General features: G+C 33.6%; 4 protein-coding genes, 2 long non-coding RNA genes and 1 other non-coding gene across 8 annotated transcripts; 4 read left to right on the forward strand and 3 right to left on the reverse strand.

Moving 5' to 3' along the window:
- Positions 1 to 314: 314 nt before the first annotated feature.
- LOC120345782 (tetratricopeptide repeat protein 39C-like) lies at positions 315 to 2,564 on the reverse strand. Its single transcript, XM_039415331.2, has one exon. It carries the CDS (start codon positions 2,423 to 2,425, stop codon positions 689 to 691), a length of 1,737 nt encoding a protein of 578 aa, XP_039271265.2. The 5' UTR covers positions 2,426 to 2,564; the 3' UTR covers positions 315 to 688.
- Positions 2,565 to 14,330: 11,766 nt separating this feature from the next.
- On the forward strand, positions 14,331 to 40,006 carry LOC120345677 (phosphatidylinositol 3,4,5-trisphosphate-dependent Rac exchanger 2 protein-like). Of its 2 annotated transcripts, XM_039415210.2 has the most exons (43): positions 14,331 to 14,884; positions 15,770 to 15,874; positions 16,213 to 16,302; positions 16,761 to 16,865; positions 16,953 to 17,051; positions 17,363 to 17,524; positions 18,044 to 18,186; positions 19,058 to 19,209; positions 19,749 to 19,898; positions 23,076 to 23,217; positions 24,044 to 24,144; positions 24,358 to 24,511; positions 25,178 to 25,326; positions 25,830 to 25,993; positions 26,246 to 26,347; positions 26,646 to 26,797; positions 26,948 to 27,083; positions 27,773 to 27,934; positions 28,098 to 28,219; positions 28,302 to 28,353; positions 28,580 to 28,705; positions 29,061 to 29,222; positions 29,381 to 29,497; positions 29,975 to 30,056; positions 30,267 to 30,477; positions 30,787 to 30,952; positions 31,241 to 31,313; positions 31,561 to 31,716; positions 32,010 to 32,117; positions 32,258 to 32,387; positions 32,474 to 32,559; positions 33,010 to 33,152; positions 33,238 to 33,353; positions 33,815 to 33,963; positions 34,373 to 34,488; positions 34,638 to 34,739; positions 34,987 to 35,089; positions 35,807 to 35,863; positions 36,339 to 36,482; positions 37,015 to 37,196; positions 37,592 to 37,770; positions 37,876 to 38,046; positions 38,257 to 40,006. In XM_039415210.2, exons 1-43 carry the CDS (start codon positions 14,780 to 14,782, stop codon positions 38,333 to 38,335), a joined length of 5,505 nt encoding a protein of 1,834 aa, XP_039271144.2. In that variant the 5' UTR covers positions 14,331 to 14,779; the 3' UTR covers positions 38,336 to 40,006. The 2 variants fall into 2 exon arrangements, with proteins under 2 accessions (XP_039271144.2, XP_039271145.2); XM_039415211.2 differs by lacking the exon at positions 35,807 to 35,863 and having other exon boundaries at positions 14,332 to 14,884.
- On the reverse strand, positions 21,755 to 21,965 carry LOC120346833 (small nucleolar RNA U3). The gene has a single exon (XR_005570039.2). It is a non-coding gene; the product is annotated as a small nucleolar RNA U3 (small nucleolar RNA).
- A 7,857-nt stretch (positions 40,007 to 47,863) lies between the features above and the next one.
- On the forward strand, positions 47,864 to 54,382 carry LOC120345778 (protein unc-93 homolog A-like). The gene is made up of 7 exons (XM_039415327.2): positions 47,864 to 48,606; positions 49,039 to 49,158; positions 49,701 to 49,807; positions 49,974 to 50,062; positions 51,310 to 51,709; positions 52,261 to 52,495; positions 53,210 to 54,382. The coding sequence occupies exons 1-7, from the start codon at positions 48,192 to 48,194 to the stop codon at positions 53,437 to 53,439; spliced, it is 1,596 nt and encodes a 531-aa protein (XP_039271261.2). The 5' UTR covers positions 47,864 to 48,191; the 3' UTR covers positions 53,440 to 54,382.
- On the reverse strand, positions 54,342 to 61,201 carry LOC120345779 (uncharacterized). The gene is made up of 8 exons (XM_039415328.2): positions 60,652 to 61,201; positions 59,900 to 60,108; positions 58,533 to 58,646; positions 57,999 to 58,145; positions 57,676 to 57,731; positions 56,997 to 57,178; positions 56,076 to 56,126; positions 54,342 to 55,607 (listed from the first exon to the last, which is right to left on the reverse strand). Exons 1-8 carry the CDS (start codon positions 60,770 to 60,772, stop codon positions 55,393 to 55,395), a joined length of 1,095 nt encoding a protein of 364 aa, XP_039271262.2. The 5' UTR covers positions 60,773 to 61,201; the 3' UTR covers positions 54,342 to 55,392.
- A 1,307-nt stretch (positions 61,202 to 62,508) lies between these two features.
- Positions 62,509 to 64,068, forward strand: LOC144425725 (uncharacterized). The gene is made up of 2 exons (XR_013477598.1): positions 62,509 to 62,637; positions 62,923 to 64,068. It is a non-coding gene; the product is annotated as an uncharacterized LOC144425725 (long non-coding RNA).
- A 14,075-nt stretch (positions 64,069 to 78,143) lies between these two features.
- On the forward strand, positions 78,144 to 82,998 carry LOC144425622 (uncharacterized). Its single transcript, XR_013477555.1, has 5 exons — positions 78,144 to 78,244; positions 78,988 to 79,049; positions 79,994 to 80,095; positions 82,221 to 82,260; positions 82,858 to 82,998. It is a non-coding gene; the product is annotated as an uncharacterized LOC144425622 (long non-coding RNA).
- Positions 82,999 to 144,179: the final 61,181 nt, after the last annotated feature.

Raw genomic sequence — 144,179 nt, forward strand, 5'->3', positions numbered from 1 at the left:
AACTTATAAATTGAAGATTCGATAACATTACAACAGTAAAGCAATAATTCTGTGAACTGAAGCAAAATATGCAATAACAACAGGTTACTGAGCTTACTATTATTAAAGGGAACTTGAATGAACCAATACAAATAAAATGTTATCATAAACTATATAAATGCTGTTATAATAATTCTTAACATGATATAAATTCAATTGACAGGCACAAACGATAGGGTAAAATAAAGTGTTATACTAAGGCTACCAAGGTCTCATTAAAAGTATAGTTGCCCACCATAAATTATTTAAATACCTCAATCACTTTTTTTCTTGCTTTGAGCAATACCAACTACCCAGTATATACGATTCACAGATGAACTGGAACCATGAGTATTACACAGAATCGAAAGGTTAATGATATATAGGAAGCATTAATTCACTACCGGATTGAGTCCTTTGTCCCTATCCTCATAAGTTAATTGCTGTACCGTTTTATTTATACTCCTTCATTCAAACAGTATCGAAAATATAAAAAATAGTGCAGTAATACTTCAGAAATCAGAATCTTCTTCAAATTTTTAAAGACTCAAAATCAAAGTGCAAATACTAATTACCGTAAGTTAGCGAATATATGTATATATTTTTTAAACATGATTTCTCAAATTTTGTTATGAGGTCACTATTGAAAGTCGTAAAGTGGAGTGAATCTTTAGTTTCCTGTAGACTTTTGTTGTTTGAGCCTATGCTCCGTTGCATGAATCCTCATTTGCAATCTATTTTCAAAATCATAACCTTCATATCCATCTTTACAATGCCTCAATATTTCAAGACCTTTTTGCTTCATACCTGGTTTTTCAATCAATATTGAAGCAAGTTCATAACACGCATATGGTGCTATGTGACCATCATCAAAATCCCTGTCTGATACCTTCATCGCTGTGCGGAAACATTCGATAGCTGCGTCTGTATTTCCAAGGCTGTTATGTAAACCACCAACAATAAGATTTTTGAGTCCATTTAAACTTGGGCTAGTAATTTTAGCACATTCATCGAGAATTTTATTGAGAGATTCTTTAGTGCAGTTTGGAAATGCTCTCCAAAGATATAATAATTCGAGGATGTAAATTAATAAAAACTCATATGTTGCAGGGGTTTTAATAAACAAAAGTGCTTTACGAACAATATATATTTCCAATTGATTCGATTTTATTTTCATTGTTTTGGGAACTTCGATAAAAAGCTTCATACACTCAACTTTATCATCAGTCATGCCACTCATGAGAGCAGTCAGGTAAGTGTAGTAACACACTGACCATTTTGATTCATTTTTTAGCATGATAAAATATTCGAGAGCCTTCGCCCAGTCAAGTTCCATTAAACTACACCATCCAATTTCATACGCACACATTAATTGGAATTCTCGCTGATCTACACCGGCATCATATGCTAATTGAAAAGATATCAACGCAGTTGAGATATCACATTTACAACGTTGAATTCTTCCCTTGAAAAACAACACAAAAGATGACTTTGGATACACTGGTTCATGCTTTGCCATGATAGCTTCAGCCACTGGTATTCCAGAATCTGCTTTATCGCCATCAACAGCAAAGAATGGTCGTACAACAGTGTGGTACCACAGCAAAGCCAACATAGCAAGAGGTGCTTTCATGTCCTCACTTTCGCTGGCACTTTGCAATGCTTCCAGTCCAACTTCTCTATCACCATGGAAACCGATTAAATTCACAACTTTGAGTAACTTTTGTGGAATGAGGGACACACACAAATTGAAGAGACCAAAACCAAAACTAACAGACCCATATAATCGTTCTAATATTTCTTTTGATATACTTTTAGCCTGTTCTTTTAACTTCAAATCATTTGAAGATTTTGTTTCCCTAGTAGAACCCTGCGGCTCGGCCTGTGAAACCTTTTTCAGTAGAGATATTTGTTCATATGTTTTTTCATATATTTTCCAGGCTTTGCGCAAGGTCCATCCACCTTTAATATATCCGGTGATGTCCTGCTGAATGAAAGAAATGAGAGCTAAATAAAGATGACAATCTGCAATAATAATTTTGTTTTGAAGAACCTTTGAAAGTGGTAATTGGGGTCTCTGTGCAGCCTTTTTGGAAAATTTTGATTTTATTGCATTTAAAGTCTCATCTGGAATATTGCAAAGTTTTTGTGTTGCTCTGAGGTCATTTGATGCCTGTACCAGCCTTTCGTCTTCAAATGTCATCATCCCGTTTAAAAAACTGAAGAAACTTGCACCAGCGCTCATTTGTGGGCTTGTTGTTTTGAACTTATTGAATAGTGCTTCTGCCTCTTTAAATCCATTATTAAGCATCAGTTTTATTCCTTCCAAGGCAATCAAATGATCATCAAAATTATCTGGCATAGCACAGGCTCCATTTTCCATAGAGTTATGTGCAGAAGCATCCATTTTGACAAATAGATGTATAATACTTGATCATTGAACACAACTGACCATTCTACTAAAAATTATATTGATATGGAATTAATTATGCAGAATTAGTAATATTTATTGCATAGATTTATTCTGTAATCCAACAATCAAAATTATAAACATTAACATATAAATGATACAACCCTCAATTCGCAATATGAATACATGCAAATTTTTGTCTGACCATAACTGCTATGATAAAACAGTCAAACATACTGACATATGCATATCTCACGAGATCACAGTGCAGTGCTTTTGGGAATTGGGGTCACAGGGTCAGTTATGAATGTATCAAATTCAGTCTAGATCAGGGGTTCTCAACCTGGGGTTCGCGAACCCCCAGGGGTTCACGAGAAGATTTCCAGGGGTGCTTGGATGACAGTCGAGTTTTTGTATGTTGCTGTTTTTAATATCCTTGATTACTACCATGGGAAAATGCGTATTCATTGAAACTAGACGCCAATTGAAACGTAGATTTTGCCTGATCTTGCGTTGTCGTGATTATGACGCAACAATCTGAAATTTAAGGCTTTGCGTACAAACTGTGAAATCTCTATAAACACTAAACAGCGTGCTGCGAGCATTGGAGAAGTGATTATGATTATTGTAACTTGGGAGAGATTTTAAGAGTTCATTATTTAGGCAGACGACAATGGCAATAATATCAACAAGACGATTTAATTTAGTTTCATATGGTCAATAAATTGGTGTTGCAACAAATTGTTAGTTAATATATCAGTATATCACAACTTTGTTCGGTGTCAGATTACCGGGGGTTCGCGTTGATTGTTTCGTGACTCGGGGGGTACTTGACAGAAAAAAGGTTGAGAACCCCTGGTCTAGATGCTTTTATACATCAAATTACAGAGAGAGAGAGTGTTTATTATTTTCTCAACCAAAATACAAATAAATATTATAACCAAAGTTACTCCAGCCCACACTCAGCCTGACGTAGACTGGGAGATAGCGATACAATCAATGGTCATTGAAGTCAGCCACTACCAATTCCAACCAATTAATTATTGAAAAAATAATAAATCAACCGTCGACTAGCTAACTACCCAGAAATATATTTGAACAGTATACTCTCAATACAAATAGTAAACATTTGAAGGAAAAAGGGGTACACAAAAAACAAGTGAATAGTAGAAAATTACTATAGGTACTTAAGTAAAAGGATAAAAGATAGTAAGGAAATAGTGGCTATGGGACAATTATATGATGGGTAATTACTAGGGCTGGGAATAGTTAACCGGTTAACTGATTTTAGATGGTTAACGGTTACGATTTATTTTAACCGTTAATTGACATCTCAGGTACAATTCATCTTTATAATGCACAATTTCTTCAAAAATGATTACGTCATCGCAAATTTATCTCATGTGGCATTTAATTCAAAAGAATATCACTTACTGTATTGGTAAGGATCCAATAAATGTGAAAAATAATTGAAGTACCAAGATTGCTGATTATGAAAACGATAAATTCAGAATCAGTTTTCGGTCAAAATATATTGTTCACGATTTTATTGCAAAATCGTTTATTCTATGTCATCCAACAAGTGTGCAGTTGATGCTGTTTTTCTTTATGATATCTCAGAGTAGGATTTGCACGTCGAATTTGTCATATAAATGACATTTTTAATAACGGATTCGGGTAACCATTGTGACGTAACATGCTAAAATTATAAATTATCACGTCAAACGTGGTCACGCTGCGGTTAACCGGTTAATTTTACTCGGTTAACGGTTGAAATGTTTTCCCTGAAATTCCCAGCTCTAGTACAGTAGTAATTCACATGTTTTTCTCATTATAGAGTTATAAATTATTATCATTACATGCTAGTAATCTCTAACAAGAGAATTTCGATTTTTTTTCAAATATTACCTATGTAGGAAGCCAGGAATTTTATTTCAAATTTTTGCACCAGTGAACTTGACTGATTTTTATGAGTGTCAGCTCTTGGGATAAAATATGATTTTTCTGACCAATATCGTGTATTTATACGAATACTTGCTGCCGGTACCGGTACCTACTGCAATCGGCGAAATATGACGCAAACATTACATTTCAATATATATCTAATATTGCCATATGATTTCTATGCCATCTTAATTTAGCTGAACTGAGAAATCTCACTACATGCTATGCTATAAAAACTAAACAGCTGTCAGTTTTATCTCCAATCACGGCAGCACGGAGAGCGAATACTGAAATATGGCAAATAAGTTAACCAACAGTCCATGCGATCATGACATCTGCCCGTCTGCTTATTTTTCAGATCGTGAATCATCAATTTTAGGACTACTAAGAAAATACCAGGAAAATATCAATTGATCGCGACACTACCATATTTTTGAACACGAAATGGTTCTATTGATCTTAATCATTTTGCTGAATCGTTGTTGCGGTTGTGGTTACTCATTTTAGCGGCCATGGTCCGCAAGCATCACTCCACTGCTATGGCTGCTAATGTTTTGGTACACAAACTGACCAAGGCCTTTGAAAGCAAACAACATGCAATTGGAATATTTCTTGATATTTCAAAAGCTTTCGACACCATTGACCATTCCATCCTTTTAAGTAAGCTCTATCACTATGGAATTAGATTCGTCCCATTCAATTGGATCAGGAGCTACCTGCAAGACAGGAAACAAATTGTGCAATATGACAACTCATTCTCTACAAATATTTGTGTCATGAAGCACGGAGTTCCACAAGGATCTTTACTTGGTCCATTATTTTTTCTAGCTTACATTAATGACATGTTCAGGTGTCTGAAATCCTCTGAGTCGATCATGTTTGCTGATGACACTGACTTGATTCTTCATGGGAAAAACCTTGAAGATCTACTCACAGTTGCAAACCAAGAACTAACCAACATTCATAGCTGGATGTTGGTTAACAAATTATCTCTTAATGCTAACAAAACTAAATTTGTATTATTCCACCCAAGCAAGCATAAAAGTGTGAGTTGTTCAAAACCACTACTGCTCAATGACAATGAAATTGAAAGAGTGAAAGAAATAAAATTTCTAGGAGTTATCTTTGATGAAAATCTATCATGGAAATCACAAATGTTGCATGTTATTGGTAAAACAAAAAGGAACTTGGCAGTTGCTGCTAAAGTATCCCAGTGCGTTAATCAATCAGCTTTACTAGCAATGTTTCAATCTCTACTACTAAGTCATATCCGATATTGTAGCTCAGTCTGGCTCCATGGTAATAAAACACTTGTCTCAAAATTGCAAAGCATTTGTAATAATTTTTTAAGAATTGTCTTTAGGAAAAGTAAACGTGAAAGCGTAAATCATGTCTATAAATCGCTAAATATACTCAAGGTTGAAGACATAATGAAATTTGAAGTATTATCATTAGTTTATGATTTTCATGACAACTCATTGTCAAACTGCTTTGACGACATACTAACCAAAACCACCTCCAATCGAAGAAGTAATTCCAATTTATTTATACCGTTTATGAGTAAATCTGTGAGCCAGCATGCCCTATGCTATAATGGACCTAAGCTATGGAACTCTCTCCCCTTGAATTTGAAGTTATTAAAATTCAAAAAATCATTTCAGAAACAAGTTAAGTCGTACTTGGTATCCAAATATTAAAAGTTATTTTCCCATATCCACACTGATATATATACTCTTTCGTATGTAATTAGCTACAACGTTTTGATAGCTCGGACACAAAAAATATTGAACCTTCATGAATGACCATGATAGAAAGTTGGGACACTCTTCACTTACACATACTTATTTTCATGAAAATATTAAACAGCTACAATATTGCTATTGCTCCTGCAGCTGCTGATTGTTGTTGAGCCGGCAGTTAATCTCTCTCCACCTGTTCTACATCTATTGTTGGTGTGTCGGGTTCTGTAGCATGCACAGCAAATTATTTTATTTATTTATTTTTCAAATGGCTGTTTACACTCTGACATCTGCATGCGCATGTTCCCTTTTTGCTTAACGTTGGATTTTTGACATTACACATGCATGGTCTTTGTTTCTATATGGGTGGTGTGATACCTTATGAGGGTTGTAGACCGTATAGTTTAGGTTGAGGTTCTGCTGTGAAGTTGATGTGAAGGCCAACATACGAATGGTCAGTGTGGTTTGAGAGTTTCTGCATGGTTTGCGAGGAATTCACCCTGTGTCCCAAGCATATTTCAACTCTGGTCTTTGAACTAGCGTTTTATAGATAGATAACTAATAATCAATATCTACTCGAAATAATAATTAATTCTAAACAAAAGTGTAGGGTAGTGCTGTTTCCAAATATGTAACCCTTGAATATCCTACTCGCAGATTTATTTTCTGTTTTTCAGGTCGTTCTGTGATGATCAATACAATGGCTAGTTTATTGAATATAAATGGTGTCTACAACAACAAAATTCGCAGGCTGATGTCTCATCCACGATAAACTTGAATCTATTACGCCACAATAATTAAATGAAGAAATGATCCTGTGAAATAACAATACTAATTCCTTTATTCCTAATTCCTTTATCCTTGCAGAAGTCAATATCTAAGAATGAAAAAAAAAACCTTATAACCTTAGCAACCAACATATTCCTATACCCTGTCTTTCTACCTTAATTAAAAATAATTACTCATACTTATAAAGTTACTGATAGATTTAAATACTTATTGCAATATGGACTACAATTTGGCAATAATAGGCTCTAGTTTGGGCAATGAAGTGGTCTAGCCCACCTCTTCATGCACCCAATTCTGGCAACTTTGGTTGGGCATTTTGGCATTTGACTTCATCTATAATCAGCTTGACAATATATTTTTTTATAAAAGTTTATCTTTACTGTTCACTCCCATTTATAAAATTGATCAATTTGGCAGTGGCAATCATGATAAATTTATTAATATGGTGTGGCAAGTAATTTTTATTTATTTATTTTTTATTAACTACCAGTATGTAATTTTTCTGCACACTAACACAAATGTATTTCTGTAACGTTTTTTCTGACCAAAATCAGACTTCCTCAAGACAAGTATTTTACAACAAAAAACAGCATAAGAAGTTGCATTTATTTTATAGAAGCTATCAAACGTATTTATTTTTAAGTTATGAAGTCCAACACAAAAACACAAGTAAATCAGTTATTTCTCACTTAGAAATTTGCCGGAAAAGTCGAGAAAATTAAATGAATACACTATACAGTATGTACATAATATAGTGAACAGAAATATTACAATTAGACTTTTTTTCAGTTTATGTGGTTGTATATTTGAAACAAAGGCAATATTATTTATAGACACAGGACTTTCGACACTAACAGATGTCTGAAAAAACTGACAAAAAATATTTATTAGGTCAACTTCAATATCTAATTCACTTTCTCGCAAAAGCACTCTTAAAATAGCCCCGAAAATTTTGCAATGGTAAAGTATAGGAAGAATTTTTCGGGGTCAAAGGTCGAGGAAAGGTCCATTGGTCCAGTATTCGAAGAGAAAAGGAAATTTTTTAATGACAATGATGAAAAATACCAAGAACAACAACATAATATTGAAATGACCGTTATGTCCACTAACGTGTCCAGCAAGTATTGCCAAATATCAGTTCAAAATACAAATGTTTTAGGGATTGTATACGCACGTACAAATTCAATACGCTAATAGTCGCCCATGAGTAACGTTTGAATAAGAAAGAATGTGATTTGAGTTTGAGATGAAGAAAAGGAAATAACATTTCGTATAAACTGTTAATTTATCTTTTAACATATATATATATATATAATTCAAATAGCAAAGATGGGTGATGATAATACTCCGGTATTTGGATCGTTATCTTCTTCTTAGATTTATATTCAGTGCATGTCACATTACTTAAACCTATCGAAGTTAAATTCAGCTTTCCCGTTCTTTGATAAATTGTTATAGTTTTAATGTTGTGATATTTACCCCGGAATATTTACGGTCAACATTTCTGTTGTTCTCATAATCACGAGTTATGATTTATTTGCAATAACAAATTACGTTAACTGAATTTCCATTTTCGCAATATTTTGTTAAAAATATCACAATGGCGCTATTTTAGATGAAGTTTATTGCACTGACAATTGACACAACAAAAAATCATAATATTAAAACTATTAATATTCATGTAGTAGATTAAGTGGTAATTGCGATTTTTCTGGAAGTTCAAAATCCCTTAAAAGTCAATTAGCAGTAAACTCGCGTTGGTGTTTCACAATTGTGCGTCCTTTCGTCGCGTGATAACTCTGAAATAATTACAAAATTTATTTTAAATTATGCACACGAGTAGAAGACATCGCTAACTCATGGCACATTATTTTTGAGACACGATGATCCGTGTCATTCTTTTGGGAATAGTCGGATTTCATTTTCTTTGGATATCTTTTATTTTTATGTACTCAATTCTACATTAGTGCAATATTGTAACGTCGCAGTTGTATACGGGGACTATTCTCATAAGGTTACATATGATATGCTGCTGTACTCGTGCTGCATTTTTCATTCCCGCACGTCTTGTCATTTCAAATAAATATATAAGCAATAACTCATTTTCCTCTATATATCATGACTCATTGCAACCTGTAGCAAGCCATGACCACCTTGCAATGAGAGGTAACTAATAAATAAAAACAAAGATAAAAAATAAAATAGTTCTCGGAATGATCCTTTGTACAACGTCATACAACCGGTGAGAGCACCGTTATATTATTTTAGGAAACTCTGTAGAGGCTTATTTCCGTTTAATATAAAAGTAAATATGATATGACGTTGTAATACCGCAAAAACTTGCAGAGTATATAACTCCAATACGATACTCGTCCTTAACTACCACGATTCATGCCATCATTTCTGTGTGTCGGCCTCGACAGCGCAGCGCTCGATCAGAAGAGAATAAAGAAACAACTACTGTAAGAAAAAGGCGTTTCGTTTTTCAGGCTCTCAGGAAATGACGTAACACTAGCGACCCTTCCCCACAACAGATCATAAATCAGTAGGCCGGAAGGCAGGGCTACTTCAATTTTAAACGACTGATAGAATTTTACCAACGCTATAAATGATAGTGGGCTAAATTCAGAAATGTATATTAATTTCCAGTTAATTTGTTGGTATACGTTTGAACAGGGCAAAGTCAGGCCGCTTAATTCAGTCAGTTAATTCCATATTAATAGTATGTTGTAAAATTCGTGATTTCGAAGTGCAGACAGTTTCTAAGCAATTATATATTACGCGCTCGTTAGTCACTTTCACAGCAAAATGCAATGGAAAAGATATGAAATATAGAATAGACAATCTGTATAAGAAAGTATTTGATTTCTCATTGATGATTGGAACACCGTATGTACATAAACTTTAGGTAATGCTAGATAACGCTGCCTTGCTGTTGACATTTATTTGAATGCCATAGATTGAAAAGGTATATCACCAGAAAGTTCGAACTTCTAAAAATTGGATAAATCTGATTTGTGCCTTGTTGTAATTAATAGTGAGCTACATTCATAAATCACGCTTAAAACTGTGTGGATCTTACAACATTTTCTTACAAGCAAAATTGACAGACGCGGGAGTGTAACATTCGTAAACATCCGCTTGATTTTAATGTTTTCTGGGTCGACTGAGAATATCAACGTACAAACTGTGTTAAAATGAGTCAAGAGTGAACATTGGTTCTGTAGATAGAATATAATAGACGCATCAAAATAGGTTTTAGTTATTGCTAATGACGCATCTTCATTATGGATGAATATGGTATGTAGTTAATTCGATACGTGTGGAACAAATTTCAGTTTGCGTAATATTTACTTGGCAATCGGAAAATTGACTCGCTGTTTTTCTTCAAAATCTTTGGCTCTCCAGTTGCTTATTACACTGCATATTTTCCTGTATTTAATCATAGTGAACTTATCAAGAAATCAACGGCATTTGCTTGTATTTAGGAAGTTTACAATTCTCTTTAGCATGAGTATTGTAGGTGTCATTCAGTACCAAATAACACTACTGTTCCTCAGTCGAGCGTTCCAAAATATTTATTTTATATGAGTAGAAGTTATGTGGAAAGAAATAGTGAAATATAGATAAATATGATGGACAGTCGCTTATGCTGGCGCGAAAGCGGGCGTTGCGAGCACCTGTTTTTGTCTATCCCAACGTTCGGGAATAAAATTTTGTCGTTTTGTGTGCTGTGGTTTGGAAACGTCGCGACAAAACAATACGTCGAGATATACCAAGGGCAGAAGGGAGGTAGAAGTTAGGAAGTAACGAATTCTTTTTTTTGTTTCGGCTGAGATCTTAGAATTTCATGCCTTCTAAGCTGTTGAGTTTGTCAATATATCGACCACAATCCCACAAGTGGTGGATGTTGAGTGTAGATGTTGAGGTATGATAGATGATAGGTTTTCTCATCATTATTAATAATAATAAGACAACGTTTCCTTTTGCGCTTATGCAGAAGTATAGATTGTTGTTGAAATTTGAACTCCTGTGTGGTTTACCGTATCAATTGTATTAATTATCTAAATAACGAATTTAGTCGATTATATTTGTTAGCGAAATCATCATTAGTAAACTTTGTTATGTTGGTATTTGAAGAAAAATATTCAACAATTCAAACCTCACTAAATATAGGCAATAGTACAAGCGACCAACGAGGTATTTAGTTAAATCTAGCCCATATCCTGTTCACATTTCGTGAGTTCCCGATTAAAGGATGATACTTAATGACTAAGTAGATTTATTCTCAGTCTATCACCGGTTAAAATAAAACACATTTCAAAACTTTACTCTTAAATACTTTATTTTCGTCATTCATGGGAAACCCCTTTCAATTGTAAACTGAAGCTGAAAAATCAGGAAAAAACCTTTTACTGGTTCTTGTCAAATATTTAATTCTTGTTATATGCCACATTATTCTTTTACGAGTATCTATTGGAAACGAAATATTACTATCTTTTTAATTTCAATAAAAAAAATAATATTAAATACGTGTCGGCGTCCCTGGCTCTGTGCATCCCGCTATCGTACTTTATCTATCGATTATCTGATTACACACTGGAGATAATGTTATTATGTTATCTCAAACATTTTTCTCATAAAATATCATTATTTGTTTAAAAAGTGCAGTATCAAATTACCCCATTTCCACTCAAATAGGGAGTTATTTTTGTATAACAAATGTTCTCGGCGTCTCTATTCGAATTATGTAACCAGATTTTGATATTTACTTCAAAACTTCTTACGCAAAATATTTTATATTTTTGTTGTTTTGGGTACTTTCTGTCTCTTCCCTTTTCACAATATTCGGTATTGATTACTGGCATTAATAAACAAATTATCTCTTTTTACCCTAACTAATCGTGTTAGTTATAATGTTTGAAGTCGGTTATAATCCAACGTCAAACTTCGCACATTTGAAAACTTCTTTCAAACGTCACACTTTCGTTATAGCAGCCTACGTTGCCGTACGTCAACCAGCTGCGCGGCGAATTTTGTCACGCTTTCCTTGCACCGAACTACGTTAGAGTTAGTGTCAAATTGGCACCGGGCCTCGGTATGATGCGATGAAAAATGTTGTACTGTCTACGTATTCGATAACTTATTAGTAAATGACTTGCTGTAGTTATCATTTGACGTATTTTATTATTATTTTTGTTTCTGCGTGCAGCATGCCATGCTTGATTACACAGATTGGAATTTTGATCAAAATTGGTCATCGAAAAGTATTACAATAACTCGTCCAGTCTATGCATGTATCATGCCCACTGATGAGCAAATTAAAAATCACGTTAGGGAATGACGTCATGAATTGTCCAATAAAAATAGTGGGCAATAAAAGACGGACAATTCAGTTTATGAAACCTCAGGTCGAAAGCATAGAGGTTGCATATCATCAGTGAAGTCTATTTTGTTCTTAAACGGGAATTATATAAGAGTCAAAATAGTTAGTATATGTGTCAGTTACTAAAGCAGAAAGGTTATTTGTTATAAATTAAATTAGGATAGTCAATACTGAATTATGTCATTATGATATCATAGTAGTGTATCAGTGTAGTAAGCATGCTTTTAACAAGGAGTCAATATTTTGTTTACTGTGCAATGGTTGTTAAAGTATGTCATGACAGTTAAAATAAAAATGCCTACATCAGCTTGCTCTCCGATTGTGCGATAAATATAACAATATGTCAGTGAAGTAGTAAACATAACGTAGTGGTAAATTTATCACAAAGTATTGGTTTCGTCATTCGAAATAAATACAAAGTAGTGTGCGGCCAGACTTGGCCAAAGTATAAATCGGTCTTGTGAGTCTGGGAAAATCGCAAATTCGCAATATTATACAATTCCATTTCCTGACTGACATAACAATTCTTTTCTTTCAATAACGCTCAATGGGGAATATTTTGTTACACACATGCCGAGTATTTTTGGACTTGCGAGGCTTGTATTATCTACGAATACGATTAGATTGAATATAACATTTCTATGCGTTTCTACATATATTTGTACATTATCTTGATTATAATATTCTTTGGTCCGGCAACTGTGCGAGATGATGATGCGGACTCCCATATTAAATTCGAATTTGAATACCAATAATTCAGATACTAAATGTCCATCCCAGTTTGACCTATTCCTCAGGTCGTTAAGATAATAAAGTATATCCTACTGTCTGGAATACATTGATATTGCTCTACCCGACGAAAATTGTCTTTATTGGGAATCAGCCATGTACGGGCAATGCGTTTTCGGAATAAATACAGTATTATAACTTGATTTGGAGGTTATGACAGTTAGTTGATTATTTCGCAATTGGTTCATAGATGAATTACATATGGATCGTATTTGCTATAATATAGCCATGTTATGCTATGCCCGGCACATCCTCGCAATTTCGCAGTAAAACATGTAATGAATCAATTGTGGATCAATTTGCATGTTGGCGTCAACACGATCGAATTGTATGGCAGCTACCGCGCTGTTCGTGTTATTTAGTGATGAAAAGGCGTGATGTAGCGCGCATTTAGTTTGTTTTGGCGAGTAACATATTCGATAGCGTTATGCTAGCAACAGATTCAACTGTGCAATATTAAAATAAAAAGAGAGTAATTGTAAACGACTTGTGCAGTGCATAAATGATTGACAGTTGAATATTCGTCCAATTACTGAAATTTCAGAAAGTGATGTATTGAATGAGTAGGATACGTCTTGCGTGAGAATATTATGAGATTTTTTGCCTATTTGTCAAGCTGATGACTGATTGTTTCGCAGAAGTTTATTTATAATGAAATCTTGCTTTCAAATTTTTATTATTTATGAAAGCTCTCATTTAGAAAGAAGGATAGAAATCTGTAGAATTTTCACTTATTTCTTGCTTGCTCTCAGAGTTGTTTTTCGTGTTGCGCGAGCATTCGAATTGCCATATGGAGAACGCTTCAGATTGCTTTCCGTTGTTTCTATTTCGGCCCAGATTGTGTGATACGTAATTTAAGTGGCGTGGTAAATTTTCTACTATCAGTTTAATACTTGCAACAGTATCCCGACAGCCTGTACATACGTGTCCACTATTACAAATACATAGATAAAGGAGTTAGTTGAGATTTACTCCAATCGGCCAGGCCAGTTATATTTGTAGGTGTTCCATTTTTGCAAATGTTGCCCAGGCGTATAATATTTTGGTTGCTTCTATATTTCTGAATACATCATATATTTGAGCATCGCCCAATGATGCCAAGAGAGACATAGGCATATGCGTGACAAATCCTGAGTAATTTGCTGACTTATCTTGTGGGATAGGAGGCATATATTTTATTTCTACTAGTCTCAATATCCAAGAGACAAGCAAACTATGACGTCGAGAAATCTGATTTTATTTTTTTTTATGTTCTTTATTTTTGTAGAGACACCAGTGAGATATTTATTTAGTTTATTATACAATCACTGATTCGTTTTCGGTCGTCTGATGACGACACTGTACTGCTATTGCGTGGAATATATTATACACCAGCCAACGTGCTTATTTTATAATAACTAAGCTTCCTACGCACAACAATAACCTATCACGCTGACTAAGTTTCTTGCTGAAGACGCGACCTACACAAGGAAGTAACCAACATCAGCGAAACAACTAATATGCTACATTGACTGCATCACATTGAAACCGTCCAGCCATAAAAACAAAGAGTTGTTATTTCTATTCGCTTTATAAACAATGAACTTGGATTTACGCCAACGTTGACCTGTAGAAATATTGAGAATATTATTGTTGTTGGGAATATTGTATTCAGATAAAAAAGCAAGCTATTTGTGAAGGTGGATACAATTTATACCGTAAAATATGGCAGAGCCTACGGAAAAGACGATGCGAATGAGGACTTATGTGTTAAAAGAAATATTTAAAACGGAAAAAGATTACTTGGACACTCTGAAATTTTTATCTTCCGTAAGTTGTTTATGTATTTACAATTATGTATTTACAATTAAATGTGTTTTAATCTCTTTTCATATAAGACAAACTAAACGTTTGTTTATTGAAAACAGTTATATAATAATTTTATTCTCTAGAATTAATGATAACGCGGAATATATTCATTTTTGACTTAACTTTGTTCTCATGTTTTGTTTTATATTTTCGACATTCATCAATTGTTCAAACTTGACGCAATTTCTTACTCAAATATTATATCATTTGAAAATTATCGGTTTATTCATTACAAATAGGGATGGTTTGCTCGTGACAACAAATTGATTTTCGACGAGTGTTATTTGGTAACTCAACAACAACTATCTATCGGATTATTCCCCCACCGAACTCTTTTGCAGCTTGTATTCGTATATAAATTAGGATTTAAAAAAATGTATCCATGATGATAGGAACAGTCAGAGAATGCAATCAACTTTACGTCATGTCTTCTTCTGTTCGTTTTCTTTTATCGCTTTACCAGGCACGAGCGAGGCCTGTTGAGTGAAATATAATTCGGAAGCTACTTCCGATTTTGGCACAACGTCACAGGTTGCGTCGTATGAGGTACATACATGTGATGATTAATAATAACAATCATACTATCATTTCCAAACGTTGTCTTAATTATCTCATCTGTCGCCCACAAATTTATAATATCATAATCAAAAATAGGAAATTTTAACTTGATTTTTAATACTGATTGGGAGGTACGGTTATCTGTAAAATTCAAATAAGAACAGTATAAGCAAATTTTTGTTGTTAAAGTCCGAATATTTCTTAAAGTTTTGAAAAGATTTTCGTTAATATAATACCAGCTTATATCAAAGCTAAAATTATGTGAATTTATTTCTTCAACTCTTCTAGGTGTTTATGGAAAGACTCCAAAGTCGCGAAGAAGATGAAAATGACAAATTAATCCCAGAAGGATCGGTTGCAACATTACTATCAAATGTCGTCGAACTAAAACAGGTGAAAATGCTGTGTTTAGTCGTAGTCCTTGGTGTAAGACTCGTCGACGAAAATAAACACATGTTTGTAGAAAAAATTCACACACGACTGAAACTGTTCTATTCAAATGAAAATATTCGTTAATTTATCTGCGAATCTAGCATACCAATATTGAGTGAATAATTGATAATCTTATTCAATCTGATACACAGCCATGGTATTTGGGTTTAGTCCATCTTGGTAAACCAAAAATAAATGAAAAGAGAGAACTTATTGTATTTGAATAAACTTGTTTCTGTAAATGAAGAGAAAACTGAAGAGATCGTGATTACACCGAATGTTGAATATTTTCTATTTAGTTTCACAACGATCTATACTTATCAATGGAAGCAGCATTGCAACCGGAACCATCGTATGAACACTGCATTGGAAAATGTTTTGTGGAACACGTAAGTTGCTTCCAAAAGCGGGATTACATATTTTCTTGTAACAACTTTATCATTCACGGAAGAAAGTTGAGTTTCATCAAGTACCGGTATATGTGAATGGATGAATCGTATAGGCAATTTTATATAATACGACTTCATATCTAATGCTTGCAACACTAGTAGAAATCGTTCTCATCGTTGATCATACGGTAGACGGCAAAGCTAATTCTAACTCTTTGGTTTGAAAGTTTGTTAAAACTTCTTGGCCTATTTTTGATTTGATATGTTGACAGCTTCAACCAATGTTTGTGACAGTACCAGCTGTTTTTATTCCGCCGAACAAAGAATGGCGGACGTAATTCCCCCATCTTGGGAGAGAAATGTCAAATAGTGGATTGTATATGAAAATTTTTGTCAATTCTGGTAACTCCAACCTTCAAAAAAAACTTCTTCAAGATTTTTTTATTCATTCTTTTCAGAAACAACGTTTCGAAGTCTATGCACCATATTGCACTAATCATGAAAGAGCACAGAAGAAATTGAATGAATTGACTGAAAATGCGGAATTTCAGGGATTCATATTAGTAAGTATATTTTGAAAACAAATTGAAACTTATAAATATCAACGGTAACAATTAAAACTGTTAACTGTTAAACTGTTTTCTTTTTAGGGCTGCCTCATGTTGGGAAATTATGTTAACGACGTATCAATGGAAGGTTTTTTATTGACGCCAATTCAAAGAATATGCAAATATCCACTTCTTCTCAGGGTAAGAAAATTTATTTTCGTGTGAAATTAATTTCTTTAATACCCAAAACATATTAATGATAACCGTATATTGAGAAAGTTATCATAATATTTATAAGATAATAAGCAAATAAGCATCATTGTACCAATGGGTAAATGCCAATGACCAACTTTCTGATACATTTACAACAAGAGTTAACAAATACGAAAAAAGCACGAAGTATGGATTGATTCCAGTTTTGACAAATTAAACAATTTCGATTTGTACTTGTACAGATCTTATTCAGAGCTTAACTTCATAGGAAGTGACTATATAACTAATATATAATACAGGAATTATCAAAGAAAACTCCACCTGAACATCCTGACTATCCTAACGTAATGGAAGCATTAGAAATTATGAAAGCTGTTTGCAGTAACGTTAATGAAACAAAACGACAGTTGGAGCAGTTAGAAAAATTAGAAGAATTACAGAGCACAATTGCCAATTGGGAGGTATGACCTATGCATTTGCAATATCAGACGATGCATTCAAATAGAATCGTTGAAAAGTATTGTAACACATGACAGGGTCAGACATGGGTATACTTACGTCTTTATAAAGCATGCATGAAGTGCACTTTATATCAACATAAACATAAAAAGGAATTACATATAAAAACATAATATTTCGAGTTTATCCTGGAGCAACTATGACTATTTTTATTCGAACTTGTCTCATGTATTTTGGTTACTAATTTGACCCAAATATAGTTTGTAGAGATTAACTGGCCCTTATGGTATACAGAATAAAGAATTATGATACATTGAACGAGTTGCTTCGTCATTTGGCCATACAATATAAATATTCTGTTAGGGAGAATTTACCAACTGGGCATTATAAACCATCATAAAATTTTCTGATTCACGTTGAAAATTATTATTCATACGCATGATTCATTGGTTGGAGTTATGATCGTGGTTGTTGATGTCATTGGAGTCTAAACTCACTTCGAATCAAATTTGATTTTACAGGGAGCCAACCTAACTGACAACTGCACAACGCTTATCAAACAAGGAGCCTTATTGAAAATATCTGCTGGAAACATTCAAGAGAGACAGTTTTTTTTATTTGATCATCTTCTAGTTTATTGCAAAAAAGCCAACACTTTACCAAGGTACGTTTATAATCCAAAGCATGCAATGGTCTATCATATCGACGTCAAGATTAGTAAGAAAAATGAAAGATTCAAATTTGTGTATTAGGAAAATCGTCAATACTATATTACAGGCTATGCTATATTCTGTTTTATATGCCAGACTGCAGTAAGGCAAAATAACAAAATTTAAGCGATGCAAACTACCATCTTCTCGTTTATAGTAAAAATTTTACGGGCGTTCGATCAGGCACAAAACAAAATAGAAAAATTTTAGTTGATCGCTAAAAATTAATGTTTGATACTGAAATCTCAGGCCTGGATATAACAGTGAACATTATGATTTGAATTGGTAGAATCTAAAGCCAAGAGCTGTGAAACAACTGTGAAATCATAGCATTGTATCAAACATGCTCCATCACGCTTAGATAAAACGTTAATAATCTTATTCATACAAGGTGAATGTTATTACTCAGGGCACATTGCTCGCTATGTATAATAATATACTGTAACTGGCTATGCCCTACTCGCGGCTTTTTGACCCCGTTCAATTTCCGGATAAAGGATGTATACTATATACACAGTCTATTATATTTTTGCTGTGAATAACTGATACGACTATATGAGGAGGCTACTATCAACCTTGGTACTTTTAACATGATTCTATCTTACTTGGTATGACTTAGATAATTGCAAAAACAAATTTGCAGTGACTGATATAATTCAGCGAACACATTTATTTAAAAGGACGTTTTGTTCCAGTTACTTATTCAAATGAATACGTTTGGGTTCAAAAAAGCTTTGAAAGAAATGACTAAGATTTTATATCAATTTCCATATTTCCCTATAAACTACAAGTGCTGATCTGAACAAAACATATTTTATATATTAGACTCCAAGCCGCAGAAAACAAAGACAAAACCGCAACTTTGCAAAAAAAGAAATCGAAACGAAAAAAGAACGCACAAGATCAAAAGAAATGGCTGTTCAAAGGCCGGATATCAACAGAGTTGATGGAAATAGAAAGCGTAGAAGACGGCACATGTAAGATATTCAAATTCCATATTCCTTCTCATTCAGGAGTTCTGAGCTATTTTAAAAAGTTTTATGAGATGTTTCGCTGCAACACGATTGAACTAGGATTTGCCAAATATGAACTAACATAAGTCGAGACGTAAGCGCTGTTACATTCTCGTACCATGTATTATTGGACGCGCATCGGAAAAACAGAAACAATCGGTTTCTAACTCTGCTGAAATATAGTCCATAACTTTGTATTGCATGACTCATGTAAGGACCTTGTTTGATTCTTTAGAATATGTATGCGTAATTTTTAAAATTTTGCATCACGTGATCCAGCGTTTAAAACGAGCATTTTGCCAACTTCTCTGAATAATTTTTATAATTATATCAATATGCATATTATTTATAACGTTCCATATATCCAGAATTTACGATCGGTATTTTGGTTTGGTTTTATTCCTTATTTTCCCACTGATATTTTAGTAAGTTACGGATTTCTATTTACAAAATATTTGCATCTTAGCGTATCTGAAATATTTTATACTATTCTCCTAACACAGCGGATTTCCATAGTTGTGGATACACCGTAAATAACGGATGGAAAATTCTGAACGCCGCCAAAAACAAATGGTTCGTCCTTCTTGCCAAAGACAAAGAGGAAAAGGAAGCCTGGCTAAATGAGTTTATCATGGAACGAGAAAAGCGACGAAGTGAGTTTCTATTATCTGTTCTTCATATAGAATCCAGAGATCTATCTGGGATATATTTTTCACTATTCAAATCATCGCTCATTTACTTAACGAACGCAAGTAATTTGTTTAACTTTTCTAATACGTTCTTGTCCGCTTGCCCAATTGCTTCGTCTCACATTGTATAAACCTCTTGGTGTGATCTATACCTATAGCAATTCGTTGATCTGTGTGTAAAAGGCATATGATTTAAATAGTGTGAAGCAAAGTTAAGTTGAAATTCGTCAAGAAAAATACCTGAAAATGCGAGTGAATACAATAATTTTTTTAAGTTTATTAAATCCCGTTTCTACCTCCGTTCTTTTCCATGTTAACATTTGGCAATGTTTATTTACATTACACGGTTTGTTAATAAATGGGAAATACGTTCTACTTGGTTACGCTGAAAATTAGGATGTTTTGTCCCAAATGATTAGAACCCTCTATTCCACATATGTGTTAATTTTCCAACATATGTGGTACGACACCGATTCACAAACAACATCATATAAAATGCTTAGCAGGAATTTAATTTAAAAAGTGAACCTCTGTAAAGGTTGTTCATACATATTCTTTTGTGACCAAATTTTAAGCTGACTCAATTTTGACGTGTTCGAGTCATGACTTAAAAAGAGCTTCACAACATGTGGTGCAATTTTCTCTACAATAAAATTCACTAATAGTAATGTTAAATAAATAATATCAAATACCGGTACATGCAAATGGCTCCGACTTGGCGAGATTCTACAAAACAAACCCATGCATATGTTTTAGAGGCAAAATCGTGTCATTGTTATTGATTTGTGAATATCGTATATTGATATAATATATTTCAAAGCCATTTGAGTTGGTCCAGCTTGTGTAGTAGTCTATAAAAATCCCTACATGAGAAATACTATATTCGGATTGGAGAATGCCTCTCATTAGCAATAATAGACTACTATCATTTGAGCTAACAAAAGTTAGTTAAATTCTATCATTAGGCTCTTATTCTATATGATAAAGTAATCAATATATAATTGTAAATTCCGGTTAAACAGGGATACATTCACATAGTGCGAGATGGTATATCAATGCATTCGTGATAGACATTTACTATTAATAATACTCGGTCATTTTATAATTTCATGCTCGGCTGTTACACATTCCAGCTGACCTTTCGGTTTAAAATTCTAGTCAGAAATAAAAAAAATTCGTAGTTTTGTGAATTTCGATTCAATATGATATAATCCAGATTCTAGTTTAGTTACAAGCCCTCGCGAAAAATAAATTTTATTTTTTGAAAATTTTAATTTACTAGTTAAATTTGTTATTTTTGCTGTAATTGATCAAGTCATGATCAAGATCACGACGGAAAGCAATTAATGCATTAATATGACCATATATTGATGTGAATGTTATATGTCAACAATTCAATATGGTTTTAACTCTTAGCCATCCACGTTATCATGATATTAACACTTCGTTATTTGCGCATAGACGTGACATTACTTATTTTATCAAAACCAACTGAGTTCAGTTCACAATATACATTTGGTTTCAAGCCAAGATCACAGAAGGCTGTCGCACAGTTGATGGCAGTCTTCAAACATAAGTTTTATTCGGAAATTACACATTACGTCATACGTGTATTTTAACAAGATAATACCATTTATTAAATGATAAAGGGGAGGTCCAGCTTTAAATTAGTTATTGCACTTTTGTATCTTCTGCTAAATAACCGGCTTCCATTCGCCACAAAGTTCTGGTTTATGGCCAATACTGTACAAACGCGCCTTGTGGATACCACCAGTATTACCGAAGACGACAATAAAGCAAACAAGGTATTATTTTGTGTAACCGCTCAGACAGCCACCCTCTCCTCCGCTCTCAATATCGACAGCGGAGCGATCTTCAACGATTACCACGGCAGTATGCTGCACGGCGATAACCGAATTTCACGCTCAGAGAGGGTGGAAACAACGCATCAACGCGGTTGCGAAACCGTCAAGTCATAGACGTCACGGTCAAGATACACACTATAGAAATGATCCCTAAAAGTATGATCTTAGCCACTCCAAATAAAAATATATTAGAGTACTGTCCTTTTATGCTCCTATTTGTGGTAAAAAAATATATTAAATCTTCAACTTGTTATCACACAAGCGCTAAAGTTATGAGAATAGCCGTTTTGATGGCATTAAAAAAATAAATTGTTCTTGTCAGTTGATTATTTTACCCACAACTTCATGACGATAATTAGGTAAATTGATATTTTGTCAATGAGAAAAGAGGAAACGCTGGAATTCAAGAACATTCTGTAAATGCCCGACCGTAATATCTTACCAAATGTTCTCATTTTACTGTTACTATAACGGATTTGTACATATTATATTGATGTCATATTATAATATAAAATGCCAAATCTGACTAAAAGTTTACTTTCGTGGAATGATTTAATATTGGAATTACGTTATCATGCCAATAATTCCAAGTATTGCATTTCATGAAAAGTGAAATAATGGAGTTTGTAGGTGTTTTAATTTGATCCAGCAGGGCATAATGAAACATATATGGATCATAGGTGGATTAATACTCATGGACGTAATTTATGTAGGGCCCAGGCTTGGCAATAATCGTTTCAAAGTGGGATTGTTGTGAAATAAATTTATAGCAACAATAATGACGTTTTGAAGCGTCGGGTATATTAATAGTGCTTCTAGCACGTAAACGTGAACCTCATAGAAATGTACTTTCCGTAGGAAGAAAATGCATCTGAAAAATACCGGATAAATATCCGGGTTATATGTATATATAATAGATATTCTTAAATCTCGTTTAGGCTAGTGAAAAAAATAATGACGAAAAAATATAAAAAAGAATATAGGAAGAATAGATTTTGTTGTTATATTTCACACGTATATATTGGCATCATAATTTAATGGCGCGTTTTCGAGTATACAACGTTGTAATATTAGCGATCCTCGATGACTTCTGAATATAAATAAAGTAATGCTAAACATTGCTAATGCCCACATTATTGATTAATTAGACTTGACCAGATACAGTGGCCATGAGAAAAAGTTTCAGTTTCAAAAAGCGTGCATCCAATTATTTTAAATATCCATATGAGTTCTATAAAAATCTATGCCTTAAATATACGAATTTAATATTTTTTAGGTAAAGTAAGCATGGATCAGAGAGACACCATCGATGTTTTGCACAGTAAAGGAAGAAGATTGTATTACAAAGCTACGAATCATAATTTGATAAAAGATAGAAAAGATTGGTTGAGAACACACCCGAAAGCACTTGTCGGAAGGTACTAGTGTACTTCCAATTTTAACTCATCGTTGTTTTATACATTGATATAAATAACCTGTTACATTTTATGCCAATTATGAATATACTATATATTGTTATTTACAACGTGAATAGCAATACCAAATGTCCCTTTATTTCTAGCACCTTGCGTGTATAAACTATCTATAATTTTAATGAAATGTATATTATATTTGATTCATGAGTTATGCAGGTATTAAAAGATTTCGATAAACAATCTTCAATTGAATCAAAACAAAATAAAATTAATATATCTTTGATATTGGACGCATCGGGGGTTCGAGCCTCAGTTAGGCATGTCCAACCCGCCCGCATTTCTTCACTCTCTCTGAACAAAAGTATCGGGTAGGCCAGGGGTGGACAAGGTTTTTGTACCAGAGGCCAAAAATTTTGCTTACGCAGACTGGCGGGCCATGTAAGTGTGACGCAAAAAGTTACATATTGTGAACAATATTTACGTGTTGCAAAAGTGGAAAACAATAAGCCTCGTGCCGAAACTAAATTTAACGGCAATTTCAACAAAATCCTTGAGCTATTTTTCAGCTAAAACATAAAAAAATGGTTTTGGTTTGATTGTGGCAGCATCGGGCGAGCCAGATTGAATTATCAAATGGACCGGATTTGGCCCGTCGACCGTAGTTTGCCCATGTCAGGGGTAGACTAGACCGAATATAAAAGATCACTATTATTCTGAAACCTAATTTCTCCATATCAACGTGACACAATGCAAAAGCGGGGCCACTGTATATTATAACGACGGGGAATACTATATATACCTAGGTGTTTAACTCTTTATCCCATTTCAGCGATTTTGTGCAATGGCTGGTTGAAAACAAGGAATCAAAAAGTGTTGACGAAGCTATCATGCTTGGACAAGCATTACTGGATTGTGGAATTTTACATCATGGTAATTATTCAATTTTTGAATGACCATTTTTCGTTTCTATAAACTAAGATACATAAACTCAATGTGCTGATACCAAGTTATAGATCCCGATTTAAGTATGAATAGTCTGTCAATTCTAAAACCCTGCACTGACAAATAAATCACATTTGCAGAAGTAGTTTACGAAATACAATACGTAATCTTTCATTTCTTATGTTATACCTCTTTTCACAGTTGCAGACAAACATCATTTCAAAAACGAGAACGTTCTATACAGATTTCGGTACGATGACGGTACTTTTAAGGCAAGAGGAGAAAGCCAGGATCTGATTGCAAAAGGGTTGAGAATATATGCTCGTGTTCACTGTCTGTTTCAACCTGTTGTAAGGTTAGTACTTTCATACTTTCCATGCTTTGTATGTATATTTGTCAGGGGTGTGCAACAGGCGTCCCGAGGACCACAACCAGGCTCGACATGCCATTTAGTGTGGTGATTTTTCCCTATCAAGTATAAAATCCTAATCCAACAGTTTATGTTCAAAAAGGCGCCCACATCGGGGCCACATGGGCAAAATTACATAATAATTTTTGCTCTTTTCGCTGCGTTAAATCTTTCGTCGTTTTGCCAGGTGCCTTTATTGCTGGAAGGCTAAGCGAAAGCCGCATTCCATTCTCTTGCCTTTCCCGCTGAGCTCTGGTTCTCGCTGATTTTTAAATTCGATGTGTACATGGAAAAACTATTTTTTTGTGGCCCGACTAGATGTCTGAAGTTGGTTATATGGCCTACCGACAAAAAATGTTGCACACCTTATGGCATAAGTGATTGCATTGCATAATTCATTTCTGATCCAAATTTTGGTAATGCCAATGTTGCATTTTGAATACGATTCTACGAGTTCATAAATCATATTTATCTTTTTATTGCACAACTGATCACTTACTTGTGTAATTACTAATAAAAAAAATTGCACTGATCTTTATCTGATTTCAAAGTAATGTAAGTAATTGAATGATATACTATTAAAGACCCTAAATACAACTATTGTATCCACAGAGACAAAGACCGAAACCTCCGAAGTTACAAACAAGTGGTTGAAGCCCGTAAACTAATAGACTGGATCATTGAACAAGGAGATTGTAAAGGAAGAGAAGAAGTTTGTAATCTAGGACAGAGTTTGTGCGAGAACAATATTTTGCATCATGGTAAGTGTTTCGATCGTCCAGTTAGCCATGAATAAGATAACATTATAAGTGTTCCTGAGAATCCTGACTCTCATGCTACTTCTGTGTCTTAGTAACCTTGATCACTTACCTCATTTGAAATTAGCTCATAGAACGTGCTGTTCTGATTGAGAATTTATCAACAAATCTATTGGGTTTCGGAGGAATGCTATTAGTAAAACAAAACCTATACAATGTTTTGAACTGTTTGATTAAACTGTAACACTAATTGAAGCAAAGCTTACAATTATATGCATTTGGTAAAATGTTATCAATCCTTATCTTACAACTTTTTTTATTTGATATAACATAAGCACCATATGATAAAAGATTGTTATCCACATCTATTAATCTTGGATTTGGTTTATCTTTTAATAAACATATATATTAAACCCAATATTATTGCAAGTATAACATCAGAATAAGTCGTGTCATGATTCACGAGTGTGTTATATTATAATATTACATTCTCTATTCGAATACAGCTCTGGACAAAACTGACTTCAAGGATGATTCATCTTTGTTCAAATTTTGGCCTGACGAAGAATCAAGTGAATCGTCAAACAAACTGAGAGATTTAGTGAAAAAAGTTAACCAGAAAATGGATTTCAGATGCATCGAGAGTTACAAAACAAAAACTGTATTATTGGTATGTTTCGAAGGAAAAGTTAAATCAATTGAACATTTGGTTTATTAGTATATGTAATTATTGTAGTTTAAGACAATAGATAGAAAGTCAATGGAATATTTTGAAAAATTTATCATTTTTTCAGGCAAAGTCAAAATTATTTACAATGCAAATCCAAATTATTGAATGTTTGTTAATTGAATTACTAATTGAGTGTACCCTAAATCAACCTACATATTTGTTATCTGACTCTGACTTATTATTGTTTTTTAGTTAAACACGGATCCTGATGAACCTTTAGGATTTGAGGCATTGTATGTCGATCATCACAACGCGGTTATAATAACAGCTATCATTCGAGCATCACAAGCACAAGTAATTATCAACTCCTAATGATTCAGTTTTTTTTATACACAATATTCAACTATAGATCGTCTTGCTATTCAGTTGTTGTTATTGTGGGAAAATGTTTTAACCATGGTGAATCTCTTTCAAATTTTCGTAATTTGAAGGTAGAAACTCTTTGAGACTGATATTACCTTCATATTCTCTCAAGGACGACTGACGTACATATCTTTGAGCATTACTCATGTGCGTATTTTGTGCTATTTGGTATTTGTTCAAATTTCTAGTTACAGTATTGAGTATACTAACAGTATAATGTTCTATTTAGGTTCAAGGACTTCTCCCAGGCCAAGCTATTCTCTGTATTAATTATTCACCATTGTTCAAGTGTAAATCACAAGAAGATTACGAAGCCATATTGAAACAAAACTTAGAAAATCACAAACTTCTGTACGTTACTGTGAAGGCCGAAGACGACATGTAAGTATACTATGCTTATGGAATTAAAGTATCAGATGTGTTAAATTTGTGGAGGTATAGCAGAATATGCTATCTTCAACTGAATTAAAATTTTTCCTTCGTGGATTATTAATAATACAGCTTACTAGAATTTCTTTCGTTGTTTTGTAGATCTGTATCCATTCCAGTTACAAGAGAAGGAATGGGATTTCAAATCAGAAGCGCAAATCCATGCGTTGTGCACGCTGTTACTAAAGGAGGAATGGCCATGAACGCTGGTCTAGTCAGAGGCCAATCAATATTAAAGGTATGAATTCAGTTGACTGACTTTATACGCATATTTCATCTTGAAGGGTGTTGGCGAATGCGGTCGAATATGTTCAAGTGGAACTCATGAAAGAGTAAGCATGATTAATTTCAAACTATGATGTCATGATCCCTGTAGCAGATGAGAAACTTTGCTGTAACACTGGCTCAGACATTTGGAAATTGTAGTCAATATCATGGAGCTGTATAATTTAAAAATGAATAAATTCAGAACAGTAATTTTAACATTTTCTGGTTGTTTGCGTTTTCAAAGTCAATCAATAATCTCTGTGATTCAAGAGTCTTGCTGCACACTAACACAAATATATTTCTGTAACGTTTCAACTTCTTCAGACATACATAGTTCAAGTATAGTTGAACTATGTATGTCTGAAGAAGTCTGACCTTGGTCAGACGAAACGTTACAGAAATATATTTGTGTTAGTGTGCAGCAAGACTCTTGAATCACTTAGGATTGTTATCTCTACTCTTGCTACAGCATGCTTGCAATATATGCATACGGATCCACCGGCACAAAAGCATAGAAGAAGGATAAGTAGTTAGTCTCGCAGAAACCAAATAATCAGCGCAAATAATCTCTGTCCTGGGAAATGTGCATTTATTACAGAACATGCGCTACCTGCGGGTGCGTACCGGGTTCTATACATTAATCACATCAATTGATTGCAGGTGAACAACGTGAACGTCATTGCTTCATCTCACGACGAAGTCGCCGCTGCAATAAGAGATGGTTGTAAAGTTATCGCAGAGGAAGAAGAAAATAGAAAGAACAAAGAAGAAAAAGAAAATAATGCTGAAATTGAAGAACAGCAGCAGCAACAAGTAGACGGGGTGAGAAATCATAGCGTATTTTGTTTTGTAGATCAGTATTTATATAAAACATTTGGTTTTATTCAGTGCAATACGTGGCGGTTCAATTTTACTCGAGGTCCTTGGGCTAGGCCATCCAACGATGTATACAAGATTTTTGTTATCAAATATATTATTTTTGCAGTCGACAGGAAAATTGACACTTGGAATCCCAGGAAGTGGATTAAAACGATCTAAGAGCGACCGCAGGAAACAAATCGCTATGAAAATAGGAATCAGAACACCAAATCTGAAGGACAATAAAATGTAATTTTGTTTTGCATAATTCATAATTTTATATTTATTGCCTTTGGTTTCATCTTTTAAACTAAATATTTTTGACTTTCAGCGAGCCTACACCGCTTGGTCCGGATAAGAAAGACGATCCCTACGCTTTGAAGGTAAATATGAAACTTTATGCGGGAAATTATTATTTTTTTGTTTCTGCAAATTATTGCAAAAGGGCAGTAGTATTTCACTATATATATGCAATTCAAATTGACATTCCAGCACAATTGCGGTTCGCAAATTATTTGTTGAAATGATAAGTTGCATTATAATATTTCTTTCTTCAAAGATAATCTCCATCTGTGATTCTTTCATTTAAATTTTATTCTTTCACTTTAGCTTGTCGTTGGTAATCGTCATCTTGAACGAATGACAACTTACGAATACGACAATGTAAACGGAGTAAGAACATCAGTGACTGAGAAGATGTCAGAGAGCCCGTCAATATTTGATCTTGCAGCAATGGTAATTTGAAGTCGAAACTAGTTTTCATAGAAGAAAAATGGTTTTTATATAATAGGATACTACTAAATCGTTTCCCATTACCGAAGATGTATTATATATTCAAAATTATGCTTGTTACTTATTCCGTTTAAAAGTTCCTGAACACCCTTGGCGGCGGTGGCTCGTTTCGAACTCTATCCGTTCCTGCGAGTTATATTTTAGGTTTACTTCGTTGTAGGCTAATTTATAGTTGAGTCTGTATTCTTTGCCTTTTGGATCAACGGACGGGCTCGTAATTTTACAGATTTTAAATACGAACTTCCATACCTCAAACCATTATTGTACTACACAACTATCATGATGTGCTAATTTTCAGCTTCTGGAAGTCTTGACAGCAGAAGACGAGCGAGTCCTTGCAGATGTTCAAGCCTTGGAAAGTGCAGTAAATCTTATTAGAGAACAACAAAGAGAAATATTTGAGAGAAGAAGAACTCTACGGTATGACGTGATTCATGAGCGACTAGAGAATTACAAAAGGGTGAGTAATGCTGACAGCACGAAAAACTTCACAATTGTGACAAAAAAAATATTGTGGCTAATTTCTTGATTTGCTTGCGGAATTTCTTATTCTTTCCCAAACATGCAGATTTGCAAATAAAACGAATGCTGTAGAATAACTATTGCACATTTTTTCAGTACAAACGTCACCTCGGATCATACATGTGGCCTTCTTATAAAGAAAGCAAAGATCGACCCGGTACTGGATCCGCAAAAGATTTCTGCCCAACTAATTGTCACATTAATATTATGCAGGTAATAAGAATAGACTAATATTTTTCATCGCCCTCTTTTCACAATAACTTTGTTCCGTGTCAATCATATATAAAGATCTAATAAGCCCCATTAACATTTGACGTAACCACAAACTTTTGCAGCCTCTATTGAGGCGTTTCTTGCTTTATAGACTAGAATTTAGACCAAGAAATCCCAAACAAAGAGTCGAAGTAATGCCGTGGAGGGTGTATTGGAAAAGTCTCAGACATGGCATAGCTTAAGCATTTTCTTTTATCCTTAACAATAAACGAACACGAGATAACATCTCTAACTTCCGATGTTTGCATAAATAGCACATTATGCATATTACAATAACTTCGGCCAAGTCTGAGCTATATCTTTTGTTTCCTTCGTATTTTTATATTATATTATATTTCTATGAATGAAATTAAACTTGTTTATTCCAGCATTTTAGTGAGCAACTATAATGAATTTAATGTATTTTGAAACCTTCAGGTTTCGCACACAACTGAGAAATTCAATTTACGTGGATTGGGCCTGCAGAACGCCAAATCTGAAGCAGAAAACACCGAAATAAGTACGTACATTACTATATTCTCTATTTTCATTGTCTCCATGTGATGTTAGACGCACTAATTCATACCCCCACACAATAACGTAGCATTTTAAACGATTAAATAATATTAATATTAAGTATGTGTAGAACAATTCAGAATTTTGGCGGTTGGAATTATATATATTCACATTGTAACCAAATTGTAATTTTATTCATGGTTTCTTTTTTTAGCAAAAAATGTCGAAATGGTGAACACTAATGACGTTATTACTTGTATGGCGGCACCATCGCACCGCTCCAGAGGAAGAGAAGGTCACGGCCTCATGGCGGTTCTACGTGGTGTAGAAGGAAATATGGAACTCATGGATCAAATAAGACAGTTGATGGTGGCACTGGATCAAGCTATGCTCGAAGTTAGACACTGTCAAGATCAACTTTTAGAGTAAGTTTCTTTGCACTTAATAATCTATAAACTTGTTGCAATTTTATAAGGTGGAAAGTGCTACCTTGGTATGCGGTTGTTCGATCTTCGTGATTTTAGTTAGGGTTAGGAATTGAATTCTAGTAGAATGTCTTTATGATATTAAACTCAAATCGAAGTGGCACCGCAATTGGTGCCTCTTCGATATGCAATTGGGATCACGTTGAGCAAAGGAGACCTCATACCAAAGTGGGACCTCTTAAAACTTCTGTCACTCACCAGTCTTATTTGAATACTACTTTTAGCTTAAAATATTGATATTGTTTTCAGAATTTTGAATTCCGAACCTCGCACTGATGGGAAAAGAAATTCATTTCAACCGACTCCTTTATATGCAAACATAGGATCTGTAAGCAGTGATATGACTCCAACCACGCCCGTGTCTCCTTCCACATTCTTCGCCAGTGATAAGGCTTCTAGCCCGCCCCGAGAAAGGGTAAGAAGTATAGTCTATCAAATAATATCGCAATAATTGTTATTCGGCAAGATGTAAGACAATCATTTACCCAACAAAACTGCGTCTTGTGTTTCCAGATTTAGGCCCAAATATGCGTGTTCTGCATCTCATATACCGAGTAGGTGAGAAAAATAATTTATAATTTTGTTTCGGGAATATGCTAGTTTTCGGAGTCATCTTTCCTATATTTTCAACTCACATCCCACTTATACTGCCTATTTTATCGTTCATTTGTATAAACCTTGCGTTGTAATACATTTTTATCAGATGAGCGGGGTATTCGACACACAATCAAATAGAAGTTCGAGGGCCAGTGATTTTGATCCAAGTTCTAATAGAAGTAAGTTGAGGTTAAGTTTATTTTTCAATACTATCCAATCAAAAAATACTAAATCGTTATTGAATTATCATGAAACGCGAAAAATAGTCATATACCAGTTAATGTTTTATTTCTGTTTTTGGTTCTTATTTTCGCAAATCTCGGTATTAATTGTTTCAAGATCATTTATCTATTTGACTAAGTAATTCTGGTATGAGATCTGGAAAATGTTAGTCAGGATTCGTCTCATCTTTTTTTTTAATCCCAGCGTCGGTCTTATCGCCCACCATTGAAGTTAATACGCCTGATATGACGACTCCTACATCAGAAGAACATTTGACAAACGGAAACAACATTGGAAACAAAAGAAAGTCGATCTTAGACGATGGTTCACAAGCCGGAAACGATTCTGAATGTGACTCAGGTAATTTTCGAAGAATTACCACTTGCCTATGTTGATTGAACAATTACTTTTGGGCGGATCTTTATCTGAAGCAAATAATATTTTGAAATTATGTATTTTATATCACTAAAAATGACACTAAAATTTGTTTTGTGTGGTTTAGTTAAAAATAATAAAAAAATTACCTTTTCAGTACGTGTTACCAAGCTTATAAAATTTCCCCAAAACTATATCATAGTTTATAATATATCGGTAAATTTTATTCCAATGTTTCCGTCCACAGTTAGAAGCAGCGTTCTTATTTTTATTTACAGGTATCCACAGTAACCGAGGTTCAATGTTGGTAAATGATAAACAACTTATATTCAATTTCACAACCCCATCTGCCAATGAATCACCGAGTAACACAGCGGAGCAAAACGGTATTCGCCCTATTAAATTTGTTATCGATTTTGCTATAGTTTTTAAATTGAATGGAGCCTGCCTAAAATTTGAAATTATTCTTTATAAATAAAAGTCTTCAGCAAATCATTTGTATCGATAACAAATGTTCTATGTGCAGGGTCAAATAGCGGAAGTAGCACAACCTCTGAACCCAATCAAAGAATGTCTCTCGCACTTCCAGAAGATAGTCTGGCTAACGGAGATGGATCTAAGGGAATCAAAGAATCGTCCTCGATGCCTTCTTTATCGTAAGCTTTTTTGCATTCATATATTTCTTGTTTTGTACAAAATTAAAAAAAAAAGGTTTTATGTTTTTTTTTCTTCACAATGACAGGAGTCCACCAACACCCGGCGGCAACGCGACTTCTCCAGTACGATTTAGATCTAAACCCCGTCCACACTCGAGGGTGACATTTTCAGGTATTTGAGAATTTGTCACCTTTTCTTTTCGATTTTGCTGAAACTTCCCAATTATTTATTGTAGTTGAGCAAACGTTACCATTATGCATGCACAAACATGTTTTTTTTATGGAAATTAGAAATGAGCCATATCCAAATAAGTCGTTTTCAGAAACTAGGCTTATGGAAGTTTCTGTCCGAAGTTGCCCTTTTTGCGTTGAAATCACGGTTTAAACCAAGTAAAATTATATATTATGTAAAAATTATACAGGTATATTATGATTGTTTTGTGAAACTGGCTGATTTAGAGATACTAATAATTTTAATTCTAGTTTAATCTAAGCAAAATTTTAAAAGTATGAGCTATTCCGAGATCAATATTCCGAGGTTCAATCCTCTTACACTGGATAGTGAACTATGTTACAGGTTTTTCTTAGTTCTAATTTAAAAAAAATTATATATATCGTTTAGGACGTGACCGTATCTCCGTAATCAGCAAAACTGAAAGCACTTGTTCATCTGAAGGGGTTGAAAGCATTAATTTTATCGATCTCGTTCTATCAAACGACGCATTGGATAAATTGCAAGGAACAATGGAACATTTCTTGGGAAAGGTGGAATGAATTATTTCATTTAATTTAATTTTAAAACAATAGTTCAAATAGGCGGAGATGATTATTTTTAACTTTTTTCAAATAGATTCGAAACATAAACGAACTTGTGAGAAACGACGTTGTCCAGAAGGTTTTCGGAGAAACTCAAGATATAACTCCCGAAGTCAAATATCAAGAAATAATTGATAATCTAGCTGCCGAGTGAGTGTAATTTCTTTAAATAACTTCTGTTGGTGCTACAAGTACGACCCTTCATTCAGTTTGACATTTCACTTGTTTATCTAAAGATAGTTTCTATGGTAACGAAATTTCAAAGCCAATTGTTTTTTCCAAATCGTCCAGTTTTTCACATGTTGACTCAAACTCTCCAGGTCTCAAGTCATTGGTTATGCGACGGTGGCTTGGGAAAAATTGAGTAACTAACTCTTCATTACCTTTCCATAGCTTAAAATGCATTTTACGTACGACTGTGCAAATAATAATAAATTGAAACAGTACAATTGGCCATTCCATTCACTGATATTTATAGTGATAATGTAAATTAATTGTAGCTAGAACAAATTTAAACTATTTACGTCCTTCTAATAATAGTAGAGCCATGTTAGATCTAACGCTGAATGAAAATTGAATAGAAAGTCGGAATGAATATTTCTATTTTTCAGAACAAGTGATGACATCGTCAAAATGTCTCTAGCTGTTTGCGAAGATACTGTCCAGTTCGCAGGTGTTATTCACACACTTATAGATGCAATGAACAAACATATATCACAGATACGAACACAACTGGTGTTGACCGTATTGCTGAATGAAGGTATGAAGTTACATTGTAATCTTTTAAAAATAAAACATCAATGAGTGTGAAAATACAACACAAATGAGTGTTAACAGTTAGGGTCACTATTAAGCCCATACCTGGAAACGATTAAAGGTACCTTGAAAACACATATATCTGAGAACTGAAATTATCATAATGTTAACTTAACCCAACAAATCAAATAGTTGCAGTCAATCTTTTTTTAGCATGACGTTTGGACATTATTACAAAATTGACCATTATTTGCAAAAATCATTGTATATATACTGATGCTGCAAAAATGTTTGTTTATTCCAGGACGTCAAAAAACTCGATTTTAAACAAACAAAAAAACATGCCATTTTATTGGTACTGTAAATTTACTTTCTAAGAATTATGCAAATAACATATTTTTTCTGTTTGTCAGATCCTAAACTCGTTTCAAGGCGAGATAAAGTCTTTTCTCAAGCACTGATCAGCGTCATTACGTCGTTTTCTTCTCAGTTGAGATGCGCATTAGACAATGTATTCAATAATATGAAGGTAAGGGTTATCGCTTTAAGTTGTTTTTCTTTTTTATGCGCACATATAAGGTATATGATTCTTTAACAAGCAATTTGAGTATTTATTATTCCTCTTTTCTAAATATCGAATATCTTCACTTATCAAAGTCACCTGCTTTCACTTACCAGGCTTACGGAGTACGAGGGGACGAGGCAAGCAAGAAATGGTTGGAACAAGCAACGTCTATCGGAGTGCTGGTTCTATTCCAGACACACCTAAATTTGAACATGGTATTATTTTTAATTATGCTTCAGTCGTAGCATATTTCTGTATTATTGCTTTCATGACTGTATAAATAGTGACTTTAGATTACAATTGACTTTTAGCCCTTTACGTTATACTGAAACGGTTCAAAAAATCGCGAATGAATTAATGAATACATGCTCGAAAAATTTATATTGTACTTATTTTGTTACTTATTTTTCATAGTGATTGAATTAGTTTTTTTTATATATCAAATTCTAAACAAACTTTTAGCCGGATGAATGCGCTATGCTGGAAGACAGTTATGTTGGAATATATGATCTGGAAAGAGTTTCCTTCCACTTCAGAGCTATCACAGGAGAAGTTGAACCTAATGGTAAATAAGGGTTTACAGACTATACAAGCTTATAGCAAATTTTTATTACCTTCTATAGATATAATTTCCATTATTATTTTTTTGGCTTGTGATCATCGATCGCAGGAAATGGCAATAACCAATTACTTTACTTTGAGTTGATTATAATGAAATGACATTCATCAAAAAAAAATTTTTTCGTAAATTTTAGTTTATTTAAACCAAAACTCATAGATACATATTTTTTTTAAGTTGAGTGCAAAACAAAATTATATTCCGCAGGAATTGTTCAATTGTGGTATAAGCAGTTGTATATACAATATATATATATATGCGGTAGTCCCCTGTACTGTACATACCATAAAATTAGTTAGACTATGACTAATTGAGTCGACTGTACCAAATTTTCAATAAAAGTATAGTACATAAGTAGCCCCAAAACTTGAAGTTGAGTATATTCAGTGCCTTGATTTGAGTTAAATACACACTGTAAAATAAATACCAACAGATAATGAATGCTTATTTGTGTTTTGTATATCTTTAATATATTGGTTTGCGTCGGAATGTCCCAAATTTCTTTGAAATTTGGCGTCGATGTGTTTTACCGTTCCTACAATCTTGCCTAAGTGCGTTTTATGTTACAAAAGCAATCAAATTTTGATATTTGCACGATAATTTTATTTTCAACTAATTAAAATTATGTTTGTTTCTTTATTTTTCTTTCTTTATTTCAACAAGACTATCCATCAAATGCAAGAACAAGTTTTATGTCAAACGATCCTGTACAAGTTGATGGTAAGAAACTATGCCAAGACAGTCACACATTCATCATCAAAACATCGTATATAATACGCATGTATAATTCAGTAAATACGACTAAATTTGTTCATGTTTTTGGTAACCGTCGTTTTTAATTATCACACCATTCAGTTCGGGAGTTCATTCTCCATCAATAACAGTATATATCTAAAATTAACAATACAAAATTATAATTCATTTGTGAAATATATTTTTTCTAGGGTAAATTGGTCTTTTTTAGTGTTGCATGTTACTTTTTAAGATTTTTAAAACTTTTTCCAGCGTATTATTTTTCCGACTTTCAGCCCATAATTTGCAGACAAATTTTGGTGATTTCAGCCTTATTTCAATGCTTTATGGCTTATTGAAATGATTTTGCATTATAAGTTTTTATAATTACAAACGATGCCGCTTATAAAATTGACCAAAATCGTCTTTTCTATTTTAAAATTTAATTGCTTGTTATTTTCAGTCAACGGTATCGGATATACCATGGAAGGCAACCGAAGTGCGCTGAAAGTAAATTTCCATCTCGATAAACATATTTTCATCAAACTTCCACCGAGATTACAAGCTGGAGGAGGGGTGAAGATTGTGCCTGTTATGTTTAACCATGGTAAGTTCAATCTGAAACATTTTTACTAGACTGGTGTCGTTGGTTAGATATTATCATGCTGTAGGTGATTCCAGAATTTTCAAACGTATTTCATGCATATATTCAATTAATACAACTTCCACTAAAGCTTTACTTACGACACGAGTTACAACCTAAGTCTAGCCCTACGCTCGGAGCAATAGTTCGGTGCCAATTGTACGAGGTATCAAAGAATGCAGAGACAAAATTCAAGCGTGGCGAACGAGTGCAAATGTACGAGAGCGCAAACTCATGTCCTTATCGTGATCGTAGAAGCAAGAGTTAGATATGTAAATTGAATTGACACTATTCAATGTTTAAATGAAATGCTTTTATATGTAGAAACGCAATCGGAAAATTTGGACACCAATGTTGTTGTCGTTTTTATTGTTTTCTGTTTTTTCCTGGACATTTTGTTTTTGTCATTTTTAAAAAATTTCGCGACCATTAATAACCGTGTTCATATATTTAAGCATTGCTGTTTTGTTTAATGCTGATGTAAATTGTGTTACAGGTCTCGAAGACGTTGGATCTTTCTTATATAAGCAAGGTGTTACGTTACACGAGTTTTTGAATTCTCTAAACGAAAAAGCTCTGGAGAAAACATATGATTATTACAAGAAATTCCGAGCATTCCATCTCGACAGATCCAAACTTCCTCGTGATACTGAAGCCAGAGCTGTAATGATAGATCGGGTGAGTGAATCAAGAGCAACTGTTTTATAAACAGCTCTTTAACCACAATTTTTTATTCATTGCTTTACCCCAAATTTTGACATTTTAAAAATTTCGCTACTACTAAATAGATTTCCTCAGGAGAGTTAACGAGGCAGATGCGCCAAAAATGACCCCTCTGCGCAAAAAAATAATTTTAACATCTGTACACTAACCTATCTTTTAAAATAATTTTAAATCATATCAAAAAGGTATATATATATCGGTCTACATTTATCCGATACCGGAGAATGACCGATATCGATACATCTCTAGTTAGTACCGGTACAGACGCGCGGCTTTCGTATCCATAAATTTGAGCATTTCTCTCTCGTTTATTTTTAAGTCTTAATCAAAACACACTTTCCCGTTTTCAGCTTTCACGCCCTTTGAATGCACTAGATGAAGTGATGCAATTGATCGAAGCTCACGTAAAGCCTCGAGCCAACAGCCCTAATCTCAGTAACACCGGTTGTGGAGTATTGAGCCTTTCTGCAGAATTTTGTCACCGATTGGGTGGTTGCCACATTATGTCATGTAATAATGGAGTATACAGGTAAGCCAAGATCCAACAGGACCAAAGAAAATTTGTTTTATCGTTCTATGCTCTATGTGTAACACAAACAATTTTGTAGTATATATAATTCTACTTTATTTTTAGATCAACAACTGCATGTTCTTTGCAACAAGCAATGATTTTAGCCCGATGCCATGGCTTGCCGCCTAGATATCTTTCTACCGCGAACCATTTGTTTACTCATGCTGGAGCACGATCGATAAATCCCAGGAAAAATCCACATACTAGAGACACAACTGTAAAATCTGCCCCGAGGTGAGTGATATGTTCAATATAAACCAGGCTTCGATATTTTTATCGATAATATTCTTCTAGTGTATGTTTTTTCATCTTGTTAAACGTATAGGCGAATTCCACAAATCACAAGCACAATATTTTTACTCCTCGCTATTATCATCAATATATGTATTTTGTTAATGTGACGAGTTTAAACTGCTTCATAAAATTTATTGTCGACTTTCACAGACTATACAGAACAGCGGAAAATCCTGAAGACATCTCGATAACTCGTGATAAAAAAGGTTCCAAGTTAGGCGATGAGTAGCCTGATTTAGGAAGATACTAATAACAAGTCTGTATATATAGTTTCTATGACCAACGTTGCAAATAGAGGACACTTCTACAATTAAAAATAAATCAGCTTCCAATTTATAACAAGCACAGTCGGTTTGATTTCTAGATAATATTACCAAACTGCCTGTTTTTTGTATAATAACATGAATTCTACACTCGCAAACGAATAGTTTGCTTTTCCTTATCATGAAGTAGAAACAGAATATTTAAGATATTATAATATAGTATGGATAAAATATCTTAAACATTCAATAATTTAATTTGCAATGGTTGTCCATTGTAAACAAGAATACGTCAGATCATTGATGCCAATATCACCATTCTATTCGATCATATCATCTTATGTTAAACCTTAGATGTGAAATATCTTCCTCTCCGTCGCTTGTAATATAGCTATTTTGGTTTTTATTTTTTTTATTATTATTATTGCTGTTGGTAACCTATTTAATTTCATTCACTTGATGTTGATATTAATTCAAATTGATTGTAGGATGTATATATTTAATTAATATGTCAGTAATAAAAATTCTTGCCAGCAGAGATTCTGCACAGTTTACGATTCTTTTTTATATAACTATTCGCTTTAAATTATGTTTCTAACCAATGATAACTTGTGGTTATTGTTTTGCTATTATTATTGCTTTTTCTTGATTATGTTAGACCAGTGTCAACTTTTGTGTTGCCACATAGGAAATCGCGGGCGGGTAAAAAACTAATAATGCATAATAAACCATATTAAACGCTGTATATAGTTCATCAATCATACTATTTGGTAACAGAAACATACACATTTGTAAAATGAAAACTAAATTTAATAAACAATAATTGGCATGAAAATACACCATATAAAATGTTTTTTGTCAAACTGAAGGAACAGCATCATTCTAATTGAATTCAAAAATACTGTATTTCAGTATAACATATGCATAGCCATTGCATTTTTTCGCAACAGTGTCTGATTTGATTACCATACCGTTTTATCCATTACCCACTTTTAGTTTACATCTTTCTTTAGAAAATTTCTTTGTTGGAATGTGGATTCCAAGTATATGCAAGTGTTATTCGTTTTCTGGAATTCACTATTTTTTGAGTTTTTTGAAAAATTTTGAATTGCTTATCAAACATGTTTTATAATCGAGATGTTGATGTGCAGCTACAAATTTCATTCCCTTTTAACGATCTACCGCACTCGATTTGAATGTCATTTCACATTTTCCAAATGTAATAATCTTTTTTCTGTATTCGCTTTTTTAAAAGAAAGCAGTGAATGTTTGAGCTTTAAACAGTTAATTGGTTAACGCCATATACTGTATCTTGCTATATTTTAAAATTGTTTTACTGAATTTGCATTTAAATTTCAACATTTATCTAAAGCAGTATAAAAGAATTTGAAAAATTTTCATAAATATTTGTGATATATTTCATTTCAATATTTGATTTCAAAATTAAGATGATTTTACATTCTAGTGTCTTTATATATATATATATACATTGGATTAAATCGTTTTATGGTCGTGCCTCTGAAACGTAATAATGTTTTAGAACAATTCTTATTAGTTGATTTATTACTTACTTTTCTGAGTTATCAGCATTCTCTTATTCTCTTCAATGTTTGATTTGAATACACAGAAATTGATACATAGTCTTTTGTCTCATATTCGTTTCATAGCTAATTCGGAGGTTACAAGTGAATAAAATGAAATTGTTAATTGGAAATTTCCACTCAAGTGTAAGCTCAGGAAGCATTAAGAGATGTCACAACATTAAGCTTCACACATAGATGTCACACCGCGTTGAATTATATTATTTTGAAATTTGTAGAAACAATCTGCATTGTTTATTCCTGATATTCAACAATGTTAAGAATGCCAATAAACTATTAAAATGTTTTCACTGTTACCGTCACTCCGTTAACTCGAACGCTTTGTAAACTCTTAACCAACTCATGAACCGGAACGCCACCAGTTTGGCAATTTTACTAAGAAACTTACATTCATTATATTGCCATCATTAGCTTCATGAGTTCCATCAATGCTGTTTGCCCATCATTTTTCTAGAAGTTTACGATGCGGATTTACGTTTAGGCGACGCTTTGAGGCATTCTAATTAAAACTGTTCTAATCGTCGAGGGAATAATATTGCAAATAAATATTACTACAGGTATACGTTGTTTCCAGTGTCAACGGTTTCCGTTCAAAGGAAATCCGTACAATTCAGAAAGACGTCTAAAATTATTGCAGACAAGAAGTAGCGTTATTTCCGTACTGCGTGTGTTTTAGTATGCATATCTCTAATGTATTCAATAGTGCAGTGCAATAGTTTTTATTTCAAGACCGATATCCCTTGCAGTAATTTGATATTAACAGAACTGAAGAAAATGGCAGTTTGGAAGATGACAAGATGTATATTATATGTTGAGGTTTTTGTTCGCAATTATTTTTGTTACATATATATATATATGATTAAAGATGGTTGATTTGCGAGTCAGATTGAAGCCAATTAGTTGTTATGTAACTACAAAACTACACCCAATTGGCCCAATTCGTGAGAAACGCATGAAAACAGAATTATTTATTTCCGCAATAGCAATTATCAATTTCTTGGAATCCAATTTCAAATTTTAATAGCCTTTCGGTGCCATCCAATGTACTTATTATAGCAACCACCGTTTTAATTCCGTACAGCGTTATGATTAGTCGGTTTATCATAGGTTATCGGATTTTAAGACGTTGTCCTTGAACCGCTGAACCAACCGTTTTCAATATTCAGTATAGTCGAAGATGGGTGTGTCACCTATAAGCAGTTCGGGATATATCATAAGGCAGGGTAGGCTGAAGCCTGGAAGCATCAACTCTTACGGGTCTCGTTATTCAATTTTGCAGTTTTTTTTTTTCATTTTCAAATCGTTTCTGAGTTCAGAGACTTTTTTAAGAATAAAAGCGGTTTAAAATGTTAAAGATCTTCCCTTTGTTCAATTAGTTGATAATTATGGTCTCAAATATTTATTGAAACTAGGAATTATAGTATTTGAAGTACCTCAAATTCATATTTTATCTTAGACCCGTTTATTTCAAAAAATGAATTCATAATTTTATTCATCAGTTATATATATATGTTTTATTTATCTATAATAGAATCGTGCTCAAAGACGACGACGACGCGGGGTATGGCGACTATGAGTTTTCTGGTGCCATAGCGTTTAATTACAGCCTCGAGATAGTAAGGTTTTTTTTAAAATGGATGTAGCGTTACAATATAGAATAGCGCATTCCTTGTGAATTGTTCCCCATCCCAGAAAGGAGGCTTCGTCGGTGGCAATGAGGCAACATAGTACGCTAATCACAAAGGTAGATTGGACAGTATGTTGAATTTAAAGGTTCGTGCAAATTTTCAACGTATTAATCAATTGCGTGAAAATAGCAAGAGAATCTGCGTCGTCCACCGTCAGAACTGGAAGGATTTAAATATAGCAAAACTCGAACGGATATACTTTGATCGGCGCTAGCCGCTATCACGAACTGCCGAACCTATTCTCCAATTTGATAAGCCTTGAAACTCGTATGATGTATGTAGGCGATATCAGGGTAACTCATTCCCTTGACGCAAAAGAATTTACGTGTAGACTAAATTATATTATAACGTACCTAGTATATAATTCACAATTACTCGTTTAATGAGTCTATAATTTATTTATAAGTTAGACAAATGGCAACAAAACGCAGAAAAGTTGATGCTAAGTGCAAATGGTTTAATGGCGCAGAAAATATTCAAATGGTCAGTCTTTGCGCACTGCTTAAAATTTAACTTCTGATTTGTGTGAAAAAATGTGATTCATCAGTCATCCGTTCGGTTTTTAACTTTCTAAAAATATGTGCGGCCCGCCAATGACTTGCAACTTTTAATTTTGGCCCGCGAGCGACAAAAGGTTGTCGACCCCTGCTCTACATAGTCATACTCGATCATACTTCCATTCATGGTTTTGAAAAGTCCAGCATATCTGGCTAGTACAGCCATGCTATAAATTTGACTTCAAAGCGCACTAATTACAACGACTATCAATTTGAATCTAATTATGACTGATTTGGAACAAAATACGAGACTGTGTATACACAAGGTAATTGCATTATGGTCGATTGCTATAACCTTCACATCCAAGTTGTACAACCTCGTTTGAAGCAGACGGTTTGATAAGTATTTGCGCATATTTTGCAAATTTAAACATCTAATTTAATTAGACATTTAGACCAGTGGTTTTCAAACGGTGTGGCGTAGGCAAATTTTTGAGGGCGTGAGGCTAATTAAAATATTTGTTAGATTTGATCTTATCTCTTTTTTGTTTTTGGACCTTTCATTTATTTCCTCATTCACGTTCCATACACGTATTTTTAACGTGTTTTCTGAATAAAACAAAAAAGCAAAAAAAAAACGGACAAGATCAAATCTAACGTGTTTTCTGAATAAAATATACTTTTGTCTCACTATCTGGTATTTGTAGCTAGACTATATTGTTAGCTGGGTATTTTTGAGGTGGGGCGCGAGACCTGACAAATTCTAAAAAGACAAGTTTAACAAGTTTGCAAACCACTTATTTAGACGATTAATGTGAATAATATTACGACATTGATTAAACAGTTATGGCGTTGCGAATTAAATGTGAGTGTTCCGTCGATATCGAAGGTATCATTTAGTTGATAGGGTTCAACTTGGAGAACCTCAGCATGTTTTTCGAACATATATGAGCACGTATGTAGTGACTATTAGATAATCCATAGGGCTATTGCAGCGGCCAAACGACAGCACGCGTTTCACTGTCTCACATAATCAACATTATATTGGCAAGGCGCAATAAACCAATCCATTTGACCGTATCGATCGGATTGCCTTCTACATCAGTTTTGCACCGATTTTCGTTCCTCGGATAATGACAATATCAACGTATTTAAACCTCGGGTATCGTATCATATTTGATCAACGTTCATAAACATTTTGTGGACTTTGAAATTTTCGTGTTTATTTTGCGCACGCTATCTGAATTTATGTGTTATATCATGCATGCGTACGGTAGTGGTAATTAATATGGCGCACAGCTGTTCTTTGCTGGTAAGAATACACGCTTATTGTCGGGAAGACAGTTAGTAAATGTTAGCCTAATCGAAAATAATATTTATTTTTTGTAAAACTACATAATTTAAAAGAAATGTGGGTGTAAAAATAATAATAATCAATGTTATGAAGTGCAACTTAGTTACGAAGTATATTGAAATAATCTGCATAGACAGTTTCAGTGACAGGTAGTTTTGGATTCTTTGTCAATTTATCTCGCCAAGCAGTTCAATCAGAGTTTATTCATTTGATGCATTCTACAGTTTATGGCAACATATTGGCAAAATTATTATGCTTAGCTGATGGTAAATAGTTTACACCAAATATAATAATCAATAATTGTCAGAAGTATGATTAGACCTAATATAGCCATATTCGACCAATATGTGATCTAGCCAAAATTATCAAGTCACAGGTAATATTAACACCAAACAACGAATGTTCAAGCTTTCGGAAACGATTGAGTTTAAGCGATAACTGCATAGACATCAGAAGAAATTGGCAGTCTTCAATTCAAGTCAAATGAAACATAATCCAACCTTCTTTGTTCATTTTACGTTCAAATACGGAATTATGTGTACAGGGTATAGTTTACCTAAAGAAAGTGACAATGCGATACGCTTAAAAGAAATCAGTATCAGTATCAGTAATTTATTTTTCCACCATTTGAAAATACGCAAGCTACATATACAGAATAAAATAAAATAAGAATAGCATTTCAGGGTGGAGGGAAACGCTGAAAAACCAGTACTGGTTATCGAGCAGCGACACCCTAGATGGGGTCTAACACAGCATGACGAAATAACATGAAATAGAAAGCTTAAAATGAATATGAATGAAAAAGCAAAATAATCACACTAAATAAAATTGTATATTGGAAACGTTCAAGTATCCAGCGGATTTTCAGGAAATCCAGAGTCTCTCGTTGTGGCGGCGCGTCAATAGGGCCAACCGGGGCAATGCCCCGGTTGCTTTTTCGGTATAATGAAAAATATTCGAAAAATACCTCAATATCGGTTGCACAGACTGTCTACACTAGCCATATTCTCCCGACATGGTTCATTTTTCGCTCGCAAAGCCTTCGCCGAACGTCGACGGGGCGACGCCGATTTTGCCCCGGTTGCTCATTGTATATCGTATTCTCTCTTTTATCTTCCACTCGCCGCGTTTGTCTCGTTTGTTTTACTAAATCATCGGGGCCGATCGGGGCTAGCCCCGAAATTATGACGACACAATGCCGACGTTTCTTACAACAACGTGTTGACATATTCACGCATTCCTTCTCGTTCGTTGGTTGCTTGAAGAGTTGATAGTTTCCTCGCCTTCGTTTTTGTCGCTTGTTTCGCTATTTGAATCAGTTAGAGACCTTTAGTCCATTTGCTTTCGATTTTCCACATTCCTTTTGAGCTCCTCACTTCTTTCTGGCTTCGCATTTCTTAGCCTTAGACCTCATAATGAATAAGGTTGATGCACTACTTCGCACTCCGTTTTCGCAGCTGCCGCTGGAACAAAAATTAGAGGTACAACGTCTTGGGCCTTATCAACCAAAAAATTGTTCACTGGAACAATCCCATGACGGAGGAAAGCGTCGGCGTACATTCTGCGCAGAAACTTGGTATAAAAAACACGAATGGTTGTGTTACAGCGAGAACAAAAATGCACTTTTTTGTTTTTATTGCCTACTTTTTGCTACCGCCCGTGACTCACGTTGGTGTAAATTTGGTTTTAGAGATCTTAAACATCTTTCCGAGCGTGCCAGGGATCATCAATCTTCTATGGAGCATCTGGACAATGCAGTAAAATACCGAACATTCGGAAATGTTAATATTGCAGCACAGTTGGATGAAGGACGCGCGGTTTCTATTCGTCGGCACAACCAAAACGCCGAAAAAAACCGCCATGTTCTCGGTCGATTGATAGATGTTTTGAAGTTCATTGGTTGTCACGAGCTGTCCCTCCGTGGGCACGATAAACGGGCTGGCTCTTCTAATAGAGGGGTATTTTTGGATATGGTGGAATACACCGCATCCCTAGATACAGTATTGAGAGATCATCTTGATGCCGCAACTGTTTCGAAAGGGACATCTAAGGATATCCAAAATGATTTGCTCGACTCAATGTATAAAATTTATTTACAACATTTGGCTCTGGAAATTGAGAATTGCCAGTTCCTTTCGATTCAGTCTGACGAGACAACTGACATCACGTGCGTTTCCCAACTGGCTGTGATTTTTCGGTTTGTGAAAGATGGTAAACCTACCGAGAGATTTCACAGCTTTGTACCAATCGTTGATCGCACGGCTTGCGGGATATCGGCTGTACCGAAAGAAGTGTTACAGCCTTACAACGCGAAGCCAAAATTGATAGCTCAAACTTATGACGGCGCGGCAGTCATGAGTGGGTCGAAACATGGTGTTCAAGTTTATATAAAAGAAGATTTTCCTCATGCGCATTTTTTACATTGTTATGCAGACCAATTTAACCTCGTTAATAAAAATATGTGTCTTGATACCCCTCTCGTCCGCATATTTTTTGCAAATGTTTCGGGGTTTTCTTCATTTTTTTCCGTTTCGCCGAAGCGCTCTGACCTCCTTCGCCAGATATGTAGCCGCCGTCTCCCAGCTTGTGCACCAACACGTAGGAACTTCCAATCACGCGTGGTGCAGGGCGTGTCCGAAATTAGGTCTGAGCTCATTGAGTGTTTCAATGGCATTCAGAGCTCTCCGGTTTGGAACGAACGCTCTGTGAGGGAGGCGGCAGGTCTAAAGCGTCTGCTAGAAAATGGTGAGTTTTCATTTTTTCTCGCTTTTTTCTCCACAATATTCTATCACGTGGATGTATTATACGGCGCATTGCAGTCAAGGCTAATGGATGGAGCGTCTGTGCAGTCGTGTATTTCAGACTTCTGCGATGCTGTATCTCGTATCCGGGAAACAATAAAATACGACGACACATGGAGTGCTTCTTTACGCCGCGGGCATACAACGCAGCGTTTGATTTTGTCTGCAAAGGAATGCTGTGACATTCTGGTGAATCAAATAGGCGATCGTCTGCGCACTGAACACCTTGCCGCGTTCTCTTTGATGAACCCCAAAAATTTTTCAAAATTTGCACGTCAATTTCCCATCCATTTGTTGGCTACTGTCTCCAAATTTTACCCCATGATAAACGTGGGTAAATTGGAAAATGAATTGCGATGTATATACACCAATCAAACTTTTTTGAACATCACATCAACTTGCGCGCTCTATGGGTTCCTCATAGATAACACTCTAGTAACTACCTTTGCGGCGTCTGCAAAATTTCTGGACATCATTTTGACGACGCCTATTTCTTCCGCCGACGCAGAGCGAACATTCAGAACGCTGAAGCGTATTAAAACGTATCTCAGAAACACAATGAAGCAAGATAGATTAAATTCCTTGGCTGTTTTATCCATTCACAGAGACGTTATTTCTGGGATGCATGACTTTAATCAGCGCGTTATTGAGCATTTTGCTTCCAAGAAACCGCGGCGTGTTGCCTATATGTTCAAGCAGTAGAAGTCTAGCAGCATATATATCTATGAGTGAGCGACGCATGTCCTTATCTTTGCATTAACTTTCTATTCTTCATAGTAACGTTTTAAACCTTATTTTAGGTTTTGTCTGCTTTCCCGAAGTTTCTGTTAATATGTCATTGTATTTATCTGGGTAAATATTGCCTTTCCTTTTGAAAGAGGTTTCAAAATAAACTATGTCTATATTTATTAATCCCTTGACTTGGACCGGTTTTAAAGACACTTTCTTATCGTTAAAAATTGTCCGTTTTGCCGATTGGTTGTTACCGATGGAATGGTTTTTATACTCATAAAGTGATGGGAGAACTTACAGCGCTCATCCTGTCCCCGTAGATGGAGGTGACTTGGTCCCGCAGTAGCTTGCCCCGGTTGTCAAAATGACCACGCGCCGCCACTGAATTATTTTTGTGTTTATAGTAAGGGTAAAAATAAGAATTCAGATGTTACATTGTTAAGTATCAAAATCAGCTAGAGCAGGGGTGGCCAACACGGTCGACCGCCTTGCTCGGGCAGTCGATCGCGTCTGACGTTGAGTGAATTTTATTGAAATACCCCCCAAAATTGCCTCGAACCATTTGTGTGTTTTACAACAGGAAGAATACAGTCCTTTACATGCGCAAAATACAATATACATATACAGTATTTGAGTCTGGGCAAGCCCGATGAAGCATATTATTTCGTAACTAATGCAGGTCTGCTACCAAGGTTTAAAAATGAAGTGCCGAATATGTCTTCTAGACTTTAGAGTCTAGATTAGACTGACAAACGATCCTACAATACCTTCAGCAGTATGAGTTTTTGGTTCACTTTCAAATAACTGTAGATTTAAAAAGTGAATGATTGTTGATGATGAATTACCAAGTGATAGGAACAATTCTTCTTAAGCATGAATTGAACTGCGCTACTGTTTGTCCCTGGTGAAATGAAATACCTGGCCAGAATATATTAAATTGCATGCTTTTTTGTCAATGCAAACCTGTAATTACATCAGTCGATATTCATCAACAGTTCAAATCGGAACAATAGTATAAAACTCGTACTAACGTTAACGATTGGTCAAGTACCTCTCAACCTTCAGCTAATCGCATTAGTGAAAGCGACGTGCGGTCAGTGAGGTACGAAACACTACATTCGATGAGATATCGTACTGTACGTTTACTGTATAATGGCCGACGCTGAGGAAAATTGCGATGAAATTGAATTGGAATTCCAGTCAGGCACTCAAGACGACTGGGAAATGACTGAAGCAATGGTAGATAATAACAATAGCGAGAAAATATCGATGAAAAACGAGGAACATTATTTTAAAAATGAACAACGTGTTATAATCAGACAATCCACATTTCTCGCTATTGGCGCCGCCGGAATTTTTGCAGCATTTTCTGGAGTAATAAATCTTCAATCGTCGTTAAATTTTGAAGAATCCCTGGGCACGTCAAGTTTGGCAATTTGCTATGCGACCACAATAGTATTAAATGCAACAGTGGTTCCATTCCTTCTTCAAATCTTCGGAGCAAAATTTTTACTGCTGATGAGCGACATCGCTTTCATTGCCTACACATTGGCAAATCTCTACCCAGGTACGTGAATCAGTGTAATTTAAAAGAGAGAACAAGAGAGCGTCAAGTCTAGTGACGTGCCCACGCCGAAGTTTGTTTTGACGAAAAGCCGTCATGCGTGCGTCAATGCGGCCTTCCGTTATAACCTCGGTCCTAAAGTAGCATCACTGAAACTTCAGTATACAAATTATTGTATATTTCAACTTAAATATTCATGCAGTTTTTCCACTCCGTCGCTTTAATCAAAGGTCTGCAGTGAACTTGGGCGCTGGCCGCTACTAAGTATAGAAGGAGAGAAATCTTTACGTTGCAGGCTGCAGCATAGGTTACACAATTTGTCAAATTGCGAGCTTAATTTCTTTCATTTCACTGAAGTCAGGTTGTCGATCCTCATTAAAATATAACAATCACTGATGTTATTCTCTTGCTGAATAAAACATTTTCTATTTTCAGTGAAGCACAGTCTTTATCCTGCCGCCGCTATATTGGGAATTGGGGAGGCATTTGTATGGCCAGCCATAACAATGTTCAACGCGCAATTTGGAACGCAGTATGCTAAGCACACTTTCAAAGGTATTGAAATGCAACGTTAACTTAAATAATGCGTTTTTAGTATGTTCGGTATATGCACTTGGTGGAAATGCGGCATTTTGGGCAGTATATTGTCTAGAAAGGAGTTTTAAAATCTCATGCTACTATTTCTATATTATCATGGTCGCATAACTCAAATCGAAATATTTTCCAATTTTATCATCGATATAGTCAAATTTGGATCACTCTGCAGATTGTGGGCTATTACGGTCAGGAGGACGGGTAATCATAGATCCTAACAACCTCATTGCTTTTTAGGGGCTGAAATATAAAAGTTTTGCATTGCAAACTTGAGCTCTGCCAGCCAAAAATAACAGGTAATTTAGAATCCTTGATTTGCATTTTATTGACATTCCAGTCGAGTTCAGCTTAAATTCTAAAACCTTGGTACCGTTGGCGAATTAGATATATTGGATAACACCGGCTGCACTTGGAGAAAGCTTTTTGCAATATGCGATTTGATTTATAAGCCAAAGAGATGAGGTCATTTCATGCATAAGATTTATTAACAACTTTTAATGCAGGAAATGCGAGGAAGAAGAATGAACTAGACGTGGATCTGATTGAATTAACTTGGAAGCAAACTAGATGGTTTACTGGAAGATTTTTTGCTATTTTTGCAATTCATCAGGTCTGTTTTGATTTGATTATTGCTAGAAGAAAATATCACAGACGTACCAGTAATCTAGCATTTGCATTTTTGATGGAATGTATTTTTATTTTACTGTGTAGGCAAAGGACAATTTTCAATGGGGTATCATGCGTACAATCATTGCCAACACTCCTTTCTATTTCAGATAGCTGGAAACCTTATAGCGTATATTATATTGGTATTCGATTCTGAGAAGATGAGTAACAACGCTACAACGATAAATAATTTAACCAGGCAAGTCTTTGAAGTTATTTTACTAAACTCCAAAATGTTCACACTCAAGAGAAAATTGAAAGTACAAATATTTGTTTTGTTACTTACGTAACTCTTGAAAAAAGATTGATTCTTCCGAAAAACATGGAATAATTTTGAACATTTTTCAGCTTTTATTTATAGATATGTATTTATATGGAGTTGTTTAAATAATTGTTCTTTTAAGATTTTGTGAAAGAAGTTATATTTTCTGAAATTACAGAGCAAAATATAGGAACATAGTATAAAAATTTGCATTTGCAGATTAATTTGTGTTTTCTCCTAGTGTTCTGATGCGACTGTTGGGTATATTGAAAACGGACTCGATATCCATTTAAACCAGGGCCGCATTTACCATACATGGGGTAATCTTGGCTGAAGCCTAGAGGCCTCATTTCTTGGTGGCCTCGAAATTCGATTTTGATCTATTAATAACTATTTTGAAGTCGTTTTTAATTAGTAAATGCTTATTCTGGATTCAAACAGATTTAAAATTTTAAATATCTGATAGTTGTTTAATTTTTTAATTCGGTTAATAATTTTTGTAACAAATATTTACCGTTCAAAAGATTGAAAAATTAAATACGGCCGTGCAAATGAATCTTTCGAAATTTGCCAAACTCTTACTTAACCTTAAAAACAAATTCAACTTACAGTCCAAATGACTGTAATTAGACTACGATCCTGCCAGTAACAAAAATATCGTATTTCACGCATTTTATATTTAATTTCGGACAATTTTTTATTTTGACGACATGGTGAATTCTTCATTATATCATTGAAGAGCCTCACAAATGGCGTAGCCTAGGGCAGGGCTACTCAACTGGCGGACCGCGTTCCGAATCCGGACCTTTTGGGTATTCGATTCGCACCGCGCCTAATTTTTTTTTATTTTGGATCATTAGCCCCACTTTTGAAGTTTCCTTTTATAAAATCACTTTTATAGATTCAAATAAATATATATACGAAAAGAACTGAAACGCCATAATAGGCAATCTTGATTAGCTAATAATCATTAGTCGGCCGAGGGAGTGCGTGTTTAAGGATGCCGAAATATATATTTCTAGAAAGACCGGACCCAAATATTTTTGACGTTTTGTATGCGGATCTTCGGTAAAAATAGTTGAGTAGCCTTGGCCTAGGGTTTCAACGTTTCAATCCGGCCTTGATCTGAACTAAAATATCCAAGATGTTATAAGTAGATAGTAACAAATTTTTTCCTATTCCAGCATAAATTTCACGGATATAACAGAATTTCAATGTGGCGCACAAGATTGCTATGAATATGACGTGGTTCAAGAAGAAATGGGGTCCGCGAAAAACAATTTCGGCGTAGAAAATTCATTGTTAAGAATTTTACTCTTCGTAGGTTATGGATTGATACAAATTTTATCTTTGATATTCCATAAAGTGTTTCTCAAAGAATCTCATTCATCTAAAAATAAAGACAATTCCTCAAGATTATCGTTACGTGCAATCGGAAGATTTCAGACTAAGATTTTAAGGCATATGGTGTCACCTCTTCAAATTCTCATCGCTCCCTTGAACATATACAGTGGGATGATGATGGGATTCATATTCGGGGATATAACGAGATCATTCATCTCTTGCCCACTTGGAGTAGAACAGGTTAGTTTTTATCACGGTAAACGCTTGCAAAAGTTATTATTTGTCACTCCGGAAATGATTCGTGTTATTCAAAAACCAAATTCATGTGCTGATCCCTCGTTTTTTTAGTTTATGCCACTTAATCACTATTCAGTTACAACACTGCGTTAGCAATATATATGATCTTCGATTCAAATGCACGAAAACGCCAAATCGAATATCACATAATTTTCATTTTTTTATTTCTTGCAATTGTTGGACCCATCTTTTTCATATGGGATTTCTATCGCATATGAGATGTTTCATTCATTGACACAGTGCATGTAATGGTAAAATGCTCATTTTGATGTTGGAGTCGATAGAATTCAATCAAGTTTTGTTGAGATTATGAGGGAAAACCCGATATCGTTTAATAACCAGCTTTGTTAGACGTGTTTCGAACACAGAAAATAAACCGTATGAAATGTAGTAGTATTTAGTTATTAAATAATACATTTGCGTCGCCTTTGCCAAAATTATGTGAGACATAAACAAAACTATTTGCTTCTATTTAATGTTTCTCACATTTCTAGGTTGGGTTGGCCATGGCATTATTCGGCGTGACAGCTACAGTAGGATCGGTACTTTTTCAACGACTGTCTGCTTCTTTTGGCAGAAACTCTTTCGTCGGACTTGCCTACGTATTGGAAACTTCGGTATTGATTTTCTGCATGTTTTGGCATCCTATGGAGTCTAAGGCCTGGCAGATTTATTCCATTATCGCTTTTTTTGGTCTGCCGGATGCCGTGAGACAAGCAGCCGTTGCAGGTAATATTCTAAATGAAAAAAAATTGGCATTTAAAAAAAAATAAGACTCAGAATTGTTGGTTGACCCAGTCTGCTTTTAACAATAAACTATTCCCTTTGTTCTTACATTGTTTTAAATTACAATTATTTAACGTTTGAGTGACCTTTACATGAATTGAATATTTCAAAGCCTATCGTTCAAAAGTAGGCTATGTCCATTGCGTGTTGGTGTTTCGATTCATTATAAACTAAATTTATATATGAAGATACGCATTTTTTTCTGATAAACCTCAAGACGTCTCTTTAAATGGTCGAGTTAAACGAATTCTTTTAAGTCAGTCCTCAAAATTTAAAATTAGACTCGAATAATAAGCTTCATGGAAAGCTACGTGTTTAAATTGCTTTACGTGGTCTGAAATAATAACATTCAAACAATATATATTCGTTGCCACACCAGGCATGGTAATTTATCTTCTCATTGTTATGTTCATATTACTTCGAAGGTGTCATGATTTCATCACAAAATATTCCATGGCAAAACGACGAAAGATCGCGTGACAATCGTTCCGCATATTTGCATACATATAATATCGTGACTAATACCCACCCACCTAATAGTTATATATATATATGAGGATTTTGTAATACAAAAGAATATAATTACGTAATAACTACAAGCAAAACTATCGTTTTGGTGCCATTTATCACGTACGTTTTTCTTGACTATTTTCACAGCGACCTATCCGGAATATTTTGCCAAGAACAAGAGTGTTGCTTTCAGTATGCTATCGTTGTTAACCAGCATGGGATTTACAATCATGTTTGCATTGGGAACATCAATCTGTGTCGACACTAAAATCATCATTTTAATTTCCATGTTGACTTTCTCAGTAACTTGCTATTCAATCGCTGAAATTTATTTTCATAAAGTGGAACGTAAACGGTTCCATGAAGAAACGAAATAATCTGTGCGCGTTTCCACAAAACCGAAAAAGGCCTCTAAGATAGAATAATATAATTATGTTGAAATATGATAACATGTATAACTCAGGGTTTGATTTTGCAATGTAATACAATAATCATTTATTCGTTAAGTATTTTTGTTGATGTCCTCAAGATTTCAGATAAATATTGTCGCAGAATAACGTGAGCAATAATTAATATATATCGTACAAAGACTTTAGGAAACTGATTTCACAACAGCTTTATCGTGGAATTCTATGGAGTTTTGTCATGAAAATTTTCTGTACTTCAACAATCGAATTTATTTTTCCTAGTAATAGCTGATAACCCGTTCTAAGTCTGTAGCGGTACTCCTGAAGTATGCGCACCAAGATGTCGCATAACCTGAACCCTAATCTGGTACACAACCTGAGTTCAGGTTGTGCGCCATCTTGGTGCGCATACTTCGGGAGGTCCAAAATTTCATTTCTTGAGCGTTTTTTCCACTCTGAGCAAAAACATTTCCACTCCGGAGTCGATTGTAAATCTGCCAGTCTCCACAGCCCTGTGCGCCACTCGGTGATTTTATGTATAACGATTTTATAAACCAAATATCAGTGCTACTCTTGCAGAGACGATCAATGTGCCAGTGGGAGTGAGCACCACCGCTAACGGTACCACACTATTTACTAATGAAAAGAGAGCGTTACCGATTTGCTCACAGTCACCCTGACCGTTTGGCGGCAATGGCGTTCGAATAAACGAGGGTTGGATTTTTTGGTGAGACTGCTTGAAGCAAGTTCATGTGACACCACTATAACGCTTACAGACTCATTATTGCCGCCACATAAAAGTCAGTTATGCAATTGCCAAAGGCAATACTTGAAAAGTATTTTCTGCATTTTTGTTAAATTATATTTGTGCATTATTTTTTTTATTAAAAATAATATAAGAGTGCAAAGACAAGGTTGTGAATGAAAGCGCATAAAGAATTAAATTATTAAAGCTAAAATAGGTATATTTTCATGTCGAAACGAGTATAAAGTGGAAGGGGAGAACAAAATATATAACTTATAACGATAGAAACAAAACATCGACAGAAGACAACCAAAAGTGACAGTTTATATGAATGAAACAATTTTGGAATATGATTGTAATAAATGATATGAAACGCAAGGTGTTCTCCCAGGTACAAATTCTATTGCACGATTATCCGTTCTTGGAGACGGTCGTTTTCAGGGAAGTTGGACATCAAGATAATATTTTTAAAGAGGATTTGTTCCAGTGACAACTGAAACACCATGAGCTGCTAAAGAATTGCAATTGGATGATTAAAGTACTATAGCGCAAATGAAAGAAAACATCAATTCTATTTTAGTTGAACGAAAGGGTGCCAATTTTCAGTCTTGGAAAGTAATGGTAGAGATCCAACACTATGTTATGTTAGATACATATAAATAATGGCAACTTGGCAAGTATGAGGCAAAAAGTACTCACAATTAAGAATTTTGAGTGAATATAATAACACTGCAAATTTATCAGATAGCAGTAAAATTAATATGATTTTAAAATATTTCCAACCACAGCTGTACTTGTATTTTTCACACTTTTACTAAAATAAAGCACAAATCAGGGCAATTGTGTAGATGGATGGACCAAACCAACTATCATATAATACCTTCGATGAGCGATTTTTCATGTCCATGCACAAGTATCCACAGACATATAACGATATTATGTAAGAAACTATACTAGGTATATTTTGGAGGTACCTAATCTTTTCAGTTTAGATTGCCTACACAATTTACTACACCCTGGGTGAGATTGTATGGTATTGATAGGCATGAGACTTTAACCCGAGATGTTTAAGCCACGACGCCAACATAGATCATTGCTTTAACCACTAGGCCAAATCTACCATCACTAACCATGAGAGGTAAATACCAGCTCTTGTTCGATTTGCAAACCAAACTGATTCATTTACTCTCAAATTGCGCTTTATGAAGAACCTTCAAAAATTCTATCCGAACTTCTGACGCTTTCCGCGGTGACAACATCTTGAATTGTGGAACGAGTGACAACAAAAAAAATTCATCAGGGTCGCTGGAATTAGTGCTGCTTTGTGTCTGACAATGATGTTTGACAGTTTGTATTCCTGATGAACTAGGTTGCATGGTTTCTTTTATCTTTTCTGATATGCAATTAAAACAATTTGCAATTTGTTTAGAATTCTATGTCAGATATTGAGGTCAATTAAAACGGAGAGTAATAAATAAAAGTACTAACAGTACAAAAATGCTTAAATGTTTGATGCAGAAGTGTACATTATGTTATTCCTATCTGTGGCAAGGGAAACATACGTATCTGCGGTAAGAAGTAGACAAGAAGAAAAGACTTGCAGTTCAATGTATAATATCTGTATATCCTCTGGACTTACAGTTTGTAATACAAAAATGTGGTGAAATGTTACAAATTTAATATTACAGTAATATAAAAAGACTCATAGTTTTTTAGTAAATTAAATATCAATGTATTCTATTAAGGCCAGTAGTATATCTAAACCAGAGTACCCTTATATCAACAAAAGTAATTACCGGTACATTGGCAAACAGTCAAAACTGAAACCAATCCTATCGTTACCATGATATGAATTTTTTACCTGTTTTTGAAACTAGTGAACGAAGTTCATCCTCATGATCTTCATTATTGACTGCAAGAAATGAAAACCAATGATCAAAAATGTGATTAATTTCTCCAAACTAATAATCTGATGTCAAAAAGATATTCAGACCCTACTTTTCTGAAAAAAAGTTTTTATTTACCAATATTTAAACCTGGGGTAGTAAAACAGAATGGTAGAAATGTTATTCAGTTCAAAACCAAAACTGAATAATATACTATAATGAATAAATTCTGGAACAATGTCTTAAATATGAACTATTGAACATATTTCGTTCAACAAAGATTATGTAGATTGTATGTAGTATTCAATGTTTATTCAACTAGTTTTAAGATAATGCAGGAAAGTTGAGATAAACAATGATTTGTTTCATTCTTATGTTATTACGATTTTTAATAAAGAAAAGCTATTTTGGCCTTACTGTAAAACTTTTAATTGCTCAAATAACAATTTTTCAAATGGTAAATTATTTCTAACCCAAATATCTGTATTATCCACTCATATTGGATCTATTCAAATTTTTGAATGGTTTGGGATATCCCTTATTAGAAGGTCATTCAAAGACACTTTTTATGAAATATTGGTTGCTCCCGGAGTATGTGAACCGAGATGGCGGACAGTCGGACACCAATCAGTAGCATGTGTACCAGGTTAGGGTTAGGAATAATTACAGGTACAAATACTACGGGAGTCACTTGGCTAGTCCCCGAACTCGTAATAGAACTAAAATAAGGAAAATTGGAATAAAATTATGGCCTAACCCTAACCTGGTAGTCGGTACACATACTACGTTCAGACTTTCAGTGTCCTCCGCCATCTTGGTTTACATACTTCGGGAGTACCAAATATTGTTATATAATGATATTTAGAGTATTTTCAAGTTATGTTAATTAAACTAACCTGGATGTATTTTTCGTGAAGAAAATGTTTTCTTATTTTGATTCATAATTTTCTGAGCAATTTCATCAACAGAATTTGGAGTTGAAGTTGAAAATTCCTCTTTCGCATCTCTCATGAAATCACTAGTATCATCTGTATTTATAACAACATGGCTTATTCCTTCCTCCCTTCCTTGCATGTACCTATGTTCATAAGAATTGGTACATCAAATACGCCATTTTAATCGAAATTGTTTGTTCAGGTCCGGAGTAAACATAAAATGGATAAAGATTGAACAGAGACTGATATCACAAAACTTATCAAAAATCAAATTCTATATCAGTGGTTTTCAACGGAGACTCTGTGGCACCCTAGAGTTTTGCAAGTACAATCCAGTCCCAGGGTTCCGCAAATTTACATTCAAATCCGCGAACCTATATAAAATATATTGTTTAAATGTAATTGAACACCTATTAGGATTGTCAGTATTGTTGACTTGCTACACTTTAATAAGTATCATTTTGTTTTGTCAGTTATAAGTTTTGAATACGGCGTACGAGGTATTGTACAGGGGTTCTTCTCTGAAAATTTGGAATGTTTCATTGGGGTTCAGCTCCACCAAAAACGTCAAAAATCACTATTCTATATAGTCATTTTGAAAAATTGAAATCCAGCATTTAAACCAAACAAAATTTCTTACCATTGAACGGCATCATGCATTGCCCTGTCGCCGATTCTATTGTTTGATGTGATGCTCTAAAGAGCGTGGAAAAATTTGAAGTATTGAAAATATAGACATGTTAATCTTGCCATTTGCCAATGTATTACTTTTATCCAGAGACTTGGACATTAATTATATAGAATAAACTGAAACTGAATATTAATAAACAACTAAATGACATAATAAAATATTATTAAAAGCCATCAGGGGGTAAAACTGCCTTTACCGCATACTGAGGGATAGTTAAATTCCTGATATTTTCTCTTGTTATAATGATCTATTTATATGTCACGTTCACTCACGAAATCAGGGCATGGATGATCAGAATGTGAAGTCTCGTGCGGTAATTCCATAACATATGTATGCTTAACATGAAGTTGTAATGGATTTGTTTTCATTATTTTATCAAACAACTGTGCCATGGCTTTTCGCTTCTCATGAACATGCGTCTGAAATGAAATTCATAGTTTTATGAAAAATGAAGTCAATTTCTCATTGCCATTTCTTATAATTATAATGGCTGACGAATATGATAATTCGTGTAGTTATTTATTAAATTGAAAAATGTTATATAGTGTTGTAAAATCATTATGTATAATACATCGAATGTTATCTGTAATTTAAACACAAATATTAACTTTGTTTAAAAATATCAACTTGTTAGTTGTTTATAAACTTTATTTCTAAATTATGATCACCAAACTTTAGGAATATGACATACAGTATATTTGAATATGCTGATTTTCATTGGAACTAAATGATGAAAGCATTGCCCTAATAGACACAAAATTTTGTTGTCAGCAATCGATCATGAATTTTTTATTAGCAGCACGTACCTTGAGAGTAGGAAATTTAATGACATAAAAGAGTCGAGCTCTTGCAGGACATTGAACATCAGCCATCTCCAAAAAACTTTGCCTCTCTTCTGCTGCTTCTTTTCTTTCTTGTTCCTTGAAATTAAGAGTAATTAATATACACACAGCAATTGGGAGGTAGGCTCTTTTATCTACCATTCGAAAGTTCAGTACAAAAGGACATTTAGAAAAATAATAGGGCAGCAAGTTTCTGAAAGCAAATTAAGTCTGATTTTACTTCTGTAGTTATGGATTAGACTAGAACATTAGGGCCATTCCAAGCAAAAGTTGAATTCCATCAATTTTTTAAAAAAGGTAGTGAAAGTAATTTTTTTTAATTTTTGATATCAAAAGACATTGGAATTTTATTGGACTGCATTCATTTCATCGAACAATTTAAAATTTCACCCAGGTTTTTCATGGTTTATAAAAAATGGCCTGAAATGCAGAAATTTTGGTATAATTGACATATTTTGTGATGATTCCTGACACAAAGTGTTTGATTGTGTGGTACAGTTATTTCATATGGAATTGACGCACTGGATTTAAGTTAATAAAGTTTGAATGTTTGCAGTGCTGTAGAACATTTCTTCACCCATTTAACGATTTATTACCAGAATTTCAAGAGATGATAGATGCCGCTATTCCGAAGTGGAAAAATGTCCGTAGTGTCACGTCCTGTAGTGTCACATACAATATGCACATTATTGACATGGATTCACAGTGTTACATTGAGTAACTTGAGCAACACATAGAGGGGTAGTTCAGCTACTGCACCAGAAAATATTATGGGCTCCCACTGTACCATCACAAAAATTTACAGCACAACACAACGTACTGTTAGTGCATGGTGGATTTGCCGTCCTGTAGTGTCACGCTATATTTTACTATATTTTTTTTATCTACTAAGTAAGGTTGGGTGTAACTTTTGTGCAATTTTTTACATATTCAATAAAGCAACTGATTGGACAATGAAACAAAACATGTAGCTGAAAATGTGAAAATATATTGAATTTAACAACATGCAAAATTTCTGGAATTGTCCTGTAGTGTCACTTGGAATAGCCCATTACTGGATTTCAATAATGTGTTGTTATTGGCAAGGAGATTCCACTCTGGAAGGCACATGTCAATGAAAATAAATATTTATCTATCTAAAGTATGCTAAGATTCCTGTGGCAGTGGCACTAGGAAAATTCACAATAGAAGGAAATATTTTATCTTAACCAAATATTACCAATAGGCAATAGCTATAAAACCAAAGCAACTTGTGACATGAAGATAGTTGGTGACTGCCGTAGAGGACTCGGCATGCAATGAGAACTCCAAACTATTAACTGCTTTCCTACCGACATATATTCCATTTCCTTTTCAAGATTTTTTATTTTTCTTGGACGGCTTGGATCTACTCCATAAAAGCATCCATAAATATGTCGTCCAATAGATACATAAGGTGTATGATCATTGAGTGATCGAAGAGGAGCCCAGTTGAGAAACCGATTATAATTTGATGAACCTCTTGTTGTTAAATGATCAATGGTTTCATATGTATCAGGACCTTAATTGATAAAAACAGATCGTGAATATGTAAATTAGATGAAAATACAATCTAAAAATGTTTATAGATGTATATACGAGGACCAGGACTCTATTGGATACATAAATACTTTAATATTAAATAGTTGAACGATAGCGATCAATTGTTTTGTCTGGTGGTCAGAATGAGCAAACATGTATCACATGTCATACAAATTACAGAATTATCATATGTCGCTTTCCTATGTTACAAGTCAATTGGTTGAAATCATAGACTACAGTATTACAGTAATTTTTGATTACTTAAAATTGCGTATGAGCAGATGAATGCAATTATTTGTTTACCTAATTCATTTTTGTTACTAGAATACCAAGAACAAGGGCTAAATAATGCTTCTACAACTAATTAAACTATAGTCCTGTAGGTTAGTCAGTAAGTCAGATAGTAGACTACTGAGCAAACTTTCATACATAATGCAAATAATGGTAGATTGGTGCCATACTGCCCTTGTTCCGTTGTGTGTTAAATCTAAAGATCTAGGCAATATTTTGAAGTTGATCAAACCTGGTTGAAGAAACAGTGGTCCTCTTGATTCTATTTTTCTCCATTTGCTTTGAGTTTCGGCTTTATACTCTTCAAATTTATTCATAACCTCCAGAATGTTGTCAAATACAAAAACACTCATGTTGACCTTTATTACAGTATTTAACTTGACAAAACACTGAATTAGGTATCAGACAGTACCGGTAATGCAAAAATTGGTTTTCGTACCACAATAACTTCTAGTGGGTTTGTCATAACGGTGACCGTACAGAGTGTCAGCTAGCTTTACCTAGGTCATTTGAACCCACGTACATTTGAATCCATGTGTATACCCGCGGGTTCAATCTATATGCGGGTGCTAAAACCCATGGGTTAGGGCAATGAGCATATGCTCATTGGTTAGGGTTAGTATGGGTTCAAATATCCGCAAAACAAAAAAAAATTCCATAGGTGCAATAGTATACAGGTGCAATTGTCGTGGGTTCAAATTTACGTGGGTTCAAATGTACGAGAGCCGTTATAACATAAAAGTGACTATAGTCACTTTGATAACATCTAGTTAACGCAGTGGTTCCCAACCAGGGTGCCGCGGCATATCAGTGTGCCGCGGAAAGATTTTGGCGTGCCGCGGAAAGATTTCATTTTTGAATTTATTTCAAGTGATTCCAATTTCCAATCCCTTGAATTCCACAAGAATTAGTCTACCCACGGCTCTTGCTAACAAACAGAAACGACAAATTTGAGGAGTCATATTTAGGTATCGTTTCAATTCTAAGTTTTGCATAATGCGCGCAAACACCGTTTCGTAAAATTGAAATTGTCAACCAAGGTAACAAATTATTGTGCGAAATTTTTCCCAAATTTGACCAAGGAATCATTATTTGACTAATCGAATTGCCATTATTGCCTATTTATTTAATTATTATTTAAACTCAAAACAACTTTCAAGATCTACGGAAAGACTTTGCAGGTTTTTATTCACCATTTAATACGAAAAAAAAAATGAAATAGGAAAGTAAAATCATAAGAAGGTCAACTATCGTCTTTATAAATATCCGCATTCCGACGTCAGAAATGATGATATTCTTAGCTTAAAATTGGAACAGTTAATTTACAATTGGTGGGGAGAAAGATCAAAACCGGCGTAAAAAATAAAAATCAGAATAAAATCCCGAATTCACTCTTTAATAGCCGCCTTTAACATATAGGCCGCGAGCCGAGGCCATTTATCTTTCAGTTTCGTAGCGCACATCAGGTAACTACCTGAAAATGATTTTAAAATGTTCCTTAGAAATTTAGTAACAAATATTGCCTTGTTCCCACTTCCAAAAGTTGCACGTTTTACAGAAAAGACGCTTTTACTACAATAAATATGTGTTACCATCTGTCCTATTTTCTCTGCTTTTCCGGTATCATGGGCCAATGAACGCAGACTTCTGCACGACGTAACAGTCAAGTTAGTCAGCTGTAGGTGGATCCCCAGTGGTCGGATGAATATCAGATGTACTCAACTGCTCGCTTTTGCGTTGAGTAGCCTTTCCATAGTTTTTTTCAGTTACCGGTAATATTAGTCCAGTTATTCTAAGGAGGTGTTGAAAAGTATAGGTAAGATATTAAACACTTGTATATCCTTGCCATAAATAGCAATTTTAGTTGAGCACTAGCTCATAAGACGTTGTTAAATAGGTACGGTGCGGTAACTCCAAGGAAGGCTAGACCTAGAATAATATGTCACAAACAACGATATTTTCTGGCTTGCATGAAATGTTTATGATTAATTTAATGACTATTCAGCAGACTTATACTACTATATAGGCCACAGCATATTTGGAAATAGAAATGAATGGCTGTTTCTGTAATGCACGGTTGTGTGAAAGAGAAGAAATTAATCAATTTTACTAATGTCGGTTGGTCTAAATCTAAATTCATAGAGTCGACAAGAACCTGAGAAGCAATGATAAGTTATGCCGGAGTGGAAAGAAAGGTAGCATTGGAAATGATTGAGAGGTGAGAAATGAAGTTGTAGACAAACAGTTGATGTTTCAAAATATAGTCTATAGTCCATACTCATACTGTAATAGGACATTTCAGACTGTGATATATCAAAATTTAGTGTAGATATAGTCTAGTAATGGTATGCAAACACTGCTGGACTGTAGAACATGCAATGAGCATATATACGCTCATTTAGTACATCAGATAAAATGCATTATGTATTCAAGGTATTAGTTAGTATTTAGGGGTATTTTTAAAATCATGCTGCTCCAAATATTATTTTCTTCCTTATTTTAGATACTGTACTACAAAAGAAAACGGCAATGTTCCACCAATCCGACCTAACGCAGGCTCTGATCCCTGCTGCTATCAGTGCTATAAAATGGATTAAACAAGAAGTCTTGATGCTTAAAGGTATATGAGAATCATAATAGTTGCAAACAGCTTAGATGGGCTATTCATATTGAAATACTTTAGCACTTTTCTGCAATTGGAACTGCCCATCAAATTCATGTTGGAGACTTCATTGAGATTTTCAATTCATTTTTTTCCCTCGACTATGAAGATCTTTTGAGGTTAACGAGGTATTAATAAATAAAGCTGAGGAATTTGAAGAGGATATGAAGAATGTAAATGATACCAGGGCACGTCTATTTAACACTGTCAAACATAAGGATTATACTCTCCACCCAACAATGATTCACTGAAGAAGCATGTGGCCCTCAAATCAGTTCTTGAGTTGGCAAACTGCAAAGAAAAATAGTCAAAATAATTTATGAAAGTGTGCCAAAATCAACTTAAATTGCACAGATTTTTGTTTTTGTATTGACTGCAGAAATCACAGTACACCTATAGAGGAAAAGTCGATTTTTGAGATAGTGGATTTCAAAAACAATTCAGAAGAAAGTGAATTAGATATTACAGTTGATTTAATAAGTATCATACATTTTTTTTTTTTTGGACATTTGTTAGTGTCGTAGTCCTGTTTCTAGAAATATTATTGCCTTTGTTCAAATACATAACCACATAAACTAAAAAAAGATTAATTGTAAATTGTAATATTTCTGTTCACTATGTTATGTACATATTGTACATTCATTTAATTTTCTTGACTTTTGCGGTAAATTTTTAAGTGAGAAATAACTGATTTATTTGTGTTTTCGTGCTCACGATGTTAATTTGCGACTTCATTGCTTAAAAATAAATACGTTTGATACTTGATAGCTTCTATAAAATGGATGTAGCTTTTTATGCTGTTCTTGTTGTAAACTGCTTGTGGTTATTACATAAAATTTATTCTCAAATGTGAATCAGCGTTGTTGGTGTCGCTGCTTTCGAGGTCACTCCCGACTCCTGTCACACAATTAAAGTATTTTTTGTTGTTGGTTACATGTATGCCATATTTTTCGTAATCTACCTAATAAATTATGATTGACTGAGGAAGTCCGATTTTGGTCAGGCAAAACATTACAGGAATACATTTGTGTTAGTGTGCTGTAGGGCTCTCGAATTGTATAGTTCTTATGTATGCGTTGTAAACTTATGGTTATTGAATTTCCGGGAACCTCTTATATTCAATTTCGCACCAGGATTGTGGAACAAGATGTTATGCGTTCATTATGTTCGTTTTCACACAAAACTGAAGAATTTATTTAGTTACCAGATGTGCGCTACGAAACTCATTTTCTGGGCGTTTTCATGGTTTCGTCTCACAGCCCATATCCGTGGTAAGGATCTACAAGTGTTTAATAATTTACTTATACATTTTTCAACAACGTCTTAGCATAACTTAACTAATAATAACTAAACAGGGCTATGGAAAGCCTGCCCAACTCAGCGCAAGGTCGAGCAGAAATAACTAATATTCATCCGCTCGCTAACAGCTGGTTTAATTCAATTGTTACGTCATGCAGAAGTCATTGTTCAGTGCCGAAAATGTAGAGAATATAGGACAGATCGTAGCACATATTTCTTGTAGTAAAAGCGTCTTTTCCGTAAAACGTGCAACTTTTGGAAGTGGGAACAAGGCAATATTTGTTACTAAATTTTTAAGGAACATTTTAAAATCATTTTCAGGTAGTTACCTGATGTGCGCTACGAAACTCACTTTCTAGGCGTTTTTCAGGGCCTCGGCTCGCGGCCTAATATGTCGCCCATATGAACGCATAGTTCTCCCAGGAATATAAAACCAAACGTTGAGTAAGAATTAGTTCTTGTAAAAAAAGAGCGGACGGGCGGAAATAGCTCATCAACATTGGAATGCCTGCCATTGTATTTGTATATATTAAAAATATCCGATATTCGACAATTCGTTAAAAATATTCGAATTATTCGATTCGATAAAAATATTCTATTTTGCCCATCCTTGCGATCTGTAATCACGCCAGTAATCAGGCAAAACGCGTAGTAGCACAAACACTGATGCAATAAAACTTAATAATAAATCCTTCATTAAATTTGGTAAATTACACTACTCCACTAAAGCGTGGTGAAATTGACGATTATTTCATATCTCGAACCCAGAAACGGTTATTTTTCGGATAGTTTCTGCGGTCTGAAAAGTCGAATGAGCGTTTGGACATAGTAAATGCTACAATATTTGCCACCAAATTATGCTCGGGCCTTGCACGAAATTCATAACGTGAAAAGATTCGTTCATCGGTGAAATTTGTTTATAACAACCCTAAACCTATTTAGTGTTTTTAGCGAGAATAATTAATTGTTGTAATGAAATACGGTTTGTTTGCCTCTTTCATTTCTTTCGCTAGTGCCGACAATCACACCGTTGAATGATTTTGGCAATGGGAGAAACATTAGATTGTAACAAAAATGAATTAGGTTGTGCAAAAGTGAGAATACTTGTGATAATAATAAGGCTACATTCAGGGGAAGGGCGAGAAAAACCAAAACGTATTCTCGTCTCGTATTACCCGTGCGGCCGCGCATCTCTTACAACAATGTGAGGTGCTCCTAAGATGGGTCTCGTGTACAATATTGCAAGAAAACAGTTATAATATCGGTAACTATTAACCATCCATTTTAAATACAGGATGTGTTATAATACCAAGAATAAAATTTCTCTTATCTGATCTTCTATGCTTTTTATTATTTTACAGCTAAATGGCTTCAAGAGTAGGAAATGTTCCTGTTTTGTGATAGGTGTGCCCCGAATATTTAAATAGCTGTATAGTGTGCCGCGACATAAAAAAGGTTGGGAACCACTGAGTTAACGCTAGCGATCTATTTTATATCGGGATCGCTATGACGAGAAAAATGGGTTCCTCGAGCATCGATTTCCTTGTTTATTTCCGTAACAATCATAAATCAGCAATATGACGTAATAATAGACCTTATTCATTAAAAACCCATCCTACGCGCAAAAAAAAAGTGATGTAAAATTTTTTTTTTAACATTAGCTCTTATGGGGAATGTGATCACCAGAGCAGAAATTTGCATTTTTTGTAATTTTCTAGATATCTTTCATTGTATACGTGAGCAGTTTTGAGGATAGAATATTTTTTACATCTATTTGGATATTTTTATCATGATAAACATGTTCAAGATTTTTGATAATCGTTCATTCAAATTTTAATGAGCGCGGTGTTTCCGATGACGTCATTCTCACTAGACCATGAGATTCTGCCAACGCGCCGTGCTCTGTGGGATATGCGCTGCAAATGCGGCCCTAATGTCGCTTTGGGTCCGTGACCGTATCCGTCCGGTACTGGAAGCGTTTAACATTGACAATCTATAACCCGTACCATTTCTATCACGTTTGTTTACTGGTTTTACGCATTTATACCTGTACAGCTAGCAATCATTTACTGAAGGCATGCTGACGTGTTATTTAGACTACCGGTACCGTACCAAGGCTGCAAGAGGTGAAAACTAAATTATTTAGTAAATACTGAAATGGGCCTACGAACAAAAATGTTGGCCATCTTGCCAATAGGCAGGAGAAGTTGTACGGTACCGGTATACAAAAAAGATGAATATCTCCAACCTATAATGGTACAATACCGGTCTCGTAACTAGGTTAAAAAACATGACTGATTACGAGAGGGAGATTTATTTTGTCAACCAGAATACAAGCATTGAATCAATAAAAATTATATACAAAACACACAGTTATTCGGTATAGACTGGGGAGCGATACGACCATCACAGTCAGCCCCCCCCCCCCCCCCCCCCCCTGCTCCCCATGTTTGCTATCAAGATTAACAGTTAATTAAGATGTTTGAACAATTTAACAAAAACTTCTCGCAAAATTCGAGAGTGTTTGATACAATAAGTGCTCAGAGACCTAGAGATGCGGTATATTTTGTGTAAGATTATGGTTTCTTTCGACCCATAGCCCAATATGGAATATATTCCAGAATCAATAATATTTCCAGATTTAGATTTTAGGAAACAATAAAATTTTTTGTCAAAATATTGGAACTATTTCAGTTGAACATTGATCTTAAAAATATTAAATCTTCAAATTTGAAGTCTCCCTGTTCTTCAGGCGATTATGCTGATTAATTGCTTATTTTTTAGGGCATACTTCGTTGAACTTTGACAGACTGACGCATTGTGCCCCACAAGTGGGGTACAGAGGGACACTTGACAGACGTTTTTCAAAGCATTTTGGTAGTAAGATGTGTGTCGCAAAGGAATTTCCTATTCGCTAAATAAAAACTACATTTACCCCACTATGCATTAGTCCCGCCAACTTAACTTTTTATCACCAGGTGTACCCAAACAAAACGTTGTAGCTCATGATTAACTTTAATATCAAGTCTCTCATCCACAAGTTCCAGTCAGTCATTTGCTTAATTTGTAATACAAAAATACAAAATATCGAGTTAAAATAAACTCAAAATGGACCAAGACCAAGAAGAGTCTGAATTCGGGCACAATGGAGAGTAAATTGCCTTTCCCCTCAACTTGTCGTTATTCAGTGATAATGCATCTATCGATCCAAACTTTTCGACAACTAGTATTGCATTGTATTTCGCAAATTCGAGTCGAGTTCGTATACAGTCGCCAAATCAGTGGGCGCTTTGTCTATGATTCATGTTTTTTGAAGAGAAATGATAACTGTTCGATGATTGAAATCTATCCATCTTGGTTTTTCTCAAATACCGATGGGCTGATTATAGGGTGCCTTTTATTTATTTTCAAAAATAGCACATTGCTCGCTTGTATGTATTGTGCTATAAAATCTAATCTATTACCTAATCGATTCCCATACTAGTTTGGATCCGTTTTATGGTGACCATCCGTTATTACCCGTTGCATATTCATTCAAATATAGGTGAGGTTTAGAACATCAATATTTTTTTAGATATTTGTACCAGTGTATAAACAATTGATACGTAGATGACAAAATAATTTTGATGACGACACTAAGGGATGATAATCTGTAAAATCTTTCAAATTTTGAACAAACATACTTATTTATACTAGACTTTTAAACCAGGAGAAATTTTAGGCGTTTTTAGATATTGAGATGTGACGTTAAAACAAAGTAAGGCCAGATATATCGAATAAGAGAAAATTGTTTGCGAAACATCTAACCTTCCATGGCCATATAATTCCGTTTGATATCCATTTCTTCTAAAGCAGCGTTTCCCAACCTTTTTTGGTCAAGGACTATTTTTTCACCGGCGAAAACCTAGGGACTAGGCTTGCACGTAATTTAGGGAATTACGTAATTATTTCAAGTTACGGAAAGGAAGTTACAAATTACGTAAAGTCGCCATCCCGTTTGAGCGTTTGGTTTCACGATCAAAATGATCAATTTGTTATCTCAGCGGTGTTTAAATATCAATGAGTACAATTTACAATTGCGCAATCCTTGACTGATGCCTGCATGTTCAAATGCCTTGTTTATTGGCTTCATTGTGTTCAATGGAACCTGCGGATGCGTTGACTTACGACAATATAATATCATTACAAACCAGAATTACCTCGCCAATCCACGGACATCAAATGAGAAACAACGAATGTATTTTTTTCGCAATAACAAATTGTTTAATAAACCTATATTGCATCGCATCGCGACTGAAAAAAGTAGCATTTGGCTTTATCGGTAGTTTCAGAATGGATAAAAAGGTACATCGAGCGCACAATTGAATCGATTTAGGTAACTCGCATGATATAACTTCATAGACAACCTAACATAACATCAAAGTTTGTGATTTAAAATATCTAAAAAAGCGTTTTTAATCTGTCGCGAGTCCGTTAAAACAAAACATATCATATTATCTTCCGTTTTGGTTTTAATGTTTTATAATACCGCTTTTCAATCAAGAAATTTTGGTTGCCATTCACCTCTTTATTAACTATTTTTAGCATCTCGTCGCCGATGATTATAATATACTAACTTGTTTTTCATACTGAACTCACAATTCCGCACGAGAACAAAAAAGTAATTATCGTCGTCCTCGGGGAACAATACAAGCTCACGTAATAACTTATCGGTTACGTCTTACTGCGCCAACCACGTTTGCGATCGCACTGAACTACAGCTTGAGAAGGTGTGTATGAGCCGTTATCGATATTTGCGGCGTTTCGAAGGATTCATTGCAAATAAGAAGCGCTTGGCAAGTTTTACATCCATTTTCTTTCAACCTATTTAATACAAAAAAATCAAATAGTACATCCATTTTGAACAAAACAGGCAAAAAAAAAACTTGATTTCAAACAATTGTTTTAAAACAATTCTCTTTGAACAAATCCCTATCCTCCACCATCAGGTCCATGGTACCGAAGACAAATAACTAACTAATCCCATACCCGACATGGAATGGTAACCGAACGAGAGGCCGTGGTTCTCCATATGGTTTAAGCTTATTTTAAAATACAATGTAAATAATGACATAGTCAACATCTCGCAGGGATTCAGTGAATCGAATTGTACACACCAACCCCATATCCATCGGAAAACTACCTTTATGACATTAGGAATACTTTGATTGATTTGAACGTGACATCGACTCTAAATAATTCTCAATGCTCAGATGTTATGAGTGCTTACGATTTCTCAACGAAATAATGCAACAACGCAAATATTTTATTATCTATCTGACGGTTCTTAGGACTTATAATTATCTACCCATTTTATTATAGAACAATGTAGAAAATAAATATTCAGACATAGGCTATATTAGAATGTTTCTTTTAGAATAGTGACGTAGATTTCGGCAGGCCTGAAACGCATTATTTTTAACTTTTGTATGGTCTTATGCGATCGCTTCATTGTGGAAGTGGGAATAAGTCAAAAGCCATCAAATGAAAGTCGGGCACTCGGACGAAGTAACAAAATTTGTCGCAATGCCGCAGGAACGCTTATTAATGCTTTACATATTATCGGTGATTCGTTATATCACAATCCGAAACATATCTACCGTAAATACTTTTAAGTCACCAATTTTATTGTTCGTTTGATATACTTTGTTTAAAATACTTTCCATATTTACTATCTACTTTATAGGTAGGTTACCACGAAAATTTATTTTCAAGAATTTGATTCTATCTAATTATCCAGGACTTTTGGTTTACGAAAGGTCGACTAAGTTTTCAGGAAATGAGGGATTTTTGAAGAACACTGAGGAAAGTGTGCGAAATGAGCTAGAAAGTGTCTTACTATAAGTAAACAGCAAAGTTCTAGGTTAAATATCGGGTCCTGTAAGACATAGTTTCTCAAAGTACTCCATACGGAGCCCCAGGGCTCCGTGAGACGAACCTAGGGGCTCCGCGAGCTACTCTATTACTTGTCAAAATACGGATTCGACTATTCTGTAACTGTTCAAAGAAGCGAATACATCATTAATAAAATTTGACACCAGCAAGGTCGTAATATGGCAACGAGGCGGTGATTTAAGTATGACATGATCTACAAGCAGAAGCGAGGTCAGGATTTTTAAAAGGAAGAGGGGAGAGTACAAAATTGGAATTGGAAATTACCAGGCACTATTATTCGCGATTAGGCCACTCGTTAAAAAAAACTTTGTCAGTGGATAACGAGTTTCCATCCATGGCCGTTGCGAGCATTTAAACTGTCTTGTCATAATAATTTAATTGTGTTTATCGTTACTTGTCTTTGAGTCGAGATTACGATTAATGAAATGAGGAATACTATTACTATTCTAAAATAACATAAAATAAGTGTCAAACTGCCAACTATAAATAGATTTGAATCATATTTTTGCGATGTGGAGATTCATCAAATTTGAGTTGTTATCTCAGCGGTGTTTAAATATCAATGAGTACAATTTACAATTGCGCAATACTTGACCGATGCCTGCATGTTCAAATTCCTTGTTTATTGGCTTCATTGTGTTCAATGGAACCTGCGGATGCGTTGACTTACGACAATATAAAATCATTACAAACCAGAATTACCTCGCCAATCCGCGGACATCAAATGAGAAACAACAAATGTATTTTGTTCGCAATAACAAATTGTTTAATAAACTTGTATTGCATCGCATCGCGACTGAAAAAAGTAGCATTTGGCTTTATCGGTAGTTTCAGAATGGATAAAGAGGTACATCGAGCGCACAACTGAATCGATTTAGGTAACTCGCATGATATAACTTCATAGATAACCTAACATAACATCAAAGTTTGTGATTTAAATTATCTATTAAACTAAATTATTTTTAATCTGTCGCGATTCCGTTAAAACAAAACTTATCATATTATCTTCCGTTTTGGTTTTAATGTTTTATAATACCGCTTTTCAATCAAGAAATTTTGGTTGCCATTCACCTCTGTATTAACTATTTTTAGCATCTCGTCGCCGATGATTATAATATACTAACTCGTTTTCCATACTGAACTCACAATTCCGCACGAGAACAAAAAAGTAATTATCGTCGTCCTCGGGAAACAATACAAGCAAGGAAAATTTGTGATTAAGTGAGAATAAACATCCACATAAAGATGTTTACGGTCTAAAAAATACGCCACGCTGACGAAAACAATCGGCGATTTTGACAAAATGCAATCGCGCATGTTATGAGCAACTTCTTCAGTCTTCTAAAAATATCAAAAGGGAGAGGGTTCGACCCCGAGTTCATTAATGTGTTTGTCAAGTTTTCAAATTTACAGCCCCAATATATATACTTTATCTGTGATATTTAGATAAAAAGGTTTGAGCATTTAAATTACTTAAAGTATGTATTGTCATTAGCCCAAAGTAATTTTAACTTACTCAGGAATATTAATATTTCCAAATTTATTTGTGGGGCTCCGTGAAGAATAACAGAATAACGTAACATCAAAAGTTGGCGACCCCTGCTGTAAGAATCATAAACAAATTGAAGAAATGGATTTATTCAAAAAAGTTGCCCTGATTGCTGCTGCTGTTAACCATCGAAGTTTTAAGCCGATGTGCCTCACTACTTCTTTGGTGGGCAAAATGATGCATCCCGAAACAAGTTTGAGGCCAATCATATTTACAACTCTTGATATCGGTCATGAAGCTTAATATTAGTACTGGTAGCGCCAGCGCAAATGTTGTAACGATACTCCATACAGCGGCAATTAAGTGAATAGTTCAAGTTTTGCTCTAATTTCCAATCATTGTTATATTTGGCTTAAAAAGAGCTCTTCACCCCTTTGATTATAATCTGAATCAGATCTTGTAATATCTTTCATCAAATTATGCGAGGAATTGTATTTACGACCCATATATAAATATACAACTTTTAATAATATGTCAACAATATATTTTACATACAAAGATGTCTGACATGAAACGTTACTAAACTTGAGATATATGAACATTGACAGCTTTTATCCCGAACGTTATTGACATCGTTATGAATCATGAGATCGTTATGGGATTTAGTCCGAAGAAATGAGTAAATATATATATTATGGTTAAAATAAAATTAGCTTCGGGAATGAAACAAAATTTTTCTCCTTCGTGACTGAGTTTTCCTTTAAATTATATCCGTGCCAATTTTATACCGTCATAATATTAAAAACTTGCTGCGTGGTATCGTTGTTTTTATTTGATTTTTTGAGCATTACGTTTTTTTTTATTCATACAAAGCATATTGAAATATCTAAAATATTGTTCTTTCAGTTGTGATTTTGAAGCCTAGTATTGTAAAGTAGGACTTCGAAGCAATATATCTTGGGAAAACCCGAAAATATAATTGCGATTAAGATTCGTGGTACGATTCAGCGGGTTCGTGCGAACTCGTTATTGGAATGAACGCGTTCTTGTTTTAGACGTTAAACAAATGCAACACCGTAGTTAACGATTACGATTATATTTGGCGTTCCGTAGAACCTGTTGATGGTGGGGCGATACGAGAGAAAACCCAATTTTAAATTTTTGAACCCAGCACTGATTAAGATTTAATAATATTTCAACTTCTTTTAAAGAATTTATTTCTCAGTGGTATTTTTCATCTAAATCAGGGTTGTGCAATCTGCGGCCCGCGGGCCAAATGCGGCCCGCAAGAAGAAGTTGTGCGGCCCGCGGAGAAATAACAATTTCGAATGGTGTACCCGCAAAACGAGTATTTATTCTTTTTCGTCGCAAAGCCCATACCAGTCATATTAGCAAAACAAGCTAGCAAAATTTTGTTGCAAAATACACGATTTATATTACAAAAACGTGTTTCTCACTGCATTCGTTTGAAGTCGGTGTGACAAAAAATTTAAATAGCAGTTTCTTCAGAAGTTTATGCGTTTTAAATCTACTATTTCTGCAAGAACCCCTAATAATGCCGTAAGATCAATAGCACATATAGGCAATTTTTGTGCTTGCAACTACCAGAAAGCCTAAATTAAATGAAGGTGCGGCCCGCGGCTTCACCCAGTTACTTGTATTTGGCCCGCAAATAAAAAAGATTGCACACCCCTGATCTAAATCTTTAGATGAAATATTTTCGGAAGTTGTTCATTGTCAAGTAATAAAAATATTACAAACGATTCCATAGGTGCTGTGAAGTTTCATTTGAAAACATTATTATTATTCGGGGTTAGGCATCGTGAAAATAATATTGTTTAGTTTGAATGACATTTAATCATCCCATTTCTGTGGCCGGAACATGCTTTTGCTCAGTGCCAGAAACAGATCAAATGTGCTAATAAATAAATGTGGTTATAACCAATATTGTAGGGGAAGATGGGGCACGTTGGGACATGGGGCACAGTGGAAAATCAGATCTCGCACTGATACTATATCCGCAATCCTGTCCGCGGTTCGATGTTTCAATCCGCCCTTCGGTGAGTTACAACGTCCCCGCGAACGGACAACGGACGGGTAGAGCGGCGCAAGCTATGAGGTGAAATTTGTTTTGGGAGGTTGAGACTAAAATTTCACCGTTCCAGTTTTTTCTTTCTTCTTTTTGAGTCTTTCCAACATGACAAACCACCGTCTGATATATTTCAGCTTTAGTCCACTGTAAAATATTCTTAACTTTGGCGAGTGGATGTACCTTCCTAATTTCGCCGTGGGATGGTCTGAAAATATTTGTTTCCTATGGGGAACAATGGACCGGGGTTCAGTGGGACATGCCCTACAGGGCAAAATTCGAGAGTGTTTGATACAATAAGTGCTCAGAGACCTAGAGATGCGGTATATTTTGTGTAAGATTAGGGTTTCTTTCGACCCATGGCCCAATATGGAATATATTCCAGAATCAATAATATTTTCAGATTTAGATTCGATTTAGATTTTAGGAAATAATCAAATTTGTTTACAAATTTTTTTGTCAAAATATTGGAACTATTTCAGTTGAACATTGATTTTAAAAATATTAAATCTTCAAATTTGAAGTCTCCCTGTTCTTTAGACGAGTATGCTGATTAATTGCTTATTTTTTAGAGCATACTTCGTTGAAGTTTGACAGACTGACCCATTGTGCCCCAGGGTCTGTCCGGATGTGCCCCACAAGTGGGGTACAGAGGGACACTTGACAGACGTTTTTCAAAGCATTTTGGTAGTAAGATGTACGTCGCAAGGGAATTTCTTATTCGCTGAATAAAAACTACATTTACCCCACTATGCATTAGTCCCGCCAACTTAACTTTTTATCACCAGGTGTACCCAAACAAAACGTTGTAGCTCATGACTAACTTTAATATCAAGTCTCTCATCAACAAGTTCCAGTCAGTCATTTGCCTAATTTATAATACAAAATATCGAGTTAAAATAAACTCAAAATGGACCAAGACCAAGAAGAGCCTGAACTCGGGCACAATGGAGAGTAAATTGCCTTTCCCCTCAACTTGTCGTTATTCAGTGATAATGCATCTATCGATCCAAACTTTTCGACAACTAGTATTGCATTGTATTTCGCAAATTCGAGTCGAGTCCGTATACAGTCGCCAAATCAGTGGGCGCTTTGTCTATGATTCATGTTTTTTGAAAAGAAATGATAACTGTTCGATGATTGAAATCTATTCATCTTGGTTTTTCTCAAATACCGATGGGCTGATTATAGAGTGCCTTTTATTTATTTTCAAAAATACCACATTGCTCGCTTGTACGTATTGTGCTATAAAATCTAATCTATTACCTAATCGATTCCCCTACTAGTCTGGATCCGTTTTATGGTGACCATCCGTTATTACCCGTTGCATATTCATTTATATATAGGTGAGGTTTAGAACATCAATATTTTTTTAGATATTTGTACCAGTGTATGAACATTGGTTACGTAGATGACAAAATAATTTTGATGACGACACTAAGGGATGATAATCTGTAAAATCTTTCAAATTTTGAACAAACATACTTATTTATACTAGACTTTTGAACCAGGAGAAATTTTAGGCGTTTTTAGATATTGAGATGTGACGTTAAAACAAAGTAAGGCCAGTTATATCGAATAAGAGAAAATTGTTTGCGAAACATCTAACCTTCCATGGCCATATAATTCCGTTTGGTATCCATGTCTTCTGAAGCAGCGTTTCCCAACCTTTTTTGGTCACGGACTATTTTTTCACCGGCGAAAACCTTTGCGGACTCAAGGTGCGTTTATTGCAGGGGGCAATAAAACCAAGCACAACATAATTTTAACAAATTTCAACAATGGCCTTTTCTGTCGCACAACATTCAATCCATGACAACGACGAGAATTTAAAATGTCTTTTTATTTTAATTTATTTGTGTTCATAGTAATTTGCGGTTGCGTCGACTTACGACAAGATGAAAGCATTAGTTTTTTAAAATGCCACGGCAATCTTCGAACATAATAATGTGAGCATATATTGCCCGATTATATTTAGTTTTGATACATATTTTTTGCGATCTTGCGAATTTGTTATCGCTGTTAGAAAAATCTTACTATCTGCTATAAATTTCCAGAAAGAACTTGCTTTAGTACTTAATAAAAATATATTTAAAGTATATTTGTAAATCAAAAATACATATTCGTCGACTTGCTTTATTATTAATTTAATTGTGGTCATTTTAACTTTGTGTTGACGAAATAAAAGCAATGGTACTCAGAAAATATCATGACAGTCCGTGGACACAAAAATGCGTGGTAAAGTGCCCGATTATATTTTGATTCGTATTTTTGTGAATTCTACAAATTTGAGCTGTTCGTACAACACCTACGGCAGTACTGCACGTACCAATGTGGGAGCAGTAAAGCGAAGAATACAAAGGGAAAATTGCCTAAAAAAGTGTTTTCAATTGGTCGCGGACCACCATGAAACAAAAAATTATGGGCTCTCCGTTTCATTTTCAGTATTTTGTCTGGCCGCTTTTCAATTTAGGAAATTTGGGTCGCCACCATTACCACCTACCAAAAAAAAAAAAATTATTTATTCCTCGTTGTTCGAACTCGCGAGAAACACCACTTAGGTATCTATCGACGCTTGTGCACAGCAGACTCTTGTTTTCGTCGGAAATCCGCAAGCGAGTTGTGAAATCTCATCGTTCAATGAAGCGACGCGCGAGTGACCTGTCGCGTCACCTGGCACCAAATTTTTGAATAGTAAATTGCTATTCTAATAGTTGAATATTCGAACATATGCCCAGTCCTACTCAGTAACCAATTATTATTGACTTGACTATTGTTATGTGAATAAAGTTGCTATGTTTTATGTAAATTCTAACGTAAATTGTAACTTGGCTGATAGTTAAGTTTCGCCAAAACGTTTGCGGCGCGCAGTGAATTTCTGGCTCGTTGCGGACTCATTCGAACGCTCCGCGTTCTCATTTAAGACCGCGGACTCGGGTTGGGAAACACTGGCTTAGCACAATGCGCCACTCAACGCAAACGTAGTTAACTGCAGTGCACTGGCTGACATAGATACTAAACACATTAATATACGTCTATACCCTTACGCTGGATGACGAAATCTCAGGTTTGTTCTTTATGGCCGTACATACCTGTATCATGATCGCTTTTTACCAAGAAGTCTACTTTAGAGACAGACTCAAAGTGCTTCATACAGAACTAGAGTCTCCGTTAACTATTCGTTTACTCAAAATGACATTAATAAAATTTAAGAAGCAACAAATACATCCGAGTTATTAAATAGAGTAATTTCAAATCACTCATTAATATCAATCGGTAAGTAACACATTGTTTTGGTTACGTTCTTATTGTGGGGCTCCGTAAATAACAGTCTATCTCTTCACGAGCTCCATAACACCAAATATGTGAATCAGTCGTTGTCGTCGGTATGCACTTGTATTGAGCAGTCAATTACCGTATTTACTTCACATAGAACCGTGATTAATGCTGTTGCTGATGTTATGTCTCTGCCGTTTGGTTTGGGCGGAGAAATTACCTTTACTGTAGGGGTAGGCATCGAAACAACGTCACATTGTGACTCCACCTTTAAGGACATCGCCGGCACGTTATTGTATGAAAACATTCTTGGCTGCGAAAGTCAATGAGCTAAGATTTGTACGTCAATTTAGAGAATGCATTGATATAACGCTAAACACGCCATTATTCTTTCATTGAGTGGAAGGAAAGTTACATTTTTGATGACATCCACGTGCGCGTTTACTCGACAAATACGAAAAGACAAATATAATGGAAATGCTGGATTCTTTGTACTAAGCTCCCGTCACTGATGTAAAAATGTGAGATCTGAGATGAACGGTTCCATTACGTTTGAACCCGTGTACATTTGAACCCACGACAATTGCACCTGCGTACTATTGCACTTATGGATTTTTTTGTTTTACGGTTATCTGAACCCATACTAACCCTAACCCATGGGTTTTAGCACCCGCATATAGATTGAACCCGCGGATATACACATGGGTTCAAATGTACGTGGGTTGAAATGTACGGTCACCGAGATAAACATCCCCGAAAATACTATGAACTAGGTATTATGCGTTCAGAAAATGTATGAAGCAAATCCCAACCGTCATCTTCATTCTGCAACTTTGAGATCACGCGTTAGAAGCGTGATCGGGTCATAACGGCAACCTGGAGTAATTAAAGTAATCAGTTAAAAATATTTGATTACTAACAATCAGTTAGCTTTTTTCGTCAAATATTTGTGCGCGGGAAACCACAAGCGACATCGCAGTCACAGATGTTCGTCGTAGGATGAGGTTCGATTTTGTGTAAGATGTATGGATAAGCTGACTGTTGGGTTATGACAGCGAGTTCGAAACGATATTCAGGTGAGCTAAATGTTTTTTTATACTTATTGCTTTCATTTTTCTACTGTATAAGTGGTAAATTAGAGGTTTTCGGGCCTATACGAATTGGAATTATTAACCTAATACAGAAGTCTAGATTATTGGGTGATTCTCTTTTGTATCGAACTCACTAACATCGGGTTCCATCGTTTCTAGGAAACTTAAACGTAATATACTAATCTACGTCACTACGTAAGCTGCATTCAACAGGACAAGATTTACATGAATGTATTGCATAACTTTCAAAACTTTCGCAAATGTAGCGCAAAATCAATGGTTTATTAGAGATTCGCGTAGCCTTTCCACTTTCATATTTTTTTGTGTATAGGGTGCTCCCATTGTATTCGTACCAAGATGGCGCACAACCTGAACACAGTATGTGTACCTGGTTAGGGTTCAAGCTGTGCGTCATCTTGAATTTCCAGCACGATCTGCATTCCTAACTTAAACTACCGAGATGGCGCACAACCTGAACACAGTATGTGTACCTGGTTAGGGTTCAGGTTGTGCGCCATCTTGGTAGTTTAAGTTAGGAATGCAGATTGTGCTGTAAATTCAAATTTTTAAATCATTCCTACCCCCAAATTGATATTTACTAATATGTCACTTTAAAATGTGGCGGGAGCTTTGTGCAGAAAATCCGATAGATTCAGCCCCGCTGTTCATTGAATATGCTAGCTACAGTTCTGCGACAGTTTATTTATCAATGTTTTAACTTTTTTCAGATGCAAAACTATTAAAGGTTGAAGATTCAAAGACACAAAGTAACGAACGAGGAATAATACAAGTAAATATCATTTAAACATTTTGTTTGACTTTTTCGCCTATTTTATTCCTGTACACCACTGTTTTCGTTTAGAATGCTAAACAATTAGATGCGAGCGCACCGCGTCTCGGGTCTTGCGATCAAAGTCGGCATCGTTATGCCACATATTTGCTCGTGTGTTTTCCCTCGAGATTTATATTTTCACAAGTTTTAATAATTGTCTTTCGAATCAAAATTCCAAAAAAGTAAGACCCACGTTCACGTTTAAAATGATAAATAGTTCGATGCGAGCCAACATTGTTATGCCGCTTATTTTATCCTGTGCATTCTATCGAAATTTAAGATTTAGATTTTGCACAAGTTTTAATAATTGTGTTTTGAAGCAGAAGTCCGAAATAGTACTATAAATATAGTACCTTGTATCAAATTGGTGTACTCTTTGCGACCCCTAAAATTCGTTGCTCGCTTCTCTGCTGGATAGCGATCTCCACTTTGCGATCCCCACCGTGAACAATGTGATAATTCTACGAGTTACTGATCAGAGGTAATTAGCCATATATTCCAGGAAACAGTTATAAAAGTTCATTGGGCATTTTACTGTTATTGTAATATTTGCAACTCGTGCAGTTTGAAAACTACACCTGATATGTTGTAAAATATTAAGCTGAATTTATGAAATTGAATGATTACATATACCTGTAACTGTAGAGTCGATGAAAAGCCATTTCTATGGTAATCTATAATATTTGAAATTTAATGACAATCCTGAATAAATTTTATTCGTCTAAATTTACCCGTTACGTATTTTATTGAAATCAACGTATATTTTTTGCTTTGCAGTGTCTCTGTCAAATAGCATTTGTGTGAATTAACTACTTAATGACATAGTTGGCTCAACGAAATTTAGTTTGAATCAAATTTAGATTTGGCTTGCACAAAATCATGACATATATATTGATTTTCAGCTTAAAACATTGCTTGAAAGTTGACAGGACAATTTATCATTTCGTCAAGTGCCAGCTTTTCATCACCGAGTGAGATGGAGGCCTATCAAGTCTGAAAAGCAAGTATGTAACCAAATCATTTGAAATCTTTTCATTTTAGATGTCTATAGTATAAATAAATGATATATTGTATTTTTTTCGGGAAATCTACAGATAAATATTATGTTCAATATATTTAGTATGAGCTCAGTTTTGGTTTGTGTGTCAAATGAAATAATAACATGATACGCACAACTACCGTTTTATTCTGGCTATTGAGTCGGCCCAGTGAATAAGGCTAGGGCCATGTTTTAGAAATAAAAATTAAGCTTTTTTTTGTTCCCGCCCAATAGTCGAGATACAGGAATGCATCAAATTGATCTTATTTTTGTCAATTTGGGCACCAATGCGAGCTCATAATTGTTTATGGTGAATAAGGCTAGGGCCATGTTTTAGAAATAAAAATTAAGCTTTTTTTTGTTCCCGCCCAATAGTCGAGATACAGGAATGCATTAAATTGATCTTATTTTTGTCAGTTTGGGCACCAATGCGCGCTCATAATTGTTTATGGCAAAATCTGTTAAACCAAACCATGCTCATTACGTAGAATCGCGGAATTAAATATTCTGTCCTACGAATTAACTGTAGCAATATCCGGTGAATAATAACATAGTCAGTACAGCGCAGGGGCTAACTGCTGTGTTGTCCATCTGCTGTCGTTTCGTTTAATCGTCCAAACCAAAAGGCCAATTACTATTTGAAATGTCAGTCTATTTAAAGGTTATTAGGCCAGCATAAATAAAAGGTGTTTCACCGCAATAGGGTGTCACGTTGTGATTACGACAACAGTGAAATTTTTTCATAGTGATACTTTTAGTTCAGCAGTGTATATCTGCAGAGATACTGGAAGAGTTTGAACTATGCCTCGTTAAGTGCAATTCGGTTAAAACACAACCCATACTTAATAACCATGCGAATATTAAAACTTATTGTTTAACTTGCTGACATTTTTGAAATCGTAGTCCTGGTCTTTTTCATTAATCTGATGAATACAAATGGTAGTTGACACTAACTAACATACTATATAAAGTAATCAGGCTAATTTTTTAAATGTAACTGTGGCTCATTGTGACCTGTACGCTCGGGTAGTTCACAGTTGATATTCATGCCAATGATGTTCCCAACTAGTTCAAACTGGAATCGTCCCAAATTTCCAATAATGATATTATAAGAGTGAGTCATACTATGTGAATTAAGATAGCCGTTAATCTTACACCTTAAAGAACTCGTGTTTCAACTAAATTTTCCAAAAACGATACTGTATAAATTATATTCAACCAAGTGTAAACTCCTTTTTGGTTCTCATCCCCTTGGTAAAAGTCCTATGTTATCATACCATCCATGTTCATGTCTATTTAAAAATAGAGAAATAGAAATGTGTGTCCTATTTTCCCCTTTGTTAGTGCGGGTCACGTCATGTTATGCCTAATCATGTGTATTGAGAAGAGCTTAATTAATATAAACTCTCCTATACAATTTCTACTGAATGGTCTCTTTCATATACGTCACTCCCCGCCAATATAAGATATAGTAGTTTCAAAACTCTAGAATTCTTACTTTTTTAATTAGATATTAGGAACTTTGGTGTCGCTGCTCGATAACCAGTTTGGTTCCCCGCTACGTCCCTTCCCCAGTAAAACGGTGTAAATTTTCTCTGTGTCTTATTTTATGGTTGTGATACTTATTACTGGTTGGAAAAAAAAACTTGACTTGACTTGATTAATCGTGTATCTTACCCCCTTTGGTACTAGTTAACCATGACATTCGTGTTCACATGTGTTTCGAACTAAAATCGCATTAAGTTTCAAATAACGATATTATATGAGTGAGTAGAATCAAGTGCACCAATATGCATCAATATAACCCGGAATCGTACACCCTTTAGTACCGGTTAACAATGGGATTTGTGTCGAAAACTAAAATTTCGAAGGTTACTATATACATGAGATCCCACCAATTGTAAATCTACTATAGTCAGCCTGTATCCCCATTGCTAGTAGCCTTATGTTCCTAAGCGTTTGAATCTGGGAATATATTCCTTATTTCGCTATCGTTTATTCCCTAGTTATGATCTGTCATGTTCTTATATTTATATATATAATGTCTAAAATGTCTTTGGCTGAAGTTATTTATAGATGTATATTTTCAGGTCTCTGGGATGAGAAGGAAAGACTATAGAGAACTTGAAGGTAAAATATAACACACTAATAAATAATTTACTAGTTAAGATTTAGATAATGAGATACAACATAGCACACTGACAGATCATTCCGAATAAGTAATATTTATAATGTTGAAAATCTGCAAATAATATAGAATGAACGTAAATGAATATCAGTACAAGTTGTCGTCCTTGTATCTTTAGAATAAGCATAGCTTATCACAAGAGCGTGGACAATTTTTTTGAGGGGCGTAAAGGTAATTAGAAACAGAAATATTTGTTAAATTTTATCTTTTCCGCCTTATTTTTGATATTTACATTTCTTAATAGCCGTATTATCAACGTGCTTTTGAATGAATATAAATATAATTTATATGATGTGTTGCAATATTATACATTGACAGATCATTCCAAAGTAATGTTAGTAAATAAGGGGGAAATCTGAATAATTTGTCAATGAATTGAAAATTAATATTTTTATTTTATGTATCCAAAGTATAAGCATAGCTTCTCTGTGCTCCTGTCAAATTGCATTTTCTGTAACTTATAAACCTAAAATTTAATAATGACTTAGTTCGAACAATTATATTTATTCAAATCAATATTATACAAAATTTACTTGCAGTTCATTATCTCGCATAAAGTTCAGCTTTCTGAAACTCTGCTTGAAAGCGAAAAAGACAGTTTATTATTATACATCAAAAGACATGCGGAGTTATTTGTCCGATTATGCATCACTGAGAGAGGTGGATGCATCGAGTCTAAATGGCAAGTATGTTTTTAAAATCTTCTGAATCTTTCTAATTTACATTCATCACAAACAAGTTAGAATACAATATTATAAAAATCGGTGAAGAAATAAATGATAAAGAGGTGAATACGCAACCCAATTTCTTGATTGCGGCATTATAAAATATTAAAATTGAAATATAAAACGGAAGATATCACCATAAGTTTTGTTTTAGCAGTCTCGCAGCAGATTGAAAACGCTTTTTAGACATTGTAAATCACAAAATTTGGTGTTATGTTAGGATTTCTTCAAAATATATACCATAATAGTAACTGAAATCGAAACACAGTAAATTGTTCACGCGATGTACCTTTTGTCTATTTTGAAACTAACTACCTATGGAGCCGCATACGACGTTTTCTCGGTATGTGACGATATATAAAATAATTAATGCAAAATATATCGATTGATTTTTTTTCGCAATAATTTAAATTACAATCGTTCGTATTTTGTCTATATCTTGGGATATTTCAAACGGTGAAACCTTAAAAAGAATCAGAGTGACAGGCCTGCGGCGGGGCGGATTCAGTGTTGTTACACTTGGTTTCATTGTTCTTCATTTCAAGTCCGCTGATTGACGCGGTAGTTTTGAGTTGTGATGATTTTATATTGTCGTAAGACGTAAGTCGTCGCAACTGCAGGTTTCATTGAACACAATTGAGCCAATAAATACCGCATTTTAAATATTGCCGCATCCAGGGGTGCAGCCAGGATTTTCCAATGGGGGTTACGTTGTAGCCCGTCTCTGTTTGCCTGATGGTGTTGGTGAATATTTTACTAGTCGTATTTCAAACGTCGACTATTAATCCGTTGTCAGCGGGTACCCGCATTTGGAAATAAAACATAAAAAATTCGGGAAAATTAATTTCAGAGAGAACTAAAACTCGCAGATGTCAGTAGTGTCATAATGGTCAAAAATAAGCTCGCATGTAGCGCCGATCAAATGCATGAAATGTGAAACTATTACTTGGAATTTATTGTTTTGAAGTTGAAGTTTTATTTCCATTCTATGATTATTTATCTGCGCCGTGATCACTGGCGGGCTAAATCTTATTTTTTAATCGAGTTAATCGAATATTTTTAACGGACACCGAATAATCAGTATTGTCAGTTTGAACGACATCAATTGGGATGTCGGCCGCCGAAACCATCGCCGTGACAATACTTTTATTTTTCGGATTTTACTAGAACAGTACGGCTTTTTTTATTTCATAATTTTGTCGTAATCGAAGGCCTCAGTGAATTATTTGTCACTGCGATCGTTTTGGCGGCCGACAATCCTATTAATGTTGTTAGACTATATTAAAGCACTTTTTTATTCCCTTGTAAATATTAATTATCACGGCGGATATCGTAGTTTTTATTTTTCGGACATGATTGTGAGTTCACAATCACGTACAACAAGTGCATTCACAACACAAATTAATTTTATTATGATTTCTATCTTCTGTGTAGGATTTCTATCACAGTTTGTAAATTACGGTCCCAATTTTAGGCGAACAATACCATCATTATTGACCCCGGGGTGCGATATTTTTGAAGCGGATAGTTGGACATTTCTATGCGTTTAATTTTAGATCGTGTCGGTGTTACTTTTGTGTTAAATAATAAGTACAGAACTTCGCAAATTGGTAATCACTACAATACTCACTGTTGACTGTTCACGTAACTCAACTTTGTTAAAACACTTTTTTAATTGATACTAACCCATGAATAAATCGGCAATAATGGCATTTCCACGTGGTTAAAATAATATTGTTTATGTATTTTTAATATAAGCTTACCTTTGCTTTACCTCTGTTAATAAGCTTTTTTGTGATTTGTAACTACAAAACTCGATAATGAAACTATATATTTATTTTCAGTTTTCTAAGTCACTGCTTGAAAGAGTCGTTGCATCAAACGGACATTGTTATTAGTCTGGTGCCTCACGGAGTGAGATGGAAGCCTATATAGTGTAAAGAGTAAAGAGCAAGTATGAAATCTTATGTCACTGCTTGAAAGAGTCATTGCATCAAACGGACATTGTTATTAGTCTGGTGCCTCACGGAGTGAGATGGAAGCCTATATAGTGTAAAGAGTAAAAAGCAAGTATGAAATCTTATAAATCTTTCAATTCATATTTTGTCAGGTATAAACTGATATATCATGTTAAATCCCGCTAGTCAGGAAGAACTGCAAATATTTGAATTATCCTCACAAGATGTACATAATATTCCGCCCAATTTTATTTATATAATTTCGTAAAGTCATATAATGCAATGGTTTCCACCCGCCAGTTCACGGAAGGTGTGCGGTTTTTAGCTGGTATGCAATAAATGTTCCTGCTTTGTTAGTTTCGTATGCACAATTCCCGAAAAGACGCGGGTTATGTTTCTTTTCGAGCGTTCTCCCATCGTTTGACAAGTATCGAAGTATGCGGCAGTCCGCCAGCAATCGGGTTATAATACAGGCAATGGGGCAATTGCGGCTACATTAATACAATTAGTCGGGCCTCATTTTATAGTATTCGTACTTTATGGGTTTATTTCGTCGCCATAGCGTTTTGTTAGTTTTTCAATAGTCTAGAAGAGTAGTTTTTAATCTTTTTGTTTTTTGTTGGATTAACAGGGGTTCGACGAGCTTCCTTTAAATTAAAACAGTTTTCTATTATGGGAATTTCTATCCCAGCGTCTACTAATTATGCAAATTTAACTACAATTCATCTCAGATATTTAAACTTACACTTTCAACAACTTATAAATTAGCGTTGCAGTTTGTATAGCGTTGCGCAGTTGAAAGTTTTAGTGAACCCGTCATCTCCACGGATGTCGCACGTGTGCTTATGACTTTGAAACATCTTCGATTGCTATGGCAAACAAAGAATTTTCAACCTGAATCCTTTCATTTTCTATAACCTTGCACGAAATTATGATTCCCCTTTATAAAGTCTTAATTGGGCGCCTAATTTCAACCATCTGGTACAATGGGGTTTGGCGGGAGCTTTCAGGATAGTGCAGGAGTTCGACAGGCTTGGAATGGTCAGGGTTTAGAATTTGGAAAATCTACGGTGTATTATTTTATTCGATGTTGCCATATCGCTAGAGCAGACAGGTACGAATAGATTTGTTTAAATATATATCCAATTCATATCTAATTTATCAAATTACATTTTCGGTCATTCATAAACCCAAAACTTGACATAGTTCATATAGTTCACACAATGTCATAGTTCGAAAAACTATTGGTACATTCAAATTTTAACCCCCAAGCCGAAATTAGATCGAAATAATTAAATATTTTTCTGAAATCAATCAATTTTTGTAAAATTTATCATCTTCGAATACCACATTGTGCCACCGCAAGTTTTTGTTGAATTAAGTTTTTGGACACGTCAGTGTACATAACTATCGTTTCAATAATAAAAAATAGCGACACCTTGTGACGTGTCCAAATATTTGAGCACAGCTCTCTTGTTTATATTAGTCCTCGATTTAATGGAATATTCAAATATTTCCCCGCTAGATCGGAAAAGTTTCTTTGGAAAAAGAGAGATTTGATTTGATATTAATGCTTTTATTGAATTGAATTTAAATCCGTCGTTAACAAATTAGTGGTTGTCCGGCTTGGGTTAGGTTTCGGGTTAGGAGAAATTGAAAAATTTGAAATCTGCATTCAGGGGTGTTTTTTAAAATAAATGCTTTCGTTGAATTGAATTTAAATCTGTTGTTAACTTAAATGCTCAACCCAGATTTGTATTTGGTAAATTTTTATTTAAATACAAAAAATTCTGATAAATAATAATTTATTTCTAAGTCATTTTCGCGTGAATGTCTCAATCGTGCAAAAATACATTTGTGAATGCTAAATGATGTTAATTGTATTTTACTTTGAGTTAAACAGTAAAGATGCGAAGTAAGAATGTTAAGCTGAATAGTGGGGTAATGAAAGAAAATGTATTAACAAAAAAGCGCTGGATGTTTCCACGAATTTAAGAAATAAATGAAATGGTCACTTCTAATTCTCCGATGAAGCGTAATAAATTGGTAGATTCGAAAACACACAACATGAGGACTTTTTATCAAATTTTCAGAATTTTCTGATTTTGTCGCAACGACACTGATCAGTTTGTTCTTCATTAGGGATTGTGAATACTTTAGAATAGTTCTGTTTTATTAGCTGAATTGTTATTTATCCGACGCTGACACTGAATATTCATAGTTTCTAATATGCGTGTTGAAATGGTTTATTTTTGAACGAAAAATTAAAATGTTTTAAGCAAGCTGACAAGCTATAAAAATCTTAGTTACACTGCACGCATGCCAGGTCATATTTATTAATTCCTCGCTCAATCGTATGTTTTTCTTTTTTAGCTGATCCTCTGCTAATAAGTGCTAATACAATACAATGCAGCAATAATCGCGAAAGTCGTTCAGGTTCATTCTTGAGCCGTTTTTCCAGAATTTCTAACATTTCAAATTTTTCATTTTGTCAAGGCCAGTTTTTTATTTCACATTTTGTTTTGTCTCTGTACAAAATATTTCATATAGTTTATAATTGTTATCAAATTGCTGTGTTTGATTATTGCTCGATCTGTTTATCCTCGGTTTGTGCGCTCGATATTCCAACGGTTGTTGTTCTGACTCCTTTTCAGAAGGTGCAGTCTGGTTGTCGGGTATTCAATGTAGTAAAAAAAAGGATTTCCTGTGATTGGTTGCTAAGTCTGTTCTAGGCTGCACTGTTGTATATTTTACGCTTACACTGGATATTCATATTTTCCAGCGCATAGAAAACAGTCCCAAACAGGCTGGAAAGGCAGAAAATATCCAATTTACATTGCACACATGCCGAGTCATATTATTTAGGCCTTCGCTTAATCGTTTGTTCTTCTATTGTAGGACATTTATAAACTCGTTTTTCCCTCTCAACTTGCTTCTAATTTTGAAGATGGAGAGTGTTAGAATACTTTAGGATAAAACACGTCCAATCAACTGTTAACTGAAGGCGCTTGTTGGATGTAATTGTGACAAAATTATACAAGTTTGAGCTTTTAAAAAAAATAAAAATGCGAATTCTACTGATGGCTTTCATGTAGGTACATATTAAAACTCTTATTTTCAGTGCGATTGCTTTAATTAAAATCATATTTTAAAATATGTTAACGTGACTATAAATATTATAGAAAACGAATCTCTCAAATCAAATAAACCCTCTTTGGGTTTAGTACAAAATATAGAACGCCGTTAACATTATAAAGAGGAAAATATGGGATACCTGTAAAGAAGAAAAATGTCCGTCCATTTTATATTTCTACGAGCATTTTCTGCAGTTCTTTGCGTTTCATACTTTTTCATTTCTTTTTGTTGTCAAGACTTTATGATTTTTTTTTACAGTTTTTTGCTCTTGGTTTAAAAAAGACCACAATATTATAGTGTGAATTTTTACACGCATTTTCTACTTGAGTCTCTCACTTATCGTTTGTTCTCCTTTTCCCCCCTAATAATAGGTCATCTATAAACTTGTTTTGGTATCACGATGCCATGAAAATATAATGTCATTTGAACTTACGGGTTATGTTCTGATATTCGCGTTTTTTTACTGTAACTTGGTTCTAATTTTATTGCTCGATTCAAATTAGAAGGATTTTAAGTCGAATCACGTCCAAATATTAACTGAGGACAGCTAAACTAACCCAATATGATATGTTCATTTTGCAATATTATTTTTTGCCTTGAATAGTAATTTTTTAACAAATGTTCATATAACTATCGTGTATTATTTACTTGTTTTATTTTATCATTAATTGCGGTAAATTGACTTTTCATTTATTTCAATTTCGGTTTGGAATGATTAAAATGAGTGTTTTACCCTCTGCTTAAAACAAACATCAGTGTCGTTATACAGTCAGTGCTTGTCAAAACTAATTTAAAAAGCTTTCGGTAAAAGGTATCGGGTATCGGTAATATCGGCAATTTTTTTGGTATCGGCATTCGTATCGATATCGGCTAAATGTAGACTGATATTTTCAAGATATTCTATTCCAGAATTTTTTAAAAAGTAGGTTGAAACACTGACATGAAAATTATTTTTTGCTTGGAGTGATCGTGTTCGCGGTATTAGCCTCGTTAGGTAGGAACAATGTTGTTTCCCAACCGCGCGAATAGAAACGGGAATATGATTATGACATGATTTTAGCCATTTATCACCTCAACCTATCGAATGGGAATTTTTCGATGTGAAAAATACAAAATACGACGTTATAATGGGTTAAATTCTGTGCACGCAACTCAGTATGTATCAGTTAGATAGAATGAGTGAACATTTATTTATTTTACCACCCACAGTAGCCAAACCCGAATAGCCAAAGACATAGTTCGAACAACTATATCTCTTCTCTGTATTTCTGTCTTGTGAATTAAATAACTTGATAATGTCTTAGGTCAACGAAATTTAGTTCCACCTAAAGTAAGATGGACTCGGTATGCACATAATATGGCATTAAATTGATATTTTTATGTATTTTTATTATAAGATTACCTTTGCTTTACCTCTGTCAAACAGCATTTTTTGGGATTTATGACTCCAAAACTTGATAATGAAACCATATATTTATTTTCAGTTTTCTAAAACACTGCTTGAAAAAGTCATTGCATCAAACGGAATCGACAGTGTTAATAGTATGGTGCATCACAGAGTTAGATGGAAGCCTATTTAGTCTAGAGAGTAAAGAGCAAGTATGTAATCTTATAAATCTTTCAATTCATATTTTGTCCGGTATAAACTAATATATGATGTTAAATCCCGCTAGTCATGAAGAGCTGCAAATATGTGAATTATTCTCACGAGATGTCCAAAATATTTTGCCCATTTTTTTATTATAATTTTTTAGAGTCATGTAATGCAATGGTTTCCACCCTCTAGTTCACGGGCGAGTGTGCAGTTTTTAGCTGGTATGCGATGAATTTTGCTAATTGGTTAATTTCGTATACACAATTCCCGGAAAGACGCGGGTTATGTTCCCTTTTGGGCGTTCTTCCATCGTTTGACAAGTATCGACGTATGCGCCAGTCGCCAACAATGGGGTTATAATACAGGCAATGAGGGCATTTGCAGCTGCATTAATACAATTGGTCGGGCCTCATTTAATAGTATTTATTGTATTCGTACTTCATGGGTTTATTTCGTTGCCATAGCGTTTTGTCAGTTTTTCAATAGTTTAGAACAGTAGTTTTTAATTAACCAGGGTTAAATCGAATTTTTGGTGTTTGTTGGTGTTGTTCCAGGGATTCGACGAGGTTCCTTTAAATTAAAACAGTTTTATATTATGGGACTTTTCTATCACATTGTCTATTAATTATGCAAATTTAACTACAGTTCATCTCAGATATTCAAAGTTACACTTTCAACAACTAATAAATTAGCGTTGCTGTTTGTATAGCGTTGCACAGTTGTAAGTTTTAGTGAACCCGTCATCTCCACGGATGTCGCGCGCTCTGGTGTTTCTGCTTATATGATAGTGCCCTTAGATGCTTTCTGATTATGACTTTGAAACATCTTGGGTTGTTACGGCAAGCCAAGGATTTTCAACCTGAATCTTTTATTTTTCTATAACCTTGCACGAAATTATGCTTCCCCTTTATAAAGTCGGGAATTGGGCTCCCAATTACAACCATTTGGTACAATGGGGCTTGGCGGGAGCTTTCAGGATAGCGCAGGAGTTCGACAGGCTTGGAATGATTAGGGTTTAGAATTTGGAAATCTACGGAGTGTTGTTTTATTTGATGTTGCCTTTTCGCTAGAGCAGACAGGTACAAATAGATTTGTTGAAATATGTATCCAATTCATATCTAATTTATCAAATTACATTTTCTGTCATTCATAAACTCAAAACTAGACATAGTTCATATAGTTCACATAATGTCATAGTTCGAAAAATTATTGGTACATTCAAATTTTAAACCCCAAGCCGAAATTAGATCAAAATAATTGAATATTTTTCTGAAATCAATCAATTTTTGTAAAATTTATCATTTTCGAATACCACATTGTCCCACCACAACTTTTTGTTGAATTAAGTTATTTATTCAATCCTCGATTTGATGGAATATTCAAATTTTTCCCCGCTGGGTCGGAAAAGTTCGAAATAATTCAATATTTTTGAAAAAACGTATAGTGCAATATACTAATTATTTAGGTATATTACCACAGTTGTAAATGTTTCTTTGAAAAAAAGATTTGATTTGAAAAAAATGCCTCCATTGAATTGAACTTAAAACTTAAAGCTTTAAAATAACAAATTAGTAGTTGTCCAGCTTGGGTTAGGATTTGGGTTAGGAATAATTAAAAAAATTGAAATCTGCATTCGGTGGTGTTTTTTGAAATTAATGCTTTCGTTGAATTGAATTGAATTCTGTTGTTAACTTGAATGCCCGACCCAGATTTGTCTTTGGTAAATTTTTATTTAAATACAAAAAATTCTAATAAATAATAATAATTTATTTCTAAGTCATTGTCGCGTTAATGTCTTAGCCGTACAAAAATACATTTGTGAATGCTAAATGATGTTTATTGTAAGAGTAAAACAATAAAGATGCATAGTAAGAATGTTAAGCTAAATAGTGGGGAAATGAAAGAAAACGTATCAACAAAAAAGCGTTGGACGTTTCCACAAATTTAAGAAAGAAATGAAATGGTCACTTCTAATTCTCTGATGAAGCGTAATAAATTGGTAGATTCGAAAGCACGCAACATGAGGACTTTTAGGAGGTAAATTTCAGAATTTTCTGATTTTGTCGCAACGACCTTGATCAGTTTGTTTTTCATTAGGGATTGCGAGTACTTTTGCAGAGCAATGCTGTATTATATAATGATATTTTGCGAAAATCTTAATCTATGTAATGAAGAGAGGTAAATGAACTGCAAAATTCTTGTTTCTAACACCCTTTTTTACACAAAATTCCTCACACTATATCTCCGCCATAACAAAAACGCTTGATCAGATGTTTGAAAGCTGCACAGCAACAGATTCATAAAAAAACGCAAGTTACTTTTCGGATTTTGTCTCCCTTATATTTTTCATTAGACACGACTTAGTTTTGGTGGTAAAAAATGTAAATCAAACAGCAGGGTTGTACAAATTATAATACAGGAAGACCAGAAAGAAATAACTGGGTGAAAAGTAATTACTTAGTATCTCACGAGCCAACATTGAGTTTCTCGTGGAATTTAATCGTATTTTCAACCCTAAATATTAACTTTTTAATATGCTTGTAGGAAGTAAAATGATATTTCCTGTTGTTTGCTGTCTAGTTCAGTTTTATTACCTGAATTGTTATTTATCCGACGCTGACACTAAATATTCATAGTTTCTAATATGTGTATTGAAATGGTTTATTTTTGAACGAAAAGTTAACAAGTTAAAGTTGTTTTAAGCAAGCTGACAAGCTATAAAAATCTTAGTTACACTGCACGCATGCCAGGTCATATTTATTAATCCCTCCTCGCTTAATGTTTTTAGCTCATCCTCTGCTAATAGGTGGTCATTTTGTACACAAAACTGGAAGTAATGAAATACAATAATATGCAGCAATAATCGCGAAAGTCGTTCGGGTTCATTCGCGGTCCGTTTTTCCGGAGTTCCTAACATTTCAAATTTTCATTTTGTCAAGGCTAGTTTTTTCTTTTACATTTTGTTTTCTCTCTGTACAAAATATTTCATATAGTTTTTGATTGTGATTAAATTGATGTGTTTGATTATTGCTCGATCTGTTTATAATCGGTGCGCTTGATATTCCAACGGTTGTTGTTCCGACTCCTTTTCAGAAGGTGCACTCTGGCTGTCGGGTATCCAATGTAGTAAAAAAAAATGATTTCATTGTGATTGGTTGCTAAATCTGTAGTAGGCTGCACTGTTGTATACTTGACGCTTACATAGAATATTCATATTTTCCAGCGCATAGAAAACAGTCCCAAACAGGCTGGCAAGGCAGAAAATATCCCATTTACATTGCACACATGCCGAGCCATATTATTTAAGCCTTTGCTTAATCGTTTGTTCTTCTATTTTAGCTGATCCTCTGCTAATAAGTGGGCATTTATAAACTCATTTTACTACTTTAACTTGCTTCTATTTTTAATGTTGGAGAGTGTTAGAATATTTTAGAATAAAACACGTCCAGCTAACTGTTAACTGAAGGCGCGTGTTGGATGTAATTGTGACAAAATCATATCAGTCTGAGCTTTTAAAAAAATAAAAATGCGGATTCGACTGGCTTTCATGTAGGTACATTCTGAAACTCCTATTTGTAGTGCGATTGTTTTAAAATCAAATTCTAAAATATATTAACGTGACTATAAATATTAAAGAAAACAAATCTCCCAAATCAAATAAACCCTCTTTTAGTTTAGTACAAAATATAAAACGCCGTTAACAATATAAAGAGGAAAATATGGGATACCTGTAAAGAAGAAAAATGTCTGTCCATTACATACTTCTACGAACATTTGTTTCTGTAGTTCTTTGCGTTTCATACTGTTTCATTTTTCTTGTTGTCGAGACTTTATGATAGTTTTTGATTTTACAGTTTTTTGCTCTTGGTTTAAAAAAAAACATAATATTATAGTGTGAATTTAAAAAGTAGGTTGAAATACTGATATAAAAATTATTTTTTGCTTGGAGTGATCGTGTTCGCGGTATTAGCCTCGTTAGATAGGAGCAATGCTGTTTCCCAACCGCGCGAATAGAAACGGGAATATGATTATGAACTGATTTTAGCCATTTATCAGCCCAACTAGTCCAACTAATTTGGCTATCTTTGCAACCTATTTTTTATATTGACAATTTTAACATTACATGGAAATTATGAAGAAGTATATCGAATGTGAATTTTTTGATGTGCAAAATACAAAATACGATGTTGGCATGGCATAAAATTCTGCGCACACAACTCGATTTATCAGTTGGATAGATTGAGTGAACATTTATTTTTTTTACCACCTACAGTAGCCAAACCCGATGAGTTTTCTAACAGAACACCGATATAATTAACATCAGTGTACAATGTATTTAAATAAAAAAAACGTAGCAGGATCCAAAACATTAATTTCTTTATATCTGAAATATGGCTTTTTCAAATTTGAAAAATTGTGGGGCATGAATAATGCTTGCAAACTGTTACTTTAACTTGTTTGGACTGAACACCTGAGATAATAATTACATAGCATGTAAATGTCGGCAATTTCTGCTTTAAAATATTAATATCGTCGTTTTATCGGTGTTGTCAGATTGGTATCGGCGACAAAAGGTATCGGTACATCTCTTAGTTGGAATCTCTAGTATAATGTAATGGAAGTTAATGTATTGTTTAAAATAGATATACACTTCAAGCGTTATTGTATCAAATAATATGTTGTAAAACAATGTACTCTTTTACTGCAAACCTCGTATGATATCAAATACCATCTTTTTTAAGCCATCTCAAGCATGTAATAGTATGTTACACATACTACTACTAAGATTTATTTCCTCAGCAACAGACAAAGTTGAATTGTTTTCTTCCGTATATATATTTGACCCGGGGTTATTTCAAACGTTATCGGGCGTTGTACTTTCAGTGAATGACCGCTCATAGACTTCTCTCTTTAAGGCAATTCATCTTCTGTTCGTGGGGAGAAAAGAGGCATGTTGACTTCAACAAAATCTTGTATCGGTTTTGTCTCCTCATATTCTTGTTTGTTTATAGTTATTTCGGATCATTGCAGGTCGGCTATTTAAAAGTTAATTTGCATTGAAAGTTTGTCGTTAATATGATTATGACATGATTTTAGCCATTTATCACCTCAACCTATCGAATGGGAATTTTTCGATGTGAAAAATACAAAATACGACGTTATAATGGGTTAAATTCTGTGCACGCAACTCAGTATGTATCAGTTAGATAGAATGAGTGAACATTTATTTATTTTACCACCCACAGTAGCCAAACCCGAATAGCCAAAGACATAGTTCGAACAACTATATCTCTTCTCTGTATTTCTGTCTTGTGAATTAAATAACTTGATAATGTCTTAGGTCAACGAAATTTAGTTCCACCTAAAGTAAGATGGACTCGGTATGCACATAATATGGCATTAAATTGATATTTTTATGTATTTTTATTATAAGATTACCTTTGCTTTACCTCTGTCAAACAGCATTTTTTGGGATTTATGACTCCAAAACTTGATAATGAAACCATATATTTATTTTCCGTTTTCTAAAACACTGCTTGAAAAAGTCATTGCATCAAACGGAATCGACAGTGTTAATAGTATGGTGCATCACAGAGTTAGATGGAAGCCTATTTAGTCTAGAGAGTAAAGAGCAAGTATGTAATCTTATAAATCTTTCAATTCATATTTTGTCCGGTATAAACTAATATATGATGTTAAATCCCGCTAGTCATGAAGAGCTGCAAATATGTGAATTATTCTCACGAGATGTCCAAAATATTTTGCCCATTTTTTTATTATAATTTTTTAGAGTCATGTAATGCAATGGTTTCCACCCTCTAGTTCACGGGCGAGTGTGCAGTTTTTAGCTGGTATGCGATAAATTTTTGCTAATTGGTTAATTTCGTATACACAATTCCCGGAAAGACGCGGGTTATGTTCCCTTTTGGGCGTTCTTCCATCGTTTGACAAGTATCGACGTATGCGCCAGTCGCCAACAATGGGGTTATAATACAGGCAATGAGGGCATTTGCAGCTGCATTAATACAATTGGTCGGGCCTCATTTCATAGTATTTATTGTATTCGTACTTCATGGGTTTATTTCGTTGCCATAGCGTTTTGTCAGTTTTTCAATAGTTTAGAACAGTAGTTTTTAATTAACCAGGGTTAAATCGAATTTTTGGTGTTTGTTGGTGTTGTTCCAGGGATTCGACGAGGTTCCTTTAAATTAAAACAGTTTTATATTATGGGACTTTTCTATCACATTGTCTATTAATTATGCAAATTTAACTACAGTTCATCTCAGATATTCAAAGTTACACTTTCAACAACTAATAAATTAGCGTTGCTGTTTGTATAGCGTTGCACAGTTGTAAGTTTTAGTGAACCCGTCATCTCCACGGATGTCGCGCGCTCTGGTGTTTCTGCTTATATGATAGTGCCCTTAGATGCTTTCTGATTATGACTTTGAAACATCTTGGGTTGTTACGGCAAGCCAAGGATTTTCAACCTGAATCTTTTAATTTTCTATAACCTTGCACGAAATTATGCTTCCCCTTTATAAAGTCGGGAATTGGGCTCCCAATTACAACAATTTGGTACAATGGGGCTTGGCGGGAGCTTTCAGGATAGCGCAGGAGTTCGACAGGCTTGGAATGATTAGGGTTTAGAATTTGGAAATCTACGGAGTGTTGTTTTATTTGAGGTTGCCTTTTCGCTAGAGCAGACAGGTACAAATAGATTTGTTGAAATATGTATCCAATTCTTATCTAATTTATCAAATTACATTTTCTGTCATTCATAAACTCAAAACTTGACATAGTTCATATAGTTCACATAATGTCATAGTTCGAAAAATTATTGGTACATTCAAATTTTAAACCCCAAGCCGAAATTAGATCAAAATAATTGAATATTTTTCTGAAATCAATCAATTTTTGTATAATTTATCATTTTCGAATACCACATTGTCCCACCACAACTTTTTGTTGAATTAAGTTATTTATTCAATCCTCGATTTGATGGAATATTCAAATTTTTCCCCGCTGGGTCGGAAAAGTTCGAAATAATTCAATATTTTTGAAAAAACGTATAGTGCAATATACTAATTATTTAGGTATATTACCACAGTTGTAAATGTTTCTTTGAAAAATGAGAGATTTGATTTGAAAAAAATGCCTCCATTGAATTGAACTTAAAACTTAAAGCTTTAAAATAACAAATTAGTAGTTGTCCAGCTTGGGTTAGGATTCGGGTTAGGAATAATTAAAAAAATTGAAATCTGGATTCGGTGGTGTTTTTTGAAATTAATGCTTTCGTTGAATTGAATTGAATTCTGTTGTTAACTTGAATGCCCGACCCAGATTTGTCTTTGGTAAATTTTTATTTAAATACAAAAAATTCTAATAAATAATAATAATTTATTTCTAAGTCATTGTCGCGATAATGTCTTAGCCGTACAAAAATACATTTGTGAATGCTAAATGATGTTTATTGTAAGAGTAAAACAATAAAGATGCATAGTAAGAATGTTAAGCTAAATAGTGGGGAAATGAAAGAAAACGTATCAACAAAAAAGCGTTGGACGTTTCCACAAATTTAAGAAAGAAATGAAATGGTCACTTCTAATTCTCTGATGAAGCGTAATAAATTGGTAGATTTGAAAGCACGCAACATGAGGACTTTTAGGAGGTAAATTTCAGAATTTTCTGATTTTGTCGCAACGACCTTGATCAGTTTGTTTTTCATTAGGGATTGCGAGTACTTTTGCAGAGCAATGCTGTATTATATAATGATATTTTGCGAAAATCTTAATCTATGTAATGAAGAGAGGTAAATGAACTGCAAAATTCTTGTTTCTAACACCCTTTTTTACACAAAATTCCTCACACTATATCTCCGCCATAACAAAAACGCTTGATCAGATGTTTGAAAGCTGCACAGCAACAGATTCATAAAAAAACGCAAGTTACTTTTCGGATTTTGTCTCCCTTATATTTTTCATTAGACACGACTTAGTTTTGGTGGTAAAAAATGTAAATCAAACAGCAGGGTTGTAAAAATTATAATACAGGAAGACCAGAAAGAAATAACTGGGTGAAAAGTAATTACTTAGTATCTCACGAGCCAACATTGAGTTTCTCGTGGAATTTAATCGTATTTTCAACCCTAAATATTAACTTTTTAATATGCTTGTAGGAAGTAAAATGATATTTTCTGTTGTTTGCTGTCTAGTTCAGTTTTATTACCTGAATTGTTATTTATCCGACGCTGACACTAAATATTCATAGTTTCTAATATGTGTATTGAAATGGTTTATTTTTGAACGAAAAGTTAACAAGTTAAAGTTGTTTTAAGCAAGCTGACAAGCTATAAAAATCTTAGTTACACTGCACGCATGCCAGGTCATATTTATTAATCCCTCCTCGCTTAATGTTTTTAGCTCATCCTCTGCTAATAGGTGGTCATTTTGTACACGAAACTGGAAGTAATGAAATACAATAATATGCAGCAATAATCGCGAAAGTCGTTCGGGTTCATTCGCGGTCCGTTTTTCCGGAGTTCCTAACATTTCAAATTTTCATTTTGTCAAGGCTAGTTTTTTCTTTTACATTTTGTTTTCTCTCTGTACAAAATATTTCATATAGTTTTTGATTGTGATTAAATTGATGTGTTTGATTATTGCTCGATCTGTTTATAATCGGTGCGCTTGATATTCCAACGGTTGTTGTTCCGACTCCTTTTCAGAAGGTGCACTCTGGCTGTCGGGTATCCAATGTAGTAAAAAAAAATGATTTCATTGTGATTGGTTGCTAAATCTGTAGTAGGCTGCACTGTTGTATACTTGACGCTTACATAGAATATTCATATTTTCCAGCGCATAGAAAACAGTCCCAAACAGGCTGGCAAGGCAGAAAATATCCCATTTACATTGCACACATGCCCAGCCATATTATTTAAGCCTTTGCTTAATCGTTTGTTCTTCTATTTTAGCTGATCCTCTGCTAATAAGTGGGCATTTATAAACTCATTTTACTACTTTAACTTGCTTCTATTTTTAATGTTGGAGAGTGTTAGAATATTTTAGAATAAAACACGTCCAGCTAACTGTTAACTGAAGGCGCGTGTTGGATGTAATTGTGACAAAATCATATCAGTCTGAGCTTTTAAAAAAATAAAAATGCGGATTCGACTGGCTTTCATGTAGGTACATTCTGAAACTCCTATTTGTAGTGCGATTGTTTTAAAATCAAATTCTAAAATATGTTAACGTGACTATAAATATTAAAGAAAACAAATCTCCCAAATCAAATAAACCCTCTTTTAGTTTAGTACAAAATATAAAACGCCGTTAACAATATAAAGAGGAAAATATGGGATACCTGTAAAGAAGAAAAATGTCTGTCCATTACATACTTCTACGAACATTTGTTTCTGTAGTTCTTTGCGTTTCATACTGTTTCATTTTTCTTGTTGTCGAGACTTTATGATAGTTTTTGATTTTACAGTTTTTTGCTCTTGGTTTAAAAAAAAACATATTATTATAGTGTGAATTTAAAAAGTAGGTTGAAATACTGATATAAAAATTATTTTTTGCTTGGAGTGATCCTGTTCGCGGTATTAGCCTCGTTAGATAGGAGCAATGCTGTTTCCCAACCGCGCGAATAGAAACGGGAATATGATTATGAACTGATTTTAGCCATTTATCAGCCCAACTAGTCCAACTAATTTGGCTATCTTTGCAACCTATTTTTTATATTGACAATTTTAACATTACATGGAAATTATGAAGAAGTATATCGAATGTGAATTTTTCGATGTGCAAAATACAAAATACGATGTTGGCATGGCATAAAATTCTGCGCACACAACTCGATTTATCAGTTGGATAGATTGAGTGAACATTTATTTTTTTTACCACCTACAGTAGCCAAACCCGATGAGTTTTCTAACCGAACACCGATATAATTAACATCAGTGTACAATGTATTTAAATAAAAAAAACGTAGCAGGATCCAAAACATTAATTTCTTTATATCTGAAATATGGCTTTTTCAAATTTGAAAAATTGTGGGGCATGAATAATGCTTGCAAACTGTTACTTTAACTTGTTTGGACTGAACACCTGAGATAATAATTACATAGCATGTAAATGTCGGCAATTTCTGCTTTAAAATATTAATATCGTCGTTTTATCGGTGTTGTCAGATTGGTATCGGCGACAAAAGGTATCGGTACATCTCTTAGTTGGAATCTCTAGTATAATGTAATGGAAGTTAATGTATTGTTTAAAATAGATATACACTTCATGCGTTATTGTATCAAATAATATGTTGTAAAACAATGTACTCTTTTACTGCAAACCTCGTATGATATCAAATACCATCTTTTTTAAGCCATCTCAAGCATGTAATAGTATGTTACACATACTACTACTAAGATTTATTTCCTCAGCAACAGACAAAGTTGAATTGTTTTCTTCCGTATATATATTTGACCCGGGGTTATTTCAAACGTTATCGGGCGTTGTACTTTCAGTGAATGACCGCTCATAGACTTCTCTCTTTAAGGCAAGTCATCTTCTGTTCGTGGGGAGAAAAGAGGCATGTTGACTTCAACAAAATCTTGTATCGGTTTTGTCTCCTCATATTCTTGTTTGTTTATAGTTATTTCGGATCATTGCTGGTCGGCTATTTAAAAGTTAATTTGCATTGAAAGTTTGTCGTTCAAGTAGTGTTAATTTAATTGCTGTAATAATCGGATTGTTTGCTTGTTTTATATTTTGGTTAAATGATAGGGTTTATTCAAATTGCATAAATTAATGTTGCTATTTGTTTGCATCTTTTGGAATTAAGTATGTTGTAGACATACTCAGGTTGGTCGTAAACTTTAGCAACCCAATACAATATGACCGAGTATGACAGATGTCCCAATATATTATGTTAACGTGACTATAAATATTATAGAAAACGAATCTCTCAAATCAAATAAACCCTCTTTGGGTTTAGTACAAAATATAGAACGCCGTTAACATTATAAAGAGGAAAATATGGGATACCTGTAAAGAAGAAAAATGTCCGTCCATTTTATATTTCTACGAACATTTTCTGCAGTTCTTTGCGTTTCATACTTTTTCATTTCTTTTTGTTGTCAAGACTTTATGATTTTTTTTTACAGTTTTTTGCTCTTGGTTTAAAAAAGACCACAATATTATAGTGTGAATTTTTACACGCATTTTCTACTTGAGTCTCTCACTTATCGTTTGTTCTCCTTTTCCCCCCTAATAATAGGTCATCTATAAACTTGTTTTGGTATCACGATGCCATGAAAATATAATGTCATTTGAACTTACGGGTTATGTTCTGATATTCGCGTTTTTTTACTGTAACTTGGTTCTAATTTTATTGCTCGATTCAAATTAGAAGGATTTTAAGTCGAATCACGTCCAAATATTAACTGAGGACAGCTAAACTAACCCAATATGATATGTTCATTTTGCAATATTATTTTTTGCCTTGAATAGTAATTTTTTAACAAATGTTCATATAACTATCGTGTATTATTTACTTGTTTTATTTTATCATTGATTGCGGTAAATTGACTTTTCATTTATTTCAATTTCGGTTTGGAATGATTAAAATGAGTGTTTTACCCTCTGCTTAAAACAAACATCAGTGTCGTTATACAGTCAGTGCTTGTCAAAACTAATTTAAAAAGCTTTCGGTAAAAGGTATCGGGTATCGGTAATATCGGCAATTTTTTTGGTATCGGCATTCGTATCGATATCGGCTAAATGTAGACTGATATTTTCAAGATATTCTATTCCAAAATTTTTTAAAAAGTAGGTTGAAACACTGACATGAAAATTATTTTTTGCTTGGAGTGATCGTGTTCGCGGTATTAGCCTCGTTAGGTAGGAACAATGTTGTTTCCCAACCGCGCGAATAGAAACGGGAATATGATTATGACATGATTTTAGCCATTTATCACCTCAACCTATCGAATGGGAATTTTTCGATGTGAAAAATACAAAATACGACGTTATAATGGGTTAAATTCTGTGCACGCAACTCAGTATGTATCAGTTAGATAGAATGAGTGAACATTTATTTATTTTACCACCCACAGTAGCCAAACCCGAATAGCCAAAGACATAGTTCGAACAACTATATCTCTTCTCTGTATTTCTGTCTTGTGAATTAAATAACTTGATAATGTCTTAGGTCAACGAAATTTAGTTCCACCTAAAGTAAGATGGACTCGGTATGCACATAATATGGCATTAAATTGATATTTTTATGTATTTTTATTATAAGATTACCTTTGCTTTACCTCTGTCAAACAGCATTTTTTGGGATTTATGACTCCAAAACTTGATAATGAAACCATATATTTATTTTCAGTTTTCTAAAACACTGCTTGAAAAAGTCATTGCATCAAACGGAATCGACAGTGTTAATAGTATGGTGCATCACAGAGTTAGATGGAAGCCTATTTAGTCTGGAGAGTAAAGAGCAAGTATGTAATCTTATAAATCTTTCAATTCATATTTTGTCCGGTATAAACTAATATATGATGTTAAATCCCGCTAGTCATGAAGAGCTGCAAATATGTGAATTATTCTCACGAGATGTCCAAAATATTTTGCCCATTTTTTTATTATAATTTTTTAGAGTCATGTAATGCAATGGTTTCCACCCTCTAGTTCACGGGCGAGTGTGCAGTTTTTAGCTGGTATGCGATAAATTTTGCTAATTGGTTAATTTCGTATACACAATTCCCGGAAAGACGCGGGTTATGTTCCCTTTTGGGCGTTCTTCCATCGTTTGACAAGTATCGACGTATGCGCCAGTCGCCAACAATGGGGTTATAATACAGGCAATGATGGCATTTGCAGCTGCATTAATACAATTGGTCGGGCCTCATTTCATAGTATTTATTGTATTCGTACTTCATGGGTTTATTTCGTTGCCATAGCGTTTTGTCAGTTTTTCAATAGTTTAGAACAGTAGTTTTTAATTAACCAGGGTTAAATCGAATTTTTGGTGTTTGTTGGTGTTGTTCCAGGGATTCGACGAGGTTCCTTTAAATTAAAACAGTTTTATATTATGGGACTTTTCTATCACATTGTCTATTAATTATGCAAATTTAACTACAGTTCATCTCAGATATTCAAAGTTACACTTTCAACAACTAATAAATTAGCGTTGCTGTTTGTATAGCGTTGCACAGTTGTAAGTTTTAGTGAACCCGTCATCTCCACGGATGTCGCGCGCTCTGGTGTTTCTGCTTATATGATAGTGCCCTTAGATGCTTTCTGATTATGACTTTGAAACATCTTGGGTTGTTATGGCAAGCCAAGGATTTTCAACCTGAATCTTTTAATTTTCTATAACCTTGCACGAAATTATGCTTCCCCTTTATAAAGTCGGGAATTGGGCTCCCAATTACAACCATTTGGTACAATGGGGCTTGACGGGAGCTTTCAGGATAGCGCAGGAGTTCGACAGGCTTGGAATGATTAGGGTTTAGAATTTGGAAATCTACGGAGTGTTGTTTTATTTGATGTTGCCTTTTCGCTAGAGCAGACAGGTACAAATAGATTTGTTGAAATATGTATCCAATTCATATCTAATTTATCAAATTACATTTTCTGTCATTCATAAACTCAAAACTTGACATAGTTCATATAGTTCACATAATGTCATAGTTCGAAAAATTATTGGTACATTCAAATTTTAAACCCCAAGCCGAAATTAGATCAAAATAATTGAATATTTTTCTAAAATCAATCAATTTTTGTAAAATTTATCATTTTCGAATACCACATTGTCCCACCACAACTTTTTGTTGAATTAAGTTATTTATTCAATCCTCGATTTGATGGAATATTCAAATTTTTCCCCGCTGGGTCGGAAAAGTTCGAAATAATTCAATATTTTTGAAAAAACGTATAGTGCAATATACTAATTATTTAGGTATATTACCACAGTTGTAAATGTTTCTTTGAAAAATGAGAGATTTGATTTGAAAAAAATGCCTCCATTGAATTGAACTTAAAACTTAAAGCTTTAAAATAACAAATTAGTAGTTGTCCAGCTTGGGTTAGGATTCGGGTTAGGAATAATTAAAAAAATTGAAATCTGGATTCGGTGGTGTTTTTTGAAATTAATGCTTTCGTTGAATTGAATTGAATTCTGTTGTTAACTTGAATGCCCGACCCAGATTTGTCTTTGGTAAATTTTTATTTAAATACAAAAAATTCTAATAAATAATAATAATTTATTTCTAAGTCATTGTCGCGATAATGTCTTAGCCGTACAAAAATACATTTGTGAATGCTAAATGATGTTTATTGTAAGAGTAAAACAATAAAGATGCATAGTAAGAATGTTAAGCTAAATAGTGGGGAAATGAAAGAAAACGTATCAACAAAAAAGCGTTGGACGTTTCCACAAATTTAAGAAAGAAATGAAATGGTCACTTCTAATTCTCTGATGAAGCGTAATAAATTGGTAGATTTGAAAGCACGCAACATGAGGACTTTTAGGAGGTAAATTTCAGAATTTTCTGATTTTGTCGCAACGACCTTGATCAGTTTGTTTTTCATTAGGGATTGCGAGTACTTTTGCAGAGCAATGCTGTATTATATAATGATATTTTGCGAAAATCCTAATCTATGTAATGAAGAGAGGTAAATGAACTGCAAAATTCTTGTTTCTAACACCCTTTTTTACACAAAATTCCTCACACTATATCTCCGCCATAACAAAAACGCTTGATCAGATGTTTGAAAGCTGCACAGCAACAGATTCATAAAAAAACGCAAGTTACTTTTCGGATTTTGTCTCCCTTATATTTTTCATTAGACACGACTTAGTTTTGGTGGTAAAAAATGTAAATCAAACAGCAGGGTTGTAAAAATTATAATACAGGAAGACCAGAAAGAAATAACTGGGTGAAAAGTAATTACTTAGTATCTCACGAGCCAACATTGAGTTTCTCGTGGAATTTAATCGTATTTTCAACCCTAAATATTAACTTTTTAATATGCTTGTAGGAAGTAAAATGATATTTTCTGTTGTTTGCTGTCTAGTTCAGTTTTATTACCTGAATTGTTATTTATCCGACGCTGACACTAAATATTCATAGTTTCTAATATGTGTATTGAAATGGTTTATTTTTGAACGAAAAGTTAACAAGTTAAAGTTGTTTTAAGCAAGCTGACAAGCTATAAAAATCTTAGTTACACTGCACGCATGCCAGGTCATATTTATTAATCCCTCCTCGCTTAATGTTTTTAGCTCATCCTCTGCTAATAGGTGGTCATTTTGTACACGAAACTGGAAGTAATGAAATACAATAATATGCAGCAATAATCGCGAAAGTCGTTCGGGTTCATTCGCGGTCCGTTTTTCCGGAGTTCCTAACATTTCAAATTTTCATTTTGTCAAGGCTAGTTTTTTCTTTTACATTTTGTTTTCTCTCTGTACAAAATATTTCATATAGTTTTTGATTGTGATTAAATTGATGTGTTTGATTATTGCTCGATCTGTTTATAATCGGTGCGCTTGATATTCCAACGGTTGTTGTTCCGACTCCTTTTCAGAAGGTGCACTCTGGCTGTCGGGTATCCAATGTAGTAAAAAAAAATGATTTCATTGTGATTGGTTGCTAAATCTGTAGTAGGCTGCACTGTTGTATACTTGACGCTTACATAGAATATTCATATTTTCCAGCGCATAGAAAACAGTCCCAAACAGGCTGGCAAGGCAGAAAATATCCCATTTACATTGCACACATGCCCAGCCATATTATTTAAGCCTTTGCTTAATCGTTTGTTCTTCTATTTTAGCTGATCCTCTGCTAATAAGTGGGCATTTATAAACTCATTTTACTACTTTAACTTGCTTCTATTTTTAATGTTGGAGAGTGTTAGAATATTTTAGAATAAAACACGTCCAGCTAACTGTTAACTGAAGGCGCGTGTTGGATGTAATTGTGACAAAATCATATCAGTCTGAGCTTTTAAAAAAATAAAAATGCGGATTCGACTGGCTTTCATGTAGGTACATTCTGAAACTCCTATTTGTAGTGCGATTGTTTTAAAATCAAATTCTAAAATATGTTAACGTGACTATAAATATTAAAGAAAACAAATCTCCCAAATCAAATAAACCCTCTTTTAGTTTAGTACAAAATATAAAACGCCGTTAACAATATAAAGAGGAAAATATGGGATACCTGTAAAGAAGAAAAATGTCTGTCCATTACATACTTCTACGAACATTTGTTTCTGTAGTTCTTTGCGTTTCATACTGTTTCATTTTTCTTGTTGTCGAGACTTTATGATAGTTTTTGATTTTACAGTTTTTTGCTCTTGGTTTAAAAAAAAACATAATATTATAGTGTGAATTTAAAAAGTAGGTTGAAATACTGATATAAAAATTATTTTTTGCTTGGAGTGATCCTGTTCGCGGTATTAGCCTCGTTAGATAGGAGCAATGCTGTTTCCCAACCGCGCGAATAGAAACGGGAATATGATTATGAACTGATTTTAGCCATTTATCAGCCCAACTAGTCCAACTAATTTGGCTATCTTTGCAACCTATTTTTTATGTTGACAATTTTAACATTACATGGAAATTATGAAGAAGTATATCGAATGTGAATTTTTCGATGTGCAAAATACAAAATACGATGTTGGCATGGCATAAAATTCTGCGCACACAACTCGATTTATCAGTTGGATAGATTGAGTGAACATTTATTTTTTTTACCACCTACAGTAGCCAAACCCGATGAGTTTTCTAACCGAACACCGATATAATTAACATCAGTGTACAATGTATTTAAATAAAAAAAACGTAGCAGGATCCAAAACATTAATTTCTTTATATCTGAAATATGGCTTTTTCAAATTTGAAAAATTGTGGGGCATGAATAATGCTTGCAAACTGTTACTTTAACTTGTTTGGACTGAACACCTGAGATAATAATTACATAGCATGTAAATGTCGGCAATTTCTGCTTTAAAATATTAATATCGTCGTTTTATCGGTGTTGTCAGATTGGTATCGGCGACAAAAGGTATCGGTACATCTCTTAGTTGGAATCTCTAGTATAATGTAATGGAAGTTAATGTATTGTTTAAAATAGATATACACTTCATGCGTTATTGTATCAAATAATATGTTGTAAAACAATGTACTCTTTTACTGCAAACCTCGTATGATATCAAATACCATCTTTTTTAAGCCATCTCAAGCATGTAATAGTATGTTACACATACTACTACTAAGATTTATTTCCTCAGCAACAGACAAAGTTGAATTGTTTTCTTCCGTATATATATTTGACCCGGGGTTATTTCAAACGTTATCGGGCGTTGTACTTTCAGTGAATGACCGCTCATAGACTTCTCTCTTTAAGGCAATTCATCTTCTGTTCGTGGGGAGAAAAGAGGCATGTTGACTTCAACAAAATCTTGTATCGGTTTTGTCTCCTCATATTCTTGTTTGTTTATAGTTATTTCGGATCATTGCAGGTCGGCTATTTAAAAGTTAATTTGCATTGAAAGTTTGTCGTTCAAGTAGTGTTAATTTAATTGCTGTAATAATCGGATTGTTTGCTTGTTTTATATTTTGGTTAAATGATAGGGTTTATTCAAATTGCATAAATTAATGTTGCTATTTGTTTGCATCTTTTGGAATTAAGTATGTTGTAGACATACTCAGGTTGGTCGTAAACTTTAGCAACCCAATACAATATGACCGAGTATGACAGATGTCCCAATATATTATGTTAACGTGACTATAAATATTATAGAAAACGAATCTCTCAAATCAAATAAACCCTCTTTGGGTTTAGTACAAAATATAGAACGCCGTTAACATTATAAAGAGGAAAATATGGGATACCTGTAAAGAAGAAAAATGTCCGTCCATTTTATATTTCTACGAACATTTTCTGCAGTTCTTTGCGTTTCATACTTTTTCATTTCTTTTTGTTGTCAAGACTTTATGATTTTTTTTTACAGTTTTTTGCTCTTGGTTTAAAAAAGACCACATTATTATAGTGTGAATTTTTACACGCATTTTCTACTTGAGTCTCTCACTTATCGTTTGTTCTCCTTTTCCCCCCTAATAATAGGTCATCTATAAACTTGTTTTGGTATCACGATGCCATGAAAATATAATGTCATTTGAACTTACGGGTTATGTTCTGATATTCGCGTTTTTTTACTGTAACTTGGTTCTAATTTTATTGCTCGATTCAAATTAGAAGGATTTTAAGTCGAATCACGTCCAAATATTAACTGAGGACAGCTAAACTAACCCAATATGATATGTTCATTTTGCAATATTATTTTTTGCCTTGAATAGTAATTTTTTAACAAATGTTCATATAACTATCGTGTATTATTTACTTGTTTTATTTTATCATTAATTGCGGTAAATTGACTTTCCATTTATTTCAATTTCGGTTTGGAATGATTAAAATGAGTGTTTTACCCTCTGCTTAAAACAAACATCAGTGTCGTTATACAGTCAGTGCTTGTCAAAACTAATTTAAAAAGCTTTCGGTAAAAGGTATCGGGTATCGGTAATATCGGCAATTTTTTTGGTATCGGCATTCGTATCGATATCGGCTAAATGTAGACTGATATTTTCAAGATATTCTATTCCAGAATTTTTTAAAAAGTAGGTTGAAACACTGACATGAAAATTATTTTTTGCTTGGAGTGATCGTGTTCGCGGTATTAGCCTCGTTAGGTAGGAACAATGTTGTTTCCCAACCGCGCGAATAGAAACGGGAATATGATTATGACATGATTTTAGCCATTTATCACCTCAACCTATCGAATGGGAATTTTTCGATGTGAAAAATACAAAATACGACGTTATAATGGGTTAAATTCTGTGCACGCAACTCAGTATGTATCAGTTAGATAGAATGAGTGAACATTTATTTATTTTACCACCCACAGTAGCCAAACCCGAATAGCCAAAGACATAGTTCGAACAACTATATCTCTTCTCTGTATTTCTGTCTTGTGAATTAAATAACTTGATAATGTCTTAGGTCAACGAAATTTAGTTCCACCTAAAGTAAGATGGACTCGGTATGCACATAATATGGCATTAAATTGATATTTTTATGTATTTTTATTATAAGATTACCTTTGCTTTACCTCTGTCAAACAGCATTTTTTGGGATTTATGACTCCAAAACTTGATAATGAAACCATATATTTATTTTCAGTTTTCTAAAACACTGCTTGAAAAAGTCATTGCATCAAACGGAATCGACAGTGTTAATAGTATGGTGCATCACAGAGTTAGATGGAAGCCTATTTAGTCTAGAGAGTAAAGAGCAAGTATGTAATCTTATAAATCTTTCAATTCATATTTTGTCCGGTATAAACTAATATATGATGTTAAATCCCGCTAGTCATGAAGAGCTGCAAATATGTGAATTATTCTCACGAGATGTCCAAAATATTTTGCCCATTTTTTTATTATAATTTTTTAGAGTCATGTAATGCAATGGTTTCCACCCTCTAGTTCACGGGCGAGTGTGCAGTTTTTAGCTGGTATGCGATAAATTTTGCTAATTGGTTAATTTCGTATACACAATTCCCGGAAAGACGCGGGTTATGTTCCCTTTTGGGCGTTCTTCCATCGTTTGACAAGTATCGACGTATGCGCCAGTCGCCAACAATGGGGTTATAATACAGGCAATGAGGGCATTTGCAGCTGCATTAATACAATTGGTCGGGCCTCATTTCATAGTATTTATTGTATTCGTACTTCATGGGTTTATTTCGTTGCCATAGCGTTTTGTCAGTTTTTCAATAGTTTAGAACAGTAGTTTTTAATTAACCAGGGTTAAATCGAATTTTTGGTGTTTGTTGGTGTTGTTCCAGGGATTCGACGAGGTTCCTTTAAATTAAAACAGTTTTATATTATGGGACTTTTCTATCACATTGTCTATTAATTATGCAAATTTAACTACAGTTCATCTCAGATATTCAAAGTTACACTTTCAACAACTAATAAATTAGCGTTGCTGTTTGTATAGCGTTGCACAGTTGTAAGTTTTAGTGAACCCGTCATCTCCACGGATGTCGCGCGCTCTGGTGTTTCTGCTTTCTGATTATGACTTTGAAACATCTTGGGTTGTTACGGCAAGCCAAGGATTTTCAACCTGAATCTTTTATTTTTCTATAACCTTGCACGAAATTATGCTTCCCCTTTATAAAGTCGGGAATTGGGCTCCCAATTACAACCATTTGGTACAATGGGGCTTGGCGGGAGCTTTCAGGATAGCGCAGGAGTTCGACAGGCTTGGAATGATTAGGGTTTAGAATTTGGAAATCTACGGAGTGTTGTTTTATTTGATGTTGCCTTTTCGCTAGAGCAGACAGGTACAAATAGATTTGTTGAAATATGTATCCAATTCATATCTAATTTATCAAATTACATTTTCTGTCATTCATAAACTCAAAACTTGACATAGTTCATATAGTTCACATAATGTCATAGTTCGAAAAATTATTGGTACATTCAAATTTTAAACCCCAAGCCGAAATTAGATCAAAATAATTGAATATTTTTCTGAAATCAATCAATTTTTGTAAAATTTATCATTTTCGAATACCACATTGTCCCACCACAACTTTTTGTTGAATTAAGTTATTTATTCAATCCTCGATTTGATGGAATATTCAAATTTTTCCCCGCTGGGTTGGAAAAGTTCGAAATAATTCAATATTTTTGAAAAAACGTATAGTGCAATATACTAATTATTTAGGTATATTACCACAGTTGTAAATGTTTCTTTGAAAAATGAGAGATTTGATTTGAAAAAAATGCCTCCATTGAATTGAACTTAAAACTTAAAGCTTTAAAATAACAAATTAGTAGTTGTCCAGCTTGGGTTAGGATTCGGGTTAGGAATAATTAGGAATAGTTAGGAATTGAAATCTGTTGTTAACTTGAATGCCCGACCCAGATTTGTCTTTGGTAAATTTTTATTTAAATACAAAAAATTCTAATAAATAATAATAATTTATTTCTAAGTCATTGTCGCGTTAATGTCTTAGCCGTACAAAAATACATTTGTGAATGCTAAATGATGTTTATTGTAAGAGTAAAACAATAAAGATGCATAGTAAGAATGTTAAGCTAAATAGTGGGGAAATGAAAGAAAACGTATCAACAAAAAAGCGTTGGACGTTTCCACAAATTTAAGAAAGAAATGAAATGGTCACTTCTAATTCTCTGATGAAGCGTAATAAATTGGTAGATTTGAAAGCACGCAACATGAGGACTTTTAGGAGGTAAATTTCAGAATTTTCTGATTTTGTCGCAACGACCTTGATCAGTTTGTTTTTCATTAGGGATTGCGAGTACTTTTGCAGAGCAATGCTGTATTATATAATGATATTTTGCGAAAATCTTAATCTATGTAATGAAGAGAGGTAAATGAACTGCAAAATTCTTGTTTCTAACACCCTTTTTTACACAAGATTCCTCACACTATATCTCCGCCATAACAAAAACGCTTGATCAGATGTTTGAAAGCTGCACAGCAACAGATTCATAAAAAAACGCAAGTTACTTTTCGGATTTTGTCTCCCTTATATTTTTCATTAGACACGACTTAGTTTTGGTGGTAAAAAATGTAAATCAAACAGCAGGGTTGTACAAATTATAATACAGGAAGACCAGAAAGAAATAACTGGGTGAAAAGTAATTACTTAGTATCTCACGAGCCAACATTGAGTTTCTCGTGGAATTTAATCGTATATTCAACCCTAAATATTAACTTTTTAATATGCTTGTAGGAAGTAAAATGAAATTTTCTGTTGTTTGCTGTCTAGTTCAGTTTTATTACCTGAATTGTTATTTATCCGACGCTGACACTAAATATTCATAGTTTCTAATATGTGTATTGAAATGGTTTATTTTTGAACGAAAAGTTAACAAGTTAAAGTTGTTTTAAGCAAGCTGACAAGCTATAAAAATCTTAGTTACACTGCACGCATGCCAGGTCATATTTATTAATCCCTCCTCGCTTAATGTTTTTAGCTCATCCTCTGCTAATAGGTGGTCATTTTGTACACGAAACTGGAAGTAATGAAATACAATAATATGCAGCAATAATCGCGAAAGTCGTTCGGGTTCATTCGCGGTCCGTTTTTCCGGAGTTCCTAACATTTCAAATTTTCATTTTGTCAAGGCTAGTTTTTTCTTTTACATTTTGTTTTCTCTCTGTACAAAATATTTCATATAGTTTTTGATTGTGATTAAATTGATGTGTTTGATTATTGCTCGATCTGTTTATAATCGGTGCGCTTGATATTCCAACGGTTGTTGTTCCGACTCCTTTTCAGAAGGTGCACTCTGGCTGTCGGGTATCCAATGTAGTAAAAAAAAATGATTTCATTGTGATTGGTTGCTAAATCTGTAGTAGGCTGCACTGTTGTATACTTGACGCTTACATAGAATATTCATATTTTCCAGCGCATAGAAAACAGTCCCAAACAGGCTGGCAAGGCAGAAAATATCCCATTTACATTGCACACATGCCGAGCCATATTATTTAAGCCTTTGCTTAATCGTTTGTTCTTCTATTTTAGCTGATCCTCTGCTAATAAGTGGGCATTTATAAACTCATTTTACTACTTTAACTTGCTTCTATTTTTAATGTTGGAGAGTGTTAGAATATTTTAGAATAAAACACGTCCAGCTAACTGTTAACTGAAGGCGCGTGTTGGATGTAATTGTGACAAAATCATATCAGTCTGAGCTTTTGAAAAAATAAAAATGCGGATTCGACTGGCTTTCATGTAGGTACATTCTGAAACTCCTATTTGTAGTGCGATTGTTCTAAAATCAAATTCTAAAATATGTTAACGTGACTATAAATATTAAAGAAAACAAATCTCCCAAATCAAATAAACCCTCTTTTAGTTTAGTACAAAATATAAAACGCCGTTAACAATATAAAGAGGAAAATATGGGATACCTGTAAAGAAGAAAAATGTCTGTCCATTACATACTTCTACGAACATTTGTTTCTGTAGTTCTTTGCGTTTCATACTGTTTCATTTTTCTTGTTGTCGAGACTTTATGATAGTTTTTGATTTTACAGTTTTTTGCTCTTGGTTAAAAAAAAAACATAATATTATAGTGTGAATTTAAAAAGTAGGTTGAAATACTGATATAAAAATTATTTTTTGCTTGGAGTGATCGTGTTCGCGGTATTAGCCTCGTTAGATAGGAGCAATGCTGTTTCCCAACCGCGCGAATAGAAACGGGAATATGATTATGAACTGATTTTAGCCATTTATCAGCCCAACTAGTCCAACTAAAATGGCTATCTTTGCAACCTATTTTTTATATTGACAATTTTAACATTAAATGGAAATTATGAAGAAGTATATCGAATGTGAATTTTTCGATGTGCAAAATACAAAATACGATGTTGGCATGGCATAAAATTCTGCGCACACAACTCGATTTATCAGTTGGATAGATTGAGTGAACATTTATTTTTTTTACCACCTACAGTAGCCAAACCCGATGAGTTTTCTAACCGAACACCGATATAATTAACATCAGTGTACAATGTATTTAAATAAAAAAAACGTAGCAGGATCCAAAACATTAATTTCTTTATATCTGAAATATGGCTTTTTCAAATTTGAAAAATTGTGGGGCATGAATAATGCTTGCAAACTGTTACTTTAACTTATTTGGACTGAACACCTGAGATAATAATTACATAGCATGTAAATGTCGGCAATTTCTGCTTTAAAATATTAATATCGTCGTTTTATCGGTGTTGTCAGATTGGTATCGGCGACAAAAGGTATCGGTACATCTCTTAGTTGGAATCTCTAGTATAATGTAATGGAAGTTAATGTATTGTTTAAAATAGATATACACTTCATGCGTTATTGTATCAAATAATATGTTGTAAAACAATGTACTCTTTTACTGCAAACCTCGTATGATATCAAATACCATCTTTTTTAAGCCATCTCAAGCATGTAACAGTATGTTACACATACTACTACTAAGATTTATTTCCTCAGCAACAGACAAAGTTGAATTGTTTTCTTCCGTATATATATTTGACCCGGGGTTATTTCAAACGTTATCGGGCGTTGTACTTTCAGTGAATGACCGCTCATAGACTTCTCTCTTTAAGGCAATTCATCTTCTGTTCGTGGGGAGAAAAGAGGCATGTTGACTTCAACAAAATCTTGTATCGGTTTTGTCTCCTCATATTCTTGTTTGTTTATAGTTATTTCGGATCATTGCAGGTCGGCTATTTAAAAGTTAATTTGCATTGAAAGTTTGTCGTTCAAGTAGTGTTAATTTAATTGCTGTAATAATCGGATTGTTTGCTTGTTTTATATTTTGGTTAAATGATAGGGTTTATTCAAATTGCATAAATTAATGTTGCTATTTGTTTGCATCTTTTGGAATTAAGTATGTTGTAGACATACTCAGGTTGGTCGTAAACTTTAGCAACCCAATACAATATGACCGAGTATGACAGATGTCCCAATATATTATGTTAACGTGACTATAAATATTATAGAAAACGAATCTCTCAAATCAAATAAACCCTCTTTGGGTTTAGTACAAAATATAGAACGCCGTTAACATTATAAAGAGGAAAATATGGGATACCTGTAAAGAAGAAAAATGTCCGTCCATTTTATATTTCTACGAACATTTTCTGCAGTTCTTTGCGTTTCATACTTTTTCATTTCTTTTTGTTGTCAAGACTTTATGATTTTTTTTTACAGTTTTTTGCTCTTGGTTTAAAAAAGACCACAATATTATAGTGTGAATTTTTACACGCATTTTCTACTTGAGTCTCTCACTTATCGTTTGTTCTCCTTTTCCCCCCTAATAATAGGTCATCTATAAACTTGTTTTGGTATCACGATGCCATGAAAATATAATGTCATTTGAACTTACGGGTTATGTTCTGATATTCGCGTTTTTTACTGTAACTTGGTTCTAATTTTATTGCTCGATTCAAATTAGTTTAAGTCGAATCACGTCCAAATATTAACTGAGGACAGCTAAACTAACCCAATATGATATGTTCATTTTGCAATATTATTTTTTGCATTGAATAGTAATTTTTTAACAAATGTTCATATAACTATCGTGTATTATTTACTTGTTTTATTTTATCATTAATTGCGGTAAATTGACTTTTCATTTATTTCAATTTCGGTTTGGAATGATTAAAATGAGTGTTTTACCCTCTGCTTAAAACAAACATCAGTGTCGTTATACAGTCAGTGCTTGTCAAAACTAATTTAAAAAGCTTTCGGTAAAAGGTATCGGGTATCGGTAATATCGGCAATTTTTTTGGTATCGGCATTCGTATCGATATCGGCTAAATGTAGACTGATATTTTCAAGATATTCTATTCCAAAATTTTTTAAAAAGTAGGTTGAAACACTGACATGAAAATTATTTTTTGCTTGGAGTGATCGTGTTCGCGGTATTAGCCTCGTTAGGTAGGAACAATGTTGTTTCCCAACCGCGCGAATAGAAACGGGAATATGATTATGACATGATTTTAGCCATTTATCACCTCAACCTATCGAATGGGAATTTTTCGATGTGAAAAATACAAAATACGACGTTATAATGGGTTAAATTCTGTGCACGCAACTCAGTATGTATCAGTTAGATAGAATGAGTGAACATTTATTTATTTTACCACCCACAGTAGCCAAACCCGAATAGCCAAAGACATAGTTCGAACAACTATATCTCTTCTCTGTATTTCTGTCTTGTGAATTAAATAACTTGATAATGTCTTAGGTCAACGAAATTTAGTTCCACCTAAAGTAAGATGGACTCGGTATGCACATAATATGGCATTAAATTGATATTTTTATGTATTTTTATTATAAGATTACCTTTGCTTTACCTCTGTCAAACAGCATTTTTTGGGATTTATGACTCCAAAACTTGATAATGAAACCATATATTTATTTTCAGTTTTCTAAAACACTGCTTGAAAAAGTCATTGCATCAAACGGAATCGACAGTGTTAATAGTATGGTGCATCACAGAGTTAGATGGAAGCCTATTTAGTCTAGAGAGTAAAGAGCAAGTATGTAATCTTATAAATCTTTCAATTCATATTTTGTCCGGTATAAACTAATATATGATGTTAAATCCCGCTAGTCATGAAGAGCTGCAAATATGTGAATTATTCTCACGAGATGTCCAAAATATTTTGCCCATTTTTTTATTATAATTTTTTAGAGTCATGTAATGCAATGGTTTCCACCCTCTAGTTCACGGGCGAGTGTGCAGTTTTTAGCTGGTATGCGATAAATTTTGCTAATTGGTTAATTTCGTATACACAATTCCCGGAAAGACGCGGGTTATGTTCCCTTTTGGGCGTTCTTCCATCGTTTGACAAGTATCGACGTATGCGCCAGTCGCCAACAATGGGGTTATAATACAGGCAATGAGGGCATTTGCAGCTGCATTAATACAATTGGTCGGGCCTCATTTCATAGTATTTATTGTATTCGTACTTCATGGGTTTATTTCGTTGCCATAGCGTTTTGTCAGTTTTTCAATAGTTTAGAACAGTAGTTTTTAATTAACCAGGGTTAAATCGAATTTTTGGTGTTTGTTGGTGTTGTTCCAGGGATTCGACGAGGTTCCTTTAAATTAAAACAGTTTTATATTATGGGACTTTTCTATCACATTGTCTATTAATTATGCAAATTTAACTACAGTTCATCTCAGATATTCAAAGTTACACTTTCAACAACTAATAAATTAGCGTTGCTGTTTGTATAGCGTTGCACAGTTGTAAGTTTTAGTGAACCCGTCATCTCCACGGATGTCGCGCGCTCTGGTGTTTCTGCTTATATGATAGTGCCCTTAGATGCTTTCTGATTATGACTTTGAAACATCTTGAGTTGTTATGGCAAGCCAAGGATTTTCAACCTGAATCTTTTAATTTTCTATAACCTTGCACGAAATTATGCTTCCCCTTTATAAAGTCGGGAATTGGGCTCCCAATTACAACCATTTGGTACAATGGGGCTTGACGGGAGCTTTCAGGATAGCGCAGGAGTTCGACAGACTTGGAATGATTAGGGTTTAGAATTTGGAAATCTACGGAGTGTTGTTTTATTTGATGTTGCCTTTTCGCTAGAGCAGACAGGTACAAATAGATTTGTTGAAATATGTATCCAATTCATATCTAATTTATCAAATTACATTTTCTGTCATTCATAAACTCAAAACTTGACATAGTTCATATAGTTCACATAATGTCATAGTTCGAAAAATTATTGGTACATTCAAATTTTAAACCCCAAGCCGAAATTAGATCAAAATAATTGAATATTTTTCTGAAATCAATCAATTTTTGTGAAATTTATCATTTTCGAATACCACATTGTCCCACCACAACTTTTTGTTGAATTAAGTTATTTATTCAATCCTCGATTTGATGGAATATTCAAATTTTTCCCCGCTGGGTCGGAAAAGTTCGAAATAATTCAATATTTTTGAAAAAACGTATAGTGCAATATACTAATTATTTAGGTATATTACCACAGTTGTAAATGTTTCTTTGAAAAATGAGAGATTTGATTTGAAAAAAATGCCTCCATTGAATTGAACTTAAAACTTAAAGCTTTAAAATAACAAATTAGTAGTTGTCCAGCTTGGGTTAGGATTCGGGTTAGGAATAATTAAAAAAATTGAAATCTGCATTCGGTGGTGTTTTTTGAAATTAATGCTTTCGTTGAATTGAATTGAATTCTGTTGTTAACTTGAATGCCCGACCCAGATTTGTCTTTGGTAAATTTTTATTTAAATACAAAAAATTCTAATAAATAATAATAATTTATTTCTAAGTCATTGTCGCGTTAATGTCTTAGCCGTACAAAAATACATTTGTGAATGCTAAATGATGTTTATTGTAAGAGTAAAACAATAAAGATGCATAGTAAGAATGTTAAGCTAAATAGTGGGGAAATGAAAGAAAACGTATCAACAAAAAAGCGTTGGACGTTTCCACAAATTTAAGAAAGAAATGAAATGGTCACTTCTAATTCTCTGATGAAGCGTAATAAATTGGTAGATTTGAAAGCACGCAACATGAGGACTTTTAGGAGGTAAATTTCAGAATTTTCTGATTTTGTCGCAACGACCTTGATCAGTTTGTTTTTCATTAGGGATTGCGAGTACTTTTGCAGAGCAATGCTGTATTATATAATGATATTTTGCGAAAATCTTAATCTATGTAATGAAGAGAGGTAAATGAACTGCGAAATTCTTGTTTCTAACACCCTTTTTTACACAAAATTCCTCACACTATATCTCCGCCATAACAAAAACGCTTGATCAGATGTTTGAAAGCTGCACAGCAACAGATTCATAAAAAAACGCAAGTTACTTTTCGGATTTTGTCTCCCTTATATTTTTCATTAGACACGACTTAGTTTTGGTGGTAAAAAATGTAAATCAAACAGCAGGGTTGTAAAAATTATAATACAGGAAGACCAGAAAGAAATAACTGGGTGAAAAGTAATTACTTAGTATCTCACGAGCCAACATTGAGTTTCTCGTGGAATTTAATCGTATTTTCAACCCTAAATATTAACTTTTTAATATGCTTGTAGGAAGTAAAATGATATTTTCTGTTGTTTGCTGTCTAGTTCAGTTTTATTACCTGAATTGTTATTTATCCGACGCTGACACTAAATATTCATAGTTTCTAATATGTGTATTGAAATGGTTTATTTTGAACGAAAAGTTAACAAGTTAAAGTTGTTTTAAGCAAGCTGACAAGCTATAAAAATCTTAGTTACACTGCACGCATGCCAGGTCATATTTATTAATCCCTCCTCGCTTAATGTTTTTAGCTCATCCTCTGCTAATAGGTGGTCATTTTGTACACGAAACTGGAAGTAATGAAATACAATAATATGCAGCAATAATCGCGAAAGTCGTTCGGGTTCATTCGCGGTCCGTTTTTCCGGAGTTCCTAACATTTCAAATTTTCATTTTGTCAAGGCTAGTTTTTTCTTTTACATTTTGTTTTCTCTCTGTACAAAATATTTCATATAGTTTTTGATTGTGATTAAATTGATGTGTTTGATTATTGCTCGATCTGTTTATAATCGGTGCGCTTGATATTCCAACGGTTGTTGTTCCGACTCCTTTTCAGAAGGTGCACTCTGGCTGTCGGGTATCCAATGTAGTAAAAACAAATGATTTCATTGTGATTGGTTGCTAAATCTGTAGTAGGCTGCACTGTTGTATACTTGACGCTTACATAGAATATTCATATTTTCCAGCGCATAGAAAACAGTCCCAAACAGGCTGGCAAGGCAGAAAATATCCCATTTACATTGCACACATGCCGAGCCATATTATTTAAGCCTTTGCTTAATCGTTTGTTCTTCTATTTTAGCTGATCCTCTGCTAATAAGTGGGCATTTATAAACTCATTTTACTACTTTAACTTGCTTCTATTTTTAATGTTGGAGAGTGTTAGAATATTTTAGAATAAAACACGTCCAGCTAACTGTTAACTGAAGGCGCGTGTTGGATGTAATTGTGACAAAATCATATCAGTCTGAGCTTTTAAAAAAATAAAAATGCGGATTCGACTGGCTTTCATGTAGGTACATTCTGAAACTCCTATTTGTAGTGCGATTGTTTTAAAATCAAATTCTAAAATATGTTAACGTGACTATAAATATTAAAGAAAACAAATCTCCCAAATCAAATAAACCCTCTTTTAGTTTAGTACAAAATATAAAACGCCGTTAACAATATAAAGAGGAAAATATGGGATACCTGTAAAGAAGAAAAATGTCTGTCCATTACATACTTCTACGAACATTTGTTTCTGTAGTTCTTTGCGTTTCATACTGTTTCATTTTTCTTGTTGTCGAGACTTTATGATAGTTTTTGATTTTACAGTTTTTTGCTCTTGGTTTAAAAAAAAACATAATATTATAGTGTGAATTTAAAAAGTAGGTTGAAATACTGATATAAAAATTATTTTTTGCTTGGAGTGATCGTGTTCGCGGTATTAGCCTCGTTAGATAGGAGCAATGCTGTTTCCCAACCGCGCGAATAGAAACGGGAATATGATTATGAACTGATTTTAGCCATTTATCAGCCCAACTAGTCCAACTAAATTGGCTATCTTTGCAACCTATTTTTTATATTGACAATTTTAACATTACATGGAAATCATGAAGAAGTATATCGAATGTGAATTTTTCGATGTGCAAAATACAAAATACGATGTTGGCATGGCATAAAATTCTGCGCACACAACTCGATTTATCAGTTGGATAGATTGAGTGAACATTTATTTTTTTTACCACCTACAGTAGCCAAACCCGATGAGTTTTCTAACCGAACACCGATATAATTAACATCAGTGTACAATGTATTTAAATAAAAAAAAAACGTAGCAGGATCCAAAACATTAATTTCTTTATATCTGAAATATGGCTTTTTCAAATTTGAAAAATTGTGGGGCATGAATAATGCTTGCAAACTGTTACTTTAACTTGTTTGGACTGAACACCTGAGATAATAATTACATAGCATGTAAATGTCGGCAATTTCTGCTTTAAAATATTAATATCGTCGTTATATCGGTGTTGTCAGATTGGTATCGGCGACAAAAGGTATCGGTACATCTCTTAGTTGGAATCTCTAGTATAATGTAATGGAAGTTAATGTATTGTTTAAAATAGATATACACTTCATGCGTTATTGTATCAAATAATATGTTGTAAAACAATGTACTCTTTTACTGCAAACCTCGTATGATATCAAATACCATCTTTTTTAAGCCATCTCAAGCATGTAATAGTATGTTACACATACTACTACTAAGATTTATTTCCTCAGCAACAGACAAAGTTGAATTGTTTTCTTCCGTATATATATTTGACCCGGGGTTATTTCAAACGTTATCGGGCGTTGTACTTTCAGTGAATGACCGCTCATAGACTTCTCTCTTTAAGGCAATTCATCTTCTGTTCGTGGGGAGAAAAGAGGCATGTTGACTTCAACAAAATCTTGTATCGGTTTTGTCTCCTCATATTCTTGTTTGTTTATAGTTATTTCGGATCATTGCAGGTCGGCTATTTAAAAGTTAATTTGCATTGAAAGTTTGTCGTTCAAGTAGTGTTAATTTAATTGCTGTAATAATCGGATTGTTTGCTTGTTTTATATTTTGGTTAAATGATAGGGTTTATTCAAATTGCATAAATTAATGTTGCTATTTGTTTGCATCTTTTGGAATTAAGTATGTTGTAGACATACTCAGGTTGGTCGTAAACTTTAGCAACCCAATACAATATGACCGAGTATGACAGATGTCCCAATATATTATGTTAACGTGACTATAAATATTATAGAAAACGAATCTCTCAAATCAAATAAACCCTCTTTGGGTTTAGTACAAAATATAGAACGCCGTTAACATTATAAAGAGGAAAATATGGGATACCTGTAAAGAAGAAAAATGTCCGTCCATTTTATATTTCTACGAACATTTTCTGCAGTTCTTTGCGTTTCATACTTTTTCATTTCTTTTTGTTGTCAAGACTTTATGATTTTTTTTTACAGTTTTTTGCTCTTGGTTTAAAAAAGACCACAATATTATAGTGTGAATTTTTACACGCATTTTCTACTTGAGTCTCTCACTTATCGTTTGTTCTCCTTTTCCCCCCTAATAATAGGTCATCTATAAACTTGTTTTGGTATCACGATGCCATGAAAATATAATGTCATTTGAACTTACGGGTTATGTTCTGATATTCGCGTTTTTTACTGTAACTTGGTTCTAATTTTATTGCTCGATTCAAATTAGAAGGATTTTAAGTCGAATCACGTCCAAATATTAACTGAGGACAGCTAAACTAACCCAATATGATATGTTCATTTTGCAATATTATTTTTTGCCTTGAATAGTAATTTTTTAACAAATGTTCATATAACTATCGTGTATTATTTACTTGTTTTATTTTATCATTAATTGCGGTAAATTGACTTTTCATTTATTTCAATTTCGGTTTGGAATGATTAAAATGAGTGTTTTACCCTCTGCTTAAAACAAACATCAGTGTCGTTATACAGTCAGTGCTTGTCAAAACTAATTTAAAAAGCTTTCGGTAAAAGGTATCGGGTATCGGTAATATCGGCAATTTTTTTGGTATCGGCATTCGTATCGATATCGGCTAAATGTAGACTGATATTTTCAAGATATTCTATTCCAAAATTTTTTAAAAAGTAGGTTGAAACACTGACATGAAAATTATTTTTTGCTTGGAGTGATCGTGTTCGCGGTATTAGCCTCGTTAGGTAGGAACAATGTTGTTTCCCAACCGCGCGAATAGAAACGGGAATATGATTATGACATGATTTTAGCCATTTATCACCTCAACCTATCGAATGGGAATTTTTCGATGTGAAAAATACAAAATACGACGTTATAATGGGTTAAATTCTGTGCACGCAACTCAGTATGTATCAGTTAGATAGAATGAGTGAACATTTATTTATTTTACCACCCACAGTAGCCAAACCCGAATAGCCAAAGACATAGTTCGAACAACTATATCTCTTCTCTGTATTTCTGTCTTGTGAATTAAATAACTTGATAATGTCTTAGGTCAACGAAATTTAGTTCCACCTAAAGTAAGATGGACTCGGTATGCACATAATATGGCATTAAATTGATATTTTTATGTATTTTTATTATAAGATTACCTTTGCTTTACCTCTGTCAAACAGCATTTTTTGGGATTTATGACTCCAAAACTTGATAATGAAACCATATATTTATTTTCAGTTTTCTAAAACACTGCTTGAAAAAGTCATTGCATCAAACGGAATCGACAGTGTTAATAGTATGGTGCATCACAGAGTTAGATGGAAGCCTATTTAGTCTAGAGAGTAAAGAGCAAGTATGTAATCTTATAAATCTTTCAATTCATATTTTGTCCGGTATAAACTAATATATGATGTTAAATCCCGCTAGTCATGAAGAGCTGCAAATATGTGAATTATTCTCACGAGATGTCCAAAATATTTTGCCCATTTTTTTATTATAATTTTTTAGAGTCATGTAATGCAATGGTTTCCACCCTCTAGTTCACGGGCGAGTGTGCAGTTTTTAGCTGGTATGCGATAAATTTTGCTAATTGGTTAATTTCGTATACACAATTCCCGGAAAGACGCGGGTTATGTTCCCTTTTGGGCGTTCTTCCATCGTTTGACAAGTATCGACGTATGCGCCAGTCGCCAACAATGGGGTTATAATACAGGCAATGAGGGCATTTGCAGCTGCATTAATACAATTGGTCGGGCCTCATTTCATAGTATTTATTGTATTCGTACTTCATGGGTGGGTTTATTTCGTTGCCATAGCGTTTTGTCAGTTTTTCAATAGTTTAGAACAGTAGTTTTTAATTAACCAGGGTTAAATCGAATTTTTGGTGTTTGTTGGTGTTGTTCCAGGGATTCGACGAGGTTCCTTTAAATTAAAACAGTTTTATATTATGGGACTTTTCTATCACATTGTCTATTAATTATGCAAATTTAACTACAGTTCATCTCAGATATTCAAAGTTACACTTTCAACAACTAATAAATTAGCGTTGCTGTTTGTATAGCGTTGCACAGTTGTAAGTTTTAGTGAACCCGTCATCTCCACGGATGTCGCGCGCTCTGGTGTTTCTGCTTATATGATAGTGCCCTTAGATGCTTTCTGATTATGACTTTGAAACATCTTGAGTTGTTATGGCAAGCCAAGGATTTTCAACCTGAATCTTTTAATTTTCTATAACCTTGCACGAAATTATGCTTCCCCTTTATAAAGTCGGGAATTGGGCTCCCAATTACAACCATTTGGTACAATGGGGCTTGACGGGAGCTTTCAGGATAGCGCAGGAGTTCGACAGACTTGGAATGATTAGGGTTTAGAATTTGGAAATCTACGGAGTGTTGTTTTATTTGATGTTGCCTTTTCGCTAGAGCAGACAGGTACAAATAGATTTGTTGAAATATGTATCCAATTCATATCTAATTTATCAAATTACATTTTCTGTCATTCATAAACTCAAAACTTGACATAGTTCATATAGTTCACATAATGTCATAGTTCGAAAAATTATTGGTACATTCAAATTTTAAACCCCAAGCCGAAATTAGATCAAAATAATTGAATATTTTTCTGAAATCAATCAATTTTTGTGAAATTTATCATTTTCGAATACCACATTGTCCCACCACAACTTTTTGTTGAATTAAGTTATTTATTCAATCCTCGATTTGATGGAATATTCAAATTTTTCCCCGCTGGGTCGGAAAAGTTCGAAATAATTCAATATTTTTGAAAAAACGTATAGTGCAATATACTAATTATTTAGGTATATTACCACAGTTGTAAATGTTTCTTTGAAAAATGAGAGATTTGATTTGAAAAAAATGCCTCCATTGAATTGAACTTAAAACTTAAAGCTTTAAAATAACAAATTAGTAGTTGTCCAGCTTGGGTTAGGATTCGGGTTAGGAATAATTAAAAAAATTGAAATCTGCATTCGGTGGTGTTTTTTGAAATTAATGCTTTCGTTGAATTGAATTGAATTCTGTTGTTAACTTGAATGCCCGACCCAGATTTGTCTTTGGTAAATTTTTATTTAAATACAAAAAATTCTAATAAATAATAATAATTTATTTCTAAGTCATTGTCGCGTTAATGTCTTAGCCGTACAAAAATACATTTGTGAATGCTAAATGATGTTTATTGTAAGAGTAAAACAATAAAGATGCATAGTAAGAATGTTAAGCTAAATAGTGGGGAAATGAAAGAAAACGTATCAACAAAAAAGCGTTGGACGTTTCCACAAATTTAAGAAAGAAATGAAATGGTCACTTCTAATTCTCTGATGAAGCGTAATAAATTGGTAGATTTGAAAGCACGCAACATGAGGACTTTTAGGAGGTAAATTTCAGAATTATCTGATTTTGTCGCAACGACCTTGATCAGTTTGTTTTTCATTAGGGATTGCGAGTACTTTTGCAGAGCAATGCTGTATTATATAATGATATTTTGCGAAAATCTTAATCTATGTAATGAAGAGAGGTAAATGAACTGCAAAATTCTTGTTTCTAACACCCTTTTTTACACAAAATTCCTCACACTATATCTCCGCCATAACAAAAACGCTTGATCAGATGTTTGAAAGCTGCACAGCAACAGATTCATAAAAAAACGCAAGTTACTTTTCGGATTTTGTCTCCCTTATATTTTTCATTAGACACGACTTAGTTTTGGTGGTAAAAAATGTAAATCAAACAGCAGGGTTGTAAAAATTATAATACAGGAAGACCAGAAAGAAATAACTGGGTGAAAAGTAATTACTTAGTATCTCACGAGCCAACATTGAGTTTCTCGTGGAATTTAATCGTATTTTCAACCCTAAATATTAACTTTTTAATATGCTTGTAGGAAGTAAAATGATATTTTCTGTTGTTTGCTGTCTAGTTCAGTTTTATTACCTGAATTGTTATTTATCCGACGCTGACACTAAATATTCATAGTTTCTAATATGTGTATTGAAATGGTTTATTTTTGAACGAAAAGTTAACAAGTTAAAGTTGTTTTAAGCAAGCTGACAAGCTATAAAAATCTTAGTTACACTGCACGCATGCCAGGTCATATTTATTAATCCCTCCTCGCTTAATGTTTTTAGCTCATCCTCTGCTAATAGGTGGTCATTTTGTACACGAAACTGGAAGTAATGAAATACAATAATATGCAGCAATAATCGCGAAAGTCGTTCGGGTTCATTCGCGGTCCGTTTTTCCGGAGTTCCTAACATTTCAAATTTTCATTTTGTCAAGGCTAGTTTTTTCTTTTACATTTTGTTTTCTCTCTGTACAAAATATTTCATATAGTTTTTGATTGTGATTAAATTGATGTGTTTGATTATTGCTCGATCTGTTTATAATCGGTGCGCTTGATATTCCAACGGTTGTTGTTCCGACTCCTTTTCAGAAGGTGCACTCTGGCTGTCGGGTATCCAATGTAGTAAAAACAAATGATTTCATTGTGATTGGTTGCTAAATCTGTAGTAGGCTGCACTGTTGTATACTTGACGCTTACATAGAATATTCATATTTTCCAGCGCATAGAAAACAGTCCCAAACAGGCTGGCAAGGCAGAAAATATCCCATTTACATTGCACACATGCCGAGCCATATTATTTAAGCCTTTGCTTAATCGTTTGTTCTTCTATTTTAGCTGATCCTCTGCTAATAAGTGGGCATTTATAAACTCATTTTACTACTTTAACTTGCTTCTATTTTTAATGTTGGAGAGTGTTAGAATATTTTAGAATAAAACACGTCCAGCTAACTGTTAACTGAAGGCGCGTGTTGGATGTAATTGTGACAAAATCATATCAGTCTGAGCTTTTAAAAAAATAAAAATGCGGATTCGACTGGCTTTCATGTAGGTACATTCTGAAACTCCTATTTGTAGTGCGATTGTTTTAAAATCAAATTCTAAAATATGTTAACGTGACTATAAATATTAAAGAAAACAAATCTCCCAAATCAAATAAACCCTCTTTTAGTTTAGTACAAAATATAAAACGCCGTTAACAATATAAAGAGGAAAATATGGGATACCTGTAAAGAAGAAAAATGTCTGTCCATTACATACTTCTACGAACATTTGTTTCTGTAGTTCTTTGCGTTTCATACTGTTTCATTTTTCTTGTTGTCGAGACTTTATGATAGTTTTTGATTTTACAGTTTTTTGCTCTTGGTTTAAAAAAAAACATAATATTATAGTGTGAATTTAAAAAGTAGGTTGAAATACTGATATAAAAATTATTTTTTGCTTGGAGTGATCGTGTTCGCGGTATTAGCCTCGTTAGATAGGAGCAATGCTGTTTCCCAACCGCGCGAATAGAAACGGGAATATGATTATGAACTGATTTTAGCCATTTATCAGCCCAACTAGTCCAACTAAATTGGCTATCTTTGCAACCTATTTTTTATATTGACAATTTTAACATTACATGGAAATCATGAAGAAGTATATCGAATGTGAATTTTTCGATGTGCAAAATACAAAATACGATGTTGGCATGGCATAAAATTCTGCGCACACAACTCGATTTATCAGTTGGATAGATTGAGTGAACATTTATTTTTTTTACCACCTACAGTAGCCAAACCCGATGAGTTTTCTAACCGAACACCGATATAATTAACATCAGTGTACAATGTATTTAAATAAAAAAAAAACGTAGCAGGATCCAAAACATTAATTTCTTTATATCTGAAATATGGCTTTTTCAAATTTGAAAAATTGTGGGGCATGAATAATGCTTGCAAACTGTTACTTTAACTTGTTTGGACTGAACACCTGAGATAATAATTACATAGCATGTAAATGTCGGCAATTTCTGCTTTAAAATATTAATATCGTCGTTATATCGGTGTTGTCAGATTGGTATCGGCGACAAAAGGTATCGGTACATCTCTTAGTTGGAATCTCTAGTATAATGTAATGGAAGTTAATGTATTGTTTAAAATAGATATACACTTCATGCGTTATTGTATCAAATAATATGTTGTAAAACAATGTACTCTTTTACTGCAAACCTCGTATGATATCAAATACCATCTTTTTTAAGCCATCTCAAGCATGTAATAGTATGTTACACATACTACTACTAAGATTTATTTCCTCAGCAACAGACAAAGTTGAATTGTTTTCTTCCGTATATTTATTTGACCCGGGGTTATTTCAAACGTTATCGGGCGTTGTACTTTCAGTGAATGACCGCTCATAGACTTCTCTCTTTAAGGCAATTCATCTTCTGTTCGTGGGGAGAAAAGAGGCATGTTGACTTCAACAAAATCTTGTATCGGTTTTGTCTCCTCATATTCTTGTTTGTTTATAGTTATTTCGGATCATTGCAGGTCGGCTATTTAAAAGTTAATTTGAATTGAAAGTTTGTCGTTCAAGTAGTGTTAATTTAATTGCTGTAATAATCGGATTGTTTGCTTGTTTTATATTTTGGTTAAATGATAGGGTTTATTCAAATTGCATAAATTAATGTTGCTATTTGTTTGCATCTTTTGGAATTAAGTATGTTGTAGACATACTCAGGTTGGTCGTAAACTTTAGCAACCCAATACAATATGACCGAGTATGACAGATATCCCAATATATTGGCTTATGTGAAAAGTAGGGTTAATTGTTTTGGCTTCTACATTATGCGTTTCGACCTCTAGAATAATCATTTTTATCAGCACACTATTTGACGTTTTTCATCACATATTATTCGTTTTTCGTACTTTGGTTCATGTAGACTGGATATTTCATTGCCAGTAACAGACTTCAATCATATTCAAAGATGTGTAGTTGTTAATATCGAGAAAACTGGCAGGTTATAAGTCTTAAGGGAGTTGATGTTGCGCAGCGTCACCGCCCAACACGTTATAGGCGCTTTGTAGAGCCTCATCATACGTAATAAGTTGCTCATAATTTACTTCCTCTACTATAAAAGTGCATAAGAAATAAATGTATATATATTTTTACAGGATTCTTCAATTATGGAACTTGACGAATCTTTCTGTTTTTCAAAAGAAATTACAACTCAATTATTTGAATAAGAAGAAGAGTTTTATTAAACATAACTGAGATGTGCTAGCCAACAAATGCATCGAGTCCACACACAAGACTTTGATATAGAAAAATAGACTGATGTTTGAGACTCTATTTCATTGCCATACGTACTTTAAGCTCGTATGTATGTGCACTGATTACTAATATGTGATCGCAAACAAATGCATTGGGCAGCACATACACATGTCTTTTATATCTAATAAGACTGTTGTTTAAAACTATACCAAAATTTCATACACACTGTAAAAGAATTATATGCGGAAGTTTAACATGGGTCGACCCGTGAGGAACTAACTATTTATGTAATTTGAATAATTGCAAACGGATTTTTGATTGTATATTTATTAATGAATTGAATCATAGCTCAGAAAAATAAATACAATTGTTATTTGTATTCTAACACCCTGCAATGCAATCCTGTGTTTGATGTCCTGTTATGAAAAGTTTAAAATGATTCTTTCGTTTTACGTTATTTTTATATTTTTATTACTGTTATTGTATATTACTGATTTATTAATTATATTGTCGTTTATTACTGATATTGTATATTTTTTAATAAGCTTTTTTTGTAATTTGCTGTTTCTATATTTAGCAATCTTATTTGTCATATTCATTATTTTATATTGTATTTTTGGAGATATTTTCAACAGGTAAACAAGATATCGTGACAACGACAAAGGAAGAAAAGTATTAACAGGGCTTGCCATCTAAAGTGTTAATTTTGATTTTAGTCGGTATAATATTTTTCTGAAGATATTAATACTGATACAATATTGCACGAAGTATGATGTTTATTGCTGATATTGAATATTTATTAATAAAGCTTTTTTAGTAATATGCTGTATCCATAATTTCCTATCTGTGTTTGTCATAATCATTAATTTCTCTTCTACTTTTAAGATATTTTCAACAGGAACCAGGATATCGTGACACCGACAAAAGAAGAAAAGTATTAACAGGGTTGCCATGGCTTTTTTGTTTTTAATATTTTATTTGGTATAGATAGATTTAGACCCATTCCCGCCATTAGGAATAATAGGGTTTTTATTAGGCTTAGATATTTTTAATGGTATTCTAGATTCTCAGGCACAGAACTATGAAGAGACTGGGAAAATTAGAAAAAGACGGATGCAAGGAAAATCTACAAATTACATGTAAATATTTTTACAAATTTTATTAGGCTTACATATTATTATTATTATCTTAGCTTCTCAGGCTCAAAATTTCGAAGGCACTGGAGAAATTGAAAAAAGACGGAATCAGAGACAAATCTGAAATTCCGGTAAGTATGTTGCAAGTGTTTCATTAGTCAGGCTTACTCGTTCTATCTAGTGTTCATTTTGATTTTAGTTCGATATAATACTTTTTTGATTATATTAATACTGATACAGTAATGCACGAAGTACTATGTTCATTGCTGATATTTAATATTATTTAATAAAGCTTTTTTCGTAATATGCTGTATCTATATTTTCCCATCTGTGTTTGTCATAATCATTAATTTCTCTTCTATTTTTAAGATATTTTCAACAGGAACCAGGATATTGTGACACCGACAAAAGAAGAAAAGTATTAACAGGGTTGCCATGGCTTTTTGTTTTTATTATTTTATTTGGTATAGATAGATTTAGACCCATTCCCGTCATTAGGAATAATAGGGTTTTTATTAGGCTTAGATATTTTTAATGGTATTCTAGATTCTCAGGCACAGAACTATGAAGGGACTGGGAAAATTAGAAAAAGACGGATGCAAGGAAAATCTACAAATTACATGTAAATATTTTTACAAATTTTATTAGGCTTACATATTATTGTTATTATCTTAGCTTCTCAGGCTCAAAATTTTGAAGGCACTGGAGAAATTGAAAAAAGACGGAATCAGAGACAAATCTGTAATTCCGGTAAGTATGTTGCAAGTGTTTCATTAGTCAGGCTTACTCCTTCTATCTAGTGTTCATTTTGATTTTAGTTCGATATAATACTTTTTTGATTATATTAATACTGATACAGTAATGCACGAAGTACTATGTTTATTGCTGATATTGAATATTTAATATTATTTAATAAAGCTTTTTTCGTAATATGCTGTATCCATATTTTCCTATCTGTGTTTGTCATAATCATTAATTTCTCTTCTACTTTTAAGATATTTTCAACAGGAACCAAGATATCGTGACACCGCCAAAAGAAGAATAGTATTAACAGGGTTGCCATGGCTTTTTTGTTTTTAATATTTTATTTGGTATAGATAGATTTAGACCCATTCCCGCCATTAGGAATAATAGGGTTTTTATTAGGCTTAGATATTTTTAATGGTATTCTAGATTCTCAGGCACAGAACTATGAAGGGACTGGAAAAATTAGAAAAAGACGGATGCAAGGAAAATCTACAAATTACATGTAAATATTTTTACAAATTTTATTAGGCTTACATATTATTATTATTATCTTAGCTTCTCAGGCTCAAAATTTTGAAGGCACTGGAGAAATTGAAAAAAGACGGAATCAGAGACAAATCTGAAATTCCGGTAAGTATGTTGCAAGTGTTTCATTAGTCAGGCTTACTCCTTCTATCTAGTGTTCATTTTGATTTTAGTTAGATATAATACTTTTTTTGATTATATTAATACTGATACAGTAATGTACGAAGTACTATGTTTATTGCTGATATTGAATATTATTTATTAAAGCTTTTTTCGTAATATGCTGTATCCATAATTTCCTATCTGTGTTTGTCATAATCATTAATTTCTCTTCTACTTTTAAGATATTTTCAACAGGAACCAGGATATCGTGACACCGACAAAAGAAGAAAAGTATTAACAGGGTTGCCATGGCTTTTTTGTTTTTAATATTTTATTTGGTATAGATAGATTTAGACCCATTCCCGCCATTAGGAATAATAGGGTTTTTATTAGGCTTAGATATTTTTAATGGTGTTCTAGATTCTCAGGCACAGAACTATGAAGGGACTGGGAAAATTAGAAAAAGACGGATGCAAGGAAAATCTACAAATTACATGTAAATATTTTTACAAATTTTATTAGGCTTACATATTATTATTATTATCTTAGCTTCTCAGGCTCAAAATTTCGAAGGCACTGGAGAAATTGAAAAAAGACGGAATCAGAGACAAATCTGGAATTCCGGTAAGTATGTTGCAAGTGTTTCATTAGTCAGGCTTACTCCTTCTATCTAGTGTTCATTTTGATTTTAGTTCGATATAATACTTTTTTGATTATATTAATACTGATACAGTAATGCACGAAGTACTATGTTCATTGCTGATATTTAATATTATTTAATAAAGCTTTTTTCGTAACATGCTGTATCTATATTTTTCCATCTGTGTTTGTCATAATCATTAATTTCTCTTCTATTTTTAAGATATTTTCAACAGGAACCAGGATATTGTGACACCGACAAAAGAAGAAAAGTATTAACAGAGTTGCCATGGCTTTTTGTTTTTATTATTTTATTTGGTATAGATAGATTTAGACCCATTCCCGCCATTAGGAATAATAGGGTTTTTATTAGGCTTAGATATTTTTAATGGTATTCTAGATTTTCAGGCACAGAACTATGACTGGACTGGGAAAATTAGAAAAAGACGGATGCAAGGAAAATCAACAAATTACATGTAAATATTTTTACAAATTTTATTAGGCTTACATATTAAATATTATTATCTTAGCTTCTCAGGCTCAAAATTTTGAAGGCCCTGGAGAAATTGAAAAAAGACGGAATCAGAGACAAATCTGTAATTCCGGTAAGTATGTTGCAAGTGTTTCATTAGTCAGGCTTACTCCTTCTATCTAGTGTTCATTTTGATTTTAGTTCGATATAATACTTTTTTTGATTATATTAATACTGATACAGTAATGTACGAAGTACTATGTTTATTGCTGATATTGAATATTATTTATTAAAGCTTTTTTCGTAATATGCTGTATCCATAATTTCCTATCTGTGTTTGTCATAATCATTAATTTCTCTTCTACTTTTAAGATATTTTCAACAGGAACCAGGATATCGTGACACCGACAAAAGAAGAAAAGTATTAACAGGGTTGCCATGGCTTTTTTGTTTTTAATATTTTATTTGGTATAGATAGATTTAGACCCATTCCCGCCATTAGGAATAATAGGGTTTTTATTAGGCTTAGATATTTTTAATGGTATTCTAGATTCTCAGGCACAGAACTATGAAGAGACTGGGAAAATTAGAAAAAGACGGATGCAAGGAAAATCTACAAATTACATGTAAATATTTTTACAAATTTTATTAGGCTTACATATTATTATTATTATCTTAGCTTCTCAGGCTCAAAATTTCGAAGGCACTGGAGAAATTGAAAAAAGACGGAATCAGAGACAAATCTGAAATTCCGGTAAGTATGTTGCAAGTGTTTCATTAGTCAGGCTTACTCGTTCTATCTAGTGTTCATTTTGATTTTAGTTCGATATAATACTTTTTTGATTATATTAATACTGATACAGTAATGCACGAAGTACTATGTTCATTGCTGATATTTAATATTATTTAATAAAGCTTTTTTCGTAATATGCTGTATCTATATTTTCCCATCTGTGTTTGTCATAATCATTAATTTCTCTTCTATTTTTAAGATATTTTCAACAGGAACCAGGATATTGTGACACCGACAAAAGAAGAAAAGTATTAACAGGGTTGCCATGGCTTTTTGTTTTTATTATTTTATTTGGTATAGATAGATTTAGACCCATTCCCGCCATTAGGAATAATAGGGTTTTTATTAGGCTTAGATATTTTTAATGGTATTCTAGATTCTCAGGCACAGAACTATGAAGGGACTGGGAAAATTAGAAAAAGACGGATGCAAGGAAAATCTACAAATTACATGTAAATATTTTTACAAATTTTATTAGGCTTACATATTATTGTTATTATCTTAGCTTCTCAGGCTCAAAATTTTGAAGGCACTGGAGAAATTGAAAAAAGACGGAATCAGAGACAAATCTGTAATTCGGGTAAGTATGTTGCAAGTGTTTCATTAGTCAGGCTTACTCCTTCTATCTAGTGTTCATTTTGATTTTAGTTCGATATAATACTTTTTTGATTATATTAATACTGATACAGTAATGCACGAAGTACTATGTTTATTGCTGATATTGAATATTTGATATTATTTAATAAAGCTTTTTTCGTAATATGCTGTATCCATATTTTCCTATCTGTGTTTGTCATAATCATTAATTTCTCTTCTACTTTTAAGATATTTTCAACAGGAACCAAGATATCGTGACACCGACAAAAGAAGAAAAGTATTAACAGGGTTGCCATGGCTATTTTGTTTTTAATATTTTATTTGGTATAGATAGATTTAGACCGATTCCCGCCATTAGGAATAATAGGGTTTTTATTAGGCTTAGATATTTTTAATGGTATTCTAGATTCTCAGGCACAGAACTATGAAGGGACTGGAAAAATTAGAAAAAGACGGATGCAAGGAAAATCTACAAATTACATGTAAATATTTTTACAAATTTTATTAGGCTTACATATTATTATTATTATCTTAGCTTCTCAGGCTCAAAATTTTGAAGGCACTGGAGAAATTGAAAAAAGACGGAATCAGAGACAAATCTGAAATTCCGGTAAGTATGTTGCAAGTGTTTCATTAGTCAGGCTTACTCCTTCTATCTAGTGTTCATTTTGATTTTAGTTAGATATAATACTTTTTTTGATTATATTAATACTGATACAGTAATGTACGAAGTACTATGTTTATTGCTGATATTGAATATTATTTATTAAAGCTTTTTTCGTAATATGCTGTATCCATAATTTCCTATCTGTGTTTGTCATAATCATTAATTTCTCTTCTACTTTTAAGATATTTTCAACAGGAACCAGGATATCGTGACACCGACAAAAGAAGAAAAGTATTAACAGGGTTGCCATGGCTTTTTTGTTTTTAATATTTTATTTGGTATAGATAGATTTAGACCCATTCCCGCCATTAGGAATAATAGGGTTTTTATTAGGCTTAGATATTTTTAATGGTATTCTAGATTCTCAGGCACAGAACTATGAAGAGACTGGGAAAATTAGAAAAAGACGGATGCAAGGAAAATCTACAAATTACATGTAAATATTTTTACAAATTTTATTAGGCTTACATATTATTATTATTATCTTAGCTTCTCAGGCTCAAAATTTCGAAGGCACTGGAGAAATTGAAAAAAGACGGAATCAGAGACAAATCTGAAATTCCGGTAAGTATGTTGCAAGTGTTTCATTAGTCAGGCTTACTCGTTCTATCTAGTGTTCATTTTGATTTTAGTTCGATATAATACTTTTTTGATTATATTAATACTGATACAGTAATGCACGAAGTACTATGTTCATTGCTGATATTTAATATTATTTAATAAAGCTTTTTTCGTAATATGCTGTATCTATATTTTCCCATCTGTGTTTGTCATAATCATTAATTTCTCTTCTATTTTTAAGATATTTTCAACAGGAACCAGGATATTGTGACACCGACAAAAGAAGAAAAGTATTAACAGGGTTGCCATGGCTTTTTGTTTTTATTATTTTATTTGGTATAGATAGATTTAGACCCATTCCCGCCATTAGGAATAATAGGGTTTTTATTAGGCTTAGATATTTTTAATGGTATTCTAGATTCTCAGGCACAGAACTATGAAGGGACTGGGAAAATTAGAAAAAGACGGATGCAAGGAAAATCTACAAATTACATGTAAATATTTTTACAAATTTTATTAGGCTTACATATTATTGTTATTATCTTAGCTTCTCAGGCTCAAAATTTTGAAGGCACTGGAGAAATTGAAAAAAGACGGAATCAGAGACAAATCTGTAATTCCGGTAAGTATGTTGCAAGTGTTTCATTAGTCAGGCTTACTCCTTCTATCTAGTGTTCATTTTGATTTTAGTTCGATATAATACTTTTTTGATTATATTAATACTGATACAGTAATGCACGAAGTACTATGTTTATTGCTGATATTGAATATTTAATATTATTTAATAAAGCTTTTTTCGTAATATGCTGTATCCATATTTTCCTATCTGTGTTTGTCATAATCATTAATTTCTCTTCTACTTTTAAGATATTTTCAACAGGAACCAAGATATCGTGACACCGACAAAAGAAGAAAAGTATTAACAGGGTTGCCATGGCTTTTTTGTTTTTAATATTTTATTTGGTATAGATAGATTTAGACCCATTCCCGCCATTAGGAATAATAGGGTTTTTATTAGGCTTAGATATTTTTAATGGTATTCTAGATTCTCAGGCACAGAACTATGAAGGGACTGGAAAAATTAGAAAAAGACGGATGCAAGGAAAATCTACAAATTACATGTAAATATTTTTACAAATTTTATTAGGCTTACATATTATTATTATTATCTTAGCTTCTCAGGCTCAAAATTTTGAAGGCACTGGAGAAATTGAAAAAAGACGGAATCAGAGACAAATCTGAAATTCCGGTAAGTATGTTGCAAGTGTTTCATTAGTCAGGCTTACTCCTTCTATCTAGTGTTCATTTTGATTTTAGTTAGATATAATACTTTTTTTGATTATATTAATACTGATACAGTAATGTACGAAGTACTATGTTTATTGCTGATATTGAATATTATTTATTAAAGCTTTTTTCGTAATATGCTGTATCCATAATTTCCTATCTGTGTTTGTCATAATCATTAATTTCTCTTCTACTTTTAAGATATTTTCAACAGGAACCAGGATATCGTGACACCGACAAAAGAAGAAAAGTATTAACAGGGTTGCCATGGCTTTTTTGTTTTTAATATTTTATTTGGTATAGATAGATTTAGACCCATTCCCGCCATTAGGAATAATAGGGTTTTTATTAGGCTTAGATATTTTTAATGGTATTCTAGATTCTCAGGCACAGAACTATGAAGGGACTGGGAAAATTAGAAAAAGACGGATGCAAGGAAAATCTACAAATTACATGTAAATATTTTTACAAATTTTATTAGGCTTACATATTATTATTATTATCTTAGCTTCTCAGGCTCAAAATTTCGAAGGCACTGGAGAAATTGAAAAAAGACGGAATCAGAGACAAATCTGGAATTCCGGTAAGTATGTTGCAAGTGTTTCATTAGTCAGGCTTACTCCTTCTATCTAGTGTTCATTTTGATTTTAGTTCGATATAATACTTTTTTGATTATATTAATACTGATACAGTAATGCACGAAGTACTATGTTCATTGCTGATATTTAATATTATTTAATAAAGCTTTTTTCGTAACATGCTATATCTATATTTTCCCATCTGTGTTTGTCATAATCATTAATTTCTCTTCTATTTTTAAGATATTTTCAACAGGAACCAGGATATTGTGACACCGACAAAAGAAGAAAAGTATTAACAGGGTTGCCATGGCTTTTTGTTTTTATTATTTTATTTGGTATAGATAGATTTAGACCCATTCCCGCCATTAGGAATAATAGGGTTTTTATTAGGCTTAGATATTTTTAATGGTATTCTAGATTCTCAGGCACAGAACTATGAAGGGACTGGGAAAATTAGAAAAAGACGGATGCAAGGAAAATCTACAAATTACATGTAAATATTTTTACAAATTTTATTAGGCTTACATATTATTATTATTATCTTAGCTTCTCAGGCTCAAAATTTCGAAGGCACTGGAGAAATTGAAAAAAGACGGAATCAGAGACAAATCTGGAATTCCGGTAAGTATGTTGCAAGTGTTTCATTAGTCAGGCTTACTCCTTCTATCTAGTGTTCATTTTGATTTTAGTTCGATATAATACTTTTTTGATTATATTAATACTGATACAGTAATGCACGAAGTACTATGTTTATTGCTGATATTGAATATTTAATATTATTTAATAAAGCTTTTTTCGTAATATGCTGTATCCATATTTTCCTATCTGTGTTTGTCATAATCATTAATTTCTCTTCTACTTTTAAGATATTTTCAACAGGAACCAAGATATCGTGACACCGACAAAAGAAGAAAAGTATTAACAGGGCTGCCATGGCTATTTTGTTTTTAATATTTTATTTGGTATAGATAGATTTAGACCCATTCCCGCCATTAGGAATAATAGGGTTTTTATTAGGCTTAGATATTTTTAATGGTATTCTAGATTCTCAGGCACAGAACTATGAAGGGACTGGAAAAATTAGAAAAAGACGGATGCAAGGAAAATCTACAAATTACATGTAAATATTTTTACAAATTTTATTAGGCTTACATATTATTATTATTATCTTAGCTTCTCAGGCTCAAAATTTTGAAGGCACTGGAGAAATTGAAAAAAGACGGAATCAGAGACAAATCTGAAATTCCGGTAAGTATGTTGCAAGTGTTTCATTAGTCAGGCTTACTCCTTCTATCTAGTGTTCATTTTGATTTTAGTTAGATATAATACTTTTTTTGATTATATTAATACTGATACAGTAATGTACGAAGTACTATGTTTATTGCTGATATTGAATATTATTTATTAAAGCTTTTTTCGTAATATGCTGTATCCATAATTTCCTATCTGTGTTTGTCATAATCATTAATTTCTCTTCTACTTTTAAGATATTTTCAACAGGAACCAGGATATCGTGACACCGACAAAAGAAGAAAAGTATTAACAGGGTTGCCATGGCTTTTTTGTTTTTAATATTTTATTTGGTATAGATAGATTTAGACCCATTCCCGCCATTAGGAATAATAGGGTTTTTATTAGGCTTAGATATTTTTAATGGTATTCTAGATTCTCAGGCACAGAACTATGAAGAGACTGGGAAAATTAGAAAAAGACGGATGCAAGGAAAATCTAGAAATTACATGTAAATATTTTTACAAATTTTATTAGGCTTACATATTATTATTATTATCTTAGCTTCTCAGGCTCAAAATTTCGAAGGCACTGGAGAAATTGAAAAAAGACGGAATCAGAGACAAATCTGAAATTCCGGTAAGTATGTTGCAAGTGTTTCATTAGTCAGGCTTACTCGTTCTATCTAGTGTTCATTTTGATTTTAGTTCGATATAATACTTTTTTGATTATATTAATACTGATACAGTAATGCACGAAGTACTATGTTCATTGCTGATATTTAATATTATTTAATAAAGCTTTTTTCGTAATATGCTGTATCTATATTTTCCCATCTGTGTTTGTCATAATCATTAATTTCTCTTCTATTTTTAAGATATTTTCAACAGGAACCAGGATATTGTGACACCGACAAAAGAAGAAAAGTATTAACAGGGTTGCCATGGCTTTTTGTTTTTATTATTTTATTTGGTATAGATAGATTTAGACCCATTCCCGCCATTAGGAATAATAGGGTTTTTATTAGGCTTAGATATTTTTAATGGTATTCTAGATTCTCAGGCACAGAACTATGAAGGGACTGGGAAAATTAGAAAAAGACGGATGCAAGGAAAATCTACAAATTACATGTAAATATTTTTACAAATTTTATTAGGCTTACATATTATTGTTATTATCTTAGCTTCTCAGGCTCAAAATTTTGAAGGCACTGGAGAAATTGAAAAAAGACGGAATCAGAGACAAATCTGTAATTCCGGTAAGTATGTTGCAAGTGTTTCATTAGTCAGGCTTACTCCTTCTATCTAGTGTTCATTTTGATTTTAGTTCGATATAATACTTTTTTGATTATATTAATACTGATACAGTAATGCACGAAGTACTATGTTTATTGCTGATATTGAATATTTAATATTATTTAATAAAGCTTTTTTCGTAATATGCTGTATCCATATTTTCCTATCTGTGTTTGTCATAATCATTAATTTCTCTTCTACTTTTAAGATATTTTCAACAGGAACCAAGATATCGTGACACCGACAAAAGAAGAAAAGTATTAACAGGGTTGCCATGGCTTTTTTGTTTTTAATATTTTATTTGGTATAGATAGATTTAGACCCATTCCCGCCATTAGGAATAATAGGGTTTTTATTAGGCTTAGATATTTTTAATGGTATTCTAGATTCTCAGGCACAGAACTATGAAGGGACTGGAAAAATTAGAAAAAGACGGATGCAAGGAAAATCTACAAATTACATGTAAATATTTTTACAAATTTTATTAGGCCCACATATTATTATTATTATCTTAGCTTCTCAGGCTCAAAATTTTGAAGGCACTGGAGAAATTGAAAAAAGACGGAATCAGAGACAAATCTGAAATTCCGGTAAGTATGTTGCAAGTGTTTCATTAGTCAGGCTTACTCCTTCTATCTAGTGTTCATTTTGATTTTAGTTAGATATAATACTTTTTTTGATTATATTAATACTGATACAGTAATGTACGAAGTACTATGTTTATTGCTGATATTGAATATTATTTATTAAAGCTTTTTTCGTAATATGCTGTATCCATAATTTCCTATCTGTGTTTGTCATAATCATTAATTTCTCTTCTACTTTTAAGATATTTTCAACAGGAACCAGGATATCGTGACACCGACAAAAGAAGAAAAGTATTAACAGGGTTGCCATGGCTTTTTTGTTTTTAATATTTTATTTGGTATAGATAGATTTAGACCCATTCCCGCCATTAGGAATAATAGGGTTTTTATTAGGCTTAGATATTTTTAATGGTATTCTAGATTCTCAGGCACAGAACTATGAAGGGACTGGGAAAATTAGAAAAAGACGGATGCAAGGAAAATCTACAAATTACATGTAAATATTTTTACAAATTTTATTAGGCTTACATATTATTATTATTATCTTAGCTTCTCAGGCTCAAAATTTCGAAGGCACTGGAGAAATTGAAAAAAGACGGAATCAGAGACAAATCTGGAATTCCGGTAAGTATGTTGCAAGTGTTTCATTAGTCAGGCTTACTCCTTCTATCTAGTGTTCATTTTGATTTTAGTTCGATATAATACTTTTTTGATTATATTAATACTGATACAGTAATGCACGAAGTACTATGTTCATTGCTGATATTTAATATTATTTAATAAAGCTTTTTTCGTAACATGCTATATCTATATTTTCCCATCTGTGTTTGTCATAATCATTAATTTCTCTTCTATTTTTAAGATATTTTCAACAGGAACCAGGATATTGTGACACCGACAAAAGAAGAAAAGTATTAACAGGGTTGCCATGGCTTTTTGTTTTTATTATTTTATTTGGTATAGATAGATTTAGACCCATTCCCGCCATTAGGAATAATAGGGTTTTTATTAGGCTTAGATATTTTTAATGGTATTCTAGATTCTCAGGCACAGAACTATGAAGGGACTGGGAAAATTAGAAAAAGACGGATGCAAGGAAAATCTACAAATTACATGTAAATATTTTTACAAATTTTATTAGGCTTACATATTATTGTTATTATCTTAGCTTCTCAGGCTCAAAATTTTGAAGGCACTGGAGAAATTGAAAAAAGACGGAATCAGAGACAAATCTGTAATTCCGGTAAGTATGTTGCAAGTGTTTCATTAGTCAGGCTTACTCCTTCTATCTAGTGTTCATTTTGATTTTAGTTCGATATAATACTTTTTTGATTATATTAATACTGATACAGTAATGCACGAAGTACTATGTTTATTGCTGATATTGAATATTTAATATTATTTAATAAAGCTTTTTTCGTAATATGCTGTATCCATATTTTCCTATCTGTGTTTGTCATAATCATTAATTTCTCTTCTACTTTTAAGATATTTTCAACAGGAACCAAGATATCGTGACACCGACAAAAGAAGAAAAGTATTAACAGGGTTGCCATGGCTTTTTTGTTTTTAATATTTTATTTGGTATAGATAGATTTAGACCCATTCCCGCCATTAGGAATAATAGGGTTTTTATTAGGCTTAGATATTTTTAATGGTATTCTAGATTCTCAGGCACAGAACTATGAAGGGACTGGAAAAATTAGAAAAAGACGGATGCAAGGAAAATCTACAAATTACATGTAAATATTTTTACAAATTTTATTAGGCTTACATATTATTATTATTATCTTAGCTTCTCAGGCTCAAAATTTTGAAGGCACTGGAGAAATTGAAAAAAGACGGAATCAGAGACAAATCTGAAATTCCGGTAAGTATGTTGCAAGTGTTTCATTAGTCAGGCTTACTCCTTCTATCTAGTGTTCATTTTGATTTTAGTTAGATATAATACTTTTTTTGATTATATTAATACTGATACAGTAATGTACGAAGTACTATGTTTATTGCTGATATTGAATATTATTTATTAAAGCTTTTTTCGTAATATGCTGTATCCATAATTTCCTATCTGTGTTTGTCATAATCATTAATTTCTCTTCTACTTTTAAGATATTTTCAACAGGAACCAGGATATCGTGACACCGACAAAAGACGAAAAGTATTAACAGGGTTGCCATGGCTTTTTTGTTTTTAATATTTTATTTGGTATAGATAGATTTAGACCCATTCCCGCCATTAGGAATAATAGGGTTTTTATTAGGCTTAGATATTTTTAATGGTATTCTAGATTCTCAGGCACAGAACTATGAAGGGACTGGGAAAATTAGAAAAAGACGGATGCAAGGAAAATCTACAAATTACATGTAAATATTTTTACAAATTTTATTAGGCTTACATATTATTATTATTATCTTAGCTTCTCAGGCTCAAAATTTCGAAGGCACTGGAGAAATTGAAAAAAGACGGAATCAGAGACAAATCTGGAATTCCGGTAAGTATGTTGCAAGTGTTTCATTAGTCAGGCTTACTCCTTCTATCTAGTGTTCATTTTGATTTTAGTTCGATATAATACTTTTTTGATTATATTAATACTGATACAGTAATGCACGAAGTACTATGTTCATTGCTGATATTTAATATTATTTAATAAAGCTTTTTTCGTAACATGCTATATCTATATTTTCCCATCTGTGTTTGTCATAATCATTAATTTCTCTTCTATTTTTAAGATATTTTCAACAGGAACCAGGATATTGTGACACCGACAAAAGAAGAAAAGTATTAACAGGGTTGCCATGGCTTTTTGTTTTTATTATTTTATTTGGTATAGATAGATTTAGACCCATTCCCGCCATTAGGAATAATAGGGTTTTTATTAGGCTTAGATATTTTTAATGGTATTCTAGATTCTCAGGCACAGAACTATGAAGGGACTGGGAAAATTAGAAAAAGACGGATGCAAGGAAAATCTACAAATTACATGTAAATATTTTTACAAATTTTATTAGGCTTACATATTATTATTATTATCTTAGCTTCTCAGGCTCAAAATTTCGAAGGCACTGGAGAAATTGAAAAAAGACGGAATCAGAGACAAATCTGGAATTCCGGTAAGTATGTTGCAAGTGTTTCATTAGTCAGGCTTACTCCTTCTATCTAGTGTTCATTTTGATTTTAGTTCGATATAATACTTTTTTGATTATATTAATACTGATACAGTAATGCACGAAGTACTATGTTTATTGCTGATATTGAATATTTAATATTATTTAATAAAGCTTTTTTCGTAATATGCTGTATCCATATTTTCCTATCTGTGTTTGTCATAATCATTAATTTCTCTTCTACTTTTAAGATATTTTCAACAGGAACCAAGATATCGTGACACCGACAAAAGAAGAAAAGTATTAACAGGGTTGCCATGGCTATTTTGTTTTTAATATTTTATTTGGTATAGATAGATTTAGACCCATTCCCGCCATTAGGAATAATAGGGTTTTTATTAGGCTTAGATATTTTTAATGGTATTCTAGATTCTCAGGCACAGAACTATGAAGGGACTGGAAAAATTAGAAAAAGACGGATGCAAGGAAAATCTACAAATTACATGTAAATATTTTTACAAATTTTATTAGGCTTACATATTATTATTATTATCTTAGCTTCTCAGGCTCAAAATTTTGAAGGCACTGGAGAAATTGAAAAAAGACGGAATCAGAGACAAATCTGAAATTCCGGTAAGTATGTTGCAAGTGTTTCATTAGTCAGGCTTACTCCTTCTATCTAGTGTTCATTTTGATTTTAGTTAGATATAATACTTTTTTTGATTATATTAATACTGATACAGTAATGTACGAAGTACTATGTTTATTGCTGATATTGAATATTATTTATTAAAGCTTTTTTCGTAATATGCTGTATCCATAATTTCCTATCTGTGTTTGTCATAATCATTAATTTCTCTTCTACTTTTAAGATATTTTCAACAGGAACCAGGATATCGTGACACCGACAAAAGAAGAAAAGTATTAACAGGGTTGCCATGGCTTTTTTGTTTTTAATATTTTATTTGGTATAGATAGATTTAGACCCATTCCCGCCATTAGGAATAATAGGGTTTTTATTAGGCTTAGATATTTTTAATGGTATTCTAGATTCTCAGGCACAGAACTATGAAGAGACTGGGAAAATTAGAAAAAGACGGATGCAAGGAAAATCTACAAATTACATGTAAATATTTTTACAAATTTTATTAGGCTTACATATTATTATTATTATCTTAGCTTCTCAGGCTCAAAATTTCGAAGGCACTGGAGAAATTGAAAAAAGACGGAATCAGAGACAAATCTGAAATTCCGGTAAGTATGTTGCAAGTGTTTCATTAGTCAGGCTTACTCGTTCTATCTAGTGTTCATTTTGATTTTAGTTCGATATAATACTTTTTTGATTATATTAATACTGAT

Source organism: Styela clava, chromosome 8, assembly GCF_964204865.1.
Source record: "Styela clava chromosome 8, kaStyClav1.hap1.2, whole genome shotgun sequence".
In the NCBI taxonomy this organism is placed as follows: Eukaryota; Metazoa; Chordata; class Ascidiacea; order Stolidobranchia; family Styelidae; genus Styela; species Styela clava.

Bases quoted from the DNA above. Each gene is read 5' to 3' on its own strand.
- LOC120345782 (XM_039415331.2), bottom strand. From the start codon at position 2,425: ATGGATGCTTCTGCACATAACTCTATGGAAAATGGAGCCTGTGCTATG.
- LOC120345677 (XM_039415210.2), top strand. From the start codon at position 14,780: ATGGCAGAGCCTACGGAAAAGACGATGCGAATGAGGACTTATGTGTTA. The intron at 16,866-16,952 runs GTAAGTATATTT...TTTTCTTTTTAG, and splicing joins AATTTCAGGGATTCATATTA to GGCTGCCTCATGTTGGGAAA. The intron at 31,717-32,009 runs GTAATTTTCGAA...TTTTATTTACAG, and splicing joins CGATTCTGAATGTGACTCAG to GTATCCACAGTAACCGAGGT.
- LOC120345778 (XM_039415327.2), top strand. From the start codon at position 48,192: ATGGCCGACGCTGAGGAAAATTGCGATGAAATTGAATTGGAATTCCAG. The intron at 49,808-49,973 runs GTCTGTTTTGAT...TTTCTATTTCAG, and splicing joins CTATTTTTGCAATTCATCAG to ATAGCTGGAAACCTTATAGC. The intron at 51,710-52,260 runs GTTAGTTTTTAT...TCACATTTCTAG, and splicing joins GCCCACTTGGAGTAGAACAG to GTTGGGTTGGCCATGGCATT.
- LOC120345779 (XM_039415328.2), bottom strand. From the start codon at position 60,772: ATGAGTGTTTTTGTATTTGACAACATTCTGGAGGTTATGAATAAATTT. The intron at 58,647-59,899 runs GTAGGAAAGCAG...CTTAATTTCAAG, and splicing joins AGGAAATGGAATATATGTCG to GAACAAGAAAGAAAAGAAGC. The intron at 58,146-58,532 runs GTACGTGCTGCT...ATTTCATTTCAG, and splicing joins TTAAATTTCCTACTCTCAAG to ACGCATGTTCATGAGAAGCG.